Raw genomic sequence first — 139,655 nt, 5'->3', positions numbered from 1 at the left:
CGGCGTGGACAAACACTGCTGTTTGGACAGATGTGGGGGGAGGTATTGCGTGGTAGCGAGGTGCATCCGACTTCAAATAACTTCCCGGAGGACAGATGGAAATAACTCTGCATGGTTTATAACGCTGACAAAATTCCTCCAGCATTCCCGTGTAGTCGTGAAACGGGATTCGCGCGGAAACTCCTCATTGTTATGATTGCGGGCCGACGTTTGGACAGTCGCCCTTAAGAATGTTCGGCTATCGGACTTCGACTTATTGTCACACACACGAGCCGAAGCTGTTGTAACCCTTAACCCCTCTCGGCCATGGCGAGTAATGTGATCTCTGTATGTAATGTTCCCGTTATAAAGAAGCTTGAGAACATAACTGCTCCCTGGGGGGGAAACACTGGGAATAGAGCTTCATGTGATAGGGGGAAGAAAGAGCTGATTCAGCACATTGAGCTGACCTGACCCCCCCTCCTTCCTCTACCCTAACACTCCCTTCCTGGCCATAGCTTCTTATAGTCCATCCCCTTCCCCTTCCTTCTTCTCTAATAGCATAAGCCTCAATCACCCAAGAAGGGACACACAGTGATGTGCCGGTTGTTATAGTGACGAGCAGACATTATAATTAATCTTAATTGTACGAAACAGGACAAATGGATGGAGGAAAAGAGGACAAAGAAGCTCCCTTTGTTGTTTTCTTCCTCATGCTGTGAATCTGATACTCATAATCTTTCAAAGACGCTTTCAGAGAAGAGAAGGACGGCTTGTATGTACCTTCTTTACTCTTGATTCCTGGATAAATAGTGAATCCTCTCAGCAGGTCTGACGCTAGATCGCAACCAAGACCTATTCTGCAACCCAAGAACACACAGATAAAGCGGGCGATTGTGCACTGTTACTTGAGCCGACGCCACCGTTCTAAAAGCTAAACTACTCTATTAATTAGTTCATTGTTCAGTGACCTTCTAACACAAAGTGCTCACTAATTCCCATCGCCCTTAACACAACAGACAGAAACCCTTTCAGGCTGCTTCACACTGCACAGTTCATCCAAACACACTCCTTACATCACACGCGCATTAACTTTATGCGTGCATGCAAACTCACACCTGCAGGGTATAAATCAGACCCCTGGGTGCCCCTCCGTGTCAGCTGGGGGCAGGGGGGGGGGAGGGGGAGGGTGCTGACTCCTCCCACGTCAGATGAGTGTCTGGTTTCACCCAAAACCGCTGCCAACCTCCTCTGACAATGGAAGCTTTAGAGACGGTTGGATTGGCCTGATAAGCAAACCACTGTGTATGTGTGTGTGTGTATGTTTGTGTGTTTTTGCGTTCGCCTGTGCATTTGCCCGCGAGTGTGTGGGTGTGTGTGTGTGTGCAGAAACAAACAGTAAGCCGTTGTCTTTCTTCACTCATGTTGTCTGGGAACAGCAGATTACCTGATAAGATCTATTTTGGAGCCGCACAGTTCACGGAGACTCGCTCATGCTCGAGTGTCTCCAACCGTACCTGAGTTATCCGGCAGATGTTGGCGCTCCACTGTTGCTGCCCTCTGTCAAAGCTTTGTCGGCTACAGCAGCTTCACCAGGTGCTGCAATTTAGAATACGCAGAAAGATGATTGGAGCTTTTCGTTGCATAGATTGTGTTGTTTTTTAAGATGAAACACTCACAAGCTTATCTGTGAGAAAGTGTTTGTGTGTCCTTGCCAGCATGTCTGGACGCGTCTCAGAGGAATGCTTGTTGTGTTTTGTGGTGGACAGAAGAGGCTCTTTTTTTCGGCCCTCTGCGTACTTACTATCACAACACAAGGTCAAAGAGTCTCCACTTCACCGAGCCTGACTGCCGCCATGACCCTCAGCGTGGGAAAAGCACTGTGGAATGTCTTTACGAGACACGGCAGCACGCACACACACACACACACACACACACACACACACAGGTTTCCCATTGTACAGGTATGTAGTTGAGCAGATAATGGGGGCTAAATGTGTGTATCTCCATATGCGAGCCTTTTGTCTGCGCTTCTTGTCGTCTCGTCTTGTCTTTCGGAGACATTGAGGTATGCGTGTGTGTGTGCGTGTGTGTGTGTGTGTGTCTTTCCTTATCAGTGAGATCACACAGCGAGAGGTGGCAATCAGCGCCAATTATCCTCAAAACGCCGCGAGAGTCAAGAGGAGAAATCCTTCCCCTCTGATTAATACCAACATCTTAACAGCAACGCAGCGCTGAATATGAATAAGCAAATTAAAATGCAAAGTGAATTAAAACATCATGATGGCGGAGTTTGTTTTAAGCGCCTTCTTAAAGATCAAGAGGAAACATGGGAGGAAGTCGTTTTTCTTGTATCGTAATCAAATTTGCATTAGAAGAAAAGTTTCTCACACAACATTAAGCAGACTTAATTAATTCAGGGAGCCATTGACAACAAAGCTTTGTGGTGCATCAGTCAGAACTTGGCCTTGATTTGGACCCCCCTCCCATACAGACAGACACACACACACACACACACACGCACACACACACACAGTTCTTTTTTCTCACCAGTTTAAAGCAAATATAAAGCAGTCAAAGTCTTTGGCAGTCTCTCAGTGGATTGAGCTGCTTCGGTTGACCTTTTACAAAAAAGGATTAAGAGATTCATCACTGGACTACAGGACCTTAATCCAACTGATTAGAAAAGACTTGGGTCTGTGTTTGTGTTAGAGGCTTTAAGTGGTGCGACTGAAAGCCCAACAAACCTCAGAAATCTGCACTGGCCACCATCTTCCCTCCATTTTCGCCTGTTTCTCTCATAACGGGACTCTTCTGCATAGATTAGTCTAGATGGGAGAAAATCGGGGGGAAATAATGACACAAAGGAGGAAGATTGTCATTCTCAGATGGATTTTTAGTGCTTATTTGGCAGCTGAATGGCCGTTTATCTCCCAGACTTAATTGCCAACCACAGGTAGAGCCGGTGGGGGACTTGAACCTGTTCCAGCAGCCCTGCATGCTGCCACAGCACCCTGAGGTCCACACAGAATCAATTCTATCCTTAACTGGATGTGACATAAAATCCTGCTGCTGCTTGTCTTTCACAAACAGGCAGAGGTAGAGGATGGTGAAGATGGCGGCGACTGACCAGCTGATGTTTACGCTCGTGAAAGGGAGCGTTTCACTTTTCTCGACGTTGTTTTGATAATCTAGGAAACCTCTCTTGAGTTCTTTCATGGGAACAACATGACCTATAAACCCCGACTGGAATTTCAGTCATCTTTTCTTGCCGGTGCTGGACAAGTTAAAGGTCATCGTTGGGAGGTCAAAGCTGGGTTGACCCCCCTAACGTTAAAGCGTGTTTATGTCTGCACTCGTCTCGTGTCCTCTCAAGTCCTGCCTGTGAACAAACACACATATTATTCTACATTGTGAGCACTTTGTGGTTAATGAGTTGCTCATTTCCAAAGTCTAAGTGCAGAAACACACACACACAAACACACAAACACACACTGGAGTGTATAAATCACAGCCTAATTTGGCGATGCCAGATTTGGGGCGTTGCATTATTTCTAGTCCCTGTCTCTTGTTCCACTTCTCTTGCATAAAGCCTCTCTGTCTCACTCTCTCCCCTCCTCTATCTGTATAAACGTCATGGTTATTATTAAGTCGTAGCCACAGCCATCTCTCTAACTAGCTCTGTGGCTTGGTTTCACCAGAAACGCCCAGATTTGCCCTCACCAAAATGATACTGTTTAGCCCGGGCACAGGGAGAAAGAGAACACGTACGTGAGCATGCGTGTGTCTTTATGAGAGAGAGAGACGGTTTGTGAGGTTTATGAGGAGGGTGTAGTTTGCCCTCCACCCTTTTCTCTTTGTGTATGAGGTTGTACAGTATGATGCACGTTGGTGTGTGTGTGGGGGAAAGGCTGAGCAAGTCTTGGTGTAGTCCTTGAGTCCGTATGGTAACGTGTCACACAGGAGCGATCAACATTTCCTATTTCCTTGTGTTGTGCAGCAACAGCGGCTGCATCCGGAGAGAGAACGACAGGGAAGTGGAAAAGGAAATCTTGAGAAAAGTCTTGACATTGCACTCCAGACATGGAATTCCAACCAACCAGATGAGAATATCCCTGCCACTTCATCTTGTCGATCCTCGTCCTTTATCAAACTTCACAGATACACAACTTTAGTGATTCTCTCATTCTGCGCTACTTTCTGTGGTACACTTATTGCCACAACCTTTCTTGTGTAATCCAACAGGGACACATGGGCAGATCGCTGCTGCTGCTGAAGCAAAGCCATCATTTGGTGCGTAATCAGAGGCACAAATCTTGTGTTTGTAACATGATTGCTGATTTACCACAGAATAGCACCAGACACACAACTCCCTGCATCATGTGTGGTCTCATGCACACACACATACATACACCCCCATCAGCGAGCACTGATGATACAGTTCAATCTATTTATTTGTCTTTGTGCTCGTGTGTGTGTGTGTGTGTGTGTGTGTGTGTGTGTGTGTGTGTGTGTTTGGCAGCTGAGAGCTTTGTGGAGAGGTCCTGAGGGTGAGAGATTTTTCCGGCCAGACCCAGAGGCAGCCAGCGTCCCACATACGTCTCCCTTTCCTGGGGTGGAATGCGGCGAGCTGACTCATTCGCTGACCTTCCGTGAACGTTCAGTGTTCCTCGGGCTACATTGTCCCACGTGTCACCGCCTCTGAGTTATTAGATTCATATCAAACACATTGAACGTCATGAATAATAAATGTCAAACTACTGTATCTGAATACGTATAACACAACTTTTGAGTGAATACAGCAGCAATGGAAACCAGTGTGACTTTCTGTGCTTCCACAGCTCTCTGGTTCTCCTCAGTACCCAACCTGTAATCAGATTACACTGACAGCTCGAGAATACAGAAGGAGTCATGAGGAACTGATCTCCGAAAGCAATAAAGCAATAAATATGCAGCAGGGGGATATCTCTAAAAATTGCAATCTACCGTATAACCTTCCCGTCCTGTTGAATTCCCGTGTTTGCGGGTGATGAGACGAGGTGACGAGAGGTCATCATGGCTCATAAAACCGTCCAGTCCAGTTACTTTTGATGCCGCCGACTGAAACCCTTGATTCGGCCGAGTCCTCATTTATCATCTTTGACAAGACTGCTCTACCTTTGGCTTTGTCCTCAGAAAGAAATCAACATAACGTGTTTACATAGACCGTCTGCAGTGTACACACCTCGTTCATGCATAGTCAGGGCTTCTGTTCGTGCAATCAGCAAAGCCGCTCTTTGTCTTTGCCAGCACAGCGAGAGATAAGCGTCTGTTGAGGGAAACGATTAGCTGATTAGATTGCAAGAGGCTGTTGGAATATTATCACATCATTTCTGATTTGGAGTACTCATCAAAATAATTAGGATGTGACCGAAATTCGAATGAGCAATAATTTAAAAACACACACACACACACACACACACACACACACACACACACACACACACACACACACACACACACACACACACATGTGTTTCTCATGCACATTAATAAAGGCAGATTTACTGGTGTTAATGTAGGTTGTGCAGTGCGATGTGATCATTCTGTCGCCGTTTCATTTTGAATTAAAGTCCAATACAGGAGTGTCATCGCTGTGAGTGAAAGGATGAAATGATTGAAACAAATATCGTCTCCCATCTTGAATATTTGAAATCAATGTTGATGGAAACGCAGGTCGATGATCTCACCGCCTGCGTGATTGAAACTAATTGAAGTGATTGTATTCGGCTGGATGGTGGAGTTAACCTGGAGAAGCGGAGGGTCGTGGGGTGACATAGTGATGGGAGCTGATCCTGACGCCCTTTGACCTTTTGAGTTGTTATGAAGCAGCCAGCGGTCCTGTTTTCACATCAACGTACTCTGGGGAAGACGAGCAAGGCTTTGTGAAACTAACTTCATTTCGTTTGTGATGGCAATCAGAGGAACATCGGCAGTTTGTCATGTTGTTGACATGAATCACGCTGGAACATTCTTACAAGCTGATCCGACCCAGAAATAATTCATTTTAAACATTTGTGTATAGTAACGGAAACAAAAACCGCTGCAAACAGGTTAATCATTTCTGCCAGTGCACGTGTTTCTTCAAAAAGCTTTAAAATGGCCGCCGCCAGCCGAAACCTGATAGGATTGCTTGCTGTCGCCACCAAAAAAATGTTGCAGGATGGTGCGTTTCTGTTTTAAGCAGCCTGGGATTAGTAGGAGAAGGTGTTGTGTCACGGCGCCTGAGTCACCGCGCCTTCTGTAGACGTGGATGTAAACAGATCCCTGCGACACTATTTACTCCATTCTGCCTCTCAGAGGAGAGAAAGAACCGGCAGAGTATCATGATCATACTTTAGCAGAGGTCTGGCGCAACTCTGGAACAACGCCTCATAATGTGCATTTGTAGAGGTACTATACACGCAAGAGCATACACACTTACACAGCATGATGTGCTTTGATTCCACAGTAGTTAGAAGTTGAAAGCCTCTGTCAGCTACTCCAGCCTTCTGATGTGAGAAGGCAGCAGGAAGTTACTACAAGATAGACATCAATGAAAAATACAATGGTTTCAGGTGAAGTGTCGAAGTGAACCGAGAAGACAAAACACAACCTTCACCTTTGTCCCCGTGCAAACAAAGAGCCTGAGTCAGTGCAGCTTGCGTCTTGCACAAGGTCTTTTTTTTTTTGCAAAATTCTACTTCATAAGGAGGCATGTGAGGACTTACATGTAGCGACAAAAGCCTCAATGCCTTATTCCACCCTTGATACACAATGACATCATGCTGCTTGCGTCAAGACACCCCCCCTCCCCCCGACTGTAGATAGAAACCAAATTCTTTCATCTACATAGAACCTCTACTCACTCCTTCGACTACTGCATGGATCTAAACAATCACACACTGTCAAGGGTTGAGCACAAATTTATTCTGTCGAGCTTCGAATGAGATAATATGAGGCAATATGAGGGTTGAGCACATATTTGCTGTTATTATTGTGAGATATTATGCTTTCATAACTGTACATAAAACAGCTGGCTGGCTGTGACCTTCTGTTATCCTTCCTGCCTGGGCCGATGGGAGAAAAGCTATCAAGTTTACATTGAAAATAATTTACTGCAGGGTCACACACAAGCACACACACACACACACACACACACAAATTATGGATTGGAACCGTGGTTAGGTTTGATTTATGGTTCTACGCTGCCTCTTTATCACTGTGCCCAAAATTCTCACTGTTGCTTCACGTACAACAACAAACTGACCAGATATAATGTTGCTGTGCAGCTGTGACCTTAATGTGCAATCTTGCTTTTGTGTGTGTTGTCTAGTTGTCTGTTCTTGTTCTGAAGATTACATTTGAGTGACTTTTGACATCAATATGTGCATTTGTACACGTGGGCTTGAGGAACTGAAAACCATCTGTATGTTTGCTGATGACTTCATTATCTACTTAGTATTGACATCTTCAAAATTCAACTAAAATCTAAAAAATAAACATCATTGGACTGTAAAATTAAATGGAAAATAATACTGGATTTGGAACAATAAGAGTGCCTGCACCTCCATTGGCAGAGGTACTCGTGTCCTCCTTCCTCCTAGAAAGACTTATTTGCCAGAAAGCTGGAAAAAGCAAAAGCTCCCAGTCAGGAGGAATGCAGATAAACACACAAATACAATGCAAATGGATTCCTAAGAGTGTGAAATGCACATGGACTGAGAGTGTATTGACTGTGGGAGGAAATTGAGAATGAACAGGAAAACCATGTGGGGGGGAGAACAGACAAACATCCAAACTCCACTCAAAATGCAAAGTGAATCGTATACCAACATCACACAGCTTTAACTCACACACAGCCTACTCCTATATGAATTGATTGAACTGTGATATGTGTACTTCACATGTCAAAATACATGTAGACTGGTTAGAATTCAAAGACAATGACTTATATAGTGGCCTGATTTACTAGTCTGCCCCAATTCTGCATATAATAGAAACTTGTGTCCTTCCTCTAATTACCAGCACCAACAAGGAACGTTCCCAGATTGGAAAACTTGTCGCACTCCAATCTAACCATGATCCCAACTCCCTGCATGAGTTCCTCGGTGGGCTCACTGTTGGGGGGGTCTGAGGGGGCTAACTCCCCACTGACAATGTTGGAGGCCGAGCGTGTAATTGAATAAAGATTCTCGTTTTTTTTTCAAAATTCCCAGTTTTAGTCCGTGGCTCTTTGAGGTGGGCCCCAGAAATCCAAAGAATGAGAGGCGGTCGGCACTGCGGATACAGTTTAATCCTGCACCACTGGAAGAATACTGATGAGAAGTGGAGGGCAGGGGGCGGCGTGTGTGTGTGTGTGTGTGTGTGTGTGTGTGTGTGTGTGTGTGTGTGTGTGTGTGTGTGTGTGTGTGTGTGTGTGTGTGCGTGTGCGTGTGCGTGTCAAAAGCATCGACAAGCACTGAGCCATGAACTTGAAAGGCCCACATGGTCTTATAATATATTTATGGGAGGTGTCACATATTATATCACTGGGTGATATCTAAAGTACAGGCCTTAGAAATAACCTACAGCCCTCAGTGACGACACAATGGGCAACTGAGAGGTTTCAACATGCTGATACACATCTCACCAGTGTGCCGGCTACCAACACAAATACAGGAGTGGTCGTGGGTGGGGCTGCGTTGTGAGTGTTGGCTTTAAATGTGCGATTACATCATCACCTGACCATGTTAAGTGCTCTTCTATTACCGTGAAACCCGCCTATGCTGTCAATGCATTTGTCATTGATTGGGTTTGGTGGAATCACATCACCTTGAAAGGAAATTTCCACCTCTGGCTGTGACAGGTCATCCAATGGATGGTGTTATATTGGCGTTTGGCACAGAAAAAGGTCACACTGAGGTCTAAGTCCTTTACATTTACGACAATTAATCATTTTTAGATTGCTAGGTGTTTGCTCAGTGGTTGGTATGGGTTTGAGCAGGTGTCAGTGTGTGTGTGTGTGTGTGTGTGTGTGTGTGTGTGTGTGTCAGAAAATGTGGAACTAGTTACACAGCAAAGTTGAAGTATGAAAGATTACAAAAATGTGTGCAGTGCAATAGCAAGAACACATAAATTGGCCTAATAATATAATGGTCAAAAGCATATTGAAACACATGACCTATAATATCCTGCATGTAGTCCAACTATTCCCTTGCTAATGCATCTATTTATAAACCTTTCTTTTATTGAATGGTTGTTCAAATACACCATCAAACACCATGGCAGTAGAAGCGTGTCATGCCTGTTTTACTACTGCCATCTAGTGGCCATTGTTTCACATTACATGTTCTCACCTAGGGGCTTCACAACACTGCAGCAAAATCTCATTCAGGGGAAAGGATTTCCTGCATTTTTGTCATTGCGGTTTGAGCCACTATCCATTAACCGACAGACTTATGGTTTGAACCTTGAACCTTGTCCACAAATACAGGGTTACTGCCCGGACATGAATCACATTGATGTTTTTATCTTGTGTTGATAACTCCAACTAGACAAGATCTAAATCTATCTCTAATCTAGCTTTGAACTTTTGTTGAAATTGCTGGCTAGGGATCTCATCACTGAAATCCTTGAAGATGTTACTTGTTTCTACTTGCTTTAGTAGTGATCCGTGTGGATGAAGAAAGACTTGGTCTCTTGTCAGAAATCTAAAACAAAGCTAAGTTGGAGCCTCCACCAGGTGTCGCTCTCATTGCTGGCTATGAGGCTCAGGTTCCAGCCAGAGGTGCATTTTACATTACTATCCTCATCATCGTCTCTCCCTCTTTTCAGAAAGTGATGTGACCCCTAAAATGTACATCCCGATATAACAAATAATCCATTACGCAGTGGTTCACAATTTAAAACTCTATCAAAATGACTACATTATGTATAACTTTCCTGTTTACAAATAATTGTTTGACAGTAGTTTTGGTGTCATTAAGGTGTCTCTTGAATGAAACAATTACAAAAACGTTAAATATGTTGCATTTGTTGTTCTTTGTGAAATTATTAATAATTATTATTATAATTATGTTGTGTTCCAGGTTACTTTTAAACTCCAACACAATATGCAATATCCAGTATTTATTGTGAATTTACAAGGTCTCCTAAAGCTCTAGTGCTTACTGAACTGCTGTTTTTTGCCCCAGTGCTGTTACAGTTGAAACACACACACAAATGGTAAACATTGACGGTGTACTATGGCTGTTCTGCAAGCTGACACTGTAGTGACAACATGAGCTCATAACCGTTGCTGTGTCAACACCTCTCTGGTTTCTGTGTACTGCCAAACAACGTAAAAACAGGATAATGTGAGGAAAAGAGCTCACTGAAGGAGACAGCTTGTGGTTTGTCTACCGCCGACTCTTTCTCAATTAGTTGCTCAAGGATACTTTGCATTATTTCATGTTCACTGCAATGTTGCATGATAGAAACATCTCTTAGACCAAAAACGGGTGAAAAGTTACTAACTAATGAGGATTTTGTATTTTTTTTACCAACAGCTTGAGAGACATGTAAATGTATATTTGATTAATACATTGCGTTGATTCATGGGTAATTCCTTATATTTAGATAGCAAAAAGCCTTAATATTACAGTGTCTCCAGACTCTGTAGTACAGTTGTTTGATGTTGTCTTTGGAACACATCTGTGTCAAACTAATGTAATTGCAATGCGTGTGACAATTGTATTCAATGTCACTGAATGCTGAAAAATATTAGAAAATAATTTGAAGTCATGTGTTCTTCCATTGTTTAACCAGACATGATATGCATGCTGGTGTTATATGATGTAAAATAGGCTTCGTACAGGAATGATTTAACATATCAAAGCTCCAATTTCACAATTTATTGTGATAATCGAAGACAGATTGCAAGTTTATGGAATAAATTCTAAAAGACAACACTGGGCCCTACAGTACGCGTGCGTGCATGTGCGTGCCTGTCCCCCCTCACACGTGATTGGCCCTCCCCTGCTCTCTTTCCTCCAATCAGCGCGCAGCTTTAGCCCCTCCAGCCACATCACTAGAATGGCGGAACAAGGAGCAGGAATTCCGCCTATGCGCTGATGACAGCGTCGTTGATGAGCGAACACCAGTGATGACCATCCTCCACCTTTACAGATCTGTTGCCCGGTGACGAGCGAGGACCCTTAAAGCCAGCTAACCAGCTGTGAGCAACTTGGCCCCCCAGCTGTGTGTCCCACCGGCTCGCTGCAGACTTAGCAGCCCGCCTGTGAAGCCAAAGTGTCCGCCCTGATGCTCTAAGTTGGACCGTTGCCTCTTCTCCGCTCCTGTCGCATCTCTGGGATTGAACTAAAGCAGTTTACACCTGCTAGAAAGTTTCAAAAACAACATTATGGATATACTCCACGTGCTGAATTTGGACGCGCTGTCCCACGGACTGGCAAACTTGTCCATGTTCCCGTACTTTGACATGGCGCACTATACTGTCTCTATCATGGCTCTGCGGGAGCAGCCAGGTAAGCGGCTCAGGTCAAGTTCAGAGGCTGGAAACGGCACAATATACACACTTTGACACTACAAGAAGTCTTTACTTTGTCACAGTCTGAGGCAGAAAAGTGGAGAAAGTTTAGCCAACTTCAGCTAATTGTTTCCATAACAATGTAGCGCAGTCTATTTTCTTATGGTAACTTCAGTTCTGTGGTACCTGACTTAATTAATATAAGTTGTCAACATTTTTAATATTCAACTAAATAAATAAAAAACTAATTATAAGTCGTTGGATTTGGATAAATTATTGGTTCTTTTTTTTATTCCTTTTTTTTGTCAATAATTTATTTTATTTAGTATTTTCATTAATTTTATTTATTTATTGACATTTTATAGACTAAACTGGTGGTTCTCAAACTGTACATTACGTCCGTGCCCACCCCTGTGCAGCTGTGCGGCCTGTACTATATCTTATCCTGTGGTGAACATGAATGGTTGTAGACATTAGTGTGTTATCTGATTTTGTGAGCCAGAGGCGTATCAATAATTAAAAAGACGAGATGTTTAGCTCTCTAGATCGCTGCTCCAAAGCCCAAATGACTGTGATAAAAGCTTATCGATCTGATTGCAGAAGCACAATAATGCCAACCGCAGAAATCCCCAACTTTGAATCCCCAAATGTACTCAGCTAGAGGCCTTTGTATGACTTTAGAGCAAAGTCGGGCACAGAGCCAAATGTGTTATGTCACTGGGATACTGGCAAGAGGGACAGGTGGGCTTTACTGCACTGAGGGCTCCCTTTCCAAACACACACACACGCAGACACGCACACACACATGCTCAAGTGCACATGTTGTTCCATTGTAGTCCCGCCACTGTACATCAACAACCTATTTTAAAACTTGCCTCGCAAAGCATCCGAGCTCCCGTGACCTTTTAACCCTATGTGCTCTCATCTCATCCATCTCCTTTCTTAACTGATAGAAAATGAGCGTATAACGACTCCCAAAATACCGACGGCCAGCAAGCCCAACACAAAATCCTGTTGTCACCCTTGGGTGTGTGCAGCACTTTCATTTATCTGTGCTGTGACACCGGAGCTCTGCAGCGACTGGCACAACTGATATGATTTGGAAACGTGTGTGGAATGTAGGCGGCCAAATAGAAAAATAAGTGTGTTTCCTGTTTGTGCTTCCTTATTATAAAGTGTGGACAACATTTAAGGATGTAGACAAGAATGAAAGTTTATAAAAATGCATCTTTCAAACCCAACGCACAACATTTGGACGTGCCACCTTCTTCTTCTTCTTCTTAACCCTTGAAAGGAAAGGAATGCTGTAAAGTATTTTTTTCCCTCTCTACTGGCCTGTTGTAAATCATCTTCATCCATTCTGGGAGCGCTGTCTAAATTTAGACAATGAAGGATCTGTTAAACACTTCCACAGTCCGCTCCTTAAACATTATTCTGAAAAACAACACAAGTTGCTGTTGAGCATTTGGGTAGAGTATTAAATGCCAATTTGCCTTTAACTCTCTCACTACACAGCAGTTATTTTTAGCTCTTTTCTAAACACTGCTGTAAACGGATTGTGTTGGAATTGGAAGGACGGGGACGTGCAAGCGGGCCAGCGGCTATCTGTCAATCAGTGAGCCGCTGGAGCCAGAAATAAGCAGAGCGAGGCCTGGAGGGTCATCCACTGGTCCCCACCTACGCTGACCCTGGCCATAGAGGGGCAAAGAGAGAGAGAAACGGAGCTGGAGGCCGTAAAAGGGAAGACAGAGTGGAGGTGAAGATGTGAGGTTGATGCGAGTGGGGTTGGAGGAAAGATGGAGGGTTAAAAGGTGTCACAATTAATATGGTCACTGGGTTAAACTGTGAAATGACTCAACTTTGTGACATTTGTAAAGATCTCTGGTCTCATGCGTGTATAGAAGCTATTTAAAAAGCAAAACAGATTTTTGCTCACCACAGTGGTGAAGGGAAACCTCTGTTGTCGTACAGTGACTGTTTCACAATGTAAACACTGAACAGAGACACAAAGAGAGAAAAAGGAAGGGGTTAATGGAAACAGGCACATCAGGTCTGGCATGGATTGTTGTAAAATTTTACTGTTAAATCTGTGGTCTTCCGATGGAAAACAGGGGCGGGGCCTCAGTGCGGTTCAGGTGTGTTTCAACAAACACTAGACGAGTCAACAACTTCTCTCTGCAGGGCTCAAGAGTGAATCCTGGCTCCGCCCCTCCTGGTTACTTTTAATTAGATGACAGTGGCGTCATCAAACTTAAGGAACAATGATGTCACCAAGCCATCAGTGTTGCAACAATGATGTCATGTCTCTGGAGGGCACAACAGTGAATTCTGTCATGGCCTTTACTTTTATGAAATCATGTATTTACTTTTTATAGTATCAGATCATTGGCGTATTAATAATCCAGAATGTTGCGGCTGCATAATGTCCCCCAATTAAAATAATAACTATCCTAAAATGAAAATTATAAACATTGGCCAATTCATTCTGATTGGATGTTGAATTCAATTGCGCATTTGACATTTTCCTGGCTTTTAATCAGTGATAGACTGAATATGGACAGAGTAAGTGTTGAATGAATCTAACAAGGAGCGTCTGCAGAGGAATATGAAGACGTCCTAAATCCTCCTGGTTTTCCAACGACTCTCCTGGAGTCTTTAATCTGTGTGTAATCCTCAGATTACCAGTATGGTGCTCTAGGACAGCAGTGACTCAGGGTGACCCAGAGTCACGCAAATCACATGCTTATTCTACCAAATGAAATGTGTTAATCAATACAATGCTTTATCTGTGATCACATGTTGCTCAGAACTAAATGCTCCTGTCATGTAATCAGTGCCTGAAGCATTTTCATGGAAGAAAGGAAGACAGTGTCCCTTTTAATCAGGGCGGAGCACAGAGAGGCCTGATAGTTATCTGTTATCGATGTCGTCAGCGCTCCAACTGAACTCCAGCTCTGCACTTTGAACCTCAACAAGATCCCTTTCTGTTTGTATAATCTAGACTAGTTAATATTTATACAGAGACGACCTGTGTCTCTGTCCCCTCGTCCTCTTCTAAGTGGAGGTGGCACCAAGTCACAACTAAGTCTCACAAGTAAGCATTCAATATGTGACTCCAGACAGTCAAGTCACGAGTCCTAAACTTCAGGTCCTAAACAAGTCCCAATGCAGCTTATATTCTATCATTTAATGCCAGGGTTATGATATATACGTATAATTGTCAAGTTCCACATTTCTTCTAATTACAGTATGTCAAGTCCAGTCATGAGTCAGCAAAGTTGTCACGTCGTGTTCTTAATGCTTATTATGGTAATAACAGTGTCTGCAACAACAAAAATACAGATTACAGCATATTACCTGTTTACACAGACTTGAGATTTCATGATCAGTGCCTCTTCTGCATGGAAAATAGACGCTTAACGGTTATAATCCTGATGTGTAATGTGTGTTCCTTGTTGTGCAGGAGCTCTGGCGGTGTCCCGGGTGAGCCCTCTGGCCTGCTGGTTCAGCTCCATGCTCTTCTGCTTCGGCGGCGCTGTGCTGTCTGGAATCATGATGGCCGAACCCGCAGTGGCACCGCTGTCCAACAGCACCAACGTGCTGCTCGCTTCAATCATCTGGTAAATATCTGAGCAATGCAGAGAGAGAGAGAGAGAGTGTGTGTGTGTGTGTGTGTGTGTGTGAGGAGGGGAGCATGGGGCAGTGGAGAGGATGCAAGAATGATTTGTGAAAGTTTCCTTGTCCATGTTTCTGCGGCTCAGTAAATCAAAATGGAAACAACACAATAGAATTTGTATTCTTTTATCTAGTCCAAGAAAAACACAATTTTGTAATTTTCATGAATCTCTGTACAGTTCAACAGAGGAGCCATTGTGAACTCTTTTCATGGGGTTTCCCTGCTCTAAATATGAAGCCTTGGTAACCTCTACTGGAGCCAAATATAACTACACTCATCTCACAGGAAGAGGCAGCGCCCTCTGTTGGTGAACTGAGGGATCTAACATACTGACAGGCATCTTTTCATTTGTTTACCAAGCATAGAATTTGTATAAGTAAGCAGGAGGAAACCTGCACTTCATTTGCACTTTTTTGCATTGACATTGTGTGTGTGTGTGTGTGTGTGTGTGTGTGTGTGTGTGTGTGTGTGTGTGTGTGTGTGTGTGTGTGTGTGTGTGTGTGTGTGTGTGTGTGTGTGTGTGTGTGTGTGTGTGTGTGTGTGTGTGTGTGTGTGTGTGTGTGTGTGTGTGTGCGCGCGCGCGCGTGCGCGTGTCATATATTCAAGCCATATGTTTTCACGTGTCTCTCCAGGTACCTAGTGTTCTACTGTCCCCAGGACCTGGCGTACTGCTGCGCGGCCCTGCTGCCTCTCCGGCTGGTGCTGTCGGCAATGAAGGAGGTCACCAGAACGTGGAAGGTGCTGGGAGGCGTCGTCCAGGCTCACGGCAAATACAAGGACAGCCTGATGGTCATGATCGCCAACGGGTGGGCTAAAGGTCAGCGGCTGTTAGACCCACATGTACAGTCTTCCTATACCTTCTCAAAGCTTCATTATGAGTCTGAAGTGCGACTGTGGGTCTCCTCTAGGTGCCGGTGGCGGTCTGATCAGCAACTTTGAGCAGCTTGTTCGCGGAGTGTGGAAACCAGAGACCAACGAGCTTCTGAAAATGTCTTAGTAAGTCTCACAGGACCGTCCCGCATCACAACACTCATCTCTGTCTCTTAATTCATGCATATCTATCTAATGCAGCGCCTCTGTCATCATCTCAAACTATTATTTCTGCTATAGTTTTCCCTTTTAACATGATCTGTGTGTGTGTGTTTTCGTGAAGCCCCACCAAGATCACCCTGGTGGGGGCGGTGCTGTTCGCTCTGCAGCACACCAGGTACCTGCCTGTCCAGAAACATTACCTGATGCTGATCTACACCACCTTCACCGTCGTCAACAAGGTCAGGAATCGCACCCCGAAATGTTTAATGACGTGTGAGGTATATTATTAAGGTTTATAACATGTAATTAAATAGTTTTGCCCTCCCATTGTGTTGCTTGGCCTCAATCTTGTCTTCTAAATGACCTCCCTCCCTTGTAGCTTTAGTTGTGGTGACTCACATTAGCCGGGTATTACCCACAGGGCCGGGGGCTTTGCATCATTTTCATCAGCTTGCATCATCCTCTCCTTTTCTCTGGGAAACTCGTGCCCCTCACTGAGACACAAGATAAATCTAAAATGTCTTCTTTCAACTGGGATACTCATCACACTCTTTAGCTCTGATATGTCAAGTTAACAATGAGGGATTGCGTCAGATTCAAGAGCTGTGTCCGAGCCGATGTTCAGTGTTTGATGTTGGTCCCTATCATGACAAGCTCACTCACAAAGAGAGGCCATACACAGCTGCAGTGTCGTCCTGTGTAGATGTATACTTCATTCATAAATATTCATCTTCTCTTCACAGTCAAGAATGATGTTGACAGGGTCCTCCACCTCGCCTTTTGCTGTCATCGAGTCGGCCATCTACAAGACCCTCTTCACTGGCCACTCCCCTTACGCCGCCCTCACTGGCGACATTAGGAAAGCATCTATCACAAACGGGACGAGCAACGGGCTTGCTGCCGCCGACAAAGAGTCTGGCGAGAACGGAGCGACGGGGCAGTGCAGCCCGACCTGTTCTGCTAAAGGAGAGAACGGATCCCCCAAAGCCAAAGAGGCGTCGGAGAACGCAGAGACAAAGAAGTGCAAGTAGACTAACTCATCCAAACTCTGCCTGTAGCACCTTTTCACCTCTAAGCAGGGTTGTGTGACCGTTTCTTAGTCTTTCTGTTTGATTACACTGAGGTGTATGACTTATTATTCCAAGTCAAGTTTGATTTCTTCAAATAGAATCTAAAGCCAACCGCTGAAATGGAATTTGAATCAGAGCTGACGCCAAACAACCCTACACCTTATTCTGGGATAATCACCCCAATCTTAACTGTGATATTTGGTTATACTGATGTGATCAGACAATATCACACTGTGGGTGTGTGTGTGTGTGGGTGGGTGGGGGGGGGGATTAGAGTCTTGCTCAATTTTGATATATATTTATAATGAAAGGATGCTGATCTTATTCAGGTATACATTGATAATCCTGTTTTATCTCCTGGTTATGGGAACACAGTGCTGTGCACCTGATGATCTGTGAATGTCTATTGATCTTTTCTTTCTGTATATTCTGCTCTGTATAAATGCTATTTTCCTACTCGGAAATATAAACATTTTGTAAAAGAGATATTCTATTCTATCACAACTCAGATGTTTAATTATATACATATTCTATATATTCTATTGCACTTTGGAAGGAAAAACCATCTGAAATGGAATACATGTTTTTAGTGTATTCTCGTTGTGAATGCCACTGAAAGCATGAGAATAAAAAGTTTTACACAAAATCTACAGTGTGTTGTTGGTCATAGGTTATTGTGTCGGCTCTTTTAGGTACAGGTGAGTTCTACATCAGCTGCAGGTTGAAAGTAAATCAGTAAAAAGCAATAGAGGTTCAGACGAAGCTTCTGTAAGCTGAAACATTGCATCAGTGTGACATCATTAACTGATTGATACCTCGCATTCTTTGAAAAGCTGTTGGAGATCGCTCCCAAAATCCACCCCAATTCTCATCTGTGTAACCTCAAACAGTGAAACCTCCTCCCCTCACCCCCCGTGAATACAAAGTAAGAACAGATGGGGCGTCGAAGACAAAAGAGGAGACACTCAAAGATGATCAAAAGCAGTATTGGGTGAGGTGATGTACTTTCCTTTAATACTCTTCTCTCCACAGGTGTCAGACATATACGCATGTCTATTATAGGCTTGTTACTTGAAGTATTTTGCTGTAAAATTTGCTTTGCCCGTGTGTGTGACTGATCATCTCACTGGCTCGCAGCGAATCCACATAAAATGATAGACAACGTGAAGGATGAAGACTTTGTGTAGCCTTCCTCCTTTCAGCGCCTCATTGGACGTCAGGGCAGATGACATGACGGCTCAGAGAGTGAAAGTTCCAGAAAGATTCCTTTAATGAGGTCTAGATCTATAACCCCCCCAGCTTTCCCCTGGTTTCCAGTTGTTGGGTGTTTTCCCAGTTCAATATCGACTTCCTTTGTAGCTTTGACTTGTAATCCTGAGAGAATATCTGGATCTTGACCTTTGTAGACGCTGGACTTCAGTTGTTTTGTGCTTGTAAAGTGCAGTAATGGTTCCTAATCAGAGCATGTTGGATGGTGACTGATGTCATTGCTTTTTGTAGTGGATTGGTGAGAGCTGATCAGGTATTGGACGTTTGTGTAAACAATTTTCAAACCTATATGAATAATTGTAGCACATCTGGCTTTTGTTTGGATTTATCAAAAACAAAGATACAGGGAATATGAGGCTATAACAGTTTGGCTTTTTGATATGGGTTCAATATAACTATCATCTTAAACACACACGTCTCCAAACATCTGTCTGTTTGTGCAGTAATGCAGGACGCGTGGTCACCACTTGGTGGCGTGAGGAGGCATCATCTCCAATGGCTTGATGTCTGGGAAGTGACAGGCTGGCCAGCAGCTGCAGACAAGAAGGGACAGGACAGGAGGGGACCCCTCTGTGGAGAACCAATGGTAGCTGCCTGCACGTGTGTGTGTGTGTGTGTTGTGCTTCAGCTGCACTTGCGAGGACTGTCTGCATACTTTGCACTATTCTTGTGGGGACATATCAGGTTTTGAGAAGGTGGGGTCGATATTTCTATGAAAAAGGTTTAATTTAGGGTAAAGACTCCAGCCTGGGATAGATTTGGGGTTATATGTTGATGCAGTGTCCTCTTAGGCATTGCAAAAACGTTTGTGCAGCTGTGTGCAGGTTCGTGCTCTTGCCGTGTGCATGTGTATGTGACATGTAGAGTGGCAGCAAAGGCTGCGTCCATCAGAAAGGCACAAAGAGCTCTGGGGCACACACACACACACACACACACACACGCCAAATCCCTCCAACCACACAGTCCTTTGTTTTCCTCTCTCCCTCCTGAGGGAACATGACCTGCTAACACATTCACACTTCTGCCGCCACTGCATATAAATCTGTGTTCAAAATTCAGACAAAACCAAACATAGAGTGTAGATGACAAAAGCTGATTGGACAAAAACAACTAAACAACAGCGACATCAATACTAATTTGGAGACATTTCAGGTCAGTTGTGCGTTTTGCTGACATTTTGCCGTACTAGAGGCCAATTAAATCCTTGAAATGCAATCTACTGCTGGTGATCCTGCACCTGCTCCGACTCAGCTGATTCAGAGATGTGTAAGTATGATGTCACACACTGGACCTTTGTCTCGCCTGGACACTAGCATGATTCTCTGTGGGGCCGTGTGTACTCGCTCCACTTCAACCCTCCATACTGTGAGTGGTTTTCATAGTGGGGTCCTGGGACCACCAGGGGACCAGAATGCTCTGTCAAGTGCCACATGTACCTTAGTAACCACCCGACAACGACACAAGCTTCAGTTTCCATTGTATATTTTTTGTCACTGTAAAATTAAATCAATCAATTCATTCAATTAATTTCTTTTTAATGATTCTTTTCATTGTGCAGCATTTCAAGAGGCGATCAACTTTGTTTAGAGAGTATCAGTCAAATATATTTCACTTAACAGATCATTGCAGTGAAATGCAAAACAAATCTTCTTACCAATAACTTCAGGCTTTTCCAAAACAGCTTTCACTTTGAGGATGATGCAACTGTTCCAATTTGTTATCTTTTCAAGTGAGATGAAAGCGCAGAGCAGCTTGGGACCAAACCAAGAAAAACTGAGGGAGGAGGGAGGAAGGGAGATGATCAGGGGGGAGAGAGAGAGAGCGAGAGAGAGAGAGAGAGAGAGAGAGAGAGAGAGAGAGAGAGAGAGAGAGAGAGAGAGAGAGGGAGAGAGAGAGAGAGTGTGTGTGCAAGAAACTGTGGGGACTTGTAGGAGCAGGGAGTCACATTGGGACATCATGACAGTGCTGATGTTGTGTGCATGACCTCTCTCGTGCGCGCACACACACACACACTCACACACACACACACACACACACACACACACACACACACACACACACACAGAGCACTCTCTTCAGGCTTGCTGAAAGCCTCTGTCTACCATGACTCAAGATCTGACTTGTAAAGAACAGCTGTAAGAAGGAGAAGAAGCACAACCAAAATGGTTAGAGGGAGAGAGGGAGAGAGAGAGTGAGAGTGTGTTGCTTGACATATTCTTTGTATGGAGACGCAGCCTCGTGCAGTATACTAAGACAGACAGTGAAGATGAAGTTACATCAAACTAGGTGGGCGTCATATTTATCCGCTGGATCCGTGTTTGCACATCATGCCAAATGTTTTACAGCGAGGAGAAAGGATACATTTGAACCAAAGTTAAGGTTACAGAAATGCACCAGGAGATGTTTGATTACCGTACAGCAACATCTCATTTGAACTGTGAAGCGCTGTATGGAGGAAGAGTCACAGTTTGAGGAAGAATAATTTCAAAAAAGTAACAAAATGTCACAGTGAGCACTTGGATCACCTGGAGTGAGAACAGAACTGTTTTTGTTTGAGTCCAGATGCTACGGCTCGACCCGAGGAGACCCTGAAGCAGCTCGTATAGGGAGGAAAGGTCTGGAATTCCTCCTCGGCGCTGTGCAAGTCTGATCAGCAGCTACAGGAAACATTTGGTGAAGGCTCTGACTGCTAAAGGGGGTTGGGGTGAAGATCAGACCCACATTTAAGTTATTATTTATAAGTAAAGTGAAAACAAATTATAACTGATAGATAACTGGAGATAACTGGAGATTCTGAACAATGTGCAGGAGATGGTGTGACCTTTGGAGATGTTCCACAATGTTTGTAACTTATTGAGTGCTGCTTTGTCAAAACATTAGAGACACACACACACACACACACACAGACACACACACATAGCATCCTTCCATGAATACACAACACATTGTGATGCAGAATGGTACATTATTTGTGGAGAGATGCATTCAAGTCAGTAAAGACACACGACTTTGTTCAGTTCAGTTTCTCCAATTTCCATTTCAGTTGTGAATCTTCTTCTTCTTCTCTCCCTTCCTCTGCATATTTTGTTCATATCTTGACCTTTTTCCCAGCCGCTTGATGTATTGAGGTCCCGTTAATAAGCAGCTACAGATGCTGACATTTCATTTCATTCCCTAAACCTTCAATCGGATCCTTTTTTCGTCTTCTGTCGGCGCTTACGGCTCTCGTATTGGTTCCTGTTCCACCTTGGAAATGAGGTCTTCCATTGTTCTCCTCTGGCGTTTCTGTCCACATGGCCAGGAGTTGGTACATGATGTGCTTCTGTCTCTCCCCCTCCTCTTCCTTCTTTTTTTTCTACCTCCTCCTCTCCTTTTCTTCTTTCACAGAGGAAGCAGATGGCGTTCAGTGTTGGTTTTTTTCCCCTTTCATGAAAGACTTACTGTAGATATTCTTAGCTCAGGGTCTGTATGGGGTAAACGTGACCTTATGGAGGAAATGGAATTGGAGTTATCGCGCCACAATGACTCAACCGCACACATGCAGGGCTCTATTTGCTACATGAATGTCTGTTTTTCTAAAGATCTGCTGATAGGAACAAAGTGCGTTGGTCCAGTCACTGTAATGTGTTTTCATTCTTTCCCTCCATCAGTCTGCGTCATTTTCTTCTCCTAATTATTTCACATTTGCTCCATCTCTCCCTCGCTCTCCCCTCTTCCCTCTCTGTCTCTCTCTCTCCCACTGTGTCCCCTCTCTTGCATCCTCCTGGGGGACCCTCGTTCCGCCCTCCGCCCTCCGCCTCTGCCTCCGCCTCTAAGCACCGTCGCCGCCGTGCATGGCCCCGCCCCTCCTCTCCGCTTGGCCCCTCCTGTATGCAAAGCAGGTGTCAGCCAGGACAAGGAGGACAGCGACTATCTCACAAAGGAGGCGACAGGGTCTTCGGAGGGGGGGGGGGGGGGGGGGGGGGGGGGGGGGGACACACACACATGCACACACACTCTCTGACAGACACACACACACAATTGAAACACTTGCAATCTCCTCTGCTGTCCCTGCTTATACGTGCTGTGTGTCTCTCTCTCTCTCCCCCCCCCCCCCCCCCCCCACAGTCCACAGCTCCAGGCGAGGCTGGGCTGTGGCAGGGGGACAGGGAGAGCAGGAGCTGTCTGTCTGTCTGTCATTAGTATTCCAGCAGGAGGCTCCTGGTCGGGCCAGACATCTGAGCGGAGCAGCCGCAGCAGATAAAGAAGAAGCCATTAATCCACGGAAGATTACCAGCACTGATACTTTATCCCACCGTAATACAGCAATGCAACCAGACTCATTCCATTTACAATGCTGTCAGAGACAAAAGAAGAGAGAGAGAAAGAGGGAGCAAGGAAGCTCACCTTGTGGATGCAAAGATGACAAAGAGCACAGGAAGCAGCATCCATTCTTAACTGACAGGACGCTCCTTCGATTTTCCTGCCGTCCTTGATGGAGTGTGTTAGGTGGGCAAATTTCTCAGTGTGCGGTCTTGCGTTTGATTTTTTTTGGTGGATTTTTTTGGGGGGGGGAGAATTCACAATGGGTCACCGTGCAATCAGCAAACAGACAGACAGACACACACACACACACACACACACACTGCTACTGTGGAAATCTGAGTGGGACCAAAGAGAACAGCTGGCTGTGCTTCCTACATCATGCTGTGCCTGTTTAAAGCTCATATCCTGAAGTCACGTGTTTGTGTGTGTGTGTGTGTGTGTGTGTGTGTGTGTGTGTGTGTGTGTGTGTGTGTTGTCCTCGATTAACAGCAGAAAATCACACTCAAGAACTTTACACCCAAGGGGGCGCCATTCTTCTCAGGTGAGTGATAGTATCCCAAGTTGAAACCATCAATCCTGCAATAGGACAATCAGTGAGAACATGATATAGTGGAGGCGGTTTGAAGATACAGAGAAACAAAGGCAGGAGGAACAATAGCAGAGCAGATGCAGGAGATTAGATCGGAGTTGGATTTATCCTCTCCAAAACGATAGCGCCCAGTCACCGTGAGGATTTTACATTCTGCGTGATAAGACATCAAAAAAATGGGAGAAAAATAGAAGGAGCGTTGACTCCAGAAGCGGTGATGACAGATGAGTGAAGGACAGGAGGAAGGAGAGACAGGATACAATGTGATCCCGGTATGGCAGAGGAAGAGAAGAAGAGACGGAGTGCAGGAGAGAAGAAGAGAGAGCAGACTGTCCACAGCTACTGGTGCTGAGCTCATGTGTCCTGTAAAAATCCAATCCTTCAGACTTGGCAGATAGTGTTACCATGAGAACAGCGGCTGGGTTTTTTTTTTGTGAGACACTCACACACACACACAGCAAGAGAGAGAGAGAGAGAGAGAGAGAGAGAGAGAGAGGGAGAGAGAGAGAGAGAGAGAGAGAGAGAGAGAGAGAGAGAGAGAGAGGGAGAGAGAGAGAGAGACTTACTCCAGCAACCATCTGTTACTCCAGCTCACCCTGGCACTGAGGCCAACCTGCCTCTGGAATGGAATGTGCAAGTCCAACCATGAGAGAAGAGAAGAAGGCCAAGGGCTCCAGACTGACCGTCCTCTTCCTCTGTCTCTCTCTCTCTCTCTCTCTCTGCTGCTGCTGCTGCTTCTGCTGGTGGAGAAAACACTCTGACAGATAAATATAACTACAATTGTATCAACCACATGATATCAAATGATCTCACACATCGGCTTTATTTTTGTTTCACATTCATTTGTTTGGTATTTGAGAGTCTTGCCTTTTCTGGTCTGATCTCTAGAGTCTATAGTTGGGCTGGATGTGATGTTTGGAGGAGCCATGTTGCACCAAACTGCTTCTCTCTCTCTCGCACCTGTAAGTCGTTCACATGTCAGTCATACTGCAGCGACCTCATCTTCTTTCCTCGGTGAGGATCAGTGCAGAATATTGCGTGTCACCTGATGTCATGACGATGATGTTGACATGCGGTGAGCTTCCTCCTCGGACGTGACAACCTATCAGATCCATGGCTCATTTGCATACTGTTGACAGTCGATGGGGAACGCTGCGAAAAGCTTCACAATGGAACTATATTAACATGCTGATATAGAGCAAAATATGTCTTTTCACACTCAACTATTCATATTTATATTTATAGATACAGATACAGATTCAGATTGAACCTTAAACACCTCATACATCCACATTTTTTCTTTTTCCCTTCCCTCTGCTATCTTCCATCTATCCTTTCTGCTGTCCTTCCTTCTCAGTCCATTTCCTTCTTTTTCCTAGTCAGTCAGTTGAAAAGCCTGTCCTTGTGATGGACTTTATATCCATGCAATACTTCAGCAAAGGCCTTGAGTACTTCCTCCATCACGGGTGCCGAGGCAAGAGGACTATTTTCATCCAGCAGCAGAAGAAGAGCGCTCTATTTGACTCATATCTATCTAAGAGCAACATCAGTGTCCACACCACAGATAAACTAGTTCCCTGCCACCAAAGCAGCAGTTAAGGAGGAAGGTGACGTGAGGCAGATTCAGGTTTTAAATGAATCCAGTTTTGAGCTACTGTGGATGTGACTCACACAGTAAACACTCCTTTTATTCCTTGTGGTGAAGAGAAAGCTGCACTTGTGGTTGGATTTTACACACAAGTCTCAGCCACCAGTCATGTTCCTCTCAGACACTGTATATTTCATTTTTGGCGTGGACCTTCAAACAGGACGAGGGGACCAAAGCCGGTCCTGTCCTGAAGTGAGCGCAATAACAAAAAGGAATGTTGTAATTTTTGGCTCTGAAAAACCTCTGGGCTGATATGTCACCTCTATCTATCACAGCAGTGAATGTGCTCCATCCTAATGCTGCCCTTAAACTGCGTGTTTGAGGACAACGTAGTCCAGGCTGACCAAGGACAATGAGGCTGGTTTTTTCCTTGGATGCCAGGGGGAAGCTCGGCCTGGCTTTGCTCCCAGCGTTCCGAGGGTCTCAGAGTAATGGGATCATCCTTGAGAGACGCATATAGACGCATCGCTGCCTCTGCTCAATCATGTTCAATGTTTTGCTCCTACTTCAGATACTCAGATCCTGCACGTGCTTGTTCCAAATGTCTCTTCTTAGCAAATATAGGAACTTTTCTGCATGTCTCAGTGTGTTGTGGTCCAAATTAACAACAAATTCTTGCTTTTGAGACAGTGGGAGTGAGGAAGTGGGAGTTCAGTAGCAAAGACAGTGGGACCCAGGTGCCAAGAAACAATAGACTCATAACACAACTACATGTTTAATTCTGAAAGTCTTTACTCGAAGCAAATGTACAAAACAAAGACATCACATAAACAAGACAGGTGACACACAGAAGGAACGAGGGAGGATGGCTGACAGCTGAGGCAAATCAGGAACAGGTCAAAGTAATTAGGGCGGGGCCAGCGAGAGCACACAAGGACAAGAACAGAGGAGAGGTGAGTACGACACACTGGAAGAACAAGATCATGGTTGAATACAAATAAAACTGAGTGGACAATGGCCTGGAATGACTCAAGCTTGTGTGTCTGTTGCTGAGGATCATTTGCTTGCCAATCTGCCCACTGCGGCCTGGTCTGCAGTACCATCACCGTACTTCCTGTTTTGGCTCGGTTTTTATCTAAATACAAATCATGACCCACTAAATCATCTCTTTGTTTACATTTTCCTCCCAGTGCTGGTACATGATCATGCCTGCATGCGCCTCACGTTGACTCGGAGCAACAGAGCGTCCAGACACCAAACACCCTGTTGGGTGGCGTCCAACAACCGCCTCTGTTCAAAGACACAGTGGAAACTTAAGAACCTTTAGTCAAGCTCGTCCAGAAGAGGAAACAAAATGTCTCCTCCACCCTCCAACAAAACTACAGATAAGGTCTCTACGCAAAACAAAATATTTTCTCTGGAAACCAATGTTGTGAAATGCAGAGGCCGGAAGGAACAGACTGTAATGAATTACGACTTTAGTCCATATGTGAGGTACTTCTATCTAAAACGTACCTTAAGGACAAATGTCAGGGGCTGTTATCTTTAAATCTCAGCTGTAGACTTGAGGACAAATGTTAAGGCGCAGAGCAAAAGTTTATATTCCCTCTGGTGGAGGTAGTGTGAGCTGAGAGCTTGTTCTCATTAAGATACAGGGATCTAGCCGGATCTTAACCAGCATATACTGGCGGTTCGTTATTTTCGCAGTTTTACCTATTTTGTTCTAGAGCAGTAATCCGTCTGATCTAGGAAATGTCTTTCTTGACGTGGCAGTGATTTGGATTTCGCCTGTAGCCATTAAAATGACACATGCAGGCTCGAAACAGAAGGAAACACAAGAGCATCAGAGCTACTAAGAGGCATCTAGGTGACATCTGGCAGTACAGCCTGCGTGTTAGATCTGTGTGTTTAAGTTACTGACACAGTACAAGATAATTAAGCTGATTTAAGGCTTGATTCCTCTCTTCCAACAAGCATTTGCAAAGTCACAATTCTTTTTTTTGGGGAGGATTTTGAGGAGTGTATTTTTATTCTATCAATCTGCCTGAAAAGCCTCTTGTGGCCTCGCTGATTTCAAAGCGCAAATATGAAACATGTTCGGTATTTAGGAGCCAATCAGACCAGTTTGGGAGGAAGACTGAGTGAAAGGCTGATAGGCAGCCAGAGTGACTTAGAACAGCTCAAGACGAAAAGGACAAAAAAGTCTGTTGAATATGAAGTTTGTGAGGATGAACGTGACATCCCTTTAAATGCCTGTATAGATACGTAAACACCTCTAGATCAGTTCCTCTGTTACGGTTCTTTTGCTCCTAATAGTGGCTGTTCACAGAGCCCAAGGAGCAGCTGAGACAGATGCATGGATGCTTCAATCAGGGACAACATCACAAGCAAAATGGAAATGTTCCGTCTCAATAAACCGACAGCTCCCCGGGGACCTATAGAAGCGGCCTGGACCCTGGTGGCAGTGGAGAGGTTGAGGGGCAAAGCGGCGAAGAGGCACAACAGCTCGGATAATTACTTTAGCCAAGGAGGTGTGTGTTTTCAGTCGTGTTTGTGGGGCAGGATGTGATCCGGGGACCAAGCTATTACGTTTCAGTATCGGTCGCCCTGGCGGTGGCGCTGTAATCACCACTTCTGGTCAAACGTTTTGGCCTGTAACGTTTCTCTCTCTCCTCAAATATCCTTCAACTCCTGGTTAGAAAAGCTGAGAATCAAACCCCAGGGGACTGTTTGGATAATGACTGAGAACTGAACCCCCCTGTGTGATGAAATTAGAACTTCATTAAGATATCATATAGATCTGAAGTAGGCAAATATTCTGTGAGAATAGGAAACCTTAACTGTGCTATGCTAAAATACACAGAACACATCACTATACACTCAAATTCCAACATGAAGCCACCAGAGTGTTTGTGTCACTATTGTTTATCAACCTTAGCAGTATTACGTGCTCTGATTGCAATGCAGCTATAAATCACTTTATGCAAGATATTCAGCATCTAGAGTTTAAAGATGATTCCATAATTAATTGGAAACAAGTCAGTAATCATCACTTTGTTTCCTCTGTTACATATATATGTGAACACATATCACATACATTCAAATTCAAATCAGCGTTTGATCTTTTGCAAAAGAAGAAAAAAAATCATCATCAGTCAGTTTCTTTTTAATATATATCAAAGTGATGCTTCTCTTTTAATGATGCCGGCTCTGGCTGAGTGATCTAGTTTTTGGAGTCTCCAAGGAAGAAGTTCAATTCCCCATCCGTCCGTGACCTCCGCAATTAACTCGCCGACCAATCATACGAGAGCGAGCCAGAAGTGGATGTGAGCCACTCCGAGCTCTGGAGACTAACAGGTCCCCAATACTTCATCATCACTGTCATTATCAGACATAGACCACAAGACTTGGTGTTACCGGGGAGAAGAGACAGTGAAAGTAACAGAGGATGAAGGCAGAGGTCCATAAATATCACTGTGTATTGTCTACTGTGTCTAAGAAACATGGGGGGAAAAGCTTCTCTTTTCATTCAAGATTCATTTGCATTTGGCCTCATTAGTATGTACACATTTAGAAATACAAACGATAACATGTCTTACAAGATTTTATGTGACATTTAACTCTACGTTCTTTGGTTTGTGGATTTGGAACTCATTCGGTTTAGTAAACGTTCTTCTCAGGACTGTGTTTATCTTTAATGATGTAGGATAGATTTGGCTGTTTCTAAAGGCCAAGTTGTGTGTGTGTGTGTGTGTCTGTGTGTGTGTGTGTGTGTGCGTGTGTGTCTGTGTGTGTGTGTGTGTGTGTGTGTGTGTGTGTGTGTGTGTGTGTGTGTGTGTGTGTGTGTGTGTGTGTGTGTGTGTGTGTGTGTGTGTGTGTGCGCGCACCTGGTACTGACAGGTTCAGGATTTTGGACATTCAGCCTGAAGAGCTCTTGCAGCCTTGAGCAAGTGGACAGAGTTTACAAGCAAGTTTGACAGCTTCATTACATCATTTCTGTAAACTGCTCATATCTGTGTCTTTGTTTACGTGATTTAGACCTGAAACACACCTCATTTGCAAACAAGTCTTCTGCCCAGTAAACAGGATGTCCCTTAAGTGTCCCCTGTGAAGGTCCACCAACCATGTGACATATGGCATGTGGCAAGTGTCCATTGTTTATATCTGGTCACAGTACAATGGTGTCACATTGTTTGACATTTGAGTCCGAGCAGCAGGTTGATTCCCATCTGTGTTGTGTTGGTTGAGATATTTTTCTACATAGAAGGCCTGAATACCTAATTCCTTGTCTTTTTGTGCTTGTCCAATATGTGCCACATGTGAGAAAAAAGAGGGTAATTTGTAAAACTTGTAAACTGAATATAAATGTATATATGTCTTATAATGGCCAGGTGTCTTCAAAAATCACTTAAAACCTCAATTATTTGACACAAAGACATCGATTTCTCCCGGTGAGACACTTTTGTTGGGGAATTGTTTTGGACCGTCTTCTTTCATCAGGAATTTGCCACAGCGCAGTGGCGCACAGTGGACAGTTTTCTGAGCTGAGTTCATTGCTGTATAGTGAGATTCCTCAATATGGCGGGAATAACACTCGAATCTCACGGTGCAAGTTTGCTTCCTTCAGTTTATGGCTGTGGTTTCAGTCTATGTTTGCAGGATGTGGTTGAGGCGGTTGTGTTTGGGGAGTTGAATAAATGTAAAGTGAGCATTTGTAATGTAGTTTTAACCTCAAAGCACCTCTAAAGTACAGCTTATAGAAGGATTGGCAGGCGAATAGTTCTCTGGGTGTTAGTTGTTTTTGGCTCACTTCCAGTTTTAAAAGTTCACTGCTATATTGAGTAAACCACCACTTAGGTAAAACAGCACATTCTAATAACTGCAATACAAACACTGTCGCCTCGACGATCTACAGTTGGTGAAGGCAGCCTTCATCATCCCATCAGTGTAAGGAGGCCATTGTTGATGTAGTACAGGTGATCATCCACTGGAGGCTCCCTAACCTATCCACACTCACAGCAGGAAATGTCACTTTGAAAAATCACACAGCAAAGTCAGAGATCTTGTGGTCGATTAATGGATTGGATGGATAATCTTCAATAGTAATTTGAGCCTGCTGACATGTGTCACGTTCAAACATTCATCAAGTCATCTCATCCGGGAATGTTGTTCCTATCTTCATATCCCCGCTTGTGCACAAAGAACATCAGGAAAAAAGCTTCAGCTCAGCTTGAAAATGCTACATCATTCAAAGTGTGTTTCTTCAACACAGGAACTGGAGAAAGCTGAGAAAGCAATGTTCTTGCACACACACACCCACGCACACACACACAAGCACACACACAGACATTAATAACACTACCTGCGGTCAGCACATCTTTTGAATCTGAACCTGATCTTCTCTCTCTTCACCCCATAATCTCATCTTTGTCCCTCACTGCGCTTCCTGCCTCCTCACCTCATCCTGTTTCCTTTTAAGCCGAGAACATCTCAGTCTTGCTTTGAAACCAGGAAATGAAAGAAAGTCTCAGCGCCGGCCAAAGTGAAGGAGCATTCTCCTATAAACAGTTTATAATAAAGGTTACAGAGTCTCAATATGAGAATTCAAGGAAGAGCTTATTCCCATTGGTGGGAGCTGTTTCCCATGGAGTAAATCTCTTGGTGAATGATATGGCGGCTGTGTGTTGACAGGCTGGAGATAAGGAAGTGCCCTTAGGTATTAGTTGTCATTCCCTTTCACCAGGAAAAGCAGCTGAGAGTAGCTACCTTATATTTTTTTCTGTCTTCTTGCCGGAGCACCTTTCCGCCTCTTTTGGATGAATAGAGAAATTCACAACAACAAAGCCTTCCACTCTCATTAAGTCAGCCGCAAAGCCAAGCAGCGGCGAGGAGCACAATATCTGAGACCGATGAGTAATCCCCCCCGCTCAATCTAAAGGCTGGCACAGAATTTGAAATGTCCATAATAACTGTCAGAAAAGGTGAAGGACACACACATGCACACACACACGCACACACACACGCACACGCACACGCACACACACACACACACACACACACACAGACGTGCATATTACCTGAATACTGTAGAGTACAATTGGATCCACATATAAATGCAGAAACACACACTGCCCAAACACACACACACACACACACACACACACACATACGTTACATACTGTTCTGAGATGAAAAGAAATCTGCTATTGACCATTTGCCCACTGCAGCGGAGCAGAGCTAAAATGTCCTTCGACTCAAAATGTCACACTCTGAGCTTAGAGTGTGTGTCAGTATGTGTGTGTGTGTGAGTGTGTGTGTGTGTGAGTGTGTATTGTGAATAAACAAACTAACTCACATCACCAATACTGTGTTTGATTGACCACTTTTGCATTTATATTAACTGAAATGAGGCAAACACTTGATAAAACACACAGATGCACCCACACATAAAGAATGATGTCGATACACAAGCTGTAATAAGTTGCTTGAACACCAAAGTATCTCCATAAACACACACACACACACACACACACACACACACACACACACACACATAGGCCTTTATGAGTTGCACTGACTTTATTTCCCTTCTTTTGCATATTCAGCAGCAGAACAAGAAGGTGGCTGTGGCCGGCAGGACGATATTGGTAAAACCGTTTAGCTCCTGCCCACTTTGGAAATATGGAGCTGAAATGCATCGATGAGTCAGCACCTTTGCCGGGCGGATGAATCATTCATCACGGCCGCCAGCGGGGTCCAGGACCGGGACGGGGAGATGAAGGGGCGGAGGAGAGGTTGAGGCGAGGTCGATCAGGAACCTGATGGCGAGTTCTTGTGCTGACTCAACATGCTGTGGAGCCGCCCTGGATGGTAAGAAGTAGTAGAAGTAGAAGAAGAAGAAGGCAGAGAAGAGAGATTACATTGATTTTATTAAATGTAGCCGTATTTTATCAGGATTGCATTGATGATATGATTTATACTCTCCAGAGTCCACTTGGCCAGAGCACAAGTTAGAATGATTAACAAGATTGGAAGGTCAAATGTATATAAATATATATATAGTTTATATCAAATCATGTCTGTGCACAAGCGTTTACCTATTATGAAGAGATTATAAAGAGATTTGCAGTTGGGAGCATTTGCCAGCAAACATTCCAATAAAACATTTAATCATTTTCCTAAGATTTCTGTATTAACAACAAATCACATTGGAGAAGATTGAAGAAGCTGCCTGCCTTGTGTAATCAGCTTTCCTTTCTCCTGAGAGAGAGAGATAAAGAGAGAGAGAGAGAGAGAGAGAAAAAGAAAGAGGGAGAGAGAGCACTCAGATGCAGCCTGGTAGGACGACCCTGCCCAGAGGGTCAGGGAGAAGTGGAAGGCAGAAGAAAGAGGAGATGAGAACACAACATATAAGGGAATATGAGGAGGGCAAGAGCGAGCGGAGGAGAGCATAAAAGAGGCATCAAGTGACCTCCTCCCTCCCCATTGTTGAGGAACATAAGAGCGAGGCTGGCTAGAGGCCTCGCAAGGGGTAGAATACATTAGAAACCAGACAGAAAAGAAAGAACAAAGAGGGGGATCGGCTCAGCGAGAGAGAAGGTGGCTGCTGCTGTTTTCACGTCGCAGAACCTACTGACTAATCGATAACGGCAGGGCCAATGATTATTTTTACACAGTGCGTCGCCGTAGAGCAGGTGGAGATAAGCTGGTGTGTTTCTGCACGGCCGTTATTTTTCTGTTCAAGAGGGGCCTCTCGCTGGGCGGGTGGAGAGAGCGATGAAGAGTAAAGGCTGGCTTCACAGCGAGGAGGAGAACAGGATGCAGAGGATGACAGAGAGGAAATGTCTGGAAAGGACAGGGGAAACAGGTGGCAGCGCAACGTTTACAACCCCCGATCTGACAACGTGAAATGCTGCTTCCAAGCAACAAGCATATCTGGACTTTGAGCACAATCAATATTCTGTTATGTTGTTTGGTTTCTGACTGGGTTCACAAGAATCCTGTCCTCCTCCTGCCCTCCAAATTTATAGATTTTTAGAGAAATCCAGGCGCCAAAGTTGATTGGAAATTGGAAAAACCTCACACAAAATTATATTAAGATTAAGATCTGTACAATATACTTGTAATGTAATTTCCCTGATTGGGTTCTGGCTGTGGATCTCAAACATGCTTGTGTCGTGTGCTCACTTTGGAGAAAAGCTTCTGCCAAACAGATAAATGGCAAATTTGTTTGTATCTACGCAAAAACAACACGGCACCTTTTGGCCCATGTTCAAAAAACAGTGAACGGTTGCCCTCATCCATCCAAACCATCCAAACCTCTCAAAAACCTCCAAATGGGCTAATATCAGCTCAGTCAAAGCTAAATTTCTTTGTACAGCAGCATAGAAGGCCAAACATTATCATCCAATCCTGGATTTTATTTCTTAATAAATCAACAGCATCCTCAAAGCCTCCATCCGATCTGCTCCTAATCTGCCTCCTCCTACTCCCAAGGACAAGCATCCGACATGGCGTCTGCACTGATGAGTGGGTGAATAGCTGTCAGCTGCCCTCCGAGAAGGAGCTGCATGATGCCGGGCTGAAAAAAAAAAAAAGGGCAGGAAGGATTGCCACCGAGGCTGCACACCCAGGCAACCATCTGCTCGGAAAGCCTTCCTGTGGGAGGCAGTCAGTCACTCCTCCTCACAGCTCCCTATGGATCTGTCTGCAAACCCACCACTGTTACTGTTAACATGCTACTTAATGCAAACCAGGGCTCCATCCTCTGCATCACTTTACTGCAAAATAAATTATGTTCTCCTACACTCATAAATGCTCGGCAAGTTATTAAATAATAAATAGCAACTTTTCCCAAACTGATCTCTCTACTTTATGCTTTTTGCTTTGTTTCCTCATAGTTTATGCTGTAGGTTTTGCTGTCCCGTTTTTCCTCTGTGTTGTTATGCATCATTAGTAATAGAGAAACAGACAGATGCAGGTAATAAACATAAACAGGTGTCAAATCATCGCAGGAAAACATGCCGACTGTCACAAAGTCAGCAAATTTCAAAATTTTCCCCCAAACATAACCTGTCATGTTGGCACTATTTTGCCCATCACTGTGCACCTCCCAATGTTTTTTCACCACACCAGAGGGAGCCCCTGTCACTGTTGTCTGGGTTTTGTCCCTGTGCAGTTTTCATCGCCTCGTCCCCTTATGATGAATTAATTCTTGATAATGACGAGGAACATGACTGTGCCAAGGTAAAGTGTCATTACAGAGCGGTGATTAAGGAGCGGTCAGCTGAGGCGGATGTTTAAACTCTCTCCCTGGTGTAAAGTGCCAGTGTGGAGCCGGTGTGATGACGGGGGTCATTAGTGAGGGGAAGGTCAACAGTGTTAAGTTCATGCACTTCAAATTGATGAAGACTGATACCCAATGAAAAGAAGTTTATTCTTTTCACCTTCTGTGTGAAATAGTTTCATTATAGCTATCATCAAAAGTAATTGGTACAAAGAAGGAGGAAATAACAGCAGCAGAAAAACAGGATTCGTTTCCTTCTCTAGAGTGACCTGCAGTGAACTGAGCTCAGCGAGCAGTGACAATGTCATCAGATAAATCCTCTTGACCTTTTAACCTTTCCAGGAAATAAAAGCGCGACTCTACTTTTAATGTCTGAATACAACTTTCTGAGGGTGAAACTGCTGCTGGCGGCAAACGTGTGAAACGGATATCAAATAGTGTGAGAATATGTTGAGCATTTAATTGTGTTCTTCTGTGTGTGTGTGTGTGTGTGTGTGTTGTGGGAACAGAGTGTGATGAGCTATTTGTTCAGCTGTCAGAACAAATCTGGAAGAGCAGGTTTTTCAGTGTTTCGTGACTTTTACTCTGCATTGCCTACATTCAATACCAATTATGCCTTCATTTTCATAAAAATAATTAAATGTACCTTACTAACAGTATTCTGGCCTTTATGTCCTGTTGTTTTCATACCTACAAACACACACATATATACATTTTATATACAGTCGGCCCTAAAGTCTGAGACCACAGGTGAAAATGCTTCTATTTTGTATTATTTTCTAGTCAATGACAGTCAACGCTCCTTTCTCCTCACTGGTTTAAAATAGTTCTTGCAAGGCTTTGCGGTGTGTTGTGTTCAGTTTTCCTGCTGCAGTATGATTCCACAAAGATCCAAACCAGAGGGCGTAGTGTGTCTCTGAAGAATGGAGTGGTTCTTCTCCTTTGTCATGGGGTAGTCGATTCGGTGCAGGTGTCCAACTCCAGAGTCGGATAAACACACCCAGTCCTGAATCTTACCACCACCATGTTCCACTGTGGTATCAAGCTCTCTCCTGTTCTTCTCCTTACATAAAACCTTCTGTTTTCCCAGTGATCCACCCACTGTGCCAAGTGTTTGGCCTTGTTTCTGTTCCTAAGAAGTCGATTGGAGACGGCTACCCATCCTTTGAGACTGATTGGAGTCTCTCGTTCTTTATTCAGCGTGAGTCAACCTGTGTTTCAATCTTTAATATTTAATATTTTTACACAATTCAATCCATGTTTCCCCATTCATAGATTATGAAATTATTATTTTTTAATGTAGTTTGTTAGTACACATCTAGTTTGTTTATCTAATAGTCATTGTGACGACCCGCCCGTTTGAGAACTGTTTCTGTTCATTTCTGTTCTATTTGATTTGATTCTAGGATTGGGGGACTCTGGGCCTGTGGTTGGTTTGTCAGTGCTGATGAAGAACACCTGGACCTGTGTTCACCCCATCAATTAAGAGCTGCAGCCAGCAGTCGGGTGAGTGCCCTTTGATGTCACTGCACACTTCCTTCGTTGTTTGATTCATGTTATGCAGCTCACACACACACAAACACCTTCATAAGTTTTATAATGACATAACTTTAATGATGTTGTCCATTTTGTCCCATTTGTCACTAAATTATTTGATTAACTAATGCTTTCATGGCTTCCCCATCCTCAGTCTGGATTTGCAACAAAACTCCTTTATTATATCACTATTCTTTATTATCTATGGTTAATGCGTTTGGTATATTTTCATAGTCTACATGTGAAAACACTTGAACAGCTGCAGTGTGTAGGTAGGAGAGAACAAATTCCTCCAATGCCATGACACAGGGCACCTGGCAATAAGACAGAATCAGATTTCAGTGTTGATAGATGTGTGTCCTGCCTCTCATTCCCTCTCTCGCTCGCTCTCTCTCTCTTTGTATTCGTGCTACATCACTCAACATTTCTATTCTTTCTCCTTCTGGTTGATATTTGAATATTCCTATTGCCTGCTGTTGTTGCTTCTCATTCAATATAGATTTTTAAATTTATATTCATGAGCGTGGATGCACATTATAGGCTGTATTATGATGTAGGCGTGATGAGGCTATAGAGGGAATCATACTTGTTTTGTTTGCATCAGCTGGAATGGGCTTGTGTCACACACAGACGATGACACCTTGATTCAGATGAAAAAAGAAATTTATTGGACGTGTGTGTAAGTGTGTGTGTGTGTGTGTGTGTGTGTGTGTGTGTCTCATGGTGGTTTTTGATCATCTAGACTCACATTTTCTCTGACAAAGATCAAACACAGGAGGGTTGTTTCTTGTGGGATGATGAATATGTGATGTAGATGTGGAAACGGAGAACAAAACCTGTTGCAATATTTCAGTACATTAAGGTGTTTATGTGAAAATGTCTCTTTGCTTGGCTTTAAGTGATGAAGAGGTAATAAAGCCGGGGGAACAATATATACGAGAGGCTGATGAGAAGAGATAAAAGTGCAGGCGAGGAGAAAGAAAAGGAAAAACAGCAAATAAATATCAGACTTCAACTGTGACGTGGTTGTCGTGATTATTGACAGCCGGCTAATAAATCAGGGAGCTGGAGCAGTGGAGACTTTGAGAGATATTGAGGGATACTGATGTGATTCCTTGAGTAAACTCAGATGTTAGAGGCCACACTGCATCTAGAATATTGTTTTCTCTACTTCCTGATCCGTATGCATATTGATGCTGTGTATACATGAACAGAGCCTCCAAAAGCATAAATCAGCTGATCAAAGAAGATAAATACAACCCCAAGTGATTTATAGCTGTTCTTCAATCAATCAATCAATCAATCAATCAATCAATCAATCAAAGCAACTTAGAGTGTTCTTTATTTAAACACAGGGAGAGTGAACTCCAGGTCCAGATTCCTCCAAATTACTTGGTGAAGGATCCGAAGCCTCTGATTGCTGAGACCTTCCCTGACCTCCAGAATGGAATCGTGACAAAGGGAAACTTCTCAAAGGCTCTGTACACACTCATCTGAACTAGGATATCAGAGACATCAACAACATGTGCTCGTCTGTGTTCTCCCAGAGAAGATGAAGTCGACTTTTTAGCTGACTCAGCCTTGGAAGACTATCACAAGGATGTACTGCCTGTCGACCTCCTTAACTCATCCACACCCTTTCGAATACCGGGCCATGAAATGAAAGAAGGAGCTCCAGTCCTGCTGCTAAGGAATGATAGGAATTTCAAATGAATTCGTAAATATAGTTGGGATAGATGATATTGAAAAAGAGAGAACATTTTCATGCTCACTAAACCCGTATTTTTGTCTTTGTCGTGATTAACATGTATACATAACATTCACTACATACAATACATTTAATGGTTGCTTTAGGTTTATTTGGATTTAATTTTGGCGTTTACATGTCGCTTTCTTTACTCCCAGTAGAATCAAACATATATTGACTGCCACAGCAGCTTTGAAACTGCAAAAATGTGCTGGTGTCTTAGAACAGTGAATAGACTGCTAGACACTAGAGGTGAATGAAAATAATAGGAAGTGAGATGAGAAGGCAGTGGAGGAGGTATATCGCAGTAATCCAGCAGGTGTTTGGGTTTTGCAGGAATGTGAGACAGCAGATTGATAAGTTAGACTTGCATAAGCGCTACAGGAAATACAGCAGGGGATTGTAGAGGGATTTGACTGAGTGGATATTTCAACCTTCAAATGCAAGATGTGCAATACTCCATCAACCTCTGCATATAGTGTCTCTCCTGGAGGAACAGGGTTCATTATTAGCCCTGGCACCAGCAGAGGCTGTGTCCCTCTTTGTCAGCAATCATGTGATCCATCAAGGGATCATCGGGCCAAAGCGGGACCATGCTAATGCCGAACATATGCTTGCATTCCTTGATTGTCTATTGACGTTTTATTCCAAGAGCAAAAGGGAGGAAGAACAGCCAGTTCACTCTCGCTGCATCATTTCTGGAACAATGTCAGTTTCCAGTGGTCTATATCTGGTTCACTGAAAAGCTGAAACCCAGCTGTGTTCTCAGACCAGATCCCAATTCCTAAACCCCACAGTGGACTAGTTTTCTGCTTGAGGGTGGGAGGTGTTTGACTCAATCCCCATCAATACAGAAAACCTCCTCCAGGCTTGTGGGGACCAAGTTTTGGCCTCACACCAAGACCATTTCTGCTGCATTTCTGCTGCCTGTTCTAACACTGGGATGTGGACATAAAACCTTTTAGATGAATTATTTGGATATGACTTTGTGGTTCATTCACTCATTCATTTTAATTGATTCTCTGTGTAGCCTGAATCATACTTTGATGATCACTGGTGTCTGGGTTGCAGTTTCATGTTGGCTTAAGAGTGGAGTTAAGTTAAGGTCAGGCTCAGGGAGAGCACACGGTATGGAAAAGATGGGTCAACATTGAGCAACTCGGACAGTTACAAATCGATTCCACTGGAAAATCTCACTGAAATTCATCAATCAGTGAATCTTTCATGTGTTTCGACAACAGTCACAGGCCGTACAGATATCAGGCTTGTTGTTTTGCTCTTTTCTTGGAGTTTGGATGGATGAATACATAAGATATCCTATCCTTTTACCGTAGATACTATACACTAAAGCCCTCCGTATGCTTTTAAAGATAATATAGACAATACTCCATTTTTTTTGTCCGTCACTGTCCGAGCATACGAGGATAGACTCGTTTATGAGCACATGATTTCCCGTTAACAACCAATCCTCTGTGAAAAGTGACAGAATGCGCTGTTATGCTTTTATGCCTTCTGCGTGTGTTTGTATATGTGTGTATTTACTCCTTTCAAGAAATGAACGTTTGGACTTGTGAAAAACATATCATTCTGACAGAGCGGAAGAACGACAGGCAGATGGAGAGACAGATGGACAGATGAATTCCCGCTAAAAGGCAGCGGCGAGCAGACATCAAGGCAGGTATAGACAGAGACACTCAGCAAGCCATTTGGTGTAATTATGCAGAGATTAGCATCAAAACATTTATTGTCATGTCAAGCCAGAAAGATTAGAAGAAGTCATGAAGACGCTGAAAAACACACACTGCCCCATTTTTGCGGTGCAAATTGAAGGAATGGTGACCCTTCACTTCTATGACTTGTCATTATGTCTACCAGCTGCTGCATAGCAACACCACGGTGACAGGTCTGAGATTGGAAATATGATTGGCTAATCCTGCAGAATGAGAGGAAATTCGGCACCTTTTTGAAGCCCAAGGTAAACTTTGTTGAGGACAGGGACTTAATTGAAGTGTCACTCCATCCCGGATTTGAATGACGTCTCGGACAAATGAGAATCGCTGTTCCCCCCCCCCCCCCCAACACTCCGCTGTCCTGCTCTGCATAAATCTCAGTTTGGAGGTCACAGACTCTGAAAACAGCATCCGGTCAGTTAGTTCACACCAATATCTGAGTCGCTCCGAGCCTCCAAGTGTTTGCACGGCATTATCTGCTGCCGGCGGCTTTGACTGACACGCACATTAGCTCGTCTTCTCCCGAGGCTCTGAGAAACACATCATGTTTTCAGGCAACTTTCATTTCCCGCCCCCCCCTCCCACCCCAACCCGTGCAGATTGCGGCCGCGTGTCTTTGTTGCATACTAATTGGGAGACGCTCACCTTTGAGAACAGCTCGCCTCCGTCGCAATAAAAAGTGTCACACGGAGACGGGGCTGTACGACGAGCTCGGAACCGACTGTCATCCACGGAGAACCGGTGATGATGGAAACGCGACCCATGTTGTGTGAAATGTGATTGTTTTGGGACAGAAACTCTACATGGCAATATAAACACGGACGCCTTCGTCTGCAAAACATGAAAAAGCACCTTTTGTTCCTCTCGGCCTCCAGTGACTTCCTGTATCCCAGATGTTGTTCATTGCCTTTCCCCCCAATCTAATTTCACAGCAATCACCTGTTTTTGTTTCTCAATTAAATTACTCCCCTCCCTCTTGCCTTCACCCCCCTCTCACTCCCCCGGAGGATTTGAGATGATTCTTCTGATGCGTCTCACAACCTTCACGCTGCCGTTGTTGCGTGGAAAGATGTGCTGTTTCTCCTGCGCAAGGAAATCAAAAAAAGAGACAGTCGCCAATAAATGAAATGCTGGAATAACGTGTAAAAAAACATCTCAGATCTAAGGAGAGGGATTTGCTCGCGTACCAGATGTCTCCTTCTCTCTCTCATACACACACACACACAAACACACACACACACACACACACACACACACACACAGAGGAAGATTTGCTATAATGGAGCAGCAAAAATAATTTACGAGGCGACAACAACAAACACAAAATCTTCATGCACAAAGCAGGTTTTGCAATTACAATAAGATTTATTTTAGGTACGCCGAGGCGGAAGGATGTTTGTGACTAAGTTCAGCCTTATTAAAATTATCTCAAGGCTCTATTATAGTTACAGTGTATTTCATTGTGTGTGTGTGTGTGTGTGTGCTTGCCTGGGATTGGTCACCCACAGAAAAAGAAATGTAAAACAGCAGAGTGTGAGCTTTAGTGAAATCTTGCTTTTGTGGTCCATATTTTAAGGAAGGTGTGGCGTGATGAAATATGGTCCGAGCAGGCCTTGTATGAAGATGAAATGGGAAAGATGATTTGTGTGTGTGTGTGTGTGTGTGTGGGAGTGTGTGTGTGTTGTTTGGGGTAGTATGAGTTACGTGATGGAGCCAGATGATGACTGCTGCTGCTGCATGAATAAAGAAACCTCAAGAACTAAAGACCAGACTGCAACATTAAATCAAAAATCAAAGTCACTCAAACTGAACTCGTATAGTTTAATCCAGCATGGCAGTCTGTCACTAAGGAGTACAAATCACAGCTTATGACTAATAAATGATCAGCGCTGGACTGATCAATTACTAATGAATAACTTACATACTATTTTAGAGTGTTGGCTCTTGTGTTTTCACTCAAATAAGCAGGAGGTGCAGCAACAATGTCCTCCAAGTACGTCCACAGGCTGCAAAAGTGCAGAGAACACACATAATTTATGAACAAACGCGCGTGTGTGTGTGTGTGCTGTTGCTCTGACACAGATGTCTACCAGGTGCGAGAGGGGCCAAGTTGTCAGAGCTGCAGCAGAACGTCTCTGCATATGAATATTAATGTACAGTGAGGAAGCTGCGTTATTATGCTGAAACCACTCTGTCCTGTCTGAGATACACAACATATACACGTATACACACACTGTATACGTGTACGGGACATAGAGGATACATAGTGTGTGTAGGTGGGTGGATGGGGGGGGGGGATGCAGGGTCTAACAAAGGAATGTTGGATGAAGTGAATAGAGTCTAAATCTGACCGTCAATAAGCAGCTTGGGTCAGTGAAGGAGGGCCGCATGCCTCCCTGCAGATGCAGCCCTGTTTAAAAAAAGATACATCTGGATCTCAAATTGTCAGTGTAAGTGTGTGCGTGTGTGTGCGTGCGTGTGTGTAAGTGTGTGTGTGTGTGTGTGTGTGTGTGTGTGTGTGTGTGTGTGTGTGTTTGGCATGCAACATGGTGCTCCTTCAAACAAGGATTAAACTCTCAGTCATAGACTCATCTAATCACTGGAAGCCCAAATGGAGAGAGAAAATCCAATCCCTAACAAAAGGTTATCACGACAAACACACACACACACGCCAAATAACATTGCTGGCTAAAGAACCTCCCCCCTCCAGTTTATGGCCAGAAGGAGTCTAATCTTCATGCAAATCCTGATAACAGACAAACACAATCTGTGTTAAATCAATAAATAAAGAAATCATAAAAACAAATTACAGAAGATCTTAGAAGATGAATGACGAGACTTGGACCTGTTTCTACTTTGCGATGTAATAGTAGACGCCCCACATGCGACGGTGAAAGAGGTGAAGAAGAAGTCAAGAGGGGCAACAAAAAAGCCTGTAGAAATATTTAGAACTTGCTGGTGTCTCCATTTGTGTGAAGTTAAACAGTGGACAAAAATAGTGTAGATGTAAGGAAACCACAGAGTCTGTAAAAAGACCATCTGGACCCTTTAACACCAAGAAACCTCATTGCAACTGTGAAGCACGGTAGAAGGAGCGTTGCCGTGGTTTCGGGGCTTTTCAGAGCTTGGAAGATGGAGGAAGGTGATGTAGCAGTTTATCATGTGATCCGTCAACAATAGAAGTTTAAAAAGAAGAGTGTTTGTGTTTCTCAGCAGCCACGTCAGGGTCACGACCTTCACCCTGACCTTAAGAGGGCTGTTCATGCAGGAAAGGCCAGAAATATCAATGAGCTAAAGGAGTTCTTGAGATGAAATAATGGAAAAGGGGAGCACAGTGAGAGAAGAACAAAGGGTCCTGCTGTGAAATATGCATCAATATATGTATGAATTGCTCCTACAAATACTATATGCAGCTATACATTCGAGTCAGAAGAGACAGATGTTGATTTATATTTATGCTTTTTATTATTTATTGAGTTACTGTGGAGAGGCTGCTCATCTCCCATTCAAGCCAGCGAGGCACACTGAACTGGAGTGGAATTAAGAGAAATGGAGTGGGAGGACGTGGAGAGGGAGGCCGGGGCAGATCTGGTTTGGCTTTGATTGAATTCTGTCGAGAGAGAGAGAGAGAGAGAGAGAGAGAAAGAGAGAGAGAGAGAGAGAGAGAGAGAGACAGAGAGAGAGAGAGAGAGAGAGAGAGAGAGAGAGAGAGAGAGAGAGAGAGAGAGAGAGAGAGAGAGAGAGAGAGAGAGAGAGAGAGAGAGAGAGGCCACATACACACCTGGGTTCCGCCTCTCATCTGGACCCAGATATTACCTCTGAATATAAAACGTGAGACAGACCGCCGACGTCGAGCTGCCGCCAGTGTTTCCCAGCTAAAGCGCAGCTCATTTGCACAAAGTTCACATGTTTACATACAGTAGGTGATGTACGCGTCCAAGCAGCATGCAGGAACACACACACACACACACACACACAGATAATAGATGTCATTCTATTGAGATCTGCATCCAGATCAAATTACACCCATTGATGCTGTAAACAATTATGCAATATTGAGACATTTGTTATCATTTCTGGATCTGCTCCTAGATTGGAAGGAACAGCTTCTCTCTATCAGCAGATGGAAAATGAATGCTAACAAATGCAGAAAGGCTGAGGTGCAGCTACCTACACTGGAGAAGACTTTGCTCATTACCTCAGTGCCAGAGCCATGCAGATCTCCAGAGCCACACCAAACTGGTTCTGTTCCTGTTTACCAATTTGTTCATGGATGACTTGGAATTCTGGTCATTTGCATGTTGTTTTGGTTGCCGCCACAGTCTCAAAACTCCAGAGACTCAAACTCGCAGAGCTTCTGAGGCGACCAGAATCTAAGAACATCTCATTGTTTTTTAACAGGAGGATGGGTTGGTCTGGGTTATTTATTTCTTTTTGGTTAGACCTGGATTCTATTTTCCAGAGGTTTTTGAGCATTAAACAACCAGATGTTTATCTTTACATACTTGGAACGTACCGTATTTCCTTTTAAGAATAACTTTAGGGAGGAACCTTTATTCAATGTAGCAGAAATACTGAGAATCCTCCTTTTTATGTTGCACACCCTGACAGCCAAACATTTATTTTAATTGTTTGATTTACTATTTACTATTCCTCGAGCTTTGTGCATATTTAAAAAAAATTGGATTGTTAATTTTTATACATTTATTGCATTATGTCCAAATTTCTGACTGTCAGTGTTTATCTTATATTTGTTGAATGGTAAAACCCCCACAATAAAATAGATATTAAATAAACCTATGTATGCATGTAAAAATATTATCTCACGTATTTCATCTTATATTCTATTCTGTCATTCTATCTTATACACGCAAATTCAAAAACAGAATCATGAGTCCTTATCTTGAAATCAGTTTGGTGTGTTGTTGTGTTTCTATTCTTAATGATCTCTGTCATTAAGCTGCATCAATATTAATGTGCCTGGTTTTGTATAATTAGATCAATTCGACAAAGGCCTGAATGTAAATTACTGACGATTCAAAACTATCCTTTAGCTTCTGTACCATTGTGGAAAACACTCTTGTTCCCTTATTGTTTCTACCTGAACAAGCTCAAGATGATAACGTCCCGCTTCCAAACTGCAGTCTTTCTCTGCAGTACATGCGGTTTCGATTCCGTCAAATAGCAGGGAAGTTATCTGAGGCTTTGGTGTGACGTTCAGCACGGTCGGTCATCAGATCAATAACGTCAAAATGACACCCTGTGTTGATTCTGATTGAAGTGAAGAGGATTTCTGCTGAGATCTGCCTCACCTGCAGTGACTCAGAAGCCAGAAAATGACTGCATACAGATTGTAGTTGCAGGTACTGTAACCTTATAGCCAAGTTTCCCCGATACCATCTACAGAACTGAAGTAAACCCACTGCAACCAGCTGCCATTTCCACCTGGTTACATCACCGGTGTGTGTACAATGTGAAAAGGAGACTCCTGCCAGTTGGTCATGTAAAATTAATGAATGTAAACTTTTCAACTTTTCCTCAAATTTATTTAGTTGAGTATGTGCGTGTGTCGTGTGCGTGTGTGTGTGTGTGTGTGTGTGTGTGTGTGTGTGTGTGTGTGTGTGTGTGTGTGTGTGTGTGTGTGTGTGTGTGTGTGTGTGTGTGTGTGTGTGTGCGTGCGTGTTGTGAGGGAGGATGTAGATTGCAGTTTCACATCCTCTGTCTGACACACCTCACACCCACATGCAACCCAGGACTGACTGGTGTGTACACGGCAGCGTGACACACACGTTTATACTGCATGTGTGCACCTTGAACGGACAGCAGGATGGGCAGATAGGAGAAGAAAGAGGGAGGACAGGCAGAGGAGAAAGAAGGCCAGAGGGAGGGAAAGAAGGAAGGAAGGGCAGAAGAAAAAGAAGGGGAGAGAAATATGGCAAGAAAGAAGGAAAATAGGGGGGGGGGAAGATGGGGAGAGGTTCAGAAGGAAAGACAGAAAGAAGAAATGAAGGAAGGACTGTAGGAATACGGAAGGAAGAATGGAGTAAAGGTAGGAAATGAAGAAGTAAAGAAAGGGAGGAAATGGAAAATGGAAAAAGACATGGAGGGAAAAGGAAGGATAGAGAAATAAAGAAAGAAGAATGGCTGGAAGGAGAGATGGAAAGATGACAGGAGGGAAAGAAGGAAGGAAGGCTAGAGAAACAGAACGAGGGATGGAGGGAAGGAGTATCATTGGAAGTAAAAACAACTGGGAAGAAGGAAGGAAAGAAAATGTGAAGCACTTCAGCAAAAAGATTCAATTAGTATTTACATACTCAATCTGTACATACTACTTATTGGCAAAACGAACCATCACACACACACTGTCACACACACACACACACACTCAAAGCATCTGCCAGCCTGTGTGAAGCCCCTGAACAGGTTATCATATCTCTCTGCTCTCTGTGAAAAGCCTCACACACAGACACACCGTTTTATTTGTCCTTATAATTTGGGCTCACTGCAGCTGACAAGTGTGATGTCCTTTTACACGCTGGCTGAGGGGGAGAAAGTGCTGACACGGACACTTGTCCTGTGAATTTCGTGCCAGCGGCGAGAATGCTGACACGGCCAACTGTCTCAGGAAGAAATCTCAACAAAGAAGTGAAATTAAATGCCGACAACTTCTTCTGTGCTTCCTGGAGTTACACAGCGGCTTTAATATTTCATACCTGCTTCCATATCTTCCACATCTTTGTGTTGACATGGTGACTTATCCCGAAGCGGGGGGAGGGGAGGGGGGGGAATGTGTGTGTGTGTGTGTGTGTGTGTGTGTGTGTTTGTGTGTGTGTGTGTTTGTGTGTGTGTGTGTGTGTGTGTGTGTGTGTGGGGGGGGGGGGGTTCAAAGAGGCCGCCGAGGCCAGAGATGATGTCGCCGATGTGTCACTCCATTGTCTGCTGGGATCCTCTAGACCTTTTTTTAAGATGGACAGAAAATGTTTCCAGATCACACAGAAACATTTTCTCATTTTCATTTAAAATGGAAAGCAGGGCATAAAAAGCACTCCACTGACAATCGATCATCCCATGGGCATGACAGCCTATTTCCCAACTATATTAGAAAAGTAATAATCGCAAAGCTTATCTTCTTTATTAATGTCATCCATTCTTTTTCTTCGCTTAAAATAAAAATATGTAATACTACTTTTGCAGCAAGAACACAGCAAAGTCTTATGATCCTATATTTCAACCTTTCGTGTACATTTCATTACGCTGATGCACCGTATAAATAAGAGAGGAGCAACAAGTGAGAGGCGCCTCAACTGCTTTAAGAACAATAACATGTTCAGAAATGATGGAAGTGGGAATTTGGTTTCAGTAATTGGTGTGATCATTTGTGGTGAGATCAGCTGGGGTCATACAGGAGACGCCATAGGGTGTTATAGGTGTAATATGTGTCAGCCTGTCAGAATCCTACCTGGCGTCACCTTTATTGGTTCCTAGAGAGAAAATTCACTTGAAAAATGGAAATCACATATTTTGATCCTACAAGCATTATAACACTAACATTATAATTTGGCAGTTTGGTGCTTTGTGTTATTGTCTGATTTAAAAAAGAAAGTATAATTTGTTTAGATTTTTTTGTATTATCATCAACATAAAAAAACTAAACTAGAAATGAAAAATCTCTTTTTTTAGTATAAGTGGGACTGGATGTTCTGTGTAGATGGTCCACTTTCTCCAGCGTGTGTGTGGGTTTATGTTGGATGCTCTGATTTCCTCCCACAGTCCAAAGGCTCACAGGTTAGCTTAACTTGAAACTCTAATTTGCCCATAAGTGTGAGTGTGAATGAGTTTGTCTGTGTGTGTGCGTGCGTGTGTTGTGTGTGTGTGTGTGTGTGTGTGTGTGTGTGTGTGTTGTGTGTGTGTGTGTGTTAGTCAGTCCTGTGGCAAACTGGCGGCTCTCCTCCCTCCCATGCAGGATGAATGGAGAGGACATTCAAAAGTCCATAACCCCCCAGTTGTTCTATTCCTTTAAAGGCTGCCTGCTTTTCATTTATTCCCCCTGATTGCTTGACAGCCCTGGCGCAGAGATGAAGTATGACCTTGGAGAGACTGAGGCACCTCGCCGTACTCTCGGTGCGGCAGACGTATCCTCTTTATGCATCCACCAATACGAGGTTACCGTGTTACAAGAATCCTCATTTCGGTGGGAAATTTGCAGTGTTATTCCCATCGTGCCCACACTGGTGTTTACTGAGCGCTTACAGGGCTGTAATCAGATAGGAATGGAGTGAAGATCTCATCTCCGATCTCACTGAGACAAAACCCTCAGAGGCTGGTGAGCGTTTGCTGTCAACAACAATAAATCACCCTCAGTCATCCTGCTTACGATGCTCTATGTAGATATATCTATATCTACCTGTGTCTCAGTGTTCATGCCCTTATATGGTGCACAGAGAGAAATAGACCGTCTTCTTCATTTCAGTTTTGTAACCCATGGACGTGTAATTTGAGCACCGACTATTTGCCCTCTTTGGAACTCTGTTGGAAGTGTCATGTTGATTTGAAACTCTGCATATCAAAGTGACACATATCAAACTCAGACTTCTGCTTATAGCTGACATGTCACACTAATATGTCTCACCTTCACTGCTGCATTTGTTAAGGTGAGAACAAGCTGGGCCCTCCCAAGCACAGATGGGAGATGTGATTAATGTGTGTGTGAGACATGATGAAATGATGAATTCCCAGTGACCAAGGTGAATAAGTAGCTCACAAAGCAACTGATTGCCATGGTAATGGACAGGGGACAGAATACAGCTGTGGTGATGGGTGCAACAGTTCCACATAAGAGCTTCATTGAAAGGAGAACTAAGATTTTGGAACATATTTTACCTTGAAGTATCAAGAAGGTGATGGACTTATTGCATCTTCTTCTCAAATCTCTGGTTTTCTCTGGTCTGTCTAATTGTTCGGTCATTCATCTTTGGTCTTGCAAGCTCTGCTCAGCCGTTCCTGAACCAGACTTGGAGAAGGAAATTGTAAAAAATGGTTCAGGAACAAGCTTATGAGTAACTGGAGGATTAGCAGGGGCCAAAAACAGGAACAAGAGGATGTAGGAAGTGGAGGTAGCATAGTGGTCCCAGTGATGACGGCAGGCCTGGGAGAAGTGAATCCTCACTGTGGAGGAACTTACTGAGATATTTGAGGAACAAACGCTGAGGTCTCCATTGAGAACAAGAGTTTTGCAGAACTCTCAGCCAACAGTCGGTGGAGATATCAGCACTTCAATGCTTTTGGGAATATTGGCCCTTTCTGTAGAATCTGACATAGATTCAGAGAAGTGAGATCTGAAAGCACGAAGGTCAGGAATGAGCATAGAGATGGAAATGTGAGTGTCTCTCTGTGGTTTGGTTGTGATTGTTAGCTTTACATGTTGGTGTCTTGTTTGTCTCATCACTCTAAACTCTGTATTAGTGCAGATGCTTTTAAGGGGGTGAGGAGGGAGGGGGCAGGGGGGTGTTGGCTGACAGCAAAATGGATTAAATGGGGTTTGCTGACGGAACACATATCAAAACTGCGGGCATGCAATTGTGGGCTGCGGCATTTGCAAGGCTTATGACTTCTGCTGAGCCCGTGGATCCATCACGCCGCCCCTGCTCGCCACTCCTCCTGCTACTCAGACACGGAGGAAGAGTAGGGGAAGGAAGGGAGAGAGAAAGAGTGAGGGAGGGAAAAGAAAGCTCTTGATCACCTGCTTTGTCTGAAGTGAGTCACCTTGCAAATATATGAATAGCAAATGCGTGAAAAGTAATCTGGTGGCGCTTTGGTACATCCTCCTATTTGCATACCTGCCAGCCCCTGTAGTTAGTTGCTATATCTCAGGTCTGGGCTTCTCAAATGTGCAATGGTACGCATGTGTCTTCCTTCCTGCGTCTTTTCCTCTGTCTCACAATTTCGTTGTTTCCTCAATCTCTTTCTTATATCCTGCCCATCTTTCCCTCTGATATGTTTTTCTCTCCAGATCCTCCCCTCCTTCATTCCTTCCTCTCTCGCTCACTCTCTCTCTCTCTCTCTCTCTCCCTCTGTCTCAGACATCAGAGTGTATTTTTCCCCCACGGCAGGATGCATGACAGGGGAGCAGGTGGAACGGGGAGCAAATGACAAATCTCTCTCTCTCTTGCTCTCCCTGTCTCTCTCTTTCTCTCTCTCTCTCTCCATCTCTCCTGCTGTCCTACCAGCGTCCCTCAGCCTTCCTCCCTCCTTTCAAACACCTTCCTGTCCTATCTGACCACATTGATATTCAAATCTACCCGGGCTGCATACCACACGTCTCTCGCCACAAAAGGGCCTCCCCAGACCACCAAAGGACAAAAAAAAAAAGGAGTGGCTAATGTCCTTGTCCTGATTCTTAATCCCCAGCTGGACATATGGAAATGACAAAGCACATAGGTGGCGCTGTACTCATGTCTGGCTCAAAGCGCTCAAATCCTTACACGTGTGTGTGTGGGATTGGAACTGTGTGTAGGTGTGTGGATGATCCCGATGGCAGAGTGAAGTGGGAAAAGGCCGTCTGTTTGTTTGTCTGACGTTGTTATTGACAGCGTCCCCCGTGGCAGGCGAGTGGAGCCGGCGTCTCACATGTGGCCATGAGCTATCATTATCTTTGCCTTCTTCTCTCTGATGAATCTGGCCGAGCTCCTTGCTGAGGAGCAGGGCTTTATTTAATGGGCTCTTTCAGCCGTGGTCTGCTGGGCGGAAGCCTCTTACAAACCCATTTAAAGAAGGGTCTATGGATTTCATGGCTCCCCGGGCGCTCTCTCCCTCTTTCAATAAGGTGAAGTCCAAGGCTTTATCCATCCGTCAATGGGCCAGGGGAACAGTGGATGCAGCAGTTTTTAATCCCAGCGATACCACTGTCCACTGTATGCTTGGCTGTTCCCTGATAGGAGGGAGGAGGGGGTTGGGGGGCAAGGGCGGGGGTCCTCACCTGGGGACTTTTTAGTTCCTGTGGCAGATCAGATTTATTGTTACACAGACAGGGATGAAAACTGGACACCTCGGATCTGCCTGCGGACAGAAACAGGGAGAGAGAGATGAAGGGGGGGGAGTAAGTGGGTAGGAGTGGAGGTGGGTGGCTCTTAAGTGCTCCAAACCATGAGACACAAAGAAAGGAATTAATGCCTTTTTATTCGGTCTGACTTCTTATGGCCTAACGGCATCAATCGTGCCACTGATCAGACATAAACACTGCAAGAAATTACGCATTGTTGTTTTGTGTAACTGAAATCTCCATGAGGCAATAATCACCAAAAAATATTACCTGGAGGTTCACAGGAGGTTATCAAGTATAGAATGATGGGCGGTGATTAACTTAGACAGATTGTATCAATTGAAACAAGATATTATTATTATTATACAATTTCTTCTTCTTCTTCTTCTTCTTCTTCTTCTTCTTCTTCTTCTTCTTCTTCTTCTTCTTCTTCTTCTTCTTCTTCTTCTTCTTCTTCTTCTTCTTCTTCTTTTTTGCTTCTCAGTGGCAAACAAATAGAAGTCATGGCCACAGCTGTCTGTGCAGCATTAAGAGGCCAGTCGTTCTCTCAGTCTGCCTCAACTACTGGCATACAAATGAAAGGCTTAGTGGCCGAGGGCTGATCAATGCAAGATTCATTTAGTCAGAAGCAAATAAAATGTGATCCGTTTTTACCCTTTTGATAAATGTGGAATAGAAAAACACACCCACGCGTCTCAGAAATAAAACTATTTTCTATTTTCAGTGTCTTGACTGTGACACAGAGAATTGCAGGGCAGTGGTTAATGGCATTATCAGAGGCAATCACTTCATTGAGGTCACAGACTGAGAACTTGAAAGCAATAAAATCCACCATGACCAGAAATTATCTTTCAGTGCACACACAAACACACACACACACACACACACACACACACACACACACATACACACAGAGACACAGACACACACATAAATGCCATGAAAAAACATTTAAGTGTGATTCACTTTTCAACTGCAGAATATTCATAACAATATTATATCAACAATTAGGGCTACAAGATCTCAACATAAGATTTAGTTTACAATAATATGATTCCCCAGCAAAAATGTGTCAGCTGTAATGTGATATAGAAAGATATGTACATGATGAAGGCTCCAATATGAATGTGTTGCATTCATATTGGAGGACAACATAAACTGAGCATAACATCAGGAAGCTACGAACCTAGAAAGTAACACACACACACGTACACACACACACACACACATGCACGCACCTTATTCTCACCAAAGTTGGCTTGTAGTGTCAGTTGCTCGGCCAGGTAGACCTTGTGTTGGGCCTGAAGTTTTGAACTCAACCTTAACCCAATTGTGCTTCGTCACAGAACCCAAACATGAACCCAATCTGTTCCCAAATGTGTATTGTTTAAATTTCACCCCAAATTGGAGCAATCCTGAGTTCAGTCCAGACTCTAGAGGTTTCTCCTAGAGTGCCGGTGCTCCTTCTTTACATTTTACAGTTTGTGTCCATTGGTTGTGGCCCAGTTTGTCCCTAATGCGCTGTATTGCTAATGCACTGTATTGCTAAAGTGTAATGTCTTTCCCAATGCTGAAATTGCAATACGCTGCTACTGGTAGGTGAGGAATTGCAGTTAAGAGAAACAGCTGGCCTCTTCTGCCTCGAGGCCTGTGATGTCACAGTTATTTTGGTCCAGACCAGCACGTTAGCAGAGCTTTCTGGCCAAGCACCAGTGTTTTTGTGATGGAAATGCTCCCAGTGTGCCTCCCAACACAGTCACCAGCCCCTCAGGAAAAGGCGGTATCTGTAATTCTCGGCTCGTTTCTCTGTGTGCAGTCCAAGCACAGAGCGGCGTACATGTGCGCCATCAGTAGCTGTTTCTGCCTGTTATCCATGAGCAAGACACAGCATGAGCAGAAGAATCACTGAGGCATTTAGAAAAGAGAAACTTCCAGTGACAACACAACTTTGGTCCTTTGAGGTCAATTGATTAGTTTCAATGTGACACATCCAAGTAACAGATTCAATCTTCAACAACAATCGCAAGCTGTAACTCAAGCAAAAACTTAGCAATAAATAGATACTATTTGATCAATCTATTTGAAAAATATTCTTTCCTTGATTAAGCAGCAAGTCTACACTTGAATTGTTGCTGAGATGAAGCAATTTAATTCATTCACTGCTGCTTCTGAACTCTGAAAACAATTCCAGAATTTTACTGCCAATTTTTCCCTAAGTGAGTTGCTATTGAGATTCACTCCTTTGACTCTTTGGCAGGCCAACCTGAGTCACACGTTGGTGAGTCAATGAACCAGTCTCTTAGCTTAACACCATTCAGCCCGAGTGAGTATAAAGCCTTTTCTGGTTTTGGCAAATGTGATCGAACAAAGTCATTCAGGTAACTCAAACACAATGCTGGAGCTCTGAGTCACGGCTGATTCACAGAGATTGACTACATTCAGAACAGCAAATCAAATTAACCCCAATTCAGCTGTAGAGCCGGTGTGTGTAGGCTGAACCTTCAATGGACGTCACCTACAAAAGGGCCTTACACAGGCAGCGCCCGGAAAGCTCTCACCTTTAATTGTCGGTTTCAGAACGGGATTCTGGTTGTTATACTGTACATGTACTCAATCTCTTCTTTCAAAATAAAAGGTTACTCCTCTGCAGTTGTGAGTCAGCTCGCCGCCTCACACCTGGAGAACCAGTTTGCTGGCTTTCAAAGATCTACGCATGGGAAAAGCTCAGTCAAATGAGATGTTGGAGACGTTATTCAAATCAGAGGGCAGAACCGGCAGTCCAAAGTGATACTGGACTGAAACCTTAATGTACCTGAATGAATCAAAGAAAGTGTTTAAATGTATCATACTCTTACTTCCATTTTATTCAACTATACTGTAAGCTTTATACGTGGTAAGTGCTAAGTTGTCGGATAAACTTCACCTAACGTTTTATTGGTGAAGGTCAGTAGAATAGTACATAATGTATTCAGTCTTTGCCTGCATTTAGAGCAAAGTAATGTGTTCCTTTCTGGTTGCTACTACCAACTAAGAATTCCCTGAATAAATGGTGATCAGGACATTTTTGATTCATGTATTTTCATAGAAATGTAATGTAAAAACTCCCAATCCCTTAGCTTTGCCTTCTATCAAAAAGTCATGTTTGACAAACTGGATTAAGTGCTCCCACCCTAAAGTGCCGAAAATTGCATTTAAATGACAGCAAATAGATTAGAGTTCACTCTACCATTTTGTATGTGTAGAACAATGTCTAGACTGACTTTTCTACATCCTGAAAACTTGAGGTATGAAACTCCAATTAAAGAATAAAGCCTTTGGAATGTCTGCCAGGTGTCCATAAAACTGACATTCAGACATTTTTGCCTTGAAAGATATTGTTTATATTCTTACTCATCCATTGTCTTTGTCTGCTTGTTCCTTTTCAGTAACAAGCAGTTGGAGTGTATCCCAGCATGCATCTGGTGGCAGGGAAACGCCCTGGAGGCTCACAGTCACATGTTGAACATAGACAGCCAAACACATTTGCAGCTACATGGGCAATTTAGGCCAACTAATTTACCTGATTTGCATCTTTGGACTGTAAAATCTGGTGCATCCACAGGAAAGTAACACAAAAATAGAGAACATACACAGCATAAACACACACACACATGCAAAAGACTAGAGAACATCATGTTTATGAATGGAGAGCTCTCGTGCCACCTGAGGCACTTTCCATGGAAACCTTTCAGAACGTTCATGTGACACTTCTGCCAACTGGTTAGACGTGGGATGACACGGTGGTGGAGAAATTTCTAGTTGTGTGCACATTGCTGTCCTTAAATCTTCTAAAAGGTCATGGAGGTCATCTGTGTACTTGTACTTGAGTATTTCCATTTTGAGACACTTTGATTTGTGAGAATATTTGCATCCTGGCCTTATTTTACCTGGGCGGCACAACGCATTTTGGACATGTAAATGATGTCTTACTGCAGAGGATTTGTGTTTCTGGGGCAACATTTCCTCTTTCTAAGATTTACATTATTCAAAAATGTGCTTTCTTTAATTTCAAACTCTGTCTCATCTCTCCATGTTTGTGGCTTTTCATTATCTATGCATCAATAATTCAAAGCTACTACAGTAACAATTCCTCACAAAGGGCACTTTTGACATTAGAGTAAGTTTTACTACCAAAACAAATATTACACAAGGGATTTGTACTTGAAATTGAGCGTTTCTCCATCTGATCTTGATCTTAGTACATTAGTTGCTTCTTTAAGTACTTCTGCCACTGTTGTATAACTCATCAAGTCTTATTCAGACACTAAATCACAACTGCCTCAGTCAGTCTCAGTCAGTCTCAGTGAGGAAGTTTGTAGGGATTTCTTGGTGAAAATGTATTGGTCACCCTCTAAATCCATCTGACACCCCGTTCCTCCTGTTCTCCCACTACTTAGACCATCTCAATCCCTGAAGCCTGCTCTGTTTTTAGCAGTGCTGGACTGAGGCCTGACACGGGTGTGCGGGGGAGGCCGCACCAGTGGAGTTGTCCCGGTGCAGCCTGTCCTACGCTGTACGCTGGACTCCTGGCCATCCCAGATTAATCAGATTTGCCGCAGCAGCCATATGTCCAAGCAGCATGATGAACCCAGGCTGCTACCTGGCACCCACAGGATGCACTGCCAACACAGTGTGTGTGTGCGTGTGTGAGAGAGCGTGTGTGTTTGTGTGTATTTCACACATGAATCCTCCACAGACATTCCTTTAAAGATCTGAGATCAAAAACGTTAACATCATTAACTTTTCAGGTATGTTTGGTGTTAACTCCCAGATCTCTTTGATTCTCTGAGTGATAAACACAAGTAAATAAAGTGATAATCAAATGTAGCCACACGGAATAAAAAGGAGGAAGTGATGTTTGGGCCAAGGTTGGATTTGCCACAGTGTTTGAGAAATACATGGGGCTACGTACGTCATAACAACACCGGAACTGGCACTTTGGACCCGCATAGAAGGAGCCACTCCCCTTTCCATCTGTCACTTATGTGAAGCACCACATTATGTTTTATATTCCCACATAATTCAGCTTCCAAAGTGCTAAATATTATAGAGTTAGGCTTTGCATCACAGTTTTACAGCGAAGTGAAGAATCCAATCCAGTATTAGCACTGGTGACGTGAATGGAGGCTCTATAAAGAGTGACAGAGTGTAATTTCTATTTTGAAGCTTTCTATTAAAGTCTACAAAAATATATATCCCACTATCCATGATTCATTACCGCACGTTGGAAGAGGCAACACCAACACTTGTCAGACATGATTAACTATGCCTGTATCTTACACAAATTTAATTCCTCTCTGTGTCTCTGCCTGTAAATCAGCGAACAATCACTAGTGAGCGCTCTCTGAAGATTTGTGGCAAAGCTTCTCGTGCATTTGAGTGTCACAGAAGGAATTATCAGGAAAAAATAAATGAAGTTCCAAGGCTTTGAACAACTTTTCTGAGAGAATAAATGCTTTCCATTTTCATTAAAAACTCATTTCAGAACAGTCCTCCTGCTTATGTTTGAATAATCAGATGTGTTGTTATGCCATCTACTGTCTGTATTAAACAAAAGACAAAGACAATACATGTCATCCACACAGTTAATAGCAAATATTCATGTTGCACAGAAATGAATGACAAATATGCTAAAACAAACACATTTTGTAATTTATAGTAATGAATACAACAACACATTCATAGCTGCAGTATCAAAATAATCAAGATCACTCAGGAATTATTTAAACAAAACTTTATTTAAGTCTAAGGCTCAGGGGAAAGAAACTTTAACTGAAATTGAAGCTTAAGTATGAGCTTTATATAGCACATGATTCATTCAGCTGTGAGACGTAAAGAGCAGCGGGTCAATTATGGAAACCAAATGTTCTTTACATCATGGAAATGCATTCAGACTTAATGCATATTCATAAACAAGTATGAATAGAAATGCAGCGTGTGAGGATAAGTGCTTGCATTTCTCAAGACATACCGATCGCATCGCATGTGCGGTCCAGCAATGTGACATCCTGCAATAAATATAAATATATTAACATGCAACGATTATGAACCATGCCAAAAATTAAACAGCAATCAGAAGGCATCAAGCTGGATTAATGTTGAAAGATGGCATTAGAGGTGGACCTCCTCTTCTCTTGCACCCCCCCTCCTCCTCCTCCTTGCACCCCTCCCACCCCCACCATCTGACATACATCTGAGCAGGACCCTGCACCTTTTGTCTTGAGCTCCTTCTTTGTTAGCAGCTGCTGGACAGAGAAGCAGCAGCAGCAGCAGCATTACAACATGCTTTATGACAACATTACAACTTCAAACAGAAGCCCCTCACCGTCATAAATAAATATAAAAATAGATACAATCTCTGATATCACATTTAAAAAAAAAATTATATTGATTTTTTTTATTTATACGTGGATGTAAGAATGAGTTCTTTCAGAGAGGAGCAGGATCATGTATCATGTGTCTAATGTATTTGGTAGATGTGTACAGCACCATCATCAGCACCAAAGTGAACTGCAGATAACCCAATGACGTGGCACACATATGGATAGTCTATATGAAATAGTGGTGGCTGCATGCAGTCTATCTGCTGGTGGTCTGATAAGGCTTTGCAGACTATCTGCCTTCGGTCTAGATGAAGGATGAGCTTCTCAGTCGTAGCCGTTGTCCATCCTGCTGATGCTCCCTCGTCTCATCGTAAACTCTTGTGCACCCTCTGGTGCTTGCTAGTCTCCCAAACTTCTTTGTGTAGCCTGCTTTGCAGATTGTCTTCCTTGTCTGTGTGGTTGCTCATTATTCAGAGACAGACGGATCTCAGGTCATCTGCAGCTGCAGCAAAGGAGAAGCAGGAAAGATGGCGATCATCCATTAGACCGACCGGGCGCACGCATGAAATACGGGGACAACTTTTTGGGAAGATTCGAGGAGAAGATTGTACCTGTGAGTTCTTTTCCCCTCCTCTAGCTCTTTATTTCCACAGATTTCGCCGGGGCTTTCAAGGTCTGCGAGAACGTCGGTATGGTAGATCATGGGATATAATTTGGAGATCGCAGCGTGAATGACCTGGAAAGAGCTGATCCTCCTTTTCTTGCTCCATTTAGTCCAGCTCCAGCCGACTTGGGGAGAGAGGAAGACGGGGGGTGGGAGAGATTTTTAGACGGGTGGGCGCTCCGGCTGGCACCCATGCAGCCCAAAGTCAAGTGGGTCTTCTCCGCTTCCCACTAAAATCAAACCCACAACGCTTCCTCGCTTATGTCGCCTTTCGGTTTGTTGTCAAAGTGACACAAGGAGGAAATGGACGCGGTGGTTTCGAGGCTTGCTTGTCTGCGCGTGTATGTGTGTGTCCGTGTGTGTTATTCTCGGGTGTTTTGCTATTCTGACACGTCTTGGTCGCGGGGATTATGTAGCCCTGCTCTGCGTCCCCCTCGGTCCGGCTGTGCGTGTTCGTCGCGCGTTAGCTTCATGGAGGAGCCATTGCTTCGGGATTGCTCTCCTCTCCCAAGCAGAGCAGCAACCTCCATTAGCGACACACAGAAGCTGGCACATTAGCCGGTCCACGTCCAGTCACACACGCTCTCTCTCACACACACAGACCACGAGAGCCGGCGTGAGGGTCTTATTTTACCCCAGAAAACCCAGAAACCTGATCTGGTGGCGGTTTTCCACACGGACCTCCACCAAGCTGGAGCTTAATCCAGATATCTCCTAATGGTGGGTGGAATGAATGCAGCTAAAGCGCACCGTCTCTCTCCCTCTCTCTCTCTCTGTGAGTGTGTGTTTATATTCTTTTATGTTGTTGCTCTTGCTCTTGGTGGTTGGTAGCTACCATGTTTGTCCTGCTTTGTTGTCACCGGTCTCAAGTCAGGTATGTCACTGCTACTATGAGGCTCCACCATAAAATGGAGGAAAGCAGATGAGTCTCCAAGGAGAAGCCCTGGAGTCAGACAGGCAGGATCCCTCATGCCAGAACAAAGGTTGACTCTGTGTGTGTGTGTGTGTGTGTGTGTGTGTGTGTGTGTGTACACAACCTCTCCTTCTTCTCCTTCTTCTCCTTCTTCCTCCTTCTTCCTCCTTGAAGTTTGCTTGCTTGTTAGGGAGGAAGTGTAAGAACTCTGAAAAGTGAGGATAGTGTTTCTGTGGAATGGAATTCAAGGTTAACTTCTTGTGTCTTGTGAATGGTTTAGTTCACACACGCACACACGTTATGCTCGGTTGTTGTTGTTGGTCCTTGTCGGAGGTATTTAAGCGGTAGACCTGCTGATGGCTGAGGGACACGTTGGATGAGGTCTGAATCTTAATGCTGAATAATGCAGCGTTTCAGTCTGCAGGTAGTTAATGTTCAACAAAGTGGTCTACACACACACACTCACCTCTCTCTTGCTGTGTGTGTGTGTGTGTGAAGGAAGTATGATGGCTCTTGCTCTTTAAGGAAGTTCTCAAGATCTCATGATTCACTGCATTTTAGTTCGGTTGGGTTTTCGCTCAATTTTGACTCCAACACCATTTAATTACAAAACTATTCGTCTTCTATTCTCACTTTAAAGCTTTTGTCTCTTTCCTGCTGTTTGGCTTCTCAACACATATCTGTATTTGTGTGAAAGTACAATTTAATATGAGCTATAAAGTCATCTGGGGTGACACACGAGGTCGTGGAGATGTTATCGATGGGCTCTAGGTTGCAACACTGAGAGGTTAAGGACATGTATGCACCCTGTCAACCTTAGATGACTTCACATGTATATCAGATCTCTGTAGTGTAGGTTAAGGCAAGAGGAGGTAGTGTGTTTGTAAGCTGTTGTGTGTGTGAAGGAGTATCTGTGTGTGTGTGTGTGTGTGTATATGTGTGTGTGCTATGCTCTGCAGTTCCCCCTGGCCACTGTGTGAAATCTTGCTGACAAGGAGACTGCGAGCTTGACACACTGTGCTGCGACAACGCCGAGGCTGAGAAGAGCAATCAAAATGGTGGCGATGCTCCTTCTCCCCCGGCGTGGCAGGGCAAACAGGTTCTCACAGAGCAGCTGAGAGGGGACGTCTGGGCAGCACGCCGCTGTGATGCGCACGTTTGGTCTCACACACACACACGCGCAGAGAGACGCGCTGGTGGATATTTGGCAAATCAGAAAAGCTTTTTTAATCCTGGAGTTGATTTTTTTTTTTTAAATAACCTCTGAGTCTCTGCCTAGATTATCTCTGGGACAGTTTCAGATTGCTTGGTGCTTTCAGTGCCTGTAGTAACTTTCACAGCTCTTCTACACATTCTTAACTCTTTTCCCAGTTCTCCAGCTTGTTCATGTGGGTAATCTGTGGGCTCGCCTCACCTCAGTGGTAAGGTCATGTGGACCAGAGATCTTTGTTTTTGCAACAGCTTGCTTGCATTTCCTGCAATTTGTTTATAATAGTGTCAGCCATTGAGATCCTCATTCCAGTCGTTTCTAAATGCAGCACATGTCTTGGTGTCTTAAAGGGACGCTGCCAGTACACATCAAAGGCTTTTGTGGCTGTATATTGCACAGTTTGATGCGTTTAGTTTTGCCGTGACCTTTCTGTGTGAATTCAGTGCATCCAGTTTCTATGAGCTGTGTGCACCACCAACAGGAAGTAATCTTTGTGATGTCACAGAGGTCAGATCCCCTGACGTGGCACAGCGCCCTCTATGGCCCTATTGTGTGTGTGTGTGTGTGTGTGTAGTTTCAGGTGAATTCTAATTTTAGGGTCCTTGTATAAAGCAAAATCTGAAATGCTGCAAATCATTTTCAAATGGAGGCATTTGAATTTCAAACATTTATCACTCCCTCATGTATCATATTGATTCTTTATTGCAGTGAAGCTTTAAGGTTACAGCAGTATTGTGCTGCATACTTTGTAAGGAAAAAAATATAATTGGATTTTTTTGCATTTCAAGATTTGACTAAAAGCTCTTTATAGCAGATAGAAAATTAAATAAGAGGAGAATTCAGTCAATTTTTGAATGCTGGAAGGAAGTGGTTGTGCAGCTCATCGCTCACTTTGTTACTCTTTCTGTGTCCCTTGCACACACACACACACACACACACACACACACACACACACACACATGAGCGCTCTCTCACTTCCTTCTCTCTCATTCACAAGCGCACACCCATGCACGCACACACACACACACTCTTGCTGATGCACTCCTTCCATTCTTCTCTACCTGGGGCAGTGAAGAAGGCCAGGGAGACACACAAAAGCAAATTGAAATGCTCCAGTGAGTGCTTTCTTGACATGATGCATGGCTCATGAGATGTAGCCTGGCCCCGGCACTACACTTGTTACTGTGCTCAAACACACAGGCCTGCACTTCCCAAAAACTCTGCACCCATTACCGAACAGCACCAACTGTCATTTTAAACTGACCTACACGCCATAAACACATTTATGTCTCGATCTCGACCACCATCATTTCCTCTTGTCATTACACCGTAGGATAGCATTGAACTCTTAAAACCGGCGGGGAGCCACTAACTAGTAATTAATTGCAGTTTAAGGTTGGCCTCTATGAAGAACTAAAACCCAGCCTCGTGTTGGGGGTTAAATGGAACAAGGAAGTAGCTGGCTAGGTGGTGTCATTCCAGTTTCTGTTGTCAGTTGCCACGTTACACCACCGTTAAACTGGTTCCTCCTCTCTGCTTTCCATCAGAACATCAACACTTCAGCTTTGTCTTCCTCAACTGAAAAGAAAAACGCTCCTGGCTTGGAAATAGCTCTGTTCTGAGATAGATGTCTGATGCTATTTTAAGCCTACATATCAGAGGCTACGTTTTTATATAAAATAAACACTACTGGCACAGTGGCGGTGCTGTCTCAGATAAGTAATCCGGTAGAATGAATCGGTCTACACAGGTTAGGATCGCGGCCTGAATTCAGGATTTATGCTCCCTCTCTTATAAAACACAGTCGCCCAGCTCTGTCCGCCTTGAGCAGCGAGTGGTGGAAAATTGCCTGAATTCTTTGGAGACGCCCGTTCCTTGGGCAGTGTGGTGCCGCTGGACAAGGCCTTCATTGAGCAGGAACAGGAGTGGTCTTGTAGAAGGGATCCACTGGCTCGGGCCTACGAAGCAACAGAGCTGTCCAAGGACGATTAAATATTTAAGAGCTTGGAAAAGAGGTCTCGGTGGTAAGTTAATATTGATGGCTCTCTCATCTTTCCGTCTCAAACTTTGTTGGGTTGCCTCATGAGTTTGGCTCGGCACACCTGGGGAGGAACCTCGATTCTCTCCCTCCGGTGTGCGTTCACCTCTTGCTTTTTCTAAAGATCGCCATTAAAAAGCCTTCACTCCAGACCGAGGATGACTGCTCTGCTCTTCTTCACCCTGCTTCTGCTCCCCTCTGGTCAGTCTGAAATACTCTCCATCCTGACCAGCTTGTAATCTCACCCACTCCCTGTAACTGTAGTAACTGCCATGTCAGGCTTGCAGGGAAGTCAGCATTGCAGCCTTTTCTGGCAGGCGTCCATTGAACTGCATTTACCAGAAACCCTTTTCTTGTAACGGCACTTTCTTTTTTAGGGTGATTTGGTGAAATTAGATACTGCAGACAAAGTGAGAAAGATTGAGATGATTGAGGTTTGATTGGAACCAGTGGAGCTTTAGAGATTATTGTCATATTTGGAGATAAATGTGTTTGACTATGGGGCAACATTCATTTTGGACAGCAGCAGATAGATTTAGTCCAAGTAATGGTTTCCAAGGATAGATGGACTACAAGGCTGCATGGAATGTTCAGTTTCCTGGAGTAATTGTCCTTGTGGAAAAAAAACCCACTTCCTGGTCTCCCCCCCCTAAGATCTATCCTTGGACGCCAATCCCATGTGTCTTCTGTTGGAGAGATCTGAACAAACTGTGTTATGAACTGTCTGTATGCACATGATGTAATGTTTGCACATGGTTATTATTGCCGTAGCCTACATGCGTACGTGATGGATCCTCTCTGAATTTTTTCTCTTCAAGCTCGAGAGCAGAAGGTCTCCCAAGAAAACCCTAACACACCTACCTACTGTACCTATTCTTCCCCATACAAAATTTACAAAAATAATCTCACCTCAGGCATCAATTAAGTTGGCCGCTTAATCATTTTTTGGGTCGGAATATTTAATTAACCGCGTGGCAGAGGGTTGCCCCAAGTTTAATGTTTTATGATTTTTAATCTAGAAATAAAGGGTTTAGTTCATTTAAGTGAAAGTACAACAATGTATACGCAACAGCTTTGAGGCAATCGGCCGTAGTGTAGATGTGTTCTTACTGAAACAGTCTGATCTATATGAATGTGGTATGTTTCTTTGAAGGTTTGGCTGAAGTCTCAAGGGAGATTCAATCATAGATCCTCTGATGTCTCTAGGTTGTTGTCCTCAGCTAGTGAAGGACAGTGGAGATGCACTCTAGGAGGCCATCTTGCAGAGCACAAAACCACACATCTCACTTCTGCTTTCGCCGACAGGCATGACAGAGTGCAGAGGAGCCCACAGGAGGGAAGCTGCTAGTCCAGGTCCGTGCTCTTAAAGCTAAACACTTCCATCTGTGTAACAAGATAGCACAGCCTGCAGACGCAGCTCCACTCAGCTGAGCAGGACAGTCAAAGACCTTGAGGAGCACAAAATGGTGGATGGCCATGCCACTGATACTCCAGTGTGATTGGCTGTCTCCTTGGCCACAGTGGGGCTGCTGTGTGAAATGGAGTCCTCTGTGTGGAGCGCTGGCCCAGCCTCAGCTCTGATGCAGAAGATAATTCTGTCAGCCCCGAGAGAGAGAGAGAGAGAGAGAGAGAGCGAGTGAAAGAGGAGAGAGCGGCCAAGAGAGGTGACTATACTAAGAGAAGGTTGAGCAATAGGCTTCCATAGAGCTCAAGGCGTGCATGTCTGTGTGCTGGACAATTTGGTTCCCTCTGTTTTGATTTGTGCTTTTAATTTTGCCATTTATTTTGCGCTTTTTCCATTGAATAGACATGGATGGGTTAGAAAATCCCCATCTTGTATAAAAGGTTAATTTTGGGCACTGATGACAGGAATGAAGAGAGTGACTATGAGGGTATTCATTATCTAACCTTCACACCCAGCAGGCTTTAGCTGGGGGATTTGCCAGCCTCCTGTTTTGTTGCTCTGTGAAACATCCAGGCTGGAAGGTCACATAAATATCTCAGAAGGCTTTGATTAAAACGTAAATGCAAGGGGGGGAAAAATGCAAAAAGGCTGCAAGAACTACATTAAGACTAGAGTGGTTATTTTTTATCAGCCTTGTGTAGGTTTCACCATGACAACCTGAGGAAGGCAGTCACGTGGAGGGATGATGGCCATTAATGCTGGTCTCCTCCTAATCCACTTGGTCATTATCTTCTTCTGCCTTTGCACAGGAGGTCAAACGTTGCTCCTGAACGCTCTCTGCTGAAGACACATTTCCTTTTTGCAAACGAGACAATGGCAGTTACTTGCACCGCCATGGCCAGCTTCCTTCTCTCGCCTTCTCTTTTTTGGTGCTGGCACTTTAGACAGGAAGATAGAACTGGTGAAGTATAAGTCTTTGATGGAAAAAGGAAATGTCTTGGTTTGCGAAGAACGTTCCTTTAAAGAGGAGCGTGAGCGGGGATATTAAGTATTAAAGGCTGTCTTGGCTGGGAGGGTGATGTCAGGTAACCATCTGTCAGAGAGAGAGAGAGAGAGAGAGAGAGAGGCTGACACAGACACAGCGTGACCTTGCAGTATGGACGCTGCAGACTCAAAATACCAAATGATCATCTCTTCCTGGGATTAACATAGGAACAACGCTTAATGCCGTCTCCTCTCTCTTCCCTTCTCCCCTGTTTGTTATTTGATGTGAAAACGTTCTGGAAGTCCTCAGTCAGCACTATTGGTTGAGGTTCAAAGATCAGACGGTGCTCTTTGTCCTTCGTGACTGAGGCTGCACACGTTCACGTCGGGTATGCGTTCCGAGTTGACGGACTATCTGGAGGAATCTCAAACACACTGTTGATAAGTAAACCAGTTCTAAGGCTAATAACGCTGTGAGCAGTGTGAGGTCGCAGCTCTCCTGGTTTATCTCGTTCTTCCAAACCTGTGTACAGTCAACACAGTTGCGACGTGGCAAGCCCAGAGCAGTTCCTCCGCTCCTTTGGTGCCTGCTGCAGTGAGGTGTTTCTCTTTTTTTTTTTCCTTCCACCGCTCTAAATGTGACACTGTGAAGGTCAGGCTGCAGACAGATCAGCAACGCTCTCTGGATTGCAGCGTCTGAGAAGCTCTGCACCTGTATTTACCACTCCTTTGAGAAAGTGGAGGATTACGGAGCTTGTTTCTTTAATATTCACATCGGAAGTGGTCATTTTCTCGCTCGAATGAGAGCAAAACTAAAACCTGCTCACAGTATTTGCATGTGGGAATGTTGTGGTTGCAAACACATGCACAAACTTCATTAATCAAGGGTTGTAATTGTATGTAGAGCCAAGTGATTGTCTTTGGAAATATGGGTTGAGCTTCTTCTACTTTAGTTTCCTCTCAATACAAGCAAAGCCATTCAAACTAGATCAAACAAAACCCGACTTTAAGTAAATGTCTGTATGCAGAGTGCTATGGAGCCAACATCAACGCTTTGAAGATCTCAACTGCTGTACGTGTTGGATTTCAAACCAGGTTTTCAGACGGCCGTCAAGACGAGGAGGAGTTATGGCACCATCACGACCTTAAATCTAGATCAGGTCATCTTTCTAAGATGGATGGCCACATATAGTGTGGAGGAAGCTCTGAAAGAAAAACTACTTAGAGGCCAACAGCAGCCTTAAAATAACTACAGGATGGCAGAGTGGATCCACGGCATGCACACGCACATAGCAGCTTTATGTTTCCACGCCGAGGGGTAGGGGAGCAAGCTGAGGATGATTTCTTACTAAAAATATACTTATGTACGTAACATACATCAAATCATGTCAGGAAATGTGATGTAATGTAGAACATTTACATCTTTATTCCAAACTAACTGGCTTTCCTGCTGTTGGAAAGCTTGGTAGTATCCTGTCATCGTCACTGAGAATCCAACCAAGCTTAAGGCTTTATTAAGTATTGATGAAGATTGTTAAACGCCAAATTGAATAGAATACAAATAGATTCTATTTAACAAGAAAATAGGGCGACAAACGTTGAGCTCCCTCCTCTGCTTTAGAGCTTTCAGAAGGACGAGGATGAAGGAGAGCAGAGGAAAGAATTCTGCTGGTGGCTGGTTAAAGGTTGACCTAGTTGTTTGAGTGTCAGATGCTTCCTGAAACAGATCCTGTTGTGAGATAAACCCCATTGTTTCTGTCTGTTGGCTCCTAACACTCGGTGTTAAGTCAACGTTGATGATTATGGAGATTTCTTTAAGGGGCATTTCCGTATGGGTCCAAACATTAAATGGCCTTTGCGATGAAATCTGATGGCAGCTCGGCTCTGCTTCATTCCTTCTCCCTTTTTATTCTTTTTCTTCACGGCTTCCCCCCCCTGTCCCTTTGATTCCATTCCAGCAGATGTCTGATGAATGTTGTGACAAAACGATCATACTGAACATTATTGATTCCTCACATCTCTGAATAGGCCGGGCCTATTGATCGGCCAGGTGGGATCGATGTCTCATCTCTGTGTATTCAGACTTCCTCAAATGAGCAGCACCATGTGATCACATCATTTCAGGAAGCTCTGTACTGTGATGACAGATGGGGAGGAGATAAAGGATGAAGTCGCTGTTAACGTAACAGTAACAGCATATCTGTCGACAGGATTAAGTGGTTAAATTGTGGTTTTCGAAATTGTCTGTTGCGTCAAATTTCATTGATTAGTGGTGTATTAATCCCATTTTGTATCCATGTTCACTAATCGGGTTGGAGGGGCCAAAGTGACAGCACCCACTCAGAGTTGGAGGCATCAAAGTTGGATGAGTGGAATTCACACTCGCAGTACTTTACATGCAAGCAGTGTTGCGGTTTTATCTGTCGATACACTCAGACAGTGACACATTATTGGAATATGAAGGTCAGTCAGGTCAGACCAGCTTTCCTCTTTTGAACCAGTGTTGTTATCTGCTACAATGCTGACAGATAAAAGCCCAACTGTGAGCCAACAGGAGTGTAAGCTGCACACAGGCCAGAGGATCGGGCAAACCAGACACTGCTGTTTTGGTTGGTTTGCACTATTCCTAATCTGAACCCAAATACCTTCCAAAGTGTGCCTTAAGGAATTCTTTAGGAGATCCTTTTTAGGGAGTTATTCTGTGTGACATAGAGCTCATAGGGGATTGTGTGTCTGAGAACTGCAGGTGAGGTTCAGCCTTGAAAAAGCTATGACAAGCCAACGCTGGAATTCTGCTTTGAGGGTGTGTGGTTGAAGTGGGAAGTGTGTGTATGTGCAAGTTAAAACTTTGCATGGGTGAGTGAGTGTGTGTGTGTGTGTGTGTGTGTTACACGCACATATGGGTGCCGGTAATGCTTTGGTTTGCCATCAACAAACCTTTGTCATGTTACCAAACCTGAATAAGAAAAATATGCTTTTGTATTGTACTTGATCTCATTTGAAGAGTTTATTTGCTATAGCGTTTAAATGGTAATTATTAAAAACAATGTTTTTACTGTGCATTCCAGGCAATATCAATCGAACAAATGTTGCGTTGAAAGATAATTAAATAAATAAGAAGCTTGTGGTTTGTTATTACCACGGCTGCACAGTAAACTACTCTTATCTCATGTTCGGTGCCATTTTCACAACATAATCTCTAACGTGATCTTTCACACACGTGTTCTTCTCCATGCAGAGGTGTGAAGCGTAAAGTCTAAAGCGCAGCAGTTAGACGTCACGTTTCCCCGTGGTGGTTTTGTGGAACGCTAAGGCTGAGTGAGTTTTGCTACAGCTGAAGTGGAAATGCTGTGTTACGATTCCCCACAGACGTTGGAAAGGAGTGAGTCAGATGTGCTGACCCTCATGTGTCTGTAGCTGCTCTATTTGCAAATCAGAGTAGCCTGAAAGTTGGCAGTGGCAGTGGCAGACTCGCTGCTCCTCCGTGTGAGAAAACCTGGTTTGGACCGGTTTTTTAGCATTTCTACCCTAAGAGACTTTCATATTTGATTTGAGTTTGCTTACAAAAATGCTTCTGGCTTTTGTATTAAAATTGCAAAAATGTGTGAGGTGTCCCGGGTGTTCACATAAGTGCATATAAGGAGGGAATGATTGGATGGATGTGAGGGGAAAATGGTACTGAGAAACAAAATGTTTCCTCTGTTGCATCAGTGGAAATACTTCCAGGATATGGTCTATACTATGAGGAGGATCTGCACAACCCATCTTACAAATAATTGATCTACCCTCCCTGCACGGTTAATCACAAGTCAATGTTTGTTTTATGCCACTGCAACCTCCTTCTTTATGTCATAGATATGTGTGTGTGAACGCCAGAACATTTGTCAGTAATATCATGTTCACCACGGCAAACTGCTTCAGAAAAACTTACAAGTTTGAATTTAAAAACAAAGTCTCACCTTGGTCTCCTGGTTTCAGACCCTCACAGTTTCATCGAGTAAAGAGAATGATTAAAACTTTGAGGCCAGAATAAATAATTCTTTCTACTGCTGGGTTTTGCTCATACTTGCATCAGCACTAAAGGATTTCAGGAGTAGATATGAGCCTGGTGCAGGTGTGTAGTTGTTCTGTAGCTGTGCAGCCCTGTGACAAACACAATGGTGCGATAAGAAATCTAGAAAATGTTCAAACAGCTTTGTTCCAATGAAGAATCCGTACTAGAGGCAACAATGAGGTCGTTAATACAAGTCTTGGTTTAAGTTCATGTATAATAATTCCTTAAAAACAAAGCATCAAGGTACATCAAGCATTTGCTGTTCTATTGACCTGAAACATTAATTTGAATAGTACCTACTCATAGAAGTGTGTGTAACCTGACAGGATAGAAGCTCTTTGTCTACTTCTTTGCAATGCAACAGTACTTTCTAGAATGTTGCCCTTAGTATCAGTTCATATTATAAAAAAATAACATTTGGGAACCAATCTTTCAGGATTTTCTGGCAGTTGGAGAAAATGCGGCATCAGGGTTGTCAACTGCTGTGATGAGCAGTAGCTGTGGTGTTACTTCGTACAGAGCCCACTCATCAGATGTCGGTCCATAGTCACGTCTCATGCAACCGTCTATTGGTCTGCGCCCATAGAAATACTATAGTCAGTGTGACAAAGCCAATATTAAATCATTTCCGAAAATATTTTTGGACAATCATTTCCTGCCTACAGATGCTTGGCAGTAACAACCCCCCCCCCCCCCCCCCACACACACACACACACACACACACACACACACACACACACACACACACACACACACACACACACACACACACACACACACACACGGCACTGGGAATAATTTGACTACTCTAGAGTTCTTTAAAATGCAAAGCCTAATCGTTGAAGCCCTTTAAAAGCCAAGTTTTGATATTATAACACATATTTCCATTATTAGAAAACAGTATGCATTCAAATTCTGTTATCTTGGGTTGGCATGAGTTCGTTCAATATAATGCAGAGCAAGAGAAAAAAAGACTGGCTCAGCTCCCGTTGCCAGGCTCAGAACTTTTCAAACAGGCCCTCATACCCAGGAAGGAAGTGCTGAAAAAGTGGAACATTTTAACCGTAGATGCATTTGTGGATTCCTGAGAAGACAGTTGGTAAATACAGGTTCTAAGGGAAGGAGACAGAGACGGAGACAGGGGACGGGGACTGATGTCTGTATCAGATTGCCTGTTGAAGCCATCATAGAATCTTTAACTGGTCTGTTTGCTGCAGAGACAGAGAGGTTCTGTCACCATGCAAATGCTGCTGGCGATGATCTTGTTTGCTTTACCGTTGTGGTGCGTGTGTTTGTGGCACAAGGATTCTGTCTCTTAAACTGGATTGAATTGACGATCACAGTAAAGTGTCGACATTTGAACCTGTGTCTTTCACAAGGCGATTGCAAACGATATTAGCCTTGTAAAAGAGACTGTCTGCTATCTCCATGAAGGTCATTCTTTAGTTCCAGGTTTAGCTTTTTCAGACTACAGTTGTTGGTCTGGTTGTATTGGATTCACACTTTGTTTGATTAACACTATCAGATCTGGTGGGTCGAGTTTGCTGGGATGGGAGCAGCCATCTTGATCTCTCAGTCTGCTGCTTGTGCAAGTGGCCAAATTCTCTCAGGTCCTGTGACGTAGCCTTCCCTGCTCTCCCGCAGACACAATGAGATCTTTCTCTGCCGTCGTCTGCTCTCTCTCTCTCCCTCCCTCTCTCTCTCTCTTTCCCTCTCTCTCCTCTCTCTCTCTCTCTCTCTCTCTCTCTCTCTCTCTCTCTCTCTCTCTCTCTCTCTCTCTCTCTCTCTCTCTCTCTCTCTCTCTCTCTCTCTCTCTCTCTCTCTCTCTCTCTCTCTCTCTCTCTCTCTCTCTCTCTCTCTCTCTCTCTCTCTCTCTCTCTCTCTCTCTTGGTCTCTAGCTCTCTAGCTCTCTCTCTCTGTGATCTGGCAGAGCCCACGTAAACCTTGGAGGACTCAGAGATCAGAACCTGAAGTGTTATGCAGCCGCTTTTTCGCTTTCCCTCATGTCTCTTTTCTTTTAAAGGGAAAAAAATAACTTTCTTGAAACTGAAAAATGTATCGATTTTTCTCTGATGTTGTCATCTCGTCTCGGCGAAAATCGATAAGCGCTGCTCAGGGCTATCTGCTATTATCGCCACTGTATTTTTCCTTTAAAAAAGCCCGGCTGTCATTTTCAATCAATGGGTCATTAATTATTGAGGCTCTGCGAGTTGACAAGATGCACGTCCTGTCCTGTTTGCCAGAGGAATTGTCTGCAGCCAGGATGCTCGCCACACAATGTAACATATCCGTGGCCTTTCCTCTCCCCAGTAGCATGAGATGGTCGCACTAACCAACAGTTAAGGACAAAACCTCTGTGCTCCTAATCAGCTTAATGCTGGCTTATTCAAAGGCTCTCTTTCAGACAGAGCAGCTGCTGTCAGCCAGTTTGAGTAGAGGGTGTGACTGCTGGCAGAGCTCGCCGATGCAGAGAGACCGGTTGGTGATTAACAAATGTCAGTAGACTTTGGAATCTGGGGAGCCCAGTTTGATGGCTTTGTCCTCTCTTGCTCTCCAGCGAAGGTCTTCCAGGTGGCTCCGTCATGCTCTCCTGCTGCCTCTCTCCCCCTCCCCCCTTCCCCCCCTTTCAGGCCAGCTTCTCTCTGTCCCTTCTTGTCTTCTCCTCAGAGGTTGCACAGCTCTGAAAAAACAGGGAAGTTCAGACATGCCTCGCATTTTTAGACCCCCTTGTGTATCGCCGCAGTTGGCAGATCTTAAGAACATACAGTGTTTATTTGTCTGTTTCTTTTTTCCACAAATGCCACTCGTTCTGAACTCCTCTGTTTTTTTCCTTTGCAATTGAGATTGTTGCATTTTTCCTGAAAGTCTCTTGACGCGAGGGATAATGTCGCTGAGAAATGAAGGGCTTGGCAAAGTCACGCTGGCAAGAGTGTGAGATGTTTTCTGCTGAGCTGTGTGGGCAGCAGGCTTGGGTACAGTGCCGTACATCTGGCAGATAGATTTCTGTCAGCAACTCTCCAGTGACAGGCTGCCTGCCTTTGAGGAAGAGGATCAGATCTGTGGGTCCATGTTGTGTGCTGGCTGAACACCTAAGCGCACATAGTCGGCTCCTAAAATGGCTGCCCTTGAAGCTCAGCTCAGATGAGGATCTGAGCAGCTCAGTGGCTGCCTGTCAGAGCCCCAGCTGACGAGATGAAAGCAGTTACACAATCTCACCCATTAACTCTGTGTGGCACAAGGACCGACTGGCTGAACACACACAGCCAATTCTAAGGCAGATGGTGGTTGTGTCGGAAGGTTTTTTGGGTTCTTTTTGGTATCCTTGGGCATTCCTCTCCCCTCCTTCTCCTAAAGGATTCTCTTGATATCCATGTCAAGGAACCTGGCATTAGAAAGAAACTTTGTTCAAAACAGCAGCGAACTGCCAAGAGAGCAGGGTGGGGCCCAAAGCTGAGGCTGTAACTCGACCCTGGACAACAATGGAGCCCCTGGTTGCTCAGGGACATTCGGGCAGTTTGGAGCTCTTCACTGGTTGAATGTCTGGGTGTGGAGACAGGGTGGGATTTCCAGTCGATCCTGGTCACTATCTGGCAATGTCTGGTTTCACTACTGGTTAGTGTGTTTACAGGCATCCTTACTGGAAATAACAGCAAAATGGCATCAAGCTGTATAGATTCCGCCGCTGTCCGAGTATTAATGATGTGTTGTGTGATGGCAGGATGAGCTGATTGTGCCCACTGAGGACAAACAAGAGGCATAGTACTCCGATTCAGAACGCGCACATACCCGAATAAATCAATTTCCAATCGCATCATCTAATTCAGTCTCTCGGAGTAAGTATACTGCGATTTGTGCCCATTTTGATCTCATTAAGGTGAAGACATAATGTTTAATAAAAACGATTTATTGCCTCCATGGCTGTATAATTGAAGTTTTAAAGGGCATCTAAACGTTATCAGTGACCGTAAACTAAATGTGACAGTGGGACCAAAGCTGCGCTGACGTTTCACTTAAATCACTGCAGATTTTCTCTTTGCAGTTCTGGCTACAACCAATGTTTTCTTTACCCATTATTGATTAATCTTTATAGTATTTTTGTCCAATTATTCAGTTATAAGCTATTCTGCAAGGTGACATATTCAAATGACTTCTTTTGTCTGGAAGCCCAAACAATACAACAAACACAAATGTATTCCAACAGCAATATGAAAGAGAGCAGCAGCAAACGCTTTGTATAACTTTGAATAAATCATGCAAACTGTTGGCATTTTAAGTAAATGATCAAAATTATTGACTAATTTGCAAGATGGTCATTATTTTCTTTTCATTAACTAATAAATTATCAACTTGACTTTGTTTGAAGCAAAAATACAACGCTTTAATTGTATAAAATAATCATTAATTTAAGTACACCACCAGTAAAGTGGCTTCTATCAGTGTGGAATTAGCATTTTCTTGTTGTGTTTGCATTGTTTTTTGTTTAATTTCACCCACAGACATGCAGGTTTGGTGACTTATACCGGAAACTTAGTATTGCGTGTCCTTCCTTTACCCCGGTGCATGCTGGGATATGCTTCTGGAAAACTATGTCAACACTAATACTATATTAATAAGCAGCAATTTTCCTATCACTACTTGTGTGTTTTGCTTTCTGTCCCAGTCCCAGCAGAGTTTATTGCCATTTTACTGTGGTTTAGTCCATAACAGAGAAATAAAGTATGAATCAATATGATGCACTGACTTTATTGAGCAGTGATGCAGGACAAACCGTACCAGAGGAGATAAGAATAAAATTTAAAAAAAACCTATTGCAAATCTGTCAAAAGCCTCAGTACGTGTTGGTATAAATGCAGAATTTATAGTTTGGCCTTTTTTTTAGTTTGAACGTTGGCGGGACTAGACCTTTTTACTAACATGCTTTTCTTATTCTTAACACGAGTGTGTCAGACAAGCGATATCTCTCTAGGTTGTTGCTGGGCAAAAAGTATGAAGTAAGACTGTGAAGTAGGAGGCCCCAAATTGCAACATTCGCCCTAACAAGCTATTGACCTTTTTGACCTCAGATTCCTCAGATTCATGCCTTATATTGACCGTGCCGCCAAATACACCAGTCGGCCACAATATTAACACCACCTGCCTTATATTATGTAGGTCCCCCTCCTGCCATAGACTCCACAAGACCTCTGAAGGTGTCTTGTGGTATCTGGCACCAAGACGTTAGCAGCAGATCCTTTTAAGTCCTGCGAGGCCTCCATGGATTGGACTTGTTTTTCCGGCACATCCCACAGATGCTCTATTAGATTGAAATCTGGGGAATTTGTAGGCCAAATCAACACTTTGAACTCTTTGTCATGTTCTTCAAACCATTTCTGAACAATCTTTGCAGTGTGGCCGGGCGCATTATCCTGCAGAAAGAGGCCTCGGCCATCAGGGAATACCACTGCAATGGGTATAAGTTGCTTTTGTGACTGAATGAGACTGGCATGATCACGTCAGCAGTAGTACTTCACATACTGTATATATATCCATACTTACTAACTGGTACTAATAATTGCAAAAAGTCATTGTAGGTATACTAGCTTGTTTCTTTATTTAGTTAGTGCGTGTCTTGCTTGTGCTTTTTCTTGCTATGGGTGCAGTTTTCCCTTTCCTCTGTGTAACGTCTCAGAGAGCGGAGCCACAATTGTTGTATATGAATGGTTAATGTGTAGTGATGCGGCTCCTATAGTTTTGACGATGATTGAGCTGTAAATACTAATTTTGTTCAGTGAAATCGTGAGCTATGGGGAACATTAATTATGTGTCTGGTTGTTATTCCTGCTATCGATCTGATGTCCCATGAGTGTTGACTCGAGCTTTTCAGCACGAATGTGTTCTTGTCAGATTCCAGACGAGACCCACAGAGTATTATGATGCGGAATATTTGTGTCGTAAAGAGCTGCGGAAACTGAAACAGTGGCTCGTGCTCCCAGTGTAAACCAATAACGCTCTTTGAATAGATTCAAACTAGCCTCGTCTTTGCCTAACTTGACACGCCATTGAAGCACTCGCAGCAAATGTAAAATGTTTGAAGGATGGCGCTCGGCTTTCAGACGAGTGTTTTAGTTGGGGAAGTGCTCATCAGTCTGTGTTTATTTGGAGTAATAACGAGTCTGGCTGGGGGCGTCCAGGCAGCCCAGCGGTTTGACACACTTATCCATGTAACCACAATGTCCCCAGTTTGACTCTGGGTGAAGACTTACTGCCTGCTCTTGCTCCTCCCTTGTTTCCAGTTACGGTCAAACTGGCCAGTAAAGGGGGAATATCATAAAAGAACACTATTTGACAAATGGAAAACACTCAAATTGTCAACACAGTATGTGCTTAAGTGTGGATGGAATCTGAGTGTGGGGGAATATTGCACTATTTCTAGGGATAATTGAGGTGGAAAAAGACCCAGAAATGTTCTTTAAAGTTTCAAACATGTTTACAATGTATCATAAGGATTGATGCTGTCATTGAAGGTGTCCGACGGCCCTAGTTTGCTCAGTGGCATCTATTGGAGAGTAATGATACTGGAATATGCTTTTGCGGTGTGAATGGTGTGAGTTTTGGAAGGTAAGGATGGGAAAGATTCCGATAACGCAAACATACAGCACTATGACTCCTAAAAACAACCTTCCCAACATAACTATAAGCAGTGTATCTGCTGTTATACTGCACTAGTAGGCGGATTTGGTGATGTAGAGATAAACAATACTGTGCTTTTACAAGGCATCTTTGTTCCTTTGCAGACACTTTCAGTGTATAAATACCACAAGTTGCGATTCAGGCAGCTGAAAATTGACGATTGAAGCTCCAAGGGGAGGAACTCAGATCTACTTTGTATACCTGCACATCAGAATCAACTCAACTTTGAGCCCTGCCAACGTTTTGAGATATCAAAATGCATTTCATAAAAACATAGAATTACTAATTAAATATGAGTAGATGAGGCAAGTTAATGGAAACTGGCTACACATGGGGGACTCCAGGTGGGATTTTCTACCAAAGGAATAGGTCAACTGTATTAAGCAACAGCAATGCATTGTTGTATTTCCCTTGTCATGTAAATCAAGTAAATCCTTAATCTTATTTTTGATATACTACACTTTTCTGGTAAAAGGTTGAGGTATGACATTGTTGGGGCAAAAGAGCAGTGAAATGATGGCCTCATCTTCTCATCTTTCCTTCTTCATCCTCCATTTTCCCAGTGAAGTAGGACTGGCAGGGCAGCCTGAAGACATAAAGCCTTCATCTCTGCTTTCATTCATTCAATCTTATTTCAGCAGATACAATCTAACAGAGTACTCTGCTCTAAATACTGGGCCGTGGAGCTGCTCTCCAGCTGTTGCTTATCCCAGGGTAATAAAAATGGGACAAATAGGCCCATAATCCCTCCTCAGTCCATCCATTGTTCTTGGAATGATGCTACGCAAACAACTGGCATCGTCTTAGTACTCTGACTAACATCAACATCTGCAGAATTCCCCCCTTTGTCGTGTTCAACATGACACATTCTATCTCTGGCATAGTTTATGGAGTTTATGGAGAGCCGTAATCAAAGACAGTTTTTTATCCCATTTTGTATGATAGTAACCATTTAATTCTTACCATATATATATATATATGTGTGTGTGTGTGTGTGTGTATATATATATATATATATATATATATATATACACACACACACACACACACACACACACACACACACACACACACACACACACACACACACACACACACACACACACACACACACACAAAAAGGAACGGACACATGTCGTGTTGTAACTGTCATGTAAAGTCCACACAGAAAAGAACAGGCTGGATTTGAAGTGATTTGGCAGCACTAACCACTGATCCACCAGGCCTTCACCCTTTGTGCATATTCTTACTAAATACTGAATTGGCTGTAGAACAGCTATCTTTTAAGCAGTTGTTTGTCCTTTGTCACACCAGGAATAAGCAGCAATTGCCACTGGTCATGGCCGATCATGTTGGAGCATCAAGCAGAGATCATTTTTGTGGTAGAACATGATGATTAAGTTGCCAAACTGAAAGGTGACACATAACCGCATACAATTAGATCTTTGAACTAACTTCTGTCCTGTAGGCGCTCTGTACATGCAGTCAGTCTCTGCTGCAGTATGTTTTTTCAGTAGCAAGACTTACAGTCTCATTTTATCCTGCCTGTGTGAGATTATGTCCTCATGGTTCCCTTTTTCTTTTTTCCCCCCAGGTTTCCCTGATTTTCCAGGGAGCGCTCCCCCCTTTCAGTGATGGAGGTATTGCAGTGTGACGGCTGTGACTTCCGCGCCGAGTCATACGATGACTTGAAGACCCACATTCAGGAAGTACACACAGTTTTTCTGCAACCTGCTGATGCGGACGAGTCTGACTCTGTAAAGGAGGATGAAGATGAGGAGGATAATGAGGAATACGAAAATAAAGACGACAAGGATTATACGCCTCCTAAAGCTGGAACGAGTATGTCCAACACATCACACTGAATGTTATAGATAACTTGTTGGGTATTAGGCAGCATTACTTGGTTTTTGGAGATATAATAATTACTTTGTCACTGTTTCTATTATAGGTTATGATTTAAACACTTGTCTTTTTCACTAAAGCGTAAATACTACTACTACTACAACTTAGATACTAAAGTATCTATCTTCTCTGTTTTAGGCCCCGTCTCCGCTGATGTTTCCAACCGAACATCACAAAAGCAGCCAGCTGAGTCCCTCCTGCAATTTTTCCAGTGCAAATACTGTGTCCGTTACTTCAGATCAAAGGCATTCTTGAGGAACCACACCAAAAAGGTGCACAACTTAGAGGAAATTTCAGACCCAAGTGTCTCCTCCGAGTCGTCTAAACAGCCCAGCTACACCGTTATACTGCTCGGTGACCATTCAAAAGTGTATTGCTGCCAGTATTGCACATACAAGTCTCCACGCAAAGCAAGGATAGCGAAACACCAAATGATGTACCATAACAAAGCTCCGTTAGAGAGCGCTGGAGATCCTGCGGTATATATGGAGACCGGAGAGGAGTCAGACTCAGCCAGTGGACTCCTGAAGGGAACATTTGCCTGTGAATGGTGTGATTATCAGACTGACCAGAAGGATAGCTGGACTAACCATGTAGTGAAAGAACACAGTGACAAGGTGAAGATAGTTTCCTGCGTCAAGGAGCTGGAAGGGGAAGGAAGTGCAAGCTCGCCCAAACCAGATTCCCAATCCTCACCCCAAAGCCCAACCAGATTGAAGACAAGCGCCGGCGATGTGCATGGAAATGAAGAGTCAGTGGAGGAAACGCCCGTAAACACTCCAGGGAAGCCTGCTGACATTTCAACTTTTCAGTATGCGCAAATAAGTGCGGCGACACCAAACAGCACAGGCTCCTCCATTTTGTCCAAGAGGTTTGCTTCGTCTGATGTCGCCAAAAGTGCTACAGACATCGATTCCAATTTAATCAACGAAGACGACTCTAGAAGCAGCTTGGAAGATGACGACGACGACGAAGATTTAGGCGATATAGATGATCCCAACTATACTGGTACTCTCTCAGCCGACGCAAAGCAACTGTTAAGTGCTGAAGATAATAAATTACTGGAAACTAAAGGAATACCATTCAGGAAGTACATGAACCGATTTCAGTGCCCCTTCTGCTCCTTTCTCACCATGCACCGGCGGAGCATTTCCCGCCACATTGAAAACATTCACCTCTCCGGTAAAACCACGGTGTATAAGTGTGACGAATGTCCATTTATTTGTACCAGCTCGGTCAAGCTAGGCGCACACAAACAGAGCCACAGTTCCTCCGACTTAGACACCATGGACCTAACGTCAGATAGTCCGGAACCTCATAAGGACAACGCTTCAGACCCTGTTAACGGAGGTCTAAGCTCCAAAGTTAATGGGAAAAAGATAACCAGCACATTGAACGACCAGCAGAACCCTCATCGCTGCACACTCTGCAGCTTCTCCACCACTACTCTGAAAGGTCTGAGAGTTCACCAGCAGCATAAGCATTCCTACTGTGATGACCTAGATTCTACCGCCCTCGAAAGCCAACCAACTGACCAGGTGGACTCTGAAGTGGACACTTCTCCGGTCCTTTTGCAAAAAACTCAGACTTCCATTTTGGGACTTGCCACCAAAAAGCCCTTAGTGGCAGGGAAAAGAGCCCGGAAGTCCATCAATGACTTGCCTTTGGATTTGTCCTCCGTTAAGAAGAGAACTAGAATTGATGAAATTGCCAGCAATCTTCAAAGTAAAATAAGCCAAAGCCAACAGGATATGATTATAAATTTGGATGAAATGGACGATGAAGATGCAGGATTAAATCACACCGGTACTGATAATGATGACGGTAAGAATACCATCTTCACCTACAACACGCAACATCTTCATGCGAGGGAGGAGGGAGGCAGGATAGGGAAAAGAAAAAGCAACCCCAAGGCAAAACCGAGGAACATCCCTATATCGTTGACCCTCTCTGATGATAGTGAAAACATTTCCGCTGAGCCCAATGATGGTAGGGACACGAGCCAAGACAATTCAGATTATTCCGAGGAACCAGGGACTGCACGTTTCTACTGTAAACACTGTGATTACCACAACAAGTCAGCCCGTAGTGTCAGCACCCATTATCAGAGGATGCATCCCTACATCAAGTTCAGCTTTAAGTACATCCTGGATCCTGAGGACCAGAGTGCTGTCTTCCGTTGCCTAGAGTGCTACATTGAATACACAAATTACAACGATCTGCACCAACACTATATGGATCACCACCCTGAAGCAAGCAATGTGCTAAACTTCAACCAACCAAATCTGGTATACATGTGCCGCTTTTGTTCTTATACAAGTCCCAACGTCAGGAGCCTAATGCCTCATTACCAAAGAATGCATCCTACTGTCAAAATCAACAATGCCATGATCTTTTCTAGCTATGTGGTAGAGCAGTCCCAGAAGTCAAGTGAATCTCAAACACTGAGGGAAATACTCAATTCGGGCCCCAAAAGTTTCAACTCGGCCTCGTCTACCCCGAGGTCTTCCTCCAGTCCCGTTCTGAAAACGGCTTCGAAGACGCCTGAAACCAGTAGCGACTCAGAGGCTCTGAAAGACGCTGTGAGCGGTAATGTTGTTGTCTATGACTGTGATGTGTGTTCATTTTCTAGCCCCAACATGCACTCTGTTTTAGTCCACTATCAGAAGAAACACCCGGAGCAAAAGGCGTCTTATTTCCGCATACAGAAAACCATGAAGGTGGTCTCAGTGGATCGGTCACAGCCTGTAGCCAACTCATCTTTTAGCCTCAGCATGGCTACGCCTCCAAAGTCATCGAGTGCAGTATTGTACGGATCCGATGAAGAAATGTACTACTGCAAACACTGCGTGTACAGCAACAGATCTGTTGTCGGAGTATTGGTTCATTATCAAAAGAGGCACCCTGAAGTAAAAGTAACAGCAAAATATATTAAACATGGTGCTCCCACGCCTGGATTGATGAAATTAATGGATGAATTGCAAATTGCGACACCAAAACAGTTTCTGAAGCAGTTCCAAAACAATGGTTATGATGGCTCTAACAACTCAAGTCCTAAAACTGGAAGTGCAGACAAAGGTGAAGACGAGCTCTTCTTCTGCCAGCACTGTGATTACGGCAACCGCACCGTCAAAGGCGTGCTTATTCATTACCAGAAGAAGCACAGAGAAACCAAGGCGAATGCTGACCTTGTACGTCGTCACACAGCAGTTGTTCGGAGTCAACGCGAGCGCGCACAGATGGTCCAGTCAGGCAGCGTCTCATCTGCCGTGACACCAGCTCCACCAGACCCCGAAAACTCAACTACACTCCGTTCTCTAAAGTGCAGACACTGTTCCCATACGTCCCCTTATGTCTACGCCCTAAAGAAGCATTTGAAGAAAGAGCATCCCACTGTAAAAGCCACAGCCATGACCATTTTACACTGGGCTTACCAAGATGGCATTCTGGAGGCTGGCTACCACTGCGAGTGGTGCATTTATTCCCATGCAGAACCCCAAGGCCTGCTGCTCCATTACCAAAGACGCCATCCTGAGCACAATGTCGATTATGCATACATGGCTAGCAAGCTTTGGGCTGGACCAGAGACGACCCAACAAGGCGGCAACTTGGACAATAAGCATTATAAATGCAGAGACTGCGCATTTGAGGCCTGTACAATATGGGACATCACCAGTCACTACCAAGCAGTTCATCCTTGGGTCATCAAAGGGGACGAGTCTGTGCTTTTGGACATCATCAAAGGCAACAGCTCACCTGAAAAGATCAATCAGCCGGACACCAAAGAACTTGTGTCTTTTAATTATCAATCTCTTGAAGATGACGGAGCACCTGGTATTGCAACTCCACCTCAAGAAACCAACCCTCATCACACCCACCCACGACTTTCTATCTCCAGCAATCCTTATCAGTGTACTGTGTGTCTGTCAGAGTACAACAGTCTTCACGGCCTGCTCACTCACTACGGCAAGAAGCACCCGGGCATGAAAGTAAAAGCTGCGGATTTTGCACAGGAGGCGGACATCAACCCCAGTTCTGTTTATAAATGTCGCCACTGTCCGTACGTGAACTCTCGCATCCACGGTGTCCTAACTCACTATCAGAAGAGACACCCGTTGGTTAAAGTCACAGCAGAGGATTTTGCAGATGATATCGAGCAAATTCCAGATTTAAATGAGGACGACAAGTGCAAGACTCAGAGGCAGGGTTACGGTGCATACAGGTGCAAAATGTGCCCGTACACACACGGGACACTGGAAAAACTCAAAATACATTACGAAAAATATCACAATCAACCAGCTTCTGATATGTTCCCTCACTCTCTAGCACATTTCTCCTCCGCTAAAGACACAGAGCCAGTAGCCGAATGCAGTGTCAGTAATTTATCAAGTGCAGCAGAAGTCCAGGAGGTCGGCGAATTGGACCTTGCACTTTCCCAGTTACCCATCAATAAGACAGAGAAACATGCTATTTTCAAGTGTCAGCTCTGCAAGTACTTCTGCTCCACCAGGAAAGGAATTGCTCGCCACTATCGCATCAAGCACAACAACGTCCGCGCTCAGCCCGAGGGCAAAAACAATGTCTTCAAATGCGCCCTGTGTCCTTATACAAACCCCATACGCAAAGGCCTGGCAGCGCACTACCAGAAGCGCCACGATATAGACGCTTATTATACACATTGCCTGGCTGCGTCCAAGACGATGACTGAAAAGCCAATAAGCAAAGTGGTGGTACCGCCGCCGCCGCCGCCTGAAGCAGAGTGTTCAGAAATGACCGAAGAACTACGTTTGGCTGTAGAGAGCCGAAAGTGTTCCCTCTGCGCCTTCCAGGCCTTCAGCAGGAAGAGCATTGTTTCACACTACATTAAACGCCACCCAGGTGTTTTCCCCAAAAAGCAGCACGCTAGCAAACTCGGCCGCTACTTTACGGTGATTTATGCCAAAGAACCTGAGAAGATTGATGCCGTTGAAATGGAAGAAGATGATAAGGAGGTTCTGGAGGTTCATCTGGACACAGAGCAAGACATCGATGGCGATTGGCTGCCATTCAAGTGTTTGAAATGCTTCCGGTTGTCCTTCAGCACAGTCGACCTGCTCTCTATGCACTACAATGACCACCACGGCAATGACCTGAAGAGGGACTTCGTGGTATCGGCCAGTCCGGAGGATGAAGACGATTCCGAGTTGTATAACTGTTCCTACTGCGAGCTACGGTTCCTGGCTCTCCCGGCTCTGGCCAAACACCTAATGAATCACAATGAGGAGTTTCAGAAGAGAGCAATGAGGCAGGAGAGGAGGAGGCAGCTTCTCAGCAAACACAAACCCACAGAAGTACCAGAGAGCAAATCTGAGAAGGTGAGTGATGATTCAAATCCGCCAGAAACCCAGTAAATCAAAGCATAATTACAGTATCATTAAATGTTTCCACTAATACCCGTGGCTAGCATAAACCGACCAATACTATACCCACAAGCTACTACAGGCTCTCCTACAGTACTCTGAAGTAATTTTTATACCTTTACGCGGCAAGTTCACAGTTTTATCGTAGTATTATAGTACTAAATTTTGTCTGAACTAAATAGAACACAATGAAAGAATTGTTTCCTCCATTTTAATTAGAATTTACTTTCCAGTGTTTGATCTTCACCGTAAACTGTTTGTTATGATTCAATTTGAAACTAGTTTAACAATTTCCCTTGGGAGAAATACAGTTCTATCTTATCTTCTCTTTATACTTCTGCCACTTAATGTGAATTTGAATCCAACGCTAAAGTGAGTTGTCTCTAACTTATTTTCCCCCTTCCCCTTTAACAGGAAAGCCCTGTGAATAAAGCCCCTATAGGGTTCCGGTGTAATTTCTGCGTTGAGGTGCATCCCACACTCCGAGCCATCTGCAACCACCTAAGAAAGCATGTCCAGTACGGCGAGGTCAAAGAGGGCCACGTAAAGGTAAAGCAGCATGTGATCAAAAAGCACGTTTCTGTTTCATCTGTCAGGCTTTTGGGTTGATTACTATTTAATTTAGCTCAACTCTCCACCTTGAAGTTTTAAGGGTTACCAATATTTGTCGCTTATGAATTTGTTATCCGCTAATTTGTGAAAAGGTATTTACAAATCCGCGACATCTTCTTGAATAATTATTGAAGGTCCCCATTGTTTCCCTCCTGCTATCTTGCTCCCCCACCCACCGCTCTGATCCAGCTCTGCAGGCGTCTGTCGTGCTTGATTTGGGTTTTGTTTTCCTATTCTGTGTATGACCGTCTGTCAGCACCCCCGAGAGAAAAGAAGCAGTGCTGTCCTGTTGCATTGCACGGGGAGGAGTAGAGGGCAGAGTGGTGAGCCTGAACTTTTCGGGCAGCGGCGGGCAACCATTGGCGCATTAGTATTCCACTGAGGCTGCCAGGGAGGGGAGCAGGCCAAAGAATCTTAGCGTCTCACCCAAATGGAAGCCTGAGTCCTCTGTCAGATCCTCAGTCTGTCTTTTATTTGGAAGATGAGATGGTTTGTGTCACTACGGGTTAAAGGCAACTTAGGTCATTATGGAACTAATAAAAGGAAGTATTGCTCTTGTAAGTTTCACATTTGAACATTTGGTACAGTGCACCGCCTGAATTAAAGGTCGCACGACCACGACCGTGTGCAAACTCTCCGGCAGATGTGTAAAGATTGCATTTTATATGGTAGTCCATCAGTTTTGGTTCCAATTTGTTGAACCGGCAACAGTTTCCTTTACAGTTGGTTGAGGAATAAGCTGACAGTGTAGTCAGGGCAGATGGGATGGCAAGGTTGGGCCTGTGCACGCCACGTCTTATTTATGGCTGTATCAAGTGCAGGGTCAGGTCCTTCTGTAGAAAGAATGGGCTTTTTAAAGGGGAGAAAAAGTCACAGAACTTGTCTACTTGTGATGACCGTAGAAACCAGCCTGCACACTGGCAGATGGAGGAAGCGGTGTTGTGTGCAGTAGAACAAATAAAACCCCTTATTTAGGTAAGGTGAGGTTAACCAACCATATTTAAACCTAGATTGGCAAAGAGCATATAGGAAAATTTTTAAGCAATGTGTTTGGTATTTAGCAAGGCTAATACTGATAATTTACTCAGTCACACTCTGAATGACCTTTGACCTTTATTCATTGTCTGCAACAGGGTCAGGGTAGTTTCATGTCTGGTTCAAACGAAACATTACATAATTTATTGCATCAACTAAGATGCATTACATATGCGAGTGAGACTTGATGTAACATCAGTTTTTGTTACCTTGACCTTTGATCCTCTAATGCTATTATAAGGTTGTGCATTTAAGAAATAAATGCTTCAGGGTTGTGACCAGGCACACAATATACTAAATATCTGAGTCTTTTCCTCTTTGTTTTGCAGCAGGAAGTCAGCGAGGTGCCTCTGTCGCTCCCTTCAGAGAGCCTCACTAACGGGGAGCTGGAGGAGAACGAAGCAGCAGCTGCTGAAGATGAAGACCTAGAGACACCCGCAGATACAACGATGGGACTACACATGGTCTCCACGGACTACGATGACGGCGACGTTGCCATGGATGCACTGGATTTACAAACTGATGGCGGCGGAGGAAGGGCGGCGGCCCTCATGGCTGCGGCGAGGGCCGTGGTGTCAGGGGGCCAGCTGAAGCCGCGCTTAGTGGCAGGGGGACACCCATGTGCCCAGTGTGACCGCGTCTTCATGTCCATGCAGGGACTTCGGTCCCATGAGAGGAGCCACTCGGCCATGGCAATGTTCAGCAGAGAGGACAAATACAGCTGCCAGTACTGCCAGTTTGTTTCCCCATTCAGACACAAGTAAGTAGCAAGATGAATGATGTCACATGTTGACATTTACAAGCATAGAGACATAGTATAAATAAACCTAGATTCTACTCTGATTAAAGCAACAAATAGATTTTTCTCCAAACCATAATCACATAATCGCCATAAATTGATGTTTGTATATTAACAGACCTACATTTTTACGTTTTAGTTGAATTACTGAAGCTTCCATTGGCTTTTGGATTGTCACTATACTATAACTTTAAACTACAATACAATACTGAGAGAGCTCTTAAATTCACTACTGGGAGGATACAAACTAAATTAAGGGTATTTTTTATTCTTACAAACGTGTAAAAAATAACTACATATATGCAATATTGTTTTTAGATTCAGCTTTTCCACAATAAATTGCAAAAATAATAAGCACACACTAACAATAGCCTAATGTTCACAGTAATCATAAATCCTTTTCTACACCAAAAGCTGATGCTAATAACACAAGTAAATCAGTTTAACATTTTAAAAGTATTCTCTGCATGTATGCTGTAATATTTATACTGTACAAAATCATTTAAAATGTTTTCCTCACATAAGCTGATTAAATAACAAGACATTTTTTTGGCGAACGACAGAATCCTATTAATTCTGTCCGTGCATATGTCTCACTCCACACTTTTGCTTTAATCACAGTAGAGACAGAAATAGCATAATAGTAGAATCAAAATGCTGATGTTTGTCAAATTGTCTCCCCCCTTCGTGATGGATAGATTATGTTGCTTATCACAGAATCGCCAATGCTGGGAAACTGACCATGATAATGTTGTTGTCATATCACAAGTTACCCTCTGACTCACAGCCTTGGCCTCTCTTTGTAGGATACTTCATCATTTGTAGTAAGAACGTTCATCTGTGTCAACACACGCACTTAAACGTCTTGATTTAATTTATCACTCAAATAGCTCTACTAGATTGTGGCAACATTGATCGTTTCTGACTGGCCTCTCGCAGCTTTTATTGTTTTTATTAGAATTCTGCTTTTGGAGCTGATGGGTTTGTTTTAGAGACGTCAGTATTCCTTTAACCAGCCTGATCTCTCACAACAACCCTGTTAGAAATGATTGATTTAAACTCTCACCCATATTCACTATACATTAACTAGTCTTACACCAGCCACTCTACACAGCGAGTGGATGATAAACCATTTTGGACAGGCAGCGCTTTACACCGCGTTCTGTTTACCCGATCAGAATTCCTTTGAATCTCCAATCTTCTCCGAGATTTCCTGCCTCCTAGGAGAGACTCAGAAACATAACAGCGAGGCGGACATTGCAGTATTGTTCTTTGATTTAGTTTTATCCATCACAAACGCACAGATTGAGAGAGAGACAGAGAGAGAGAGAGAGCGCGATAGAGAGACAGAAGGGAAAGACTCATCTCCTCTCTGCTCCTGGATGTAATCCCTCTGTACTGTATGTGCCCTGACCCAGAAAGAAGCTGCATTCCCATGCCACCTAGGAGGCTGGCATTAAAAACACAGCCTCCGTCCCCACAGGCACTCGCACATTCATTCCCACCAGGGGATTGTGGGTAGATGAGTTCACGCCATGGTTCCCTGTTCTGTAGTCATTGGAAATATGCTGCCGTTGAGCATGAAGTAAACACAATCGAGGTCTTAGATGTTGCCGAAATTCCTGCTGTTGAAATCATGGAAGTGGATGTTCTGAAACATTAGTGGCTTCCTTTTTAGTTTATTTTCTTCCTGCCGCCATCTCCTCTGCTTTGTTTTCTCTCTTTATCTGTTATCCCTTTGTCCTCATTTCATCTATTCTTCTTCCCTTATCCTCTTATCTCCCCGCTTTCATTCCCCTCTCATTTTGTGTATTTTGTCTCGTCCCCCCAGCTTGGACAGACATGTGCAGTCTCACCACGGGCACCACAAGCCCTTCAAGTGCAAACTCTGCCCCTTTAAATCTGCTTACGTGAGCCGCTTGAAGAGCCACCTGCACAAGGCGCACACAGGTAAACACACACCACACGCACACACACACACATGCCCTGACGCACGCATACATTAAATCACATCGTACAGCTGTAGCCATGACTAACAAGGTATTCCCAGGCCAGAACAGCAGCCTCCTGTTTATCATCTTCCACATAATGATGCCGTGCTTGATTTAGCTCCTCCAGCACAACGCAGCCAGCGGATTAGCTTGAGGAGCAGATTCGCCATTCCCAGCGAGCATTAGGGAGACCTAATTAAGCCAGTCCAACCAAAGGAGTCAGATTTTGACGCACCACAAGAAGCCCTGTTAATATCATTTAGGGGTATGAAATATTCAAATTAAGCCAGTCCAACCAAAGGAGTCAGATTTTGACGCACCACAAGAAGCCCTGTTAATATCATTTAGGGGTATGAAATATTCAAGCATGTCACATTGTCAAAGGCTGACTGGTGTCCTTTATTGATGCCATTCATTGTCTATAATTTGGTTTTGTTTGTGGAGGATCCAGACGGCAGCGGTTGATCCTAAAGGAGATATAGAGACTCCGTATGAGCAAATGCAAAACGGTTCTTGCTTAGTGATCGAAGAGTCATTCTTCCCACAAAATCCCGCAAAAAATCAGAAAAAGCCCATTGTCAAAAAGCACCTGGTTGCTCTCAACTTTCTGATGACTGAAAATGGCAGTAAGATTTAACAATCGCTCAGGATAATTGAGACACACGCAGCAAACGCAACACAGAGATGTGATTTCATTTGAAAAGCAAGGTGTGAGTGTGATGGAGTAGACATACACAGGTGCTCTTTGTCTAACTTTTTTTTTTTTTCCTCGGCTACTGTCAGTCCTTTGCTTGTGCCCGAGACGCTGGAGAGGATTTGTGCTGTTTTTTGCTCAATTCGGCATTCAAAACATCCAACAATAGATAATAGAAAAGCATTTTCTCAGACTATTTTCTGAAAGACTGTCGCAACAACGAATATTGTCCTGACTGTTATAAGCATAAAGAGCCTTGACTGGCTGATATATTTTGGTCTATTGAATCCGTATGAATGAGGTGTCTTGTTCTAAACATCATGTTCTGACGAAAAATGGTTCAATTGGTCATGAATTCCCATTTTTTGATTTCTGAAGACACTAGTAATGCAATTTTGCTGAAACTTAAGTAAATGTCTGTGCTCTGCGTCTTTTCCTTTTTTTCTTCTTAAACTGGCACTAATTAGTCCAAAGGGAGGATTAAAAGTACAAGCGACTACAAGGTGACATATCTGTTACAGATCGGCTCGCATGGGGGTTTGCTTTGATGGCGGGGGGATGAAGCGTCTGCTGTCACCTTGGTTTCTGTTTTAATAGCGACTCGGACACCATTTCAAGGTCTCTGCCGGTCTCCTTCAAGACTCTCTCCTCTTGGCTTTGTCCTTCTAGGTGAGCACACGTACAAGTGCTTGTCGTGCCCCTTCTCCTCCATGACCATCAGCCAGCTGAAGGAGCACTCCTTGCGAGACCACGGCGAGGCCCTGACGCTGCCAAAACTCCGGGCCGCCACTCAAGCTGCCCATGCCACCATGAGGCCATCCCGGATCATCGGTAACACAGAGCAGACTCCCCTGGCCCCAGATGGTACGTCCTGATCCTGCAGATCATATGAGCCAGATGTGTGGGGGGGGGTCACATTTGGAAGATCAAGCACAACACAGAAATCCATCTTTCTAAAACAAAGTCTCCCAATGTTTCAGAATATACAGGGACCTTCTATACACTGATGTACAGTATTGGCAGTTGATTGATACGTTTCAAAAAGTACAAATTGATTCCCTTCCCTTACGAGGGAACTCTGCAATGCGAGTTGTGGGATTTTTGGCCCAAAAAGGTTGAGACTGTTTTTTTTATCTGGCTTTATTGTCCAAATTGGTTTTATCATTTCTATACCAGCGAGTTTATACCTCTGAAACACAATTATGTACCTGAAAAATGGCCCCTCTGTTCCTAAATCATTGCCTTTCACTCGTATTCGGAAGGAATTCTAGAAGCAGAAGCGTATAAAAACTCCAACTGCTTAGTTTGACTCCTGAAGCCCCTTTTAATGTTCACCATGACACCTTTTTCCTGGCAAAGAGACACACTCACTTTAGTGCGCTGTAGTAGGAAACTCCTCGAGGTGATCTCCTGTTTTCAGTACTTTGCTGTGTGTGTGGGTGTGTGCGTGTGTGCGTGCGTGCGTGTGTGCAGTAGCTGCTCTACATGGCAGACTGTTGTTGGCAGCAGCTGTCACCTTTCCTGCCGGAGCACTGGAATCATCCCTTGAGCAGAAGCAGGGCAGCATTCCTCAATGCGCCAACCACTGTCAGCCGTGCCCTACCCAGACAAATGAAGCATTGAGGAAGAGCAGAGCTGACATATTGAATATCTCTCTGTTGTGCCAGATGAGCTGAAGTGTCAGCGATTCGGATTTTGCAGCTTGTTACACCTATGGTTTCTGTGGCCTTTAAATGTTTTCCTCAAAATATTAGAAGAAAACTTTGCTCGGATTTTTACGTCAACATTTATTGGAGCAAAGTTGCAGTCCTCTCTGCTGCTGCCTTAAAGGCGCCTTTGAAGGCTTTTCTCCCTCTTCATCCGTCTTCTTCAACATCCCCATAGAAATGTTCCTCCTCTCACGTAGCCAAGAAGACATATCATTGCTCTGCTGCAGAAATGTGTCGCCATGTGCAACCGTGCCGCCATACATCTCTACTATACGGAGGATATTACAAGCATAAATCAACTGTGGCATTATTTAATTCATATAAATTCCTTTGCCCCTCTGCAAAGTAAGAACTTGGATCTTTAGCTTTTCAAGAAAAAAATAAAAGTTTGAGAAAAGTGTTTCTTCCTTCCCTCCTCAAACTGTGATTGCTGGATGAGGCATTTTTCACATGGATAGATATTCTATTAGTGTCACTGTGGTTTATTTATTGATGTGGTGGCGGCTCAAAGTAGGACGAAACGAGTTACAGCCAGTGATATTATAGACTGTTGAGAAAGGGATCGAGGAAGAGGTGGATGGAGGAGTGATGACAGTCAGTTATGCTCTTATCTGCCAGAGATTGGAGTGGAGAATCTGTGAACTCCAGAATGCTTTCCAAATAATCCAAAGGTGGAGTTCACTTTGAGAGGCAAGGATCAACTGCTGTCTGATACAGTTTAATGGATACAAATGTATGGAGATATATATGTTGTTTCTGAATAAAATAAGCAACTTGACTTCTCCTCTGTGCTTTGTAACAGCAGTGGGATGAAATCCAATGCCGAAAATCCAATTGAAATTCTGAAATCAGCTTGTTCTTACTACCCGGAGGCATTATTTTAATTTCATAGATTGCGTGGCTCTGCTTAGGCTGGTTTCTTATTTTATGTAATCAAAGAAGAGGAATATACTTCCCTTTCTGCACATCCAATGCACAATATCATAACCCTGGGCTAATTTATTTACCTTCTGGCAGATCCAGCGTACCTGGAGCCAGCGGATGTTCGTCAGCAGCTGAGCCATTACCAGCTGGCCTCCCGCAGTCACATGTCCGGCTCCTCGCCCAGCGGCTCAACGGTTGTTGACAATCGGCCAGAGGGCATCCTGACTTGTGAATTCTGCGAGTTCAGCTCCGGCTATATGCAGAGCCTGCGCCGGCACTACAGAGACCGGCACGGCGGCAAGAAGCTCTTCAAGTGCAAGGACTGCTCGTTCTTCACCTGCTACAAGTAGGTGGCAACAGTTGAAATGATTGATATCCTGCTTATGAGTTTATATGCGAGAGAAGGATTGTTTTATCTAGATAGATTCAATTTATCTCTCTGGGAAACTGTTACAGGAATGCCTTCAACATGCACGTGGAGGCCGGTCACAACAACAACGCTCCGGAAGACATCCCCAAAGACCTGCGCTGCCCTCTCTGTCTGTACCACACCAAACACAAGAGCAATATGATCGACCACATCGTCCTGCACAGAGGTAGGACCACACAACATGCAAAGCAAAACCAGCCACATTAAAATTAAAATGATTTGAATTTTGTCACAGTGAAGAGGAAAATCTAAATGTCCCGGTGTTGGTAATGTTTAAAGATGTCAGGGCTCATCTGGCCTTGTAACTCTTAAGCCCTTATTCGCCCTTATTCACTCAATCAATCTGCCTTAAATCACAAACAATAGAAAACTCTGTACCAGCAATTGCATTTTACTTGTCAATTATGATCATTGTGTATCACCACTAACAGGTTTAGAGTTGCTTAGCTGTAATTTATACATAATCCCAGGAGCTAAAGCAAGATATTACATTGTGGACTTTTGTCTTATATACCTTCTATATTTATTTATTTTGTACCAGTGTGTAAACTTAATACCACCATATCCATTCCTTATTTATGTATTGAAGTGGCTGAGAAGGATTTAAACTGATCAAAAACATATATGTACTTAGAAACTGGTCTGATAGGTCCTTTAAAGTTGGTGGGGTGTTTTAGTGGTACTAGTTTGAATTACCTGGAGGCTAAGTTGTTTGTGTTGTGAACTTAAAAAACCCTGTTTGAGAGATCTTGCTGGGGGGGCAACTGCATTTGCTTTTGTTCTTTGTGTGTTTGCTTTTGTTATCTGATATCTCCACCTCCTCTCCCTTTCTGTGCCCATGATGTTCCTCCCCTTTCTTCTTTTGCACCTCCACCCCGCCCTTTTCTATCCTCATTCCTCATGTTTCACAATTAGTTTGCTGCTCTTCCCCCGACCTCCGAAACCCTACAACTGTTTCTCCTCTTTCTTCCCTCTCCGCAGAGGAGCGCGTGGCTCCGCTGGAGGTGAGCCGCTCCAAGCTCTCGCGACACCTACAGGGCCTGGTGTTCCGCTGCCACAAATGCACCTTCACATGTTCCAGCGACCAGGCCCTGCAGATGCACCTGCAGAAGCACGCCGAGATCAAACCCTACCAGTGCCAGCTCTGCTATTACGACACCAGTCGACGGAGCCAGTTAGAGGAGCATCTGCGGCTAGAGCACAAGGTCAGCTGGAGTTCACAAATACACATCTGGGTCCTTTAGGGAATTGCCCCTATAGTTTACACATGTAACTACATCACACATTATTAAAGTGATATATGAAACAGACTTATAAAGCAGAATCACTGACCCCACAGTGAACATGAACAGGATCTTAAACATCAGAGTCTTAACAAATGTAGTTTCTAATACAATGTACATTAATTGTACCTGACTTAAAGGCTGTAAAATGATCAAATATGATGATGGTATCACCCTTGTATTTATGGAAGTGATTTAGAGGCCTTTACTAACTATCCACATGTAATCCATATCTGATGGATTAAGAGCTATGAAATTTAATTTTCACAAGAATCAACAGAATATAATATAGTATAGTTGTATAATCGGAAATTGTATTGGTGAATGGTGAACATTCTTGAATAGCTCCACCAAGCCTTCTTGAAAGCATTTTGCACTTTGAATAGCTCACTATGATATTGGATCTTGATCTTATTAGATAAAGTTTTCAGATGTGGTCTTCTTATATCATAATGTATTATAAGAATCTAATTACAATGGATTATAAAGTGAGTTTAAAACTATGCAAATGATGTGACAATACATCTGTGCTCTTTCTCATCCTTTATGTATACCAAATTCTTCATTACATTAACGCAGAATGACATTTTAATTACATACGAAGCTCCAAACAACAAGCCTGCATCGCTACACAAGGACATCAAACCACAATTACACCATGCAGTGTGTCTTGACAGATGAGGGGATAAAAATATCGGTGAAATGGCTGCTGAATGACGCAGTGGAATAAAATGACTAGGTGCATTACATATCAAATTCCTAGAATTTACAGTATTATTCTGAAACTACATCCAGAAGATAAAAGGTCCCAGCTCTCAGCCTCCCTAATGGCCATAATGCAGGAGATGATGAGCCTGCAGATGGTGTTTTGGGAAACTGTGTACATTAAACCACAAAGGCCTTTCATAGCAGCTTCGTCACAGCACGGCCACTTTTACATGACTGGATCCGTCCCTTTTACCAGCCCTCAGCCCAGTGCATGCTGGGAAAGCCTGCCACCCACCTGTTATACCAGCACACAACCAGTACAGAGAATGGATGGACAGATGATTAAGATTTTTGAAAATTCACATCCAGATACAAACAGGAAATCAAGCAGAATCTCATTTAAGATCGTGTTGTGCTATTAGACAGATTATTTAAAAAATAAAAAATAAATTTAGATAACGAAGATAATTCACCAAGATACTTCATGTCTGCACACCATGAGTGAATGAAGACTTTTGAATGAGGAGAAGTGGGCTTGAGAGGCTACATTGTTGGATTTAAATAGCAATAGAGCAGGTAAACAGAGCTCTAAAGTAATAGGCTTTAGGGCATAGCACTGAATGAGCAATGAGCTGAAAGAGTGTCGCGTGTGTGTGTGTGTGGAAATGTTTTTAAATGAAGTGGATAACCAGGAAACTCCTATGAGGGCACCTATTAGGAAGTCTATGTTTGCCTTGGTTGATCTTTAATGCCTGAGGTGGTGGTTGGAGGTGCCATGTCCGTAATCTTACCCCATATGGTGAAGTCGCTGAGGAAGACAAAGACACATGCGCTGGAAAGGAAAATAGTTTGCCTAAAATTCTCTCAGTTTTGCAAGAAAGCTCACTCTAAAGAAGAAGGGTGAAAGGTGGCAATTACCTCTCTGTGCTGCGGACTTCCTTTAGCGGGGTTTGCAAGAGTTTATATTCAAGAGCTTGAAGTGAGGTGGAGCCCTCCTCTCTATGATCTTAATCATCAGGGCCCCTGGACAGCATATTTTTACATAATCAGGTTCTCCAGGGATATTTACAGGGACTTTAGCACCTGCCTCATTCAGATCCTTATCATGCATTTTGGAGGGATGATGGCTAGATGGTGGAAAAAGACAAAGTTAAGTAGAGAAGGTGACTGAGGTGCCTGGGAGCGTGACCGCAGGGCCACCAAGGAGCCCGTGTCCCTCAAGTTTTAGCAGCGTTAAATCTTTGTCTGCACCACGTATTGTGTGTGCATGTGTGTGTGCGCGCATATGTTGTGAGTCTTAATTTGAAGTTCATTTAGTTTACTTGTAGTCGCAATCATGCAAATGTGTCTGAAGTAAAGATTAAATGTCCTTGGTAGACACGGGTGTCTGAGGACGAGGAAGAGAGAGCAATTAAAAATCTGTCATTTATATTATTTAATTCACTCAGACAGCGATGGATTAAAACCCATCACAAATACATTATTGAATGTTGTCTAAACATGCACACAGATTAAATCCTTATTGTGGGGAAACTGTTTGTGCCCACATCCACTTGTTTCAAGAAATATTTGATTATATATAAATATTCCACATTAATAGAGTTCTGAATAAACAAAACCCAACTCAGTCTTCCTCCTGTGTTGCATCAGGTCATCCGAAACTTTGAGCTGATGGGCCGAGTCAGCCTGGACCAGCTGGAGATGATGAAGGAGCACGGTAGCGGCGCCGAGGAAGATGAAGCGGGAGAGCTGATGGGGATGGGACTGGACGGGAAGATGCCTGCCGAGGACGAGGATGAAGGAATGGAGATGATAATGGAGAACGAAGCCGAGGAGCGGCGAGGGATGGACGAGGAGGAGCTGGAAGAGGTTTTCAAAGAGGAAGAGGGGGAGGAGGAGGAGGAATATGGAGGAGAGGAGGGGGAGGCTGAGAAACCTGCACCACAAGGTAAATGTAGACGATTATCAATGGAGTCGCTTATATTGTTGTTGTTGATTCTACTAACAATTAGCTTTTGTATCTATCAGCAGCAGGTGATTTCTGACCATCCTGTTTCAAACCAAATTATTCATAGACATGCAATAATAGATTCATTTGGTTTATTCACAACTGCTTTTAAATAATGTAAGACTTGATCTGGGCATGTTTGTGTCCAAACCAATGATGCTCTACTCACTGGGTGAAGGAAGAAAATACCAAGACAAACTACTACAGCAGAACCTTTCCTTTAACTGACTATATTTGAAGCAGTAACTCTTAAAGGAGGTTGTCTGCTGGAGACAAATCAGACAGAGACAGATTTCACCACACTGCGTCACACTGTTTGACTGCTGTGTGAGCTGATAGCAGGACAGATTTCTTCACAATTGCTCGATTGTAATCTGCACACACCAAGCAGATCTAGATGTGATTTTAGTGGAAATAAAGGTTTTTGTGTAATCTCAGACATTAATTAATATATTTGTTACTATTAACGAAGCACTAAATGTATGATAATAATAATGATAATAATACACTGCGGGGTAATAAACACCTGAAAGGAGAGTCGCCGAGCAACAAACTGTTCTGCCTGATCTGATTACCTGAGTGCTCTCCTCATTTTTCCCAGAAGTCCTTGCATCTCCCAGCAGCAGCAGCAGCAGCAGCACGAGCAGCGTCACTGGGCTGAACAGTGTGGAGAAGCGTCTGCCCTGCGAGTTCTGTGGCCGCTGCTTCACCAACAGCCTCGACTGGGAACGACACGTCCTTCGACATGGCATGTTAGTATTTCTTTAAACCTGTTTTTTTTCTTCTTCTTCTCTCCACTGTAATCGGTGTGTGTGTGTGTGTGTGTGTGTGTGTGTGTGTGTGTGTGTGTGTGTGTGTGTGTGTGTGTGTGCCTCTTTACCTTTGCGGTCTTGGAACTTGGTGTGTGGTCACATTATGGTTTCATTATGTGGGTCAAAGGCTCTATGTGCACTCAGACCTCAGAGTGACTTGTGCTTCTTCTTCTGCTGTAGTGCCAATGAGCAGCTTTTACGTTACTGCACATGTCTCCCTAAACCATCAGCAATGTGTTCTTCATGCATTGCTACCTGTTCAAAGCTCTAACCGCCGCCCTCTCCTTCACCTTAAGGATGGTGGAAAACAGTGGGACGGACACAGGCAGCGCCGCAGGAATGGAGGCCTCAGCTCCACCTTCCATCGGCGCCTCCGCCGCGATGGACGCCGGACCCGAGCTGCCCAGCAACAGTACAGAGGGAGGGAGCCCCGGCGACTTATCACAGCAGAGTCTGAGCCAGTATGCGGAAGACAAAGAATTGTTTGAGACCAAAACGGATCAACAGTTCGCTTGAAGAGACTGTGACCTCTCGCGAGATTGCGCTCGGAATGACAACGTGTGGTAGGATCGACACTGAGACGGGTGTTAAAAGGAAACAAAAAAGATGCAAAATGAAAGAAAGTGACTTCTTATGAGTTGCCGCATTATTCGATTTTAGGTGTTACATATATAAGTATTAGGTCGTGCTGCGTAAAATGGCTGAGCTCTTTAAATGGGCAGTCCCCCTAGGACGGATCTTAATATATTGGTAACCAATAGTGAAACAGAACTCTTTATTGCTGACATTGTGGTCGAATCTACAGTGAAAGATCCCACCTTGAAATTACTGTGCTATTAATCTCGAATGTCGTCCAAAATGATTACTAAATTCTAGCATTTTATCATTTGAAGCACCTTTTACGTCCCCCGCTGTTCATCGTGTAAAAGAGGGGTACTGTAAATTTACCCAAAAAGGAGCCAATAAAGTATGAAAGCATTTATATATCTGTGGCCCAACGCAGAGCTCCCTTATTCTTGTCAATCAGTGAAATTTGTGAGACCTTTTCTTGCATCGTAGCCTCGTGTTCAATGTGTAGAAGTATTCCTGAGGAAGAGTCGCACCTTATCTATTTTAGTAAAATCCCTGAATCATCTTTTACTTATTTAAAGAAAAATGCAGACAATTTCCCCCCCGATGTTTGTAGCAAATTGCTATATTAGGTCCCTTAATATTATACTACGTATAAGCCTTCAGCCTGTGGCACCCTCAGCGTTTTGACTGTACTGTTTGTTGTCCAGTAATTTCACAGATGATGGACGTAAAGGGATTGTTTTACATTTACTTTCCACCCCCCACTGTAAATGTTGCTGTTGTTCCAGGTTGCCAAACGACAGCTGCAGAGATGTTTTAGTGTGTCATGACCGTACACATATGATGTACTGTGAGGTGTCCGTTCATCTGCGACTTGCAGCGGGGCAAACCTGGAACACAGATTAGTGACATAGTGGCGTAATGTACTGTGTGTTCTCATCACCAAGCTACACTGGGTTACACTTGTCTTTTCACTTCAAGTCATTTTTCCCCGTATGTAAAAGCCGGTTCGTGAAGTCATCGCATTGTCGTCCTCTCGTCACCTCTGAGATCTGAACTTGTGTGAACCAGAATATGTCTGGATTTGGTTTTCTCTGATTTCAATGCAAACAGGATCTTGGGGCTCCGACGCCGACTGTCTTTACTGTTGCTTTAGTGCTCGGAGCTCATCGCAGCTTCCAAATGATCCTGTAGGTTGAGGTCTAGACGGTCCACATGTGTAAACCCCATCCAGGGATCCAGGACGCAGCGACGTGTAGTTGGGTACAGAAGTGCCTTAAGATGCAGTTCCTTTACTTACCACTAAACAGCTTGAAGAAAACTCAGCCTGCATTGAAGTTAGGAGAAAGTCAACCCTGTTTTTACTGTAAATTATGGTCTCATTTAGTTTAATAAAAGGTTTTGTTGGATTAAGATGTTAATCCTTTAAGTAAAAATCCTTCTTTTCACTTTTTTGCACACACGGCTGTAAGGGGTAATTACAGCAGATTGGCCAATAACAACTCCTACATTTCCAATGTGAAATGCATCAGTGGCAGTGAGGTGCTGTCACTTGTTGATAAACAAATAAATACGAATTTCATATAATTTAAGCTAAATACTCAGTAATAACAGTTCAAAAGGTAATTTCGCCGTATCTGCATTAATTTTCACAATATTTTCCTTTTATCTTATATTTGTTCTTGTTGTACTGCCACCTAATGGGCTGGAGTGGCATCTGCGTCATTTTACCCAGAATGTCAGGACTGTTGCAATTTATAAGAAGTGCTATATGGAGATGCGTGTCAAATGACTGATACAACAAAAACACTGGAAAATAATGGTTAAATTTTGCTGAAAGATTATCACTTTAAAGAAGAATGTGTTTCATGATTGGAATGTGAAAGTTGCATTGTAAAGACAAGTGTAACCACAACACAAGAGATCTGAAACCATTTGTTTCCACGGATACAGATATACTGTGTGTGCCACTGTGGCTGTAATGTGAAGTTCCTTAACTTTGAGCTCCTTTGTTTCTCATCCCATGTTTGTTTGCTTCAAAGTTGTGTTGTTGTTGTTGTTCCTAACAAAAAAAAGGCAGAGATTGTATTTGATGGAAGTTGCTGCTTGAACGCCCGAAAGCCTTATGAGAATTAATAGCAATTAAGTCAAAATTTATGTCCAATTTCACTGAGCTAAATGAGCAAGGTTAAGCAGTCTAAATCTGACTGAAAACTCTTGAGCTGTCTAATGTGTAGAGGAGCACAGTAAAGAGAATTGTGTTCTTGGTACCAAAATATTTACCAAGCCTGCTGTGTTTGCTGCTGTGATTGTCTTTCCTGAGCGATGGAACCATTGATGGAAAATGGGAAAATCAGCGTTTAGACTGTAGAACTTTGGAACTAGATTTCAGGTGGGACCCAGGTGAACTACATGTTTGCAGCCATGTATAGACAAACAAAACTACATGTTAAGTGTTTGAACTGTGGTGTTTCAGAAAGGATACGTTAACCCCTTTTTTCCTTTAGGTGTTCTCATTTTAAAAAGTAAAAAAAAAAAGAAAAATCTAAATATGCTAGGTAACCCTTGGGGTGGGATGGGGGTGGGAGCTTTTCAGACCCCAAACCAACGTTAACATTATCATACTGTTGTACAATGTCTGGTTACAATGAAAAATATCCCCTTTTTTGTACTGTAATGGGGTGTGAGCAGTTAGGAAGCGCAGGGTGGTTGTACAATACTTAAACATGTGAAGGCGAATGATGAATGATTTTTTTCTACTGATGAAGGGCCAGGGCTTTTATTTTGAAGAAAAGAACGAAAAACACGACAAAACGGCGCAAAGTACAAGGAATAGTCTACCTAACAAACGCCTCCGTCCCTCTGCTGGCTCGGCTGCCATCTTAAGATCCCAGTCAACCAATAGATAGGGAGGGAGGGAGGGAGGGGGGGATCTAGCCCACTCGCGTCTGATTCCAAAGTCTTTCACTCGGGTATCTTCGGCCACAGTGAACTCCAGCTGTGTGGCCTCAGGTTGGGTGCCTGCCTGCGTTAGCATCCAGGTGGGACTGTAGCAGCCTCACAGTGCTCCTCGGTTCTTCTTCTACCTTACAAACCGGTTGGGTTGGTGCTGAAATCCGGAAGCCCTTTTTTTGTGTTTTTTAAAGGACCAGCTTGTAGCTTATCTTTTTTTTTTTCTTTTTCCGTTTGAAGGTAAAACTGTCGTTGTAGAAATATGCTTTACAAAGCAGCTCAGCTCAAAAGCTCCACTGAAAACCAGAGAATAAAATGGGACAATCTGGGCAATGAAGCTGTCCACCCGAAATTGATCATCGTTCTGTGAGCATTTTAATAGAAAACAACTCTGAATCCCTCACTGTGTGCAGTCTCCAGGCTGTAAAAACTGTAATATTCCTCATTTACACCAAGCTAAGCCCCTGCTGATAAAACACTGGATACTTGTATATATGTTTAGTTTGTTTTCAATGCATTTCTCTTTGCAGACTGTCTCCATAGTTTGACACTAGAATTTCTCCTTCTTGCCTTTCTTCCCATATAAATCTGATTACCTGATGGTGGGTTGTGATGTTGCCTAGAATGATTGTTTACAATTTTATTCCATTTATCTCTGGATATTCTGTAAATATTGTAATTCATTGTCTTTTTTTAACTTGATAATAAAGTTATCAGATAATGGTTTATTGCATTTTGTGGTTATTGTGCTGCTCACTTTTACAGTTTTATTTGTTGTGCACATTACCATAACTTGAGTGCTTTATAATGTCACTCTGTTGTTATGTGTAGCACTAAAATAATAAGTTACATTATTACAACATTTTAAATCAATTCACAAGGAGTCAAAGGCAACAAGCATGTCACCTTTTGGATAATAGCCTTTTCATGTCTCTGCTGTCGATAAAATGATAGTAATAAAGAATAAATAGTATTGCTTTGTATTGAATTTTAGAAAGAAGCCAGAAAACCATTTTTATTTGCTTTGTTGTAACCAATGAGGAGTTTGACAATAGTAGTTGCTCCATTTTGGCAGTAATGGTCATCTTCATGTTACTTTCAACCCTGCCATTGCTCCAACATATGATACTTCAAAGTTAATCAGATATGCTTTATGCTGGTAAAATGTTGTGGTTATCTATCCGAGCTTTGTGTGACACATTCCCCATTTCAAGTGACCTATAGGATTTCCTTTGAAACGTATCCACCAAGCCTGTGGAACGACCAATAATAGTCTCCGCAGCTTGTCCACAGGAAATAGCTTCAGGCTGAGGAGACATCTCGGTGGCCTTTACTGTGTGTTACACCCTTCCAGGCTTCTGTTTTTTTTCTCTCTCTGCACTCCACACCCTGCAAGAACTCTGCTGACCAAAGCCACAAACCCGGAGAATGCCAGTTGTGTGCCGGAAAATGCCACCGCTCCACTCCATCCTGAAGTGATTGCATTCAGTAGGTTTACGATACGTTTCACTGTCTGTCCTTGGTTTTTTCTCACTGTATCTTGAGATGATAGTGTGCCTCATCAGAAAGTCTTGGCTCCACACACATATTCTACATTTCCTCTGCTGCCTACTATAAGGGGGGCACTACTTTATTTCACAGGTCTAACATCATCTTTTAAAAATATCTCCAAGTCAGCGGGGGATCAGACAGTAATCTCCACAGCTCACCACTTCAGAGGGGGGCTGACGGCACACTGACGACCCCTGGAGACTGGAGCAAGAGGCACAGCTTCAGCAGGGAGGGGGGAAAGGGGGAGGAGGACACTGCTGCTGTGGGGAAGAGCAACATAGGGAATGCCTGATGAGTGTGTGCTCAGGCCAAAGCAGGGGGACGTCTGCTCCCGCTGAAATAAATGGATGATAGAGCGAGGGAAAGGCATGAAGAAAGAGAGAGAGGAAAGGAAAGAGAGTGAAAAGTGGTGAAAGAGCAGATGCAATTGAGAGAGAAGTGGGAGGGAATGACTGGCTGAGATGTTTTGGAGTGAGCGGGGGGTGGGGTGGGGGGGGGGGGGCGGGGGGGTCATAGAGTGAATGAGGAAGAGGAAGCCCGAGGACAGGACCCCGTCGTGCTCCAGCAAATTATATCTGACACTGAAGTCTCCTTTCAAAGTCCGAGATGAGCATGGCAGCCGGCAAGACAGGAGTCACTAAAGCCTTTGAATACTGAGCAGTGCATGGAGGATGGCCATCATATTGAAATTCCTTCACGCTTGAAGGAGCTGAAATTATTGTGGCTGCAGAAAAAAGGCATAAAATGACATCTCAAGTTCAGTATGAGCTGCATGCCTATGTACCTGAATGCAAAATATAGTAATGTTTTGATCACATCACATTCATTCACATTTGATGATCGTCACGATGACTGACTCATGACCCAAACTCAATGATTAATACAGAGAAAGCATCAAGAATCAACAAATCTTGCTTGTGTGTGTTGGAGACTGGAGAGTTGAGGTTCTGTGCATTTGTGAATATTAATTCTTATTTTATATTTCTTATTTTAGAGCATAACACAATGGCCTATATCAGATGGTGCACATTCACAAATGACACTTATTGGGGCGGTTACTTTTATGCAGTGTATGTTTTTTATTATCATACTTCATTAGACAGACTCAAACTAAGCATCCATTAACCTCTCACTGAAATTATAATATTCCTGTCTGATCTGATTTACTGACTGGACTCAACCAAATTACTCACTTGGGTAGTCAGCAACATATTGTTTTTACTTTTTAATTTGTTGCAATAATGATAATTCTAATAAAGTAAATAACAATTAGCCAGTTGAAAAAGAAACTGCCCTTGTAACATTTATTTTCTTATAAATGGAGCATCTATCAACGACAAGGAATCCTGCAAAATAGGAATTATGATGGATATGAGGAAATTCAATTGCCAAACATCAGTGGTGACTAATTAGAATTTTTGCACCATTCATACTACCTAACTTAGGTGATTAATGTATTGTCCATAAATAACGCCTGACATCTGCTACATCGGCGCTTCTCTCCAACATAAAATAGTGGATTTAGAGGGGGATTGTGCAGCAATGGCGATGGTGAGCTCTTTGTGAGTTAATTCAAGTCATACAACTGAAATTGACATTGTTTTGTTGCAACTCAAAAATCCCAACCTTCCCAAATACACAAATCGAAGCAATGTTAGAGCTCGTCGAAGGGGGCGCTACAACCTAAACCGTGCAACTCATTCAATTACAGAGAAGGAGAAGAAGAAGACGAAGAAGAAGGAGAAGAAGAAGAAAGGCGCACCGTCATGGCAGCTGACAGTTTGTAATGAACCAAAGGAGACAGCAAACATTCTTGGAAGTTAGTTTAACAGTATTATATTAAGAAGCGGGCACCGCAAACTTGTCGACAAAATGCTGATAACTTTGAAAACATTACAACAGATGACGTTCAAAATCGACATCGATCCAGATGAAACGGTAAGAGTAAAAGCTTCCATTAAAGGGGGCGGAGTGGGATATGATTATGTCCTGGGACCGAATTCTTTATTCGGGAGGGTTTCACGTCCTGCTCATTCTTGTTAAATATAATAGATTATTTCCTTTCCAGCACCCAAACGCATCTGCATGTTGGTGATGGAAATCATTTTTAACTGAATGTGGCTTTTGTAATTCTATAAGTAGCTAGGAAACTAGTATAATTGAGACAGTGTTTAGACGGAGCCCAATGGAAAGCACCAGAGGGGGGGAACAATAACATTAAGCGTTTCTGAGGTAGCGTGTGTATTTTAAGTAACAACGTTAGTCTAGTTTATGTTTATGTTCAACTAAGAACGTCAACCAGCAGTTATCACATTAGGCACCATTGCATAAAATAAAACAGTGTCTAACATACATAACGGGTTTTACCTTATAAGCACAGCGTTATTGATAAGACACAGTTGGCTGTGGAAGTTAGACATATGTTTACACAGTTAAGAAGCTCAATTCAAAGCTAATTTCTAAGTTTATGAGCTTGGAGCCGAGAGTTCCGTGTCCAACATTCCGTCTGAACTCTGCAAGTCTTCAGGTTTATGATGGCTCAAGCAGTTAAGATGAAGTTACTTATTGGCACAAAATGGTGAGTCCTGCAAAGTCCTTGTGTTTTACTGCATTTACTTATGTGTGTGTTTGTTTTTCGACAGGTCAAGACATTGAAAGAGAAGATTGAAGAGGAGAAGGGGAAGGACTGTTTTCCATTTGCTGGACAGAAGCTTATATATGCTGGTATGTTACAGTGCAAGATGACTGATAACTATTAGAGCTTTACACAAGCTGCTGTTATCAATCCTGTGCAGTCAGAAGTCTTCTTATTAGTCACTGCACTCCATGATTCGATTCATCCTTCCACCCTCTGCTCTCAACATATTCTAGCTTTATTTGTCATGTTTAGTATTTGTTGACACCCTGTTTTTATTTGTAGTCATGATTTTAAAGATGAGTTTCACTTCATTCAACCAGAGCCCAGAACCCCCTGCAGTAACAGCAGCTCAAGGCTAAGTGCATTAACCATTTACAGACAGTAGACGAGGGAAATGGCACCGAAAAACAACAAAACGGGGGAAAGTAATGTAACACTCTATATTAGCTTGTAAAAATATCTGAGACTTCTTGAATTGCACATCAGAGCTTTGCTCGACCCGTTTAGGGCGTTTTCTCTGCAGCATGCTGTACGCAACACAAATACTGTTCTTTACAATGTCAAAATACAAACTACCGCATGTGATGACAAAAGCTGAAGATATCATCTCAGTTCAACTACATTATAATGATGCAATACGATACTATCTATTGTTATGCCTCTATATGCAAAGTACTTCATCATGTGTCCGTTTCCCAGTCTGTGCCAGGTAATGGATCTGCAATTCTGAATTATTTTGTTCTTGTTTGTTCCCAGGTAAAATCCTTGAGAATGACACGGCCCTCAAGGAATACCAAATTGATGACAAGAACTTTGTGGTTGTCATGGTGACAAAGGTTTGAGACATTTGTTGTTTTTTTATTCACCACCAGGCCCTTGAAAGCTAACGCCGAACAATGATTATATTCTCTATATTGCTGCCAACCACTTATTATTATTTTTTACTATGTTTTTATTGAAGCAAACATTTTACATGACATTGCGCATACAATTGGAAATTGGATAAAGGATATTTTGGAGATCAGAAAGAGGGGTAAAAGGAAAGAAAGAAGGAAAGAAGGAAGGAAGGTTGTATTATTACTGTTGTTGTTAAACTTTATATGTAGACCCTGGGGTAAAATAGGCAATATGAGGCACGAGTAGATTGAAATTAAAACAGCCGGAAGCCGCAGCCGCTGGAGGTTGTGAGAGCATGGCACAGTGGTGTGGACGCAGAGTCCAGGATGGCATCAGTGATGTTGATGCGATGATCTCATAGGGTCAATATAGTTTTTACAGGATGATGTCAAACAGCAATTTAGGCTACTAATCACATCATAGGCTGTGGTAAAGAGAAGGAAAGAAACAGAGGACATCCCACAAAGAGACCCAACCCAACCCCGCCGTCACACAACCCCAGCTGCCAACCACTTATGTCAGCCGAACACAGCTGATAGCTGTGTTGTTTATTTCACTACATACAGGTGAAATGAAAGTGAGAGGCAGTTTTAGGTTAGACAGTCACCTGAGAGATTCACTGAGTCATTGCAGAAAACATGTCTCCATCGACAATTAACATCAAAGCCTCTTTAGTATAAATATACAAAAACATGTATCTTACTTAAATATATATTTAATCTAAATGACAGACTTCTGTTACTGTCTGGCTTTACACTGGTTTTGTCGTCCCTCTCTGCTCGGTTTTCTCAAACACTCGTCTCATTCAGGAATGTTTGCACAGGAGACCTTTTGGTTTTGCTTGGAATGCAAAAAAGTAAGCAAACTGGCACGCCACTTTGGCAACCGCCTTGTGGCTCACACCTTCTGACATTTTCACAGCTGCTCTGGTTGCTCCTGGTTACAAAAGCCTGCAGGTCAAAACTTTGAAAAGGACAAGAGGGGGTGTGTGTGTGTGTGTGTTTGTTTGTGCAGGAGTATGCAGTATGTTACTGGGGGAAAACTTGTTTCTCAGCTGATGCTTGTTTATGTAGATGACAATTAGTTACTATCAAGCAGTATTATATAAAGGTGTTATTTTTCTTCAAATGATCTCACAGCCTAAAACAGCCCCAGCAGCCCCTCAGCCTTCACCCGCCGCTGCAGCTCCAGCGGCCACATCATCCAGCTCTGACAGCCCGGCCCAGGGAGCCCCGACGGCCAGCAAGCCAGAAGAACGGCAAACGTCCACTACTGAACCAACTGGGTAAAGACAGGCAGATGATTTTTAAAAATATCTTTTCTCAGCAGTGTTTCATGCCCATAATGGATTTGCATCTCACCCAAATTCTGTCTTTTCTTGCAGAACCAGCGAGGTTTCAACAAACACAAATTTAATCGACGAGGCAATTTCAAATCTGGGTAAGGCCTCATTTTTTATCATCGCTTCAACGTTTGTACTGAAAGGGTTCCATCTCAATTGCTGTGAGACCTCTGTGTGTCAGTGTGTCATTCCTCAGAGGCATGCCAGCCAGACTGTGGAAAACGTGTACAAATAATCCACAAGCTGTGAGGAAATGTCCCATTTCAAGGCCAACAAGGGGAATCCCACCAGAACTAGCAACAGGAAGCCAGCTCACATTCAGAACTGTCAGCTTAGTGGCTGGTGTTAAGTTTCATTGTGGCCTTAGCATGTGGAAATGATCATCCACATTTTACAGTAAACAGTAATGCATATTTTATCATCAATAACAAACAGATGTTTGCATCCTATTCTGGGTTATAACCAAGAGATGAATGATGTGAAAAAAAACCCTGCAGAAATTCACGCAGCATCATGTTTTTTATTTTTATCTGTGCGCCTCCCTTCCCTGTTTAGTGACGGGTCCATCGTATGACGCCATGGTGACGGAGATGATGCTCATGGGCTACGAGAGAGAGCAGGTGGTGGCTGCTCTGCGAGCCGGCTTCAACAACCCCGACAGAGCCATGGAGTACCTGCTCTCAGTAAGGACTTAAGAGACTTTAAGTCTCTGCCGCTGCCAAATGTTTAAGTAACATAAATCACAGCTCTCTTTTTTTATATAGTAGTTTTTTTTATAATGCCATTAAAATGAATGTTGTGCCCTCGTTAGCTACACTTATGTCTGAGGAAGATGTGTTGTGGGACTTATATTTTGTTGACAGATTTGTGGATTCTTTCACATTTGGTAGACTGGACTTGTCGCACAGCTGAATGCTTGATGGCTCATTAGGATTCATGGAGTTTAATTTGTGGTGGCACCAAGTTTCACTCACACTCACTCGGGCACACACTCACGTCCCACAAAGAGCACTTGAAGTGACTTTTCTCGGGGCTATGTTGGCAGGAGACGGCACAATAAAGATTGAAAAATAGAGAACATAATAAAAATAGAGAGTGTTATAAAATAGAAGAGCAGACATAAGCTGAAAATATGATATTATTGGTTTGGCTATGATCTTTGAACAAACAGGGATCTCATTTACTTTAACTGTCAAGGCCTTGTGGTTCACAGCGATTGAAGATGTTGCGTTTACATGATCATTGAGTGTATGGGTTAATGTTTTCTAACTTTTCATCTAGGGTATCCCAGGCAGAGGTCAGGGCCTTGCAGCAGGACCTGACCCAGTGGTTCCTCCGGTGGGCGGAGCCCCAGGCAGCGCAAGCGTCACTGCCAACGCCGACTCCTCGCTAAGAGCTGGGGGAAGTAAGTCATCGGTGCCGTGTTTCATTTGACCGCAGTCTCATTAAGTAAACAGCCATTTCTGTTATTTGTCAGTGTTTGTTTGTTTTGTCACTTCTGCTTCTCGGAGCTTAACATCTCATACTTGATTCCTGTAGGCAACCCACTGAATTTACTAAGAAATCAGCCTCCGTTCAATATGATGCGCCAGGTGATCCAACAGAACCCCGCCCTGCTTCCAACCCTGCTGCAGGAGATCGACAGGGAAAACCCTGAGTTACTACAGGTAAACACCCAACTTAATGTTTCTGTTTTTGAATGCCGAGACATTGGGGCTATAAATCTGCGTTCATCTACTTCTGGGGTAAAATAATGCACCTCCTTGCTGGTTGAAAGTGTTGTATTTCCCACAACTTCGCTCCTTCCGTTTGACTTTGAAGTTGCTGTTAAAGTGGAAGAACTTTGCTGTGCAGTCAAGGTGTTTCTAGATCAACTTTGCTTGGTCCAGTGTGTGTGTCGGAAGTGCGTTATGGCCGATTGCGTCGCAAGCATTTTCGAAAAAGCTCTTGTTCCAGTCCAACTGGAAACGGCACATACCAATTACAGGGAGAAGAAGCAATGTTTACTTTGTACTTTCATGGCCCTTGACCACATACAAACGCGGTCATGCAGTCATGCCAGTTTGCTTCTCCTTCATCACTGGATCAAATCCTGAAATCATCATCCTCAACCACAGGTATGCACACACTGTTAAAATGAGGTTGTGCAACAATGGCAACCTATAATCCATGTAGGCAGAAACGCACAACGCATATAAACTACGTTAATGTTTCTTCCTACAGTGAAGCAATTTTGTTGTAAATAGTCAAGTCTGCAAATTTTGACGTCCTGTCAAATTCGTTACCTAGTAAATGTTTTGCCGCGTCGGATCAGAGCCAAATGTGATTTAACAGCGTACCAGAATAGAAAACAGGCAGTTATGGGGTGTGTCGCACTTAATGATTGTTGTTTGTGTAGCTGTCATGGCCATAGAAAGCGTCGGTTAATAGGCGTCTACGTGATTGTGAATCAAGTCTTGACTGTAAAACCTGCACAGTAGACCTAAAATGCGGCTTCGCCACTGTAGGACATCACCAACAACCAAGAACAGTTCATCCAGATGCTGAACGAGCCCCTGCCAGATGCAGGGCCAGCGGGCAGCGGAGGCGGAGCCGCGGGAGCAGGCGGCGCCGGAAGAGGCCACATGAACTATATCCAGGTCACGCCGCAGGAGAAGGAGGCCATTGAGAGAGTAAGCATGGATTTAACAAAGTCATTTTATACATATTTTGTGTTGTTATGATTCCACTTGCTAAACAGATGAATGTTATGCACAAATTCTCATGCGCTTATTAAAATCTTGCTCCTTTCTCTCCACCTCCAGCTAAAAGCCTTAGGATTTCCAGAGGGACTTGTTATCCAGGCCTACTTTGCCTGTGAGAAGAACGAGAACTTGGCTGCAAATTTGCTTTTGCAGAATATTGACGACGATTGAAAAGAGCCTTGGTTGTTTTTACTTTTGTTAACTAAAAAAAATGCTTTGGCTCAAAATTTTGCTATTCACCTTTCTATGTAACACTGGATAATTATTATTATTGCGACATGGATGACCTGGATGACCTGGTACCTGTCTGCTAATGATTTTCCTACTTTTCCATTACTGTAGACCAATATGATTATTCTGATCCTGATAAAAAAGTGTTATGTGACTGAATGTTCCACAAAAAGAGACATAACATAACACAGGGTTTTTTTTTGTTAAAGTTGACGAGGCCTTGGAGCTGAAATAGTATAAGATTGTACATAGCAAGAAACAGGTATGACACGTTTTCTGTTTCTCTGGCCACATCTGCATGTAAATCAGCCGGATTTGAAGTTAGAAACTGTAAAGGGTCCAAGTAGAAAACTGATTCTATACACGTTGAGCCGTTTTAATACACATACTATGTGTAGTTGACACAACATGTTTGTCATTTTTTACAGAAAAATAAAGTTTTCAAGATAAGACCTTTTGTTTGGTTGGTGTGTCTTTTTGCACAAATTTGCAGGGGAAACGTTCAGCTGCTTGTATTCACAATCGACATTTGTGCATAACCTCAGATTAATGTGTTGTATGTGGTGTTTCCATCAGGGTATGATGAGTTTTCATGTTCATGAGAGTGAAGGCAGTGGGTACAGCGGATACCTGGAGTCCTTCATCCACTAATGTTCTTTTACCTTTACTTTACTCCTGGCATTGTACAGATCTCACATTACCCCATCTTGTTCTTTAACAGATATATATTGTGAAAAGTGACCACCTCACTGCTTTATGCACTATTGATGTGTGGAGGTTAAACGAGAGAACAGTTTTAAATCAATGGTGTCTAGTACAATGTTGGCCTTTAGGGGGCACCATAGACCACAATATCTAAAAGCCAAGTGACTTCTTATATACCACAAATAATGTCCCTGTGAAGGAGTTTGCGGGTAACAATATAGGTTTTCTTGACAACAGATAACACTTAACATACTTTGAAATGAAGGTAGTGTAAACCAACAAGTTTCTCCTCAACTGTGACGTTAACGCCTGATAGCTGTATTTTATGGATTTCCTGCTTGTTTTTACAAATGAAGCATTTTTCCCAATTTCAAAGTCTCAATCACTAAATTGGACTTTAGCTGCAATCATGAACACTGCATTGTGAGACAATCTGCTGCACTTCGATATCTTCAAACACTCTTCGATCACTACTGAGTATCATTTACCGCAGTGTTAACTGAGTAATGATTCGACAACATCAGCTCTATCTATTCTCTTGGATCTCGGCAGTGGACAACTAATATAATATCTTGTTTTTCCTTGGGTAAGGCTATAATTTGGGTCAGAAAATGGTGATAGATTCATAGTCTTTGGAGCGATTTAATTACTCAATAGTGATTATTTGTGTAGATATTTGGTTACAAATGAATCATTGAGACACTTATCTTACTGTAGCATCTTTATGGATTTTGTCCAGAATGTGCACCTGAGAGCTCTGGTATAGAGTGGTAGTCAGATTTGGTGTCACCATTGAATGTCAGCAAGTAACTCTGCTGTCCTGCCCATTCTTCCCACTGACAGGTGGAAAGAGAACCCCATGGAAACAGGACATTGTAGGAGTGTATTTTTGAACATCTTTTTAACGGTAACATTGTGTTACTTTGCCTGTGGCAATCTCACTATTGTCAGGGGGGAGATTGTGTGTGAGCTGACTGAGCTATTACTGCCATTTAAATGTGCTTATCCATTACACTCCCTGCTACCATTAACTAGTAACGTTCAAGGAAATGCTGCGAAACATGCCTATCATTTTGTGTGACTGATGCTTTAATAATTTCTTGTTAATACATCAACCAATAAACTGTCAGCAGTCACATAAGACTTTGTAGTTAGGCTTTGTAGTTATCAGCTTTACAAAATAGCAACCGGTTTTCTTACTTCAAATACATTTTTATTATACTGTAAAATAAAAAACATTAAGAAAGTATTTTATTTACAAATGTACAAAATTCAAGATTATATTACATATTTGGCTATAAACAAAAACTTTGTTCAGAGTTACTCATTTAATACAAAAATATGAATGTCTCATATAAATTATTGCACTTTGCAGTTGCAGTGCATTGAAGATTGCCATCACCACTGAGAAGTGAAGTATTCACCTGATTTAAGTCGGATTTGGAAGAAGTCATCAAGAAACACACAAACAAACCATGTGGCACTTTTTCATAGTTTTCACCATTTTGTATATTTTCCTTAATCTTTGGTACCTTTTCTTAGAAAGCCTTCTTTACAGTCACTGAGCACCATCCTGTATAAATTAACATTGTACCTGAAATCATTGGCATTGCAGGTGACATGTTTACATAAATATGGATGTATTCATTTTAATACAGTATTTTAAGCAGTGTGTAGTTGTTAACAGAGCCTATAAAGGCTTGTCACTGGTAGAAGGCCTCTTGAGATGTTTGTTGCTCCTTGTTTCCCTGACGAAGATACGTTTCCAGTTAAAATTAGTTGGCACCTGGTCCTCCAAGTTTGTCGATTAAATAAGACAAATTCCAGTTTGGTCCCTTGGTAAAAGTCTACCACCCTGACTGAAAGGTCTTGTCGTGCCACCTGCACAATGTCTGAAAAGAGAGTCAATCTTGGGAGAAAGTCTAGGCTCTTGAGGGAATAATGCTCTTTTTTTTTGCTGTGAACACCACAGCTTGTCTCAATGCTTGACAACAGCCTGAAGGCAAATTACGGTTTTAAAACATGTAGGTCACACGTTTGTTCAGGGTTTTGCTAATATATACTTTGCATTTTTCTGGCGCCTTCATCCATGGCCGTCCAGTCTGGTCCTCAAGCAGAGTCTCATAAATGTCTCTTCATGTGCAGAGCAAGGTGGTCCGACCTCGAGAAGGCTCGGTCACATTTCTGACATTGGAAAGGCCTGTGACCTGTGTGTTTCCTGTAGTGGCGTGTGAGCTCATCCGAACGTGCAAACTTCCAGCCGCAACCCTCCCAGTCGCAGTGGTAAGGCTTCTCCCCTGTGATGGAAACAATACACACAGAGCAGTTAGCATTGGCCCTGAGGTTAAACTGGCACAACCTCCTCACCACGAGTCGAAAAAGAAGTCCATCCTGTCCTGCAGCTAGTATATAAAGGGCCAACTAATCAGACTATAGTTTGTATTTGAGCAGGGATCAGTATCAACATGTCAAACTGCACCTGCCACATAGCACCCCCAACCCATTTCACACCCATTTAACCCCCATTCAAGACTCAGTTATTTGAATGAGTCGCTACGTCGTTTGAAGCAGACATGTCTGAGTCGGATGTTTGTTTACTTTCCTCTCAGTGAATAATGGAAGCACTGTGCCACTGTAGAACTGCTCTTCTAAATAAAGTACAGACATATGCTTGATGAAAATATAGAAAGCTATAATCAGCTGCTTTAAAAGCCACAAAATAAGAAGGAAACAACCAATAAGCGAGTGCTGCACGCCACCTTTAATTCATTTCAATGGCGTTGGATACAAACTAGGCTAAAACTGAAAGTCTAAAAAGAGAGTAAATAACACATGGCAGTTACAAACCTGTGTGTGTGCGGTGATGTGCCTTGAGGTGGGAGCTCTTTGTGTAGGTTTTCCCACAACCGACATAGTCACACGTGTGTGTGGCGACTCTCTTCCTCGGCCAGGAGCGCCGGCCACGTTTGGGCTTTGGTTCTTCCGGCAAACAATCTCCACTAGTCATCATGAGGGGCTCTGTAGAGTCAAACAGTCGAAAACACACAGTCAGAATGGTTTTTACCGAAATGTAGCAAGACACAGACATCACACACTGCTATTTTAGGTCTCTATTGTTTTCTATTTCGCCCGACTAAATGGCCTTCCATTTTGAAGCTCTGTTTAACAAAGCATTGAATCACATCGGATATTTCTCTCAGTATAATAGTAAGGTTTTCTCTATCATTGACTTCATCAGAGTATAGAATGTGTGTACGATACAGTAAATAACGTAATTGTGTTCATAAAGAACAAAAATGGTTTGTCAGGAGTACAGCCAGTTTTATAATGGACTTCGGTGCAACTTTGCTTGAAAAGTTGACTCAAAGTGTCAACATCGATACATCACAGAGCAAAGTTTATACTTTTATAAACAAACCAACGGTGAACCCAAATAATCTGCATGTCTTTGCGTTTTATTAATGTTTTAAAACTGCTTTGGTTGGATTCTATTCTGTTTACAATCGCCCAAAACATTTTTAAATATGTCATGCTGAATAGGAAGGAGTTGTACACTGGGTTTGTTGCGCAAGAGCCATAGGATTTGTTATATGCAAAACCTTTTGATTGTTGGTTTAAGTATAATTAAAGGGCATCAGCATGCTATAGGCTATTTTTGTCGTCGTGTTGTTTGTTTATTGGTTCTTTATGTAAAAGACTGTTACCGCAATCAGTGCCCACAAAACACGGCATGTACATATCTGAAGTAGCTTTGATGTGTAGAAAGAAGGAGCTGCCTTAGCCACTGACCCTGGAACTGCATGGATGATGACTGAGCGTAGGAGGTGTAGCCCTGTGTGGAGCTATGGTGGTATCCCTGGGGAGGTAGAGGAAGCTGAGCGTGGGGATGGCCCGGCACCTGGTGTTCCCGGCTCAGAGGATGATCTGGGGAGAGGGACGAGGTGGAGGACAACCTGCCGCCACCCATGGGCCGCCCTCCGCCGGAGAAGCCGTGTAGGTCTAAGTGCCCGGGGCGCTGCTGGCTCCCTCGGCCCTGGGAGTTCAGATTTAGGTCCATGGGCTGTGAGAGGGTGCAGTTACTAGGGTTCTCCTGCTTTATCCTGTGGCAAGGAAAGGACGGAGAGGCACGTGAAGGAGACGGGTCCGTCACAGCGTTAATGCAGGCCTTGCTTATGTTGATGCCTTGGCTGTATTCGCCCATGTCCATCGTCGTCTTGACCACAAACTTGCCGTGGAGGCTGGTGGGGTGGAGGTACGCTGGGTCTAACTCGGGTCTCATGAGCTCTGCCACGAAGCCTCCAGAGGGGGAGACATCACTAATATCTGGGATGGTGTAAAGCAGCTCGCCGGCAGCACTCTGAGGGGAGGGAAGGTGGTACGACGAGGTGAAAGATCCAGATGATGGAGACAGGCCCTGTGCCGAGCTGCATGCCATAGCGTCCTCCTCTTGCTCCTGCTGCTGTTGCTGCTGCTGCTGCTGCTGCAGCATGGAATTGGACAGAATGAAGTCGTAGTCCAGTAAGTCCAGGTCTGGCTCGATGTCTTTTTTGGACATGCTGGGGCTTATGGCCTTGGAGTGGTCTGGGTTGGAGCAGCTGTTTCCGGTTGGCACACTGGGTCTCTTAAGCAGGGACAACTCCTCCTTCCATCTCTAAAGAAAAGTCATGTGAACATTAAAAACTTCATTTTATGATTAAATGTACAACTTGTGTTATTAAGATGCTTTTATCTGGTTCTGGTTCTAGAACACTCAATACAAACACAATGAGCATGTGAATGTGTTCAAGGAGACAAGAACCCGGATTTAATACTAAACGATGATTCTGACAGTTCAGTCAAACAGCCCTGGAGCACTCAGTGACCTTGGCTCGGATCACTTCCTACTGCAGAATACAACATTTTTCCCGCACTCACACAGAAAACAAACTGCACTGGCGAGCACTAGGAGTGGCATAGGTAAGGTTTAGATGAAGAGTTATAAAGCTGAATATCAGGCTCATCCTGCCCTCTAAACCTCCCTGTTAAACACAACAGCTCAGACTGACTGAGTGTTACACACCAGTCAGTCGAGACAGGCAGCAGGTTTGCCGTGGCGAGGTGCAGTTTGCCTTTGCAGGAAAAACTGTGCGCACTTCACTTCACTTCTCTTCACTTCACTGCGTCCCACTATGTCCAAAGCGGTGCACGCCCAGGCTGAACCCACAACACATGCGACACAAAGTCAAACCCGAGGGCTCGATCGTTCAGGTTAGTAACGAGAGAGTTACTATACTATACTCACTAAATTGGCGCTTCCAATGGTCTTGCTCTTCACACCGGGGCCGCTGGCAAACGTGGAAATAGACGGGAGAAGAGTTCCACTTAGAGCCATCTCGACTTCATTTGGAGGCTGCCTGAAATCAAACAGAGAGAGAGTAAATCCTGGAGGTTTGTTTGGGGTTCGGAGCGCAGGCTTGAATAGCAGTGAAGTCTCTCCGGGGTCCCGCACCTCATCAATGGGAGAATATAAGTGGACTCCTCTCGGTTGTTGATCAGCTGGAGGCAGATTGTGATTATAGATCCAAGGGCTTAAAAAATTCAAAAGTTGGAGCCCAGTGTTGCGCGCTATACCCGGATCCAAGGCATCGCCACCACCGCCGCCGCTGCTGCTGCTGCTGCTTCTGACGCGCAGGTTCGGTAACAAGGAAACCGGGACTGGTGTGTGTGTGTGTTTATGTTTTCCCCCTGTTCGGGTTCGAGTTCGGGATCGGGATCGCTGACAGTCTTGGAGACGCACGCGGTAACGGGGAGGGGGATTCCCTCGCGCAGGGACCGGCAGCCTGAACTGACGAAACCCGCGTGAGACGGGTATCCTTAAATCACAGGACACGCCTTCGTTACCTTCGTTACCCGGTTACGAGAACAACATGGAGCGAGATGGGGGAGGCGCTGAGAGGAGGAGGGGGAGGAGAGGGGGAGGGAGGAGGAGGAGGAGGAGGGGAGGTAGAGAGAGAGAGAAAGAGACAGAGGTTTGTTTATTTTCATAGCAACCGTACCTGCTGTTCTCCTTGTGAAATGTGGGTGAAACGCATCTTCAGACGTGGGAATAACTCCGACCTTAAGTTCATTATGTAAACACCTTAACTTATATCATTACCATAGAAAACGCCACACACATACTCACACAAACACACACACACACACACACACACACACACACCACATTTAGTGATTGTTTCTTGTGTATTTCACCATTGTTTATGTTATAACACAGAGATATCTTTGTGTGTGTGTGTATGCATTGACTCTTAACCTTAACTGCACCACATTATTCATGAACACATGATCTTTATTCTCTTGTAACACATTATAAATGCTGTGTAATCTATATTATGCTAACGATATCAAAACGTCTTAAGGACACTATGATCTATTAATAACTTCATTCTTGTTTTCATGGCTGCACCTGTTGACAAATACCTCTGCAGGTTTGCTGGCATTGGTATCAGGGACTTAACCCCAGGCGCATGGAAAGCATGAGGCACTGCAATACCTTCTGATTGAATTAATAAGATAAGAATCTTTGTGTTTGTAAGGCACAATGAATCGTTTAGCAACGCTCCGACGTACATCTTTGCACACGAGAGAACACATGTTGAAAATGCAAAAAGAAGTGCCAAAGTGACGTGATTGAAATGATTTCTGGCTCGATTGGAATAGAAGCAGCGTGTCTCAGCCTAACAGTATCTGACATTATCTAATCAGCTTTTAATATCAGCTGTAGCCTTCATCTTGGCACAATGTAGACACGCAGCATTTAAATACTCACAATTCTGGACAACGCTGCGATGTGTTTTATATGCATGGTGTCTGGTGTGATTAAGATCCGATCCCTCTGCCTCTTTGTGCGTGTACTGCATTTTATGAGTGTTTTGTTACTTGAAACCAATGTTTAGGCAGTGTAAGTCTAAAGTAAACTCCCTTAATTAAGCTTATCTTTATCAAACATTCAGCAACTCGCATGCAAATCACCCCAAGGATCTTTACGTCCCCACAAAAACATCTTGGATCATTATGCTTCAATTGTAAATTATAAAGCTATTATTTGTGGATATTAAGCTGTTCTGAATGGACTGCACACAGTGTTTCCTTTTGATTGGGTTTCAAGCAGTGTTTGCTCAGTGTTAACACACAAACCTATCTATCCACAATAATTACAGCTCAAGAGTTCTGCACAAGAGCAAACAAAGTGCTCGCCACTGATCCTGCTGCATCAGGATCTGTCCGTTAGGAATGTCAACAAACGTCCTGTCACCTCAACAGGACACAACCAAATACTGGAAGTGTCTGTTGGTGGTTCACTTCAAAACTTTTCTGTACACACAAATATATTTTGTATGAGCAGGCAAACGAAACCTTGTAGGTAAATCAAGCTACAACAGCACAGGAATGTAAATAGGAAGTGTGTCCTGTTAGCTAAACAACACTAATTTGGTTTATTTATTAGCAGTTTCACTCTTTAGAGAACAGGTCTACGTCCTGTCTTGAACTTGTGTAACTTCCACAAGTGCGTGTTGAGGATGATATTTTCAAACTCAACGGTGTTTGCACCACAACGTTTGTCATTGAAGACCTGCTTTCGTAACACAAAGGCCCCTATCTTATTATAGGCATATTCTTTATGTCGGAGGGGGGGATAATGGTTTCAAAAATGAGCTTGAATGGGAAGGATTCACTTTGACAACTGAGGTGCTTAGCATTGTAGTAATGACAGAGAGAGGAGTGATAGAGAAAAGACGAAAGGGAAGCACAGAAAGAGAAGATGACACCATTGTGTTCTTTGCAGTTACTGGGAAGTCACAATGCGCAGTGTGTGAAATCCAGTGTTTCTAATGAGACGTTTATCTGATCTGAATCCAGTGATTGCAGCTTTCAATTCCTGACATTGTCTTCATGTTAAACATATTGGTGTCATCACTTCAAGACTCCGATATAGAATTAATATGGTTATGTTGTATCATCAAGGACAAATTATTGATGAAAATGTGATACTTAGTGTCTCATTTACCCCTCTTGAACTTGAACAAGTGTTAGTGTTGATTCTCTTTTATTTAGCTGGAGTAGCATTTGTTGGCATACCTGAACACTGTTATACAATCTGTAAAACTATTTCGGTACTAAATGTGATCTCAAATGTTCTTCTCTGAAAAATATAGTTGTTTCGATTGAGAACTTGTGTAGTATTTTCAAAACAGTCATCTAAATTCTTTTGTGGTTTTGCAAACATTCAGATTGACACACTGATTAGTACTGATTTTATGCAACATATGTAAAGATACTACAGGGTAAATGGCCAAATAACTTCACTGACACTGAGCTCCTTTTCTCTGCTTTGCCTGTGACTGACATGCTTTCCACCAATGTCCCTCAGTCATGTTCTCTCTCCTGGAATGTATCCAAGTGAATATGAGTACCAGCGGATCATAACTCCAGATATTGAGGTTTTCAGCGCTCTCTTCCAGATGCTGTTCAGTAATTAAAAAATAGCTTTCATTCTTTCCTTAATTCTTGAAAGCTGAGTGGAGCTTTTTTAATTCTCGTTGCTGTGCTTCTCTCCCCTCCGTTTCAGAACACCTCAGATTAACTTTAATACGCTCATATTCACAGTGACTTTTCGTCTGTTTTGTCACTCAATGTACAGCCCAACCAGTTGAAGTCAGTTGAACCTGAGTTCAACTGAGTTTTTTATTTGCAAAGTACAGGCAACCAGTCGCCCTTTGTTGTTTAATTACAGTAATAATGTCCTCTAGAGCTGTAAGCATCTATATACAGTATGTACTGTATGCGCAGTTAGCATATACAGTATGATTGGCGTCTCTATTGGCTGGCATGTACCTTTGAAAAGTGTATGCCAGGTCGCTTTGTTGAATCAACAGTTAAACCACCGTTTAAATAAGGCGCAGTAGGTGTATTAAGTTAACATAGGAACAATACCTTTGCTTCATTCTATGTACAAGTACCTCATAAACTAACCTAACCAGTGATGTCAAACTAACCTCTCTCTACTCTTATAAGCACTTTAACATTTATCTTCCACAACACATAACTATTAACTAGCCGCATCCATTCATATAGACCACAAGTGTTTCTGATATAGTAACATAACAGACTTGGAAGGAAATTATGTTTTCTTCGCCCTCCATTATCCATAACCCTCTACATCAATACACTTTGACATGTATTAAAAAAATGTCTGCTTGTGTTATTATTGAACAAATCCTTTAGCCTAAGTGTCACCCATCCACTAATATCTTACATCTGCTTACATCTACAACTCTGTCAAAATCTTAAAAAGCTAATCAGGAACACTACATTGATGGACATTTCTGTCTTTTAGATGTAGAAACTTGCCAGTATGTGTTTAAATGTATGACGCTTTACATCATTTAAAATCACATTTCATCGAGAACTCCCAAGTTCTCCAAAACTGAGTCTGTACTTTGATATTATGTAAAACACCCACATTTGTAATTATGTGTTGAATATCAACCATTATTGCTCAAACCTCACAAAGCCTCCGAAACCACAAGTGCAGTTCAGTCATAACTGTTCCAGACCCACTTGATCATTTATTTATTATAATTTAAAAGGTACTGTAAACTCGGTGAATCCTTGTTCCGGGGCTCTACAGTCTAAGCACATGCAGTTCAACCATACCTGTCACTCTGACATTCACCAGCAAGCACATCAATGCGGTACATAAATCACTGTAGAGACAGAAACTGGTTAAGGTCATGACAAAATAGTCTGTGGGAGTTTTCCTGACAGCCTCTATAGGGAAAACGACAACAACAGGAGGCACTAGTTTGACAGGTCGGGCGTGTGGTGGGATGCATATGGATGTGCTGCTCTGAGTCTGCGGGGGCTGTTTGTTTGGAGAAGCCTGGCCAAGCACCGAGAGCCGGTCAGGGATGCGACCGTCCAGCTGTGTGCTTTCACCGGGCCGTATCCTTTATGGTATGTGTGGGGTGGCGGTTATATTGAGGGGTTTGTATAAAGTGAAATGGAGTTAGACGAGGAAGCAGAGAGAGAGAGAAACAGATTGCGAGGGAGGAGAGAGCTCCTGTCGGGCGGCAGGCTGTCCAGCCTTTGCCTGCCCTGGGATTCCTCAGCAGCCTTAAATATGCCAGTTATTTTTAACCAGCGACGTAACAGAGCCCAGCGCCGGCCCCCTCTGTTACAATGTTTCCTTTCTGTCAGGAGGGGAAATGGATGGGAGCCACACTTCCTGATCACATGACGCAGAGCAGGCAGTCGAAGAGGAGAAATACAACAGTGGAAGTGGGGAATAGCGAAAGAGGGGAGGAGAGGGAGCTTGGTAGGCTGCTTCATACCCACACTAGCACATATATTCACTTAGCGCTACTTTTCTCCCAAGTTTAACCCTCTCAGCCACCGAGGGGGCCGAGCGGCTGGGGTCTCAGACAGGCCGTTCTGTTTTAATCAGATGCTCAGACGTCAAAAGAGCGGAGATTGGTGTTCGTGAGCCGCGCAGGAAATGAGCGTGTGGGTACAGTACATCACCAGACGGCGGGGTGGGGGCAGAGCCCCGTGACGTTAGTTCAGGGACCCGCCAGGATTAGAAGCCTCTAAAAAGAAAAGGCCTGGGACTTGAGTGCCAGAGCTGAGAGAACGTGTCTCTCTGTCTGTCTGACATGGGAGAATCAGGGACTTCCCATGAGCTCACCTTGTTGACACAGAGTAAAGTAGGATTTGTTAATGTCTCAATATGCACGAACCTCACTACCATCAAACTACACCAGCATGGAGTCACAGACTGTCATGTTGAATATGTCTGGATCAATACGCTTTAAGAATGTGGCAGCCTTCAACAAATTACAATGGCTATGTTCTGCCTAATGTATTGACAGACACTAAACAGTAAATTATACAACAAAGACAAAATGTAAAGTACACATGGTGGCACACTGGGCTCTTTCACATGAGAGGTTGCTCATACTGTGCTGAGCAGTGTGTATTTAGGATAAACACACACTTTTGTTCTCATCGCTCACCTCCAGAGTCACAAGACAAATCTAGCTCCAACTATTAAAACACTGCAGTTGAGAAAACACAAGTAAGATGTTATACTAGTGTGTGTGTGTGTGTGTGTGAGTGTGTGTGTTACTGTGTGTAAAGGCTTCTTTCTGCCCTCTGCTTAGTCCATCCATCTATATTAATACCTACAAGAGCTGTGAAAAACAGCTTTGTAATTTAGTTGTGAAATGATGTGCAGATGAAGACAAACTGCATTTCTAAGCCCATAGAACATCAAAGTTTTACATGAATAGAATATTATGCTGCTTTGCCTTAGTTTGGGGTCAGAGAAAGCTGTGAAATCAGCAATCCTAAATGGAGTTTATGGCTAATAGCTTATATGATTTATTAAGTGTGAGCTGAAGATTGAGTTTGAATAGAAAATGAAGCCCTGGAACTGATTCTTACGCTTTATACTACTTTTATGTTTTATTTATAGGTGACTCACTGTCTGGATGACTGAGCTGTTTGCATAAACAAGGCAGTCTCCTTAATAAAAGAAAACGACTGTGTGTACAATTTATCTCCCATGGGTAGACAAAATAATATAAACATTTCACGGAAAAGGCCTTAATTTACGAGATAAGAATCACTTGTTCAAACACGGACGCGAAGAGGTTCATCTGAGGTTGAATATCACTTAGCTGCATTTGTCGGCTAGAAAACAGGTCTGGCGTGTTTCTTTATTAAAAGAACATCCGATGACTAACATATTGTATCTCCACTGAGGTCTGCTTACACTGCTGGGCAAAGACAATGCAAAATGTTATGTTAATATTAATATTGCTATGGGGTATGATCTTAATAATGATGTAAACATATGCCAAATGTCTAGCCTGTGTAGCCTACGGTCTTTTTATCCTATATTTACCTTGATATATACATATACGTGTCTTAATAATGAAATGGTTTGAAGACACTAGAATATTATGACCTAATTCCTCCCTGTGTCATAAACTACTGTAATTTAAAACATTTCTCCAGATTTTGAGTAATCTGGCTACAAAACAAACTAACCAACATGACCTCCAGGGGCAATTATCTCATACACATTATTCATAAACGTCTGAAAAAAGACAATTCTGTGAACTTACAATTCTGTGAACTTACTTAAATCCACTTTCTGAGGGCTTTTCCACTCTTATATAAAGGATATTTTTAGAGAAAAGGGAACTTCAGAAGTCTAATTTAAAAGCAACTATTTCACTCAGACATATACCATAAAACTGAGTGTATAGACTGTCGGCAAACCAAGACCACATCTTTACGGTGTTACAGTGGTTCCTATAGAAACACACAAGTATTACAGTTTTTTATTTCTCTTAAAGGCCCCAGAAATCAGACCCCAACTGCACAGCAATTACAGCAATCACCAGCGTTCTCAAACCTTGAGTGCACACTGGCATCGATTCAGGGGCAGCTAATAGGTCGTCAATCCTCTGGATGCTCAGCGCACGGCTGTGAAACTGCGGCCGTCACTTTTTTCACGGCGCTTGATTAAATCTTTATGTTCCCGGAGCGCGCTGGAATCCGAGACGCAACGTGAGTGAGCCGCGGCGGTGGCTCCTCAACGCAGATTTGTAACCTACAGCATGTGATTTACGGAGCTCTGCGTGGGCTGCTTGAGGTTGTGTATCATTGCACTCGGAATTTTAAGCATTTGCAGTGTGAATTTTGAGCAGTGATTTGGATCAAGCCAAGTACTTAAATTGGTTGCTTTAACAGCATAAATAGCCTATACATCACTCTTCTCTCCTTGTTGATGATCTCCAGACTGAACGCCATTGAGTGGAGGTCTGCAGATAAAGTTTGGCATTATAATGTGCTGAAATTCATGTGGTAATCGTTGTCAGATTTCAGGGTACTAGGCCTCTGCGTTCCTGAGAAGGTGTGGACACTCCTGTTTTCCCACTGGGAACAGTTGGGAATGTGTGACCTTTTCCATGGATTGCCATTTTTCAGGCCTGGATTGAGTGTCTGGAAACATGCCTGGCTTTGGTGCAGCCATTCAGAGACGTCAAATGAAAATAATAATCTTCCATATCAGCACATACGTAGGGTCTGCACGATGATCCATGGTTTGTAGAACAGGGGAGCCGGTCTCCATGGGAAACTCCCTGTGCTAAAACTAGGGAAGTCTTTCAAAAATCTGATATGTAATAAAGAATGTCACTGCTGTTTTACAAAACCTGCCAATGGAATAAGGTATAATGTACATACATATCATGTCTTCATGGAAAGAATAAATCTGAGAGCGAGATGGCAAAACATGGGACGACTAGAAAACGTTTTAAAAAAGCTAACAGGCGAAGAGGAGAGGAGAGGCATGGAAAGTTCTAGTCACAGAATGACAATTAGGAGATCAATGGGGATACTGTAAATCGTTTTTTGCACTTTCTTCCCACTCAGAAGCATCAGTTTTCCTCCCACGGTGCCTTTGCGCTGTAAGAATACATGCTCATTAATAGGCAAACAATTTTCATGACAACATTTTCAAGGCGAGTACCCAAATCGAATCAGAAATGGCACTTTGCGGTAACCTTAATCAAACTACAAATCATTTCGGACGGATCGGCCCTGCTGGAATGCTGAGGAGAGAACAATACTTGACAGGCCTAATTTAAGTGACGGCTTCACCAGTCTGACGTTTTATTGACATCATGCTGAGTCTAATTGAGGAGGGGGGGGTGTTCAGTAACTCCAACCAGATGGGCCACCAGCTCAAGAACCAACAGTAACCGCTCCCCCTCCCCCACCCTCTCTCACTTACTGTCTCTCAATCTCTCTCTCTCTCTCTCTCTTTTTCTCTACACACACAGATGCGTGCACAGCTATTTCAGCTCGCAACTGTGAGAGAGATCTCATAAAACGGACTTGTTGGGTCAAATTTGCGTGGAACGTGATGCCGCATCATTCATCAGAACGACACTTAAGAGTAAAAGTAAGTGGTGAAAGTCTGACGCTGTATGGATGTTTGTTTTCTTTTTTAGACAGAAGAGATACACTAATGAATCCCCCTTGAGACCAAAAAGTAAAGTTCCAATACATTAACGCCACATGCTCATGAGCACACACTATTGTACACAAACACACACGACTTCACAAGCTGCTCATTAGACACGCAGATTTAATGAGTATAGCAAAAAAAAGCAAAATAGCAGTTTCATATGGATTTCTTCTGAACAAAGATGCAAAATTTCAGCAACATCAGTGAAACACTATAAAGACATCGAAGTTTGAGTTCCCGCCAGCCCTGATGAATCAATAAGGCCGTTTAAAGGCATTAACACTATTCAACCAACTGTTAATGACATCCGGGACGTAGCTTGCAGGCTCATGGCTCTACAATCAATCGAGGTAAACATATGTGCATAAACATTACAAAACATTGTTAATCATGTAAATTTGCCCATCAGTGGAAAATAAGTGCTTTTTATTCCTGAGTCCTGTTGTTTGCCCAGCGACTACTAATCGGACACTGGGTACTCTGGGTACACTGGGTGAGCTTTTTGAACTCATCGGTTTTACATTATGTAGCAGCATTTCACATGGCAATCTCTCAATTAGTGTAGTCAAAGCATGAGAACAACAGAGGAACGCAGCTATGTGTGCCTACTGTCTGTGTGTGTAGCGTAAGAACACCTTTTGATCTACAGGTGGGAATTAGCCTTCACCAGAGCAGAAAAACAAATATTTAATACTGTTACTCACCTTCCAGTTTACTCTGACAGACAAAGAAACGATCAGATCGATGATCTGATTTTGCGGTGCAGTAACTCCAAACAGAATCTAATTTGTCCTCGTCTCCAACTGTCAAACTGGTGGCGACCACACAATTTATGTGCAAACACCAAAGCCGAGATCTGCTCGACTAAATTTTGGCGCCTTTGGGAGAGTTTGCGAGTTGCCATGGCTGCAAGATCATAGAGCTATTCAACTACAACGTTTTAAACCTGAGCAGATGTAACTGGCAGTCTTGTCGAGCGAGACATAAACCAGAAACAAGCACTCGGAGGACTATAGTGAAAAAGAGGCAAATCGCATGACAATGTTGACAAATTACAGGTGACGCTGTATTGTGAAAGGCAGTGTATAAATGTTCCTAAAGGTCAGATGTATGGCCAGCGCCTGCACATGCCTCACTGACTGAAACGCCATTGAGTGGAAACCAGTTTTCTCTATGCAAACATCCCAAATTCAATTTTATATTCAAACGTCATGAGATCATAGGTTTTCTGGAAAGACCTGCATCACCTGACTCCTTTCTTAACAGGGGTGCACACATTTTTTTCAGTCTGGTACTAAAATGAGAGAGAGACAGAGGAATGAGGGAGACAAAGACGGTGAGAGAAACATGCCGCGACAGGTAAATACACTTGACTACGCAAGCCCATTGCAGACTTAGAGTTTGACCTTTTGCCCCATTGTATCTCTATCTGTTTAATTCGGCCCATTTTTTCACATTGCATCAAAAGGAAGGGCACCAAACTAGGAAACCATTGACTTTACGAGCACTCTCATTAACAAAAACGTTTCCTGAAGCTCCCTATGTTGCGACGTTACTGCAACGTGCTGATGACAATACAGCAACTGTACTAATCAAACTATCGCTTTTCCAGGAGGCATTGCAGAGTTTTGTGTGTTTTGTGTGTTTAGTGCGTTTATTGCGTTTAGTGCGTTTAGTGCTGGTTCTTTGTAATCCTTTCTTGCTCATTATTTAGTTTCAATTGCCCCTCGATGTTATCATCAGACCGCAATAGACTTCCTCATTCCAACTGCACCTACAGCTCATCCAGGCTGCTCAACTGCTGTATATTTATCCATTAAAATACTTAACTGTACTACAATAAGCCCTTGTCACTTTGGTCTGGATTTTAGTAAAACTGAGACCACCGATTGGCAGATTTGAACTATCAAAAATGTTTGTCTGTTGTGCACCAAACAAGGTGAAAGCTCCCTAAGAGAAGTGTGCGGCTCACACTACAGTTGTGTTAACAACTGTGACCTCGTTGCCCTGCTGTTAGTTTACAGCTCTGACAGCCAGAGTGTGTGCCACAATGTGTGTGGACTTGTTGCACCGCCTTGCTTATACCCAGAAATGTATGCAAGCTCACATACATGGCAGACGTGACCTAGCAACATCTGTGCCGGGGAAAATGTGATGTCTTCATATTATGGAACTTCACAAAAAAGCCACTGAGACGTGGGCATGCAAGCACCATATAAGCGCGTGCATGCACACACACACATACACACACTCTGACTGTGTATGCTGAGGAAAAATACAACTTTTATGTTTGTGTTGGAGGCCGCAGCTCTAGTGTCACCGCATTCACACACAGTGAGAAAAAGTCATCTTACTATTTAAAGCGCACCCTCACGAACAATGAAGGACTTATTCAGAAGGCCTTTTATTTGTATATTCTGGTAAAAGAAGTAAGGAGCTCCTTCCTGCACAAAGCAAACAAGTGTATGAGTGTGTGTGCAGAGTGACGTCTAAGAGAAAGACAGTCAACAGTGTGTGTGTGTGTGTGCCTGTTGTGACTGAGTTTTGTATCCGTGCATTCAGAAGGGATCCATTGTACGGGCTTCAGTAAAAAGCAGATGAGTGTGTATGAGCTTGTGTCGTAGCAGTGTATTATATACAGTACCTACAGGAAGGTGGTTTACTGTGTCGCTTTCTTGTGTTTGTCAAAGCTGGGAACCACCGCAGGGAGGACACAGAGCTATTTTTGGAGCGACACCATATGTCCTTTGTGTCCCCACTGGGTTGTAAGACTGCCCCAAAGACGTGATGAAGACACCAAAACCCAGAGAGACGACAGAAATCATTTAGCTCACTGCACTGCAAGAGTTAATGTGATCGCTTTAATGTGCCTGGACCTAGTGAAGTGCGTTGAGTGAAAACATTGAGACAGTGTAATCAGATATTATTCGTACCTCTTTATCTCTTCTGCCTGCTCAGTTTGTCATCCCCAGCGTTGTAATGCATGCTTTCCTTTTCTCAACACATCCGTCGACTTTCCCTGCGTTCCACAACAGAGAATTCCGATTGTGTAATTGTCTGTCAAACCAGTTTTTTTCTCTCCTCACTATTTTAATGCCTTGCCACAAAGTCACAGCGAGGGAGCACCCTCCTCTCCCTCCTCTCCCTCCCTCCCTCCCTCCCTCCCTCCCTCCCTCCCCTCCCCGTGAGTCATTCCGATATGTACGTAAGCAGGCTATACTGACCTAATAGTAGTATTCCATTACTCTTTCCAGTATAATTGTCCTCAGCCTCATCGTCATCATCATCATCATTGTCGCAGTTGTAGATCTCTGTGCCAGGCTTTGGCCCCACAGGCGTTAATGGCTGCTATGTAAAAAAAACACACACACACAGAACAACTCGCTGCAGTGCCAGGCTTAGATCATAATGTAGATAATGCATTTCCATGGCAATGCTCAAATGTTTCTGTTCCTTTTTCTCTCTTCTCCCATACACTGCTTTTTATTCACACGCCATAACAAGCTCGAGGTGAGAGCGTAACAAAAAGAGGGCAGTGAGAAAGAAGGGAGGAAAAGAGAGAGAAAGGGAGAGAGAGAGAGAGGGAGAGAGAGAGAGTGTGCAGGAAAGAGAGAGAAATGAGGGGGATCATGAGCAAAGGGCAGGTGCTGGGGACCCAGTAACTCAGCGCTGGGTCAGAGAGAGATCATTTTAGAGGGGGTTTCCATCCAGTTTAGGGTCTCTGCAGTATTATGTCACTCTTATAGCTCCATTAAGCCATAATGAGGGAGTTACCTAAATTATAACATGCCAGCAATGCTATTACACTTGGCCTCAGCAAGTGTCCAGGCTGTCACTGTATCAGAATGTGTACATGACAGTATACAACCAAGCTTTCAATGGGGCCAGGCTGAAATTGCGAGAGGAAAAAAAAGAAATATAAATGTGTACATTTGTATTTTGGCATGGATCCTAACTAACAGCCAGGATACATCGTGTTCTGCCATCGTGACAGAAACACCAGGCACCGAGCCAGAGTGTAAATATTCACTTAACACACAATAATGTGTGTGCAGATCTAGTGTACACGCCCTCTACCCACAGATAGGAGCAGCTTTTTATCTGAAAATACACACACTGAATTTCTACAGTGGAAAAGTGCTGAACAAGCACCTCGCAATGAGTGAAAATATCGAGAAGTAGCGTTGTTGTAATGATGTAATGTGTGATTTTAGTTGCTTAAACTGCTGCAATCATTCTAGTCACGGCTCAGACTTATATATATAACCCTTCCAGTGCTCTGTCCTTTTGTTGCATCAGTTTTTAAAACGGGAACAATACTGCAAAGCCAAAGAAAATGACCGCTATGACATCACAAGGGTTACTCTGCGCTGGTGTGGAAGTTTGATAACTACAGCCAAGATGTCCCAAAAGGCTGAAATGGATTTTTATCTCTTTCATTTTATTGTTCTCAGCTCTGACACAAATGAATCCTTGTGATGTCATAGAGGTCAGTTTTCCAGACACAGCGCCCTCCAAATAAAAGCACATTGCATAGTGAATTAACTAAGGTTGAGGTCTAATGTCTGTTTTATGCGTATGTAAATATGCAGGAAGGAGCCAAGTCAAAGTAATGAAAACGCTCTCTGAGAAGTTAAATGAGTCTGTTTACCTAAATGTCCTGATAGAGTTTTGCTGTTTCTCCACAAGTTACACAACCTCGTTTCAAAAGGCGCCCTTCTTCTGAGGACAACGGCCCGAGCCACAAAATATGAGCGAACAGAGACAGTTTTTGTCGCCGGCGGGAGCAATTTTGATGTTTATCTCCGTCTCCTTGCGCCGCTTGGTTCCAACAGAACGTCACAGTCCTGATAGCAGGCGAGAGGAAATGTTGATGGGACCACAGAATGCGACTTCACCTCGCACTTCATCAGATAAAGCTGCACACAGCTATGACAACACGTACCTGAGGAGCTTCTCAAAGAGACCTTTTGTACGCTCGTCCCCTCACTGTCTCCACACAAACTAATGTCTAGACTGAACTCGGTGCCAGGCTCCAGTTCTAAAATATACATAATCATGTAATTATTGGACGTTAATTTGGTAGCGCGGCGTTACGGTACAGGGGCGGCGTGGTCATTAAAAGAACATTTCCTGTTGATGGTTCACTGATGCTTTGATCGATAAGCACAAAGACACAGTTTTGAGTCTGAGGCAGAGTAAAGGCTCTGATCCAAAAAGAGAGAAGTACTGCAATAATAGCTGAGTTGTGTAAAGTGTCTAAATGAAACATTTGTGCGTCTGTCCAGGTCAAGTTTTCACAACATAAAATTAGAAAGGTAGGAAGTAGTTTTAGTCAAGTACTCTGCTTACATGCTGTTAATCTAACTTTTTGAATTTGTACTTTGTTTTATCTTATCTCTATTTACTTTTTGCTCTCCGGTCAAAATCTTGTATCTCAGGGGGGGGGAGTGAGTCATCACAATGGGCAGTGGGTGCTCCTCATCTATATTTTCACCGATAATCTGGACCGACAATAGGAAGCCGTGCAATTAATTTTGACCTTTGGCAAGCGGACGATTCTGCTCTATGGTAGCTGACTGCATTATTGTGCAGGTGCTCGTGGTATTTTGTTCCCATTCCCTCCCTGCTGTATGTGTGCTGACATAATAGCAGTGTTCATGTTATTGTTTCCACCCTCTGTACATACGCCCTGTAGACCTACTTTCACTGCATCACAGGACAGACAGGAAGGGAGGAACAGCCACAGTGGAGCTGCAGTCTGGCTGGGAAACAGTAGGCAGGCCTCGTGTCGTCACAGGATGGTGACCTCATAACTTCACGCCTTCAACCTGTGGTTACGCAACAGCTCTAGAACCACCCGCGGGGTGAGGCCGGGGAGGAAGCTCCGAGGACAGACAGACCCCCCACCCTCACCCCGCCCGAGCTCCCTCTCGGGGGGCCGGGCGGAGAGACGAGGCAGCACTTAGATCTGATTTAGCAGGAAGGAAAGGAGAAGGGAGGGGAGCGTCGGATAAGAGCGCTGCCGTCGCTTTATTTCATCCTCTTTCCTCTTCGCCGTGACCTGGGGTTGTGCTCTGAATGCCACATAGGTGGAGTTGACACACACACACAAAGCTGGGCCACGTCTAATCTTGTTACTATTCTGTTCAGCAACAATGCAAGGCTCCTTTTACGAGGATGGGGGGAGAGGGAAAGCTCCAGATAAATGCTCGCCGAGGTTCAAGACAAACAAAACGAAGCATAAGTTACATAATGAGTGCTGAGCCTCTGTCGATTGGGTTCAGTTGCCTTCAGCGTTTGAGCATTCCCAAAATCAGACTGTCTATTATGTATTTGGTCTACGTCGTTAACGTCGACCTCCTTCTCTTCTCGTTTGCCGAGCTTCTCCTTCGCTGACTAGCAGGTGATTTTGAAGTGCATGTGTGTTTTCCGCCCTGGGCCAAGGGGCGCCTCGGCCCGAGCTATAAAAAGACAATTACTCCAACAGGAAGCTCCTGTCAGCTGGAGGGATACACACAAGAAGGGCCCCGCCATGATCGACAAATTAACACACACCCAAGTGCGTTTATACAGGCGGCTTGACTCTATGTGTGCACAGGCGCGTGTACACCCATTGATACACACACACTTGAAACAATGTCCATGCCCGCTCCGTAGTCCTTCCCCCCTCCCTCATTCTTGTGCCATGACAGAGCACTTCATCACAAGCCGGCACACAATCTCTCCACCCAGCAGAGGACATATCGGAGCCCCGTGCCAGGATGCTGACATGGCGCTGGCACGGGAAGCGAACCCACACCCTGCTGGCCAGAAATCAACTGCTGCCGACCACAGTACCTGCCCGCCTCATCTGTCAGTCATCCTTTCATGGCCAGCAGATTATATTTTGAATTCTCCCTATCATCATTATTATCATTATTATTATTATTGACTGAACTATGCCTGAAGCGCTTGAACATTAGGGCGCTTGGTCACAAATGGACTTTTCTGTTTCCTCAATCCGCAGTTCTGCAATCTCAGCATTCAGTTTTGCTGCTTCTGAGCAAACAAACATCTATTACATATATAAATATCAGATCAAAAATAATAAAACCCCAGAACTTTGTACCATTTTGTCAATGTTTATCATATCAAATAGTCCACACAAACTGTCTGAGTTATATTTGATTCTTTGCCCTCTCTTAACTATTAAAGCTGGACTTGTAAAAGTAAATGACCTGTCCATAAAGTAACCTGCAGGGTTTGTGGGGCCGTATGTGAAGTTGAGTCATGATGGTAAAAAAAAAGCACTAATTGTGTAACACGTATTTGTGGTCCTGTTAGCTTGCCAGCTGTATGTTGTAATTTAGTAAATTGATCCGTGGTTAGTTTGTCTCTTTTGTTTGTTTTTACATTTCTGTTTATTTATCTGTTTCAACAAAAATGCAGCGACCCAACAGGTTTCAGCCGTTTGAGAGGTAAATAACTGTAGGTCACTGTGGCCATATTATGGTTGCTCTGTTTCTCTTCAGGCACGGCAATGACGTAGCACAGCTGCATCATAGGGGTTAGCTTGAGTTTGACTTTGTGTTGCCTGACGTAGTGTTGACGGTTAAACAAAATTAGATGAGCTTGTTTTGGGAAGATTTTCTATCATGGCTACATTAGAACAGGTGGAGGATGCAATTTAACATATACAGTATGTGTCTACATGTCCCATCATACTGTATGTTCTTCATATGCAGAACGTAGGAATGCTTCCCTTATTCTGCATTATTGTAGTCATTTCTGTTCAGTGTTGACATCTGATAGTGTCACATCAGTTACAAATGTATGTGAGATACTGTAGATGGTGCATGAACAGCTGATGACATCAAATCTGTGTGGAATTTGTAGAACTTTCCAACTTATGAAGCGATGCATGCGCTCACCTAAACACCCACCCAGGTGCACACACACACACACACACACTCCTCTGCTGTGTCAGGTAGTGTGTGAATACCCTGCTCACATCTCACACCTGAACACTCGCCTCTCCCACTCCCTCTCTCCCTCTCTCTCTCTCTCTGTCTCTCTCTCTCTCCCCCTCTCTCATTCTTTCTCATTCTTAGACTGGCCTACTTCTGTGCTTTCACCTATATACCGTATGACTCATCGCCCGCCTGTCATCTGATAAAACACTCATTGTCCTCTCCCGCTGTCTCCACAGAACGAGTTTGTCTGCCTGCTTGCTACCTTTACCTCTGCACATGTCCCCCTTATCCCTCTGATGCCATCCGCTGTCTTCACTGTGTATCCCGCATTGCTGTGACAACAACAAACTTTGTGAAACCACAACTGCTGATACGTGGTTATCGCTTGTGGACTGCGTAGGAGGTTTGTGGTGCAATTCAGTGCTGAAATCAAAGTCCAACGCATTAGGCAGCGGGTTCGACCGGCCAACAGGAAGAACCATTAAGGGAAACACGCACACCTGAGGTTTCCGTGAGCGGAGGTCACAGGTGATTAGATTAGACGCTGTATCACAGGTGTGTGTGTGTGTGTGTATGTGTGTGCATGTGTGTGTTATGGGTGCACACATGCTCTGGATTCCCTGTGTGCGTCATGGCGATCAAAGGTTTCCAGTGAGGTGTAGCTCTCTTACCAGGGCATAGAAACTTTGCACTCATTATTACGGCACATGTACCCATAACAAAGCTGCAGGTTTCCACAGCCAAATGGATTTATTTTCATTTCTCTGTGTTTTCTGTAACCGCAGGAAGAATCTCAGTGTGTCAGTGTTTGTTGTTTTTACCACCGCTCCTTTTCTTTCCCTTATTTCTCTACCTCATTGACTTTTTCCACCTCTGCACCACTGATTCCTCCCTGCTTTCTGTCCTCTCTCCGCTTTTCCTCTTGCTCATCCACCTCCTCCTCCTGCAGCACAAACGTAATAAAGCGAGTCCATCCAGAACTCTGACTGACTGCAGAGAACCCAAGGGAACGGTGCATACTTTTACCCTGCCCTAACATGCACACACGCACGTGTGCACACACACACACACACACACACACGTACACACACAGCCTGTCCAATCACCACGCCCGTCTGCATGACATCAGGCTGTGATGTCATCATGGGACCAATGTTGGCATGCTGTCCTGTGCAACTTCATCATCAGCATCATCATACTTTGGCAATGGTGGACGAGCCTCGGATGGGAGGCAGCTGGATTGTAGCAATTCCTTCACCCTTTGCACATGTTAGTATGTGTGTGTGTGTGTGTGTGTGTGAGTGTGTGTGTATGCAGAGGGAGCAGAGGGGAGGCTAAAAGACGCAATTGCTCTAATTCAAACAATCTGAGCCAGACGCAGCTTGGCTTTCTGTGGCTACTTAGTGGTGTTTATAATGGCCTCGCAGGACAGATTCATATCGTGTTTGTCAATATTTCAGCTGCGAGGTAAATATTGAAGAGGGGGAAGGCGAGGGGGGAGCCAAATGGGATAAGTGGAGAGATTTGCGGAGAAGGGGGGAGGCAACGGGATCGTGTTCGTCTATGGCTGTCAGAGGAAAGGGCTAAGATGGGAGAGGACAGGAAAACGCGGTATGGATTGGGCTCGGACATGACAGGATGGGCAGGGATGGCAGGATAGGCGAGGCGGGGCTGTGATCGGATAGAGACGGGACATAACCGGACAGCAGGATTGGGCGGGACGGCGCAGGAGAAATGGTGGAAAACGTCAGGATAGGCGGAGAGCAGGGATTGGACGGTTGGTTTGTTTTGGAGAGGAAGGATGAAGGGAAATAAGATGGAGGGAGGGTGGAGGTAAAGGTCATGGCCTATATTCATTAGTTACGTTCAAATGACAAGGTGATACTGCATTTATCCTGTATCATCTCAAGCAAAATCAACCAACGGGGTAAATTATCTAGGATATGATCATGAACAACAGAAAATTGAGGTTCAAAGTTTAGTTCCAAGTAAAAGTGCTTCCAACTAGATGAACTTCAAATGGGCTTTCCTGACTTAATATCTTTAAACAGGGACATTGGTTGGTAAAATTCCTACCAAATAAACAGATAATGTCAGATCCCAAGTGTTGATTCCTTTTCATTCTCGTGTTTCTCCAGTCAATCCGCTCTTTTCCATTTGAAATGCGTTGACATAATGTCACAGCCCTGGCGGTTTGCTTCAGCTTGTGGTAAATAAATACAATGATCAGGGCTCAATAACATACAGATTCTAAATCAATCTTATGATAGGTTGGATTCTCTGTAATGAGCGAAACCATCTTGTTTTCATATACTTTAATAGATGTTTAGGATATTAATGTGTCAACCATCTAATCCACTTTTCAGGCTTGTCTCTTCTACTCAGCTCCATCTGAGAAAGCGGCTGAGTTACTTAGTAAGACAAATCAAGACCTATTATCTTGAATCTAATAATCTATTGCAGATGGCGCTTGGATAACATAATATAGGATTGAATTGCAGTGATAGCCGGTGACAGTTCAGTGTGAGAGTGTGTGTGTGTGCGCGCGTGTGTGTGTCACTGCGTTGTGACTGTAAGCTCATGGAAAGTGTTTATGAAATCTTATCATGAGGGACCCCAGCACTGTGGCGCCTGTGAAGCGAGTGTATACGCTGGAAACCACCACAGTGTTGCAACACACCTGGAGCCCGGCCCAGAGACAGACAGACAGACAGACAGACAGACCAACAGACAAGGAGACGACAGACAGACAGACAAGAACCTCAAATCCTATAGTTTCCCAGCTCTCCCTGCTGCTCCGCAAGTGGATTAAGTCCGTGCTTCCACTTTTAAGGGACCCTCTTTCCATCCCGCTGACTGTCAGGCATTAGTTCTAACATGGTTCTGCTTTGCTCCGCAGATCGCCTCCAGATGTTGTCATGTAGTTTTCACATTCACTTAAGCAATATGCTGTTTACCCAAGCACATCATATAAGAGATGGATTTCTTTCTTCTAGAACTGCTTTACTGTTTTGTTGTTTTTTGGCACTTTCTTGTGATATCTTAACCGGCCTGACATCACCATGGTCATCATCGTCGCTTTTTGAGATGACCACATGTTGTCTATCTCGCTGCATAAGGGAATCCGCCCTCTCAGCACTCAGGCCTGTAGCCAATGCCCTTTGACCTACTTAAAGACTCTAAAGGACTGAAATATGTAAATCTGATGTAAATCTGATGATCTTGAATGCCGATTCTGCAGGGGAACCTTGTGACTGCCAAAGGGAAAATACTTCATGTATTAAACTGAATTGGACAGCAGAAATCCTCAGTGATGAATGTTTTACATTAGGGTAATAAAGTGGACTGGAAGAATCCACATTGGATCAATAGCGCAGGGCAGCTTGCCAAACCATGTCATTAACCGCATATTAATTCTGGCAGCGGCCTCTGGGCCACATTGTGATCGGAGCGGTTTCTAGAGAAGTGTTTACCAAAACAAGACTTCTCGCTCTGCCTTAGTGGTTTCACTGAGCAATCCAGTGACGTAGGAAACCACGGCATATTACGGACTTTATGTACGCATGTAGAAATGTGAGGTCACGTCAGAAGTCTGAGTGTTCTTTCTCACCAGAGTTTGCAGCGTTGTTGAGTGAAATTAAAGCCCCGTCCTGCCAAGGATTTGTCAAAAGCCAGATTGGTTTGACATAATAATGCTCACAGGGACTTCAAATTAAGAGAGGAGAAGTCTCAGGGAACCAAGATGTTTACCAAAAAGCTATAATGTTTTTATAATTCAGCAATGGACATCTAAATCATGAGGAGAGGAGGTATTAACCATAGATTTAAGTGCAGTACTTTCTGAACTCTTTTTGGATATCAGCCTTCTTTGTCTGCTGCTGATAACTCGCTCCTCTCACTGCAAATATAAGACATGTGTCAAAATGTTCTTCCCCTAATTGACCCCTAATCACATTTGCTGAGCACACAGACGTCTGGGGGGCCCGTCAGACTTTTCTCTCCTGAGGGTGTCACATTTTCTCGCGCCTTTCCGCCTGTCACGGCCTCAGCCTCTCATGGTGCATCTGAACATAAGACTTTCTCTATGTTTCCTTCACAGAAATAGGAAAAGACACCAGGCGACAACATTTACAGAAAAAGAGAAGAATTTGGGACTGATGAAGCAAAATATAAGGGATAGAGAAAGAGCACACTCACCAAACCGATGACATGATACACACAGAGTCATAAGCTAACGGTGTTGGAGGTGAGGGGTCATGCTGATACTTATTATTGGCTCGTTACGATGTGGGACGACCTCCGACCTCACCTTAATCTACACCACGTGTGGCCAAAAGGCTACACTAATAAAACTGATCAGCTTTCATACAGCTTCTAATCACACTCTCTGTCTGAACCGGACCTAAACCAGACAGTTTTGTCTCCCGTCTGCAGTAACCAGCGCCTGTATCTGATCCACTGCACAGTTGTTCTTTTTCACTTGTTGAGAAGAAACTATAGAGCTATAAACTTAGTGGTGGCTTATGCATCCACCTACTGTATGTGAGCCAATCAGTGCACCGCTACGTCAACATAGCCAGACTGAGGGTGGGCACCAGGCACCAGCAAGGCTCTGGCCCCAAACTCAACAATTTAGCTTAATTTAACTTTGTGGGGGTAATTTATAGCATCAAGCGATAGAATTTCAGCTGTATTTCTTCTCTAGGTGTAGAAATCAAATCAAAGGACTTAATGTGTTAAAATAATGTATGCATTTAAATGGCAGTGTCCCTTTAATAGAAGCAACATGTGTTATTAGTCAGCACTGTAAACTCTCTGTTCTGTGTAATTGCTTCTACCTGATGGATTCCACTTTTTCAACAATAAAAACCTACAAGTTAATTGGATTTTTATTAAGTTTCCTTTCAAAACAATCAATCTACGTAAATGAGCGAGATATGTAGATTTAAAAGTACAGGAGACTGTCAAAAATAAATAAGTCTTGTGAGTTACAGTCACGCTTTTTGTTTTTTGTTTCACATTCTAACAGGCAAAATGAATCATGGGCTTCAACTTTCACCTCCACTGCCTCTCTGACATCAGCACTCAGTAAACCATTGAGAAGAATTTTGGCAAGTCTTGTTTCTGGCTCTAATTAAGAACTTTCTCAGAGCTGTTTGGGACAGAGAGAAGCAGGACTCAGAGATAGTTTACAGACAATTTCTCTCGCTTTTTATTACCAGCAAACCTAGTCGCACAACACCTCCGTGATTCCCACCCAAAACGCTCACAAAGTGGGCAAGAACTCACAGCAGTTAGATGCAAATAGAGGAGGTGCGCTGCTTGAAAAGTGCCAGAAGTATTCTTTTCCCACCACCAAGAAGATTATGTGAAGGAAACACCGCCAGTGGTTTGACGTTGAACTAACACGGTGGAAAGTAAGGCTGTTGTGGTCGGGTTGGTGCATGGGTGGATTCGGTCTTAAACTCTGCTGACCTGGGTTCAATTTCCAGCTCATGCCAGGATGTTTTTCTTTTACTTAGAGTATTAGTTTCAGCTTTTAGGAAATACTTTTCTCTCTTAAGCCTTTCCAACACTTCATATACTATTGAAATACTATGAAAACGGAATGGTTTTTTGCTCATTTCCAGAATCAAACATCTCTTTTGGGTCAAAATATGATAAAAACCTCACATGACAACCACATGCCATTTGTATTTTCTGAATTTTTCACAAAGGTCTCACAAGGATAGGATGGAATTTGTCCACATTGCATGTACATCCAGAAGTGAGAGGTTGAGTTAATATGCAACTTTGCATACCAAAGTCTGAAGATAGCATCAGGACAAAAAGTGTTTTATTTTTCAGTGCTTAGCTAAAACGATGATATCAGTGCTTGTTTTAGGGTTGGTGTGTGTGTGTGTTTTTTTGGGGGGGTTGGGGCAAGACGGTCCTCCAAAATGCTTGGGCCGACCCTGCTATGATGAATACGCAATAAAGCTAAAAGAAATGCGCCTCTACATTTTTGTGGTCGTAACCACACACTCAGAATCAACATGAGGAGAGCTTAGCACTTCATCACGGTCATCTTTAACAAAAAACCTTCCTTAGTCGTAGTTAATGTGTAGTCACATTTCAGCATAATCAAATGCTTGTGACTTCACTTGGATTTGAGCCTGAGTTTAAGTTGATATCTGCTCCAAACCAAAGACAAAAAATTATACAAAATTAAGAGAAGTTTACAGTGAATCAACTCTTGCACACAACAACAACAGAGTCAAAACAACAGTTGATCTGGAGCCATTTTGTTGCCATAATATATACCAATGTGTTTGCAAAGATGACAGGATTGTAGGATTTGGACTTGTCCATCTTTACTTGGGACCTGGATTGGGACTTGCTTGCGTTGACTTGGGACTTCACAAGCGCCAAGACATGAGGACATAACAGCATGAGACATGATTTGCAAAATAACGACTTGGTTCCACCTCTCATGATTGGTATTCACAGTCAGTGATCAGGATTAGGGCTGCATAGCTACGAGATAAGAACATCTACTGGACCCACAGAGCCTCAGAAAATACACACAGTATGTTCACATAACCTTGCTGCAGCTGCCATCTTGAAAGCACATTTAACATACGAGTTAAAATAAAAGATTTCCCTTACTAGTAAATTGTATTGTTTCAGTAGCCTATCGTCTAAAACTGTAGACCGCAGTGAAGGCTGAGTCGGGCTGTGACACACCAGCGTGCAAATCCATAAAAAGCCTCTCTGCTGTGTAAACACATTCATGTGCTAGTTGGGATATAAATGAAGTTGGTGTTATTATATCCAAATTTATTTCTCTTTACTCATTTCATTATACAGTTCAATCTACGCTTTATATTATACTTGGTAGTCCTGCGTCCTGACGTAGTTTGTAGCTGTAGCACTATAGTGATAATAGAAGACCTGGCAGTTGTAGCAGAAACAATAATAGTAGACGTAATAATAGTACTACAAATTGTAACTTGAGTCACAATCCGCATTTTCAAACATTATGTGTAGGTTTGGTATTTAAAACACTTTTTTATAGACGCACACAGGACAAACAGTGCCGTTGTGATTACTGTAATGATTTAATGCAGCAAATCACCTCTGAGATGTTCCCCTGGAAAAGAAAGATTGATTGTAGCCAGTCAGAATGTTCCCAGAGGAATCCTGCTCATCTCTGTAACGATGTTGATCTAACAAAGATTCATTATGACTTTTTAAAGCAAGTTGTCCAATAAGATTGTGAAAATGATTCATGGCCTTTCGGAGGGAACATCGCTAATTCCTAATAACCTGTAATAATTTCACAGCAATCCAGCAACGATGCTACACCAGAAATAATGTCTTTAAATTAACTGGTATTTTAATGTTTGTTCTCCAGGGACATCAACCACAGGAAATTAACAAACTCCTGCTATTAATCCTGGAGAAATCCCCAACTCCAGACAGAAAAGAAACAATGCTGAGCCAATATAAAGTCTCAGGCGGCTCGCATTGTTGTTAGGTGTGATGTTGCACACAGTATGATGTCCAATGCACCATTATTGTCTATGTTTATTGATAAGCCTTTGCACAGATCCTTTTAAAATGATTAGATTCAAAGTTATTGAAATGAGGAAGAAGCAAATGATAGTGATTGATTGAATCTGTCGGGAATCTTGGGGACAGTGGAACCCAGAATTCAACAGGAAACTGTGAAGACTTTGTTAGTACTGTGAAATGTTGTGTTTCCTTCCAAGAAACTAATTGAAAGCTGACTATAGCCAATCATCAGAGGAGTCAATCCATCAGTGTTCCATCATCAGACACCACAGTTTCCTGTTCCAACTGTTAATCTGAATCATCACAAGCGTCTAAATCACCCTTCAAATCTTCTAATTATTCACTATTACTTGCGCTGTGGTTTAGTCGCTTCGATATGGATCCGGTCTCTCCTGCAGAGAGACGCATGGTTTCAATAACAGCAGTGTAATGATTTGACAATCAACGCGGCTGCCATTCGCCACATCTGAAATCAGCACATTCCTGACTCCGCGCGTCACCTTGAGGCAGCGCAGAGGAGCCATACCTCCAAAACGCACGCTCTTATATTATATAGCTTCCCTGGCCGAGGTCAAGGGTTGCAAAGTCTCATCTGACAAATAATAATACTGACGGTGACCTCGGGCGATAACATGGAGATGCTGTTTTGTTGCTGAGTGAAAAGCAGCTTGATTTGTCATTTTGCCAATGGAATGAGCTCATCGGTACCACTTGAGGCAACATCTGGGGTTTAATGACAATTGCAAAAGTCCTGATTGAGAATGGCCAAAATAAATGGTTTCACCCACACAAACATTCATATGCATTATGAGTTGGAATCCAGACCATTTAAATGTTGATTTAGGAGCAGATTGTTTGCACTATTTATGACTCAAATTGCACGATTGTGGAAAGTGGAGATGGACAGAGTGAGATAGAGAGAGAAGAATCAACAAAGGAAGATGTTTTCCATTACATCCTGGTGGCTGATACGTATACAGCACATTCCTTTCCCCCCTGCCTGGTAATAAAATCCAAATTGAATATTTTGATAATTTCCATCCATTTACGACTTTAGACTTCCTGCAGATTTGGTAAGCAAAGTGAAGCTGACCATCGGGGAGATGCCGTAATATCACACAGAGAATGACCTCATATCAAACACTTACAGTGGTTGGCGTGTTGCCATTCTGTTATGGTAATGGTTATTTTATAAAGCACAGCAGTGTAGATATGCTGCAGTGTAGATACGTGCTGAATGCCGTGTTTTCAGTCTTACCGGGAGAACAACATGAGTATCCATTATAATACCTGTCTGTTCACATAGTTGCAATAACTGGATGTTAAGGGAAAGCAGAATACGCCTTCCAACAACAGTTTTGCATTTATTCGGCAGGCGTAAAAATCGCAAAAGGGAATCACATTTAAAGCCGTTTCTTGAGAACAAACGTTTATTCATCCACACAAC

General features: G+C 43.5%; 4 protein-coding genes across 6 annotated transcripts; 3 read left to right on the top strand and 1 right to left on the bottom strand.

The window, feature by feature from the left end:
• Positions 1 to 11,036: 11,036 nt before the first annotated feature.
• Positions 11,037 to 17,831, top strand: tmem38b (transmembrane protein 38B). The gene is made up of 6 exons (XM_076163731.1): positions 11,037 to 11,504; positions 14,970 to 15,126; positions 15,815 to 15,999; positions 16,091 to 16,178; positions 16,336 to 16,453; positions 16,958 to 17,831. Exons 1-6 carry the CDS (start codon positions 11,381 to 11,383, stop codon positions 17,243 to 17,245), a joined length of 960 nt encoding a protein of 319 aa, XP_076019846.1. The 5' UTR covers positions 11,037 to 11,380; the 3' UTR covers positions 17,246 to 17,831.
• Positions 17,832 to 57,198: 39,367 nt separating this feature from the next.
• Positions 57,199 to 99,228, top strand: znf462 (zinc finger protein 462). 2 transcript variants are annotated; one of them, XM_076163708.1, is made up of 13 exons: positions 57,199 to 57,347; positions 76,266 to 76,513; positions 76,715 to 81,930; positions 82,390 to 82,524; positions 83,952 to 84,382; positions 86,253 to 86,371; positions 87,776 to 87,970; positions 89,833 to 90,085; positions 90,196 to 90,335; positions 91,151 to 91,374; positions 93,811 to 94,108; positions 94,770 to 94,920; positions 95,277 to 99,228. In XM_076163708.1, the coding sequence occupies exons 2-13, from the start codon at positions 76,306 to 76,308 to the stop codon at positions 95,494 to 95,496; spliced, it is 7,590 nt and encodes a 2,529-aa protein (XP_076019823.1). In that variant the 5' UTR covers positions 57,199 to 57,347; positions 76,266 to 76,305; the 3' UTR covers positions 95,497 to 99,228. The 2 variants fall into 2 exon arrangements, with proteins under 2 accessions (XP_076019823.1, XP_076019824.1); XM_076163709.1 differs by lacking the exon at positions 57,199 to 57,347 and adding an exon at positions 58,023 to 58,118.
• Positions 99,229 to 101,779: 2,551 nt separating this feature from the next.
• On the top strand, positions 101,780 to 108,067 carry rad23b (RAD23 homolog B, nucleotide excision repair protein). Its single transcript, XM_076164247.1, has 10 exons — positions 101,780 to 101,994; positions 102,699 to 102,780; positions 103,451 to 103,530; positions 104,731 to 104,876; positions 104,976 to 105,031; positions 105,489 to 105,616; positions 106,215 to 106,338; positions 106,473 to 106,600; positions 107,441 to 107,605; positions 107,738 to 108,067. The coding sequence occupies exons 1-10, from the start codon at positions 101,929 to 101,931 to the stop codon at positions 107,846 to 107,848; spliced, it is 1,086 nt and encodes a 361-aa protein (XP_076020362.1). The 5' UTR covers positions 101,780 to 101,928; the 3' UTR covers positions 107,849 to 108,067.
• Positions 108,068 to 110,094: 2,027 nt separating this feature from the next.
• klf4 (Kruppel like factor 4) lies at positions 110,095 to 125,724 on the bottom strand. Of its 2 annotated transcripts, none has more exons than XM_076164316.1 (5): positions 125,630 to 125,724; positions 113,895 to 114,006; positions 112,403 to 113,264; positions 111,461 to 111,631; positions 110,095 to 110,910 (listed from the first exon to the last, which is right to left on the bottom strand). In XM_076164316.1, the coding sequence occupies exons 2-5, from the start codon at positions 113,982 to 113,984 to the stop codon at positions 110,735 to 110,737; spliced, it is 1,299 nt and encodes a 432-aa protein (XP_076020431.1). In that variant the 5' UTR covers positions 113,985 to 114,006; positions 125,630 to 125,724; the 3' UTR covers positions 110,095 to 110,734. The 2 variants fall into 2 exon arrangements, with proteins under 2 accessions (XP_076020431.1, XP_076020430.1); XM_076164315.1 differs by lacking the exon at positions 125,630 to 125,724 and adding an exon at positions 114,102 to 114,238.
• Positions 125,725 to 139,655: the final 13,931 nt, after the last annotated feature.

Source organism: Genypterus blacodes, unplaced genomic scaffold (genome assembly GCF_046128005.1).
Source record: "Genypterus blacodes isolate CSIRO-AG114 ecotype Tasmania unplaced genomic scaffold, CSIRO-AGI_Gbla_v1 ptg000133l_1, whole genome shotgun sequence".
NCBI lineage: Eukaryota > Metazoa > Chordata > Actinopteri > Ophidiiformes > Ophidiidae > Genypterus > Genypterus blacodes.
The sequence above is the reverse complement of the archived record's forward strand: the minus strand, read 5'-3'. Positions and strand labels throughout refer to the sequence as shown.

Excerpts from the sequence above, each read along its gene's own strand:
- tmem38b (XM_076163731.1), top strand. The coding sequence starts at position 11,381 with ATGGATATACTCCACGTGCTGAATTTGGACGCGCTGTCCCACGGACTG. Across the intron at positions 15,127-15,814 it reads CTGCTCGCTTCAATCATCTG|GTACCTAGTGTTCTACTGTC; the intron begins GTAAATATCTGA and ends GTGTCTCTCCAG. Across the intron at positions 16,454-16,957 it reads CCTTCACCGTCGTCAACAAG|TCAAGAATGATGTTGACAGG; the intron begins GTCAGGAATCGC and ends TTCTCTTCACAG.
- znf462 (XM_076163708.1), top strand. The coding sequence starts at position 76,306 with ATGGAGGTATTGCAGTGTGACGGCTGTGACTTCCGCGCCGAGTCATAC. Across the intron at positions 87,971-89,832 it reads GACTCCCCTGGCCCCAGATG|ATCCAGCGTACCTGGAGCCA; the intron begins GTACGTCCTGAT and ends ACCTTCTGGCAG. Across the intron at positions 90,336-91,150 it reads CCACATCGTCCTGCACAGAG|AGGAGCGCGTGGCTCCGCTG; the intron begins GTAGGACCACAC and ends CCCTCTCCGCAG.
- rad23b (XM_076164247.1), top strand. The coding sequence starts at position 101,929 with ATGCTGATAACTTTGAAAACATTACAACAGATGACGTTCAAAATCGAC. Across the intron at positions 105,617-106,214 it reads CCATGGAGTACCTGCTCTCA|GGTATCCCAGGCAGAGGTCA; the intron begins GTAAGGACTTAA and ends CTTTTCATCTAG. Across the intron at positions 107,606-107,737 it reads AGAAGGAGGCCATTGAGAGA|CTAAAAGCCTTAGGATTTCC; the intron begins GTAAGCATGGAT and ends CTCCACCTCCAG.
- klf4 (XM_076164315.1), bottom strand. Across the intron at positions 113,265-113,894 it reads CCATTGGAAGCGCCAATTTA|AGATGGAAGGAGGAGTTGTC; the intron begins GTGAGTATAGTA and ends ACTTTTCTTTAG. Across the intron at positions 111,632-112,402 it reads ATCATCCATGCAGTTCCAGG|AGCCCCTCATGATGACTAGT; the intron begins GTCAGTGGCTAA and ends TTGACTCTACAG.